Source organism: Myxocyprinus asiaticus, chromosome 4 (assembly GCF_019703515.2).
Source record: "Myxocyprinus asiaticus isolate MX2 ecotype Aquarium Trade chromosome 4, UBuf_Myxa_2, whole genome shotgun sequence".
NCBI classification, from domain to species: domain Eukaryota; kingdom Metazoa; phylum Chordata; class Actinopteri; order Cypriniformes; family Catostomidae; genus Myxocyprinus; species Myxocyprinus asiaticus.
Window position 1 is genome coordinate 13,267,837 of NC_059347.1, and position 144,179 is coordinate 13,412,015.

The 144,179-nt window shown below is 38.4% G+C and overlaps 1 protein-coding gene across 1 annotated transcript; it reads right to left on the minus strand.

Moving 5' to 3' along the window:
• Positions 1 to 1,699: 1,699 nt before the first annotated feature.
• LOC127437002 (acetyl-CoA carboxylase 1-like) lies at positions 1,700 to 118,252 on the minus strand. The gene is given in 53 exon segments (XM_051691585.1): positions 1,700 to 3,151; positions 6,052 to 6,188; positions 9,916 to 10,086; positions 10,665 to 10,819; positions 12,283 to 12,395; positions 17,995 to 18,172; positions 18,247 to 18,382; positions 19,194 to 19,290; positions 21,773 to 21,869; positions 27,382 to 27,497; positions 27,809 to 27,945; positions 28,072 to 28,182; positions 29,084 to 29,204; positions 29,830 to 29,927; positions 30,028 to 30,069; positions 30,072 to 30,302; positions 32,150 to 32,296; positions 33,352 to 33,507; positions 36,556 to 36,759; positions 36,956 to 37,111; positions 37,197 to 37,412; positions 39,390 to 39,431; positions 42,661 to 42,705; positions 42,904 to 42,960; positions 48,844 to 48,949; positions 50,132 to 50,233; positions 50,897 to 51,040; positions 55,498 to 55,521; positions 58,239 to 58,357; positions 61,374 to 61,463; positions 61,573 to 61,686; positions 62,079 to 62,192; positions 62,297 to 62,421; positions 66,304 to 66,404; positions 66,496 to 66,596; positions 66,950 to 67,138; positions 70,479 to 70,625; positions 70,737 to 70,871; positions 71,175 to 71,216; positions 71,218 to 71,326; positions 71,766 to 71,993; positions 74,296 to 74,399; positions 75,882 to 76,032; positions 77,188 to 77,351; positions 78,424 to 78,585; positions 84,257 to 84,427; positions 86,190 to 86,399; positions 86,557 to 86,667; positions 86,777 to 86,883; positions 95,384 to 95,522; positions 95,601 to 95,733; positions 106,477 to 106,732; positions 118,071 to 118,252. Coding segments are annotated over 52 exon segments (6,759 nt in total). The 5' UTR covers positions 106,704 to 106,732; positions 118,071 to 118,252; the 3' UTR covers positions 1,700 to 3,024.
• Positions 118,253 to 144,179: the final 25,927 nt, after the last annotated feature.

The window sequence follows — 144,179 nt, forward strand, 5'->3', positions numbered from 1 at the left end:
GGAGTAATCAAATATGTTCACCTAAACCATTCTCTTTTTCTCATACTGTATGTATCTGGAAAATTCAAAATATTTAAGTGAATCGGTTCATGAAAATGAACCTGTTAAAATAAACGATTCCCTCATATTTAGAGATGGTAAACTGCAATTAATTTTAGTGAGTTAAAGGGATTTTAAGAGTTAATTACTGCTGTTTATTACTATATATTCACTCCGTAAAATAGTGTTTTCTGGGTTTATTACTTTTATGTTTGGTATTAGTGTAAATTTTCTATTTAATATTGCCACCCTAATTATATATGTAACTATCAGGTAAATCTTTCAGCAGAACAGTAAGTTGCCCTTGAGTTGAGATTGTTTATTCTGTTCTGTTTATTTTCAGGTCTGAGTTGTATCCTTCTCTGTTTGCAAATGGTTCAGTGATAGCACACTGAGTCAAATCCCAGCGGTCTGCTGCTTGTACAGGTGAAACCCTTTATTTTTTATAATTTGTGAAAATAGCTGTACATGGAACCAAATGTTGGTTAAATTGCAAAATGACACGTTAGTGCCTCTTTATTAATAAAGTGCCATTTTGTCAATAAAGTTTTCATAGATTCATTTTACAGATCACTAAAAAAACTGATACTCTATCTTAATTCTCCTTCCTGCTGTTTGATTAGAGCTGAGTATCAGAGAAACCGTCAATTATTTCACCAAAAGCTTTCTCATTGTGGCTGCCATCATTTTAAATGGGTATTGAATCGGTGTGATTCAATTTGGCTCCTGTATTTGGTGGAAGGTAGTATGAGAGTAAAGCCTACACAGAGGAAACACAATGAGAGTGATTGCTGAATTAATAAATCAATGGATGTTTGTTCCTCAGTCTGCCATTTGATCTCACAAGACTGAAGAATAGCATGACAAGTACTGATACTATCCGTTGATGGAAACGGCACATTACAAGTCTCTTAAATTAATGTGGAGAGTTCAATAAAAGTTAAGCTTAATCGACAGCATTTGTAGCATAATGTTGATTACCACAACCCCCCCCCATCCCCCCCCCACCCCAAAAAAAACAATGTAGACCCTTCCCTCGTTTATTTAAAAACACTAAATTGCAGTTACAGTAAGGCACTTACAATGGAAGTGAATGGGGCCAGTCAATAAACGTTAATATACAAAAGTTTGAAAAGTATAGCCACAAGACATTATACATAAACATTGTACATGTTTAGAAGATTTTTGTGTGATTTACCAGTGTTATGGTGTTGCGTTGTCATGATAAGAGTTGTAACGTTGGGTATAACTACACATATAAAGTAATTGATTTTATCACACTACAATAACATGTATAATGTTTACGTCTTGTGGCTATACTTTTGAATCAGTGTGTATTGTAGTGTTTATGGACTGGTCCATTCACTTCCATTGACGAGTTAAAATGGTTTTTTCCACCCTCTGTGATGTGCAGAATTAAACCGTTTTTTTTGCTACTGACTTCTATATGTAAATGACATGTTTCACAATTGGTTAACAACTATTGCATGTGAAATGAGTAACAATGGTAAGGTGCCTGTTTGTTGTCAGGTCCAATATAAAGAACTTTGTCTTGGAAGCATGCAATAAATGATCTGGGTCGATTTAAGAGGAAGTTCTGAAAGTTAGTCACATAGTACATTTGACCAAGTAAGATGTACCAAATGAATACAACACCACGTAAGATAATTTATGATTTTATTCAGTTGTTATTTGTTTATTTTTTTGAGGAAATAACAGTTTGCCACAGTAAACAGAAAATCCTCCATTTGGACCAGGCGGAGAGCTTCAGATCTCTTCAGTAACATGTTCAGCAACACTTACAGACACATGCGACAGTTCTTCACCCGTTTGGGTCACAGCAAATGTCAGCAAACTTGACACAGTGTTGACCTTCCATTGAGTCAAGCAGTGGTGCTAGCGTTGAGGTTTTCCAGTAGCAACTGCAACCATCATGTCAATCAGAAACTGATGACACACGGAGCATCATGACAGCCAATGGGATGTATAATACTCCATTCACCCCTCAAAAGTGCCCTTATCCCCCTCGTATATATCTATGCTACACTCCTGGTATGTGATTCCAAAATATTTATATGGTTGCAATCAAATTCAACTAACTGAATATTCTACGGCTGCTCTTACACTATAAACTAAAGTTTGCAGCACCTAGTTTGCTTTTATTTTAAAAGTTAATGACTTTTCAACATCATTTCATCTATGCTAAAAATAGACAGCATATTTATAATATGTATAATACCTGTGGATACACATTTTTAAAAATTAATGTTTTGGTTAAGCCACAAGGGGGTGAAACATTAGAGCAAGAAACCAATGCGTTCATATGGCCCAATCAACCATCCTGCATGTGAAGAGAATACGGTGTTTACGCTGCAAGCAATGTGGCGCAACAACTAAATCGATTCCATTGTAATTAATAAAGTGGGAACGATCTAGCTTTGTGTCACACTGAACACTCTCAGTGTAGATGGGTGTACAGTCTGTGTTTGTAAACGTAGCAAGCACATACAGCAATTATTGTGATATAAACCCAAACCTGACTTTTATAAGAGAAAGTGTAGAGTTGATCTAAGAAATTCTACTTGCTATGAAGCCGTTAACTCTGTTATCACAGTTAAACACACTCTCTCGTACAGTAATTCATGACCTACCACACAAAAACAAAAGGAAAGTAGGTGAAACTTCTTCAAAAAGCAGCTTTTCTTCTCTGGGTGGCTTTTTTGTTTGGTCTCTTTCAACTATGTCTCAAAAGTGCACTTGGATAGATTAAAAAACAATATAGAGACACTTTGACTTTAGTGTTTCTAAAGGTGCGTGTTGTTGTGCATTCCAAAAGTTCTATTAGAGGACTGACAGAACTTTTCTGTCGTAACTTTCAGAATCATAGCCCACAGTGTTAGGTCAGTCACAGCACCGCCATGTTGGCTCCTCTAGTTCCAGTGACTCTATTTCCAGGCTCTGAGATGATTGTGTGTAGACAGGGCTCTACGAGGACGCAGGGGCGTCCAGGGTGGACAGAATGCGGACCACCTCAGCTCGCTGCGTGGGGGAAATATGCTGGGTCATGTGAACAATGGAGTCCATGGCCACCTCAGGGTTAGCTTGAACCAGACTAAAAAAGAAAGAAAGAAACAAATATTAGAAACAAATATAATTATAAAATTATTTAAAGCTACTTTAAATTATGAGTAGCTTGTATCTTCAAAAGCGACAGATTCATAGTACTTCAAGCGACAGCCAAGTTACAGTACTGTGTCAGTACTGAAAAATAGTTTAGTACCATTGCTATTTGTAGTTAGTTAATCTCTGGAACTGTTACTGTTTATTTAATGATGACCCATGTCTCTATTAAATCAAGCAGTGCAGTTACTGACTGGTTGTTCATATGACAATGTTTAATTAAAGATACACGAGTTTTGTTGTAATAAGTGGAATTTTATAAAATAACGAATTAATGAAATATGCCATTACATTTCTTGTTGGTTTAGATTTGTTTATTTAAAATATAGTTAGGTATCTATTATTGGATTGTTCTGATGTCTCTAAAAAGTCTGCAAATACACCTTTTACAAGAACTGTATTAAATGTATTTCTGATCTGATTGTTACTGTATCTGCTCTGTAGAAATCTGAAATTATCTCATTAATTGGTAACAGACAGCAGAGGGTAGTAAATACAATAATAACTGCATTTGTCACTAAAAGAATTACTGGAATCATTAAGGAACCAGGATCGTTAAGAGGAATCGGAACTGGAATCATGAAATTATTTTTTACGATTCCCAGCCCTACTCTTTGCATCGTGCGAAAACGCTCACTGACTTTTATCTGAACCCATTTCAAAAGCGAAACCACCTGAGAGAGACCTAGCGTATGCGTGATAGAGACTGACGCTGCATTTATACTGGTGCGGAAGAAATCCGCTCAAAGGTGCTCACAACCCTAGGGAACCGCTGCCGATCCCACAATCCACCTCGCAAGCGTGGCCCTAGGCTTCCATAGGGATGAACTGAAAATGCTTGCTCAGCTTTGCTCACAGTGGAAACGTAGGTAAGAAGGACCTGGGCATTCAGCAAGCTGCAGGTATACTAGTAGAGACTTAATGGCAGGCAGAGAAAATAATAGTTTTGAGATTTTTTTATCGATTCACAGCCATTATTTTCAGTTATAATGTCCATTTTGCTTGCACATGAAAAAACGAAATCTCTCTTAGTAAATGCTGTTAATTATTCAGGGGACCTTCTAACTTTGTACATTATGAAAACATAAATTTTACAAATTGAATTTTATTTTCCTTAGTATTTTCTAACTTTGGTCTCGTAGCTTGTTTTAAAAAAAATCAATATATAAATAAATATATGTCTTGGAATTGCATTTATATATATATATATATATATATATATATATATATATATATATATATATATATATATATATATATATATAAATAAATAAACACACACACATACACACACTGGTCTGTTCAAATACTCTATTCTGATTGGCTGGAATGTGTACAGTTCAAACCGTGGAATGCACAGGAATTTCCAGTCAATTTTAATCACCGTTTGATATGAATGCGCTGTTTGTAACCATAGCAACATAACATTATAGAGCAGTCAGAGTGAACTATAGCAATTGAAAACATTTCCTAACCACTTTCATCAGCATAGCTAATATAATGCAATTCAGTTTTGCACGGAGGGTGAGAGAAGAAAATCAAGACCTATTAAATGCATCTTTCGCTGTCCGGCAAGGCGATGCAAGACGATTTAAACTGTAATGTGTTGTGTATATTATGTTTCTGTGCTTAGGTCCCCCCGCACTCACACATCTCTGACTTAAACACTGAAGGAGAAGCGGTGTTTGTTTACAAAATGCACGTAGCATTTTGCAATGAAGCGCTACGTTCATGGACAAATTGCAATTTCATTCTTAATTCAGTCAATCGTGCAGCCTTGATGGATCCCCTTGATGTCTCAGGTCAAAATCTGCAGGTTCCAGAGTGTTTTAAATACTTTTCCCCTATTATACAGTAAGTGCTACTTTTACTGTCACTGCCATGTTTGTCACGTCAGTTTTTCCACATTAATGTGAAAATGACAATGAATGAAAATTAAATAATACATTTCCTCTGGAGTGTCAACCCCTCTACATTCTGTGAATATTATTATTTCTGGATTGTGCATTTAAATTCACAGTTTTGACCAAGTGTGTGGCTGCACTATTTTTTCTCTGTGTCTGATTTAGAACAGGCGGAGCTGTAGATCTAATGGCCCTTAGATAAAATTAACCATTATTTTTTATTCTTCCGGTTATAATTTGCGCTGCAAAAAAATCTATGACAGCTGTAACTAATCAATGCTGGCAAGTGACCATGAGCGGGATAATCCACGGCTAGGTGTGCGTTAAAGGATTTTAAATGCACAACGTGGAGGCGAAGAATCACCCTTTGCCTCTGCAAAGTGCATTTAAAATTGTTAAATGCACACCTAGCCGTGGATTATCCATTACATATATAATAAAATGTTAAATTCATAAATTGAACTATTTACAAGCATTTACATTGATTTGTAGAACAAGTGCTAAAACAGTACTGTCTCTTTAAGAAGAGCGGCAGTTCGGCGGTTCGGTTAAGCGCTGTTTGAGTGGATCTCGTCTTTGGACACACATTACACGAAACAAGTGAAACCACATTTTTACTCTCAACATGCAGTGAAAGGATGGTGCTGAACTTCGTCGTCGCTATACGAGTGAAATCTGAAAATTTTTCCAGCCAGTGGCTGATCGTAAGTCACATAGCATGAAATTTGGTCACATATGTGAGTGATTTACTCGCATTGTAGAGGGTTGAGTAAAAGATTGAGGCAGAATCGAATTTCAGATTTCATGCTGCGACACATCATTTAGAAAAGAATTGTGATTGAAATCATACAAATATTTACAGCCAAGTACCAAATTTTACAAGTAAAATTGCTGTAATATATCTTTAGTGCTGGTGTTAGGATGTTACCTGCGGATCTGTTTGAGAATATGGTCTCTGCGGATATATTTGATGGTTTCATCAATGACAGATCTGGCACCCTCTTCTTCTGCCAGCTGCTTCTCCAGCCACTCCACAACATCCTCATTACTGTCCCACAGATACGCCTGAGAGAAACCAAACAAAAGAGATATACATTAGATATAAAGCAAAAATAAAAGATTCAAGCAAGGAAACAAAAAAGTGGCCGACACCTTGAGTACACTTGAGCTTGAGGCATCCTTTCAAACAAACTTTGAAAAGGTTTCTATTTGACCTAATCAACAGCTCTTGATTTAGACTTAGACTGATAACATCAGGCTGATCTGAAACAAAGCTGGACTTGTGTAGATTTGTTGAGGCGTTAATGGGCTTCCTCGCTTCTAAAAACCTCAAGCACTTATAGTCGGCAAGAACATTTAATGCCCCATATTAATCATTTTTAATCCGTTTGCTTTTAATTAAGAAACAGCGTGTTGCTCTCCTATCTGTGCGTGCCAGGGTGGAGATTAATTGTAGCTTAAGATAGCTCGCTCTGATTGGGGTAATGTATTAGTGGTCCAGACAGCGTCTTCTACAGATACTTGAGCCTGCCCTGGGGGCTTGGCTCTGCTCCAGGACCTGGTGTGGTGATTCTTCTGAGGTCTAGTCAGAGCTCTGTATCACTGTCATCCATTTTGATCATTTTTACTCTTCATCTATTCTCTGGTCCACAGTCACACACACACTCACACACACTCACACACACACTCACACACACACTCACACACACACTCACACACACACTCACACACACACTCACACACACACACTCACACACATACGCACTCACACGCACACACACTCACACACACTCACACACACTCACACACACTCACACACCACCTCAGGGAAAGCAAGACTTTAACCTGCGATGGGAGCAGCTATGATCAAAAATATCCTTCCTATGGAGTATATAAATCAGCAGCCAACAAATTAGTTAGTAATTAAGATTAAGTATTTTTCCTGATGCAAAAATTATTTTTCCTACCCTTGTTTAATGTGCAGAGAACTATGTTTAAGCTATATGAAGGCTGACATTAAGAAGAGTGTATGTAAATAAAGAAGCACTTTCAAAACGTCGCTCTTTTTGAGCAGTCCGACATGTCAACTTGTTGCATGAGTTAGGACGGCACTACCTATAAAATAAACTGTTTAGTAGAGAACTCAGTTATATGAACTAGAGGTCGACCAATAGTGGATAAACTAATGGACTTGTGTGTTTGTGTGACTTGGCTCCGTTACAATACTCTGTAAGTAAATATTCACCAAATTAAGCTTTTTTTAAAGCCTATATATTCACCAGATGAAGGGTTTTGTGATATATATATATATATATATATATATATATATATATATATATATATATATATATATATATATATATATATAATGTATTTGTTAGATTTAACATATATTGTATATGTGTTTTTATGTTGAAGTCAGAAGTTTACATATATCTTAGCCAAATACACAAACACAAAGTTTTTCACAATTCCTGACATTTAATTGTAGAAAACATTCACTGTCTTAGGTCAGTTAGGATCACTATTTTAAGAATGTGAAAATGTTAGAATAATAGTAGAGAGAATTATTTATTTCAGCTTTTATTTCTTTCATCACATTCCCATTGGGTCAGAAGTTCACATACCCTTTGTTTGGATTTGGTAGCATTGCCTTTAAATTGTTTAACTTGAGTCAAATGTTTTGGGTAGCTTTCCACAAGCTTCTCACAATAAGTTGCTGGAATTTTGGCCCATTCCTCCAGACAGAACTGGTGTAACTGAGTCAGGTTTGTAGGCCTCTTTGCTCGCACACATTTTTTCAGTTCTTCCCACAAATTTTCTATCGGATTGAGGTCAGGGCTTTGTGATGGCCACTCCAATACCTTGACTTTGTTGTCCTTAAGCTATTTTGTCACAACTTTGGAGGTATGCTTTGGGTCATTGTCCATTTGGAAGACACATTTGTGACCGAACTTTAACTTCCTGGCTGATTTCTTGAGATTTTGCTTCAATATATCCACATAATTTTCCTTCCTCATGATGCCATCTATTTTGTGAAGTGCACCAGTCCTTCCTGCAGTAAAGCACCCCCACAACATGATGCTGCTACCCCCATGCTTCATGGTTGGGATGGTGTTCTTTGGTTCTTTGTATGCTTCACCCTTTTTCCTCCAAACATTACGAAGATCATTATGGCCAAACAGACCATTTTTGTTTCATTAGACCAGAGGAAATTTCTCCAAAAAGTAAGATCTTTGTCCCCATGTGCACTGGCAAAATGTAGTCTGGCTTTTTTATGGTGGTTTTGGAGCAGTAGCTTCTTCCTTGCTGAGCAGCCTTTCAGGTTATGTCGATATAGGACTCATTTTACTGTGGATATAGATACTCGTCTACCTGTTTCCTCCAGCATCTTCACAAGGTCCTTTGCTGTTGTTCTGGGATTGATTTACACTTTCACACCAAACTACGTTCATCTCTAGGAGACAGAATGCGTCTCGTTCCTGAGCGGTAAGATGGCTGTGTGGTCCCATGGCGTTTATATTTGCGTACTATTGTTTGTACAGATGAACGTGGTACCTTCAGACATTTGGAAATTGCTCCCAAGAATGAACCAGACTTGTGGAGGTCCACAATTTTTATTTTTCTGAGGTCTTGGCTGATTTCTTTTGATTTTCCCATGATGTCAAGGAAAGAGGCACTGAGTTTGAAGGTAGGCCTTAAAATACATCCACAGGTACACCTCCAATTCAGTACATCTCCTATCAGAAGCTAATTGTCTAACTGTCTAAAGGCTTGGCATCATTTTCTGGAATTTTCCAAGCTGCTTAAAGGCACAGTTAACTTAGTGTATGTAAACTTGTGATATTGTCAATTAAATGTGAAACAATCTGTCTGTAAACAATTGTTGGAAAAATTACTCGTGTCATGCACAAAGCAGATGTCCTAAACGACTTGCCAAATTATAGTTTGCTAATATTAAATCTGTGGAGTGGTTAAAAAATTAGTTTTAATGACTTCAACCTAAGTGTATGTAAACTTCTGACTTCAACTGTATGTATGCATGTATGTATGTGTATATATATATATATATATATATACACACACACACGTACAAACAAACACATACATGCACACACTCACCGGCCACTTTATTAGGTACACATGTACATCTACTTATTCATGCGATTATGTAATCAGCCAATCGTGTGGCAGCAGTGTAATGTATAAAATCATGCATATTGGTCAGGAGCTTCAGTTAATGTTCACATCAACTATCAGAATGGGGAAAAATGTGATCTCAGTGATTTAGACCGTGGCATGATTGTTGGTGCCAGATGGGCTGGTTTGAATATTTCTGTAACTGCTGATCTCCTGGGAGAACCCTTTGGGTACTACTACTGTCAGCTAAGAACAGGAAACTGAGGCTGCAGTGGGCACAAAAAAAAAAAAAAAAATGTATCGCCTGGTCTGACAAATCTGGATTTCTGCTAAGGTACACAAATGGTAGGCCCACAGCAGCTTCAGTTTTCTGTTCTTGGCTGACAGAAGTGGAACCCAATGTGATCTGCCCATCCGCCTCAAGGTTCGACTTGTTGTGCATTCTGAGATGCTGTTCCGCTCACTACAATTGTACAGAGGGGTTATCTGAGTTACTGTAGTCTTTCTGTCAGCTTGAACCAGTCTGGCCATTCTAGTAAAACTAGCGCTCACTGGATGTTTTGTGTTTTTGGCCATTCTGAGTAAACTCATATATATATATATATATATACACACACACACACGTTTCTACAATATTTTGTACGTAACGTACTTTGACAGCTCCCTCTGCTTCCACAAACCAGCGTCGCAGCATGGCCTGAACCTGCCTGTCTGTCAGCTCACTGTTGGCACACTGGATTTTCCTCTTCACTGTGTCCTCCAGCAATAACCGTCGCAAACGCCAGTAGAAGAACTGCCGAGACGTCTGCCATTCCAGGATATCCTGAACACACACATATAAAGCTCCAGTCCAGGTTTACTGATTCATTTGTCTTTGAACTGGGGAGAACCACTACCAGTGGGTTTTTTAAGGACATGGTACCATTGTAATAACATGGTTTTGTGGACAGGCATTACAGTACTACTGCATCATGGTACTCTTATAGTACCATGCAAATACCATATCCTCATCCCACACTTTTCCCCCCCAATGTACTAGGTAATATAATATAAAATATAAAGGTTTACAAAAATAATAATAATAATAATTTTGAACAATTGATCTATAGTTTAATCAACTTTTTTCCCAAAATAAATGAAACATATTTATATTTTTGTTATTTAATGCAATGACATTTAAGTTTGGCTTATGTATCCAAATTCTTTTGGGGCCATTTTATATCAAAGTACCATGGTAATACCATCGATTACCATCACTGTACAATGGTAGTGCAACAATACTTTTTTGAAAAGGTATGCACAGTTGAACAATGTGTCAGATGCATAACTGAATGGGAAACAAAAACAGCAGGAAAAAGCAGAGCAGACAAGTGTAGTGTACTGCAGGTAGGGAATACTGACAGTGATGACTCCTTTTTCCTGCATGCGGCCAGGTGTGTCATGAAGATCAGCAAACTGCACAGCTACTTGATGATAAATGGGCAGCAGGAACTCCTCTCTCTCCTTCAATTTACCCTCCAGATCTTTACGTTCTGACACGCTCAACTCTGGGGTGCCTGAAAACACACGCACGCACAAAGAATGGAAACGTGCAAAGTTTGTGAAACTGTTCCAAAACTTATGTTGTTAAAATCAGTGACAGACTGATATATCAGCCAGTGAGGTCATTTTGAGATTATTGGCACAAAATGTTTTGCTCTTCCTTGTATCAATTCCAATGTCTATTAAATTGCACTGTCAATGGAAAATAAGAAATATTTTGGGGTAAATTTGAATAAAAAGTTGATTAAATGTCAGCACTTTTTCAGCAAAATTGCATTTTACTGTATATCATTTCAGCATTGGCCATTAAATAAATTGGCCATTGTATCACTTGCAAATAACTGTGTGTATTTCCAAGTCATCGAACACTGCGTTTGACAGCAGTACTTTTACATTTTATATACATCACCGTTTCAATTATCAACTGTTTGTTGCAAAGTCATTCAAGGCCCATTTGGGAACTCAACCAATCATAAAGAGAAGCCAGGCTTCCAGGCGGGACAAAAATACAGTGATTGAAGACCCAATATCCAATAAACAATTACATGCATATCAAATGCAAATAGCGCTCATGAAGCTCCCGTAGACTTCCAGAGAATCATTGCATCCAGGTGTGACCCAAAATGACGTGTTTAGAGTCTCTCGCCTAATACTGAGTAAATTGTGTTGTTTTTTTGTGTCAATTTCGGAAGCGTTTCAAGTTTGTTGTACAATGTCACTCGCTATTGAGTCATTCTACTTCGTCGTGTCAATGTTGTTTGGTTTTTGTGCACGTCACTAGCTAAGGAAAGCGTTCTAGTTTCTGTTATTTTGCTCACTCGAAAAGGAAACGTTTAGTTCATGGAATAGTGCACCCAAAATTGAAAATTGTCAAATTCTAATGGGGGTGGTTTGTCGACAGCTACTTAAATATTCAAAATTATGACTGTCCCATATATTTGCATACTACTAAAACAGATTGTTGTGTTTCATAACAAATATTACATCATAAACCGTTTGCCTTTCAGACAATGAGCACAACTTATTTGGCATCTACTGTATATGTTGACCCCCTCACTATCTGCTCCATGCTCTATGTATGATGATCAGCTAGAATTATCACATGGCTACAGAGCCGCCCAACAGAGGAGTCCTCCAGGATCTCCCATCAGCCATATGGATGTCCGAGAGAAATCGATCACATCAGATCCAATCATTCAGTGCCCTCTTTAGTGACTGCTGAGGGGAGAATCGATTGAGGGAGGCATGCAACAACGGCGGGGTCTGACTGATCTGAGACCCCAGCATACATGTACACCCAATGAAAGGAAGCCATTTCAGTGGAAAGAGAGGGCTGGGAAAGTCAATTTACAGGGTTGGTAAAAGTAACATGCTTGCTAAGGACAGTTAACATTTGGCATTGCCTTATGACATCTACAATCGCTTAATCGATTTTATGCAGTCATAAGAGTGATGACCAATAACAATATCAACTTACCGAGTCTTTCTGAAATCCCCATGTATACAGGGTCAACCCTCCTCATGGTCTTCACCAGATCTTTTCTCCTGAACTTGATCTCCACTGTGCCCTCGGGCTCCAGAACGCCACCACTGTAGAACACACACAAGATCAATCCACAAGATCAATCACCATATTACTATAAACTTTGAAGCAAACTTTTCATCACTCCAACTTCAAGTAAAAAAAAAATTGATTTCTGGGCTGGCAAACCCATGTGGCAAAAGTGCTGCACATTTGCCATTAGTTTTCATACAAATGAGCTTTGCGGCAAAGGGCCAAAACATACACTACACAAGCACGTGCTTCTAGCAAAGCAATCTCGATTTTGTGCATTCCAAAATCTGGCGGACTGCAATTCATAGCACAATGCAAATAGTTGCATTCTCAAGGTTGCCACAAGGGGTGTTATAGTGAATATTAGTGTGAACAGTCCGCTTCTACAATGAGTTTTCACTTTCAAGTCAGCTATTGTAATGGTGGTGAACGGTCCACTTCTACGATGAGTTTTCACTTTCAAGTCAGCTACTGTAATGATGGAGCAATATTGCTGAGCAAGTGAGTTAAAGTAAACTTATTTATAGTAGGGCTGCCGATTTAACACGTTAATACCGTGAGATTTATTATGTAAAAAATAATGCTTTAAAAAATTTATGCAATTAATCATGTCTCTGGACCGCAATAAGGAATATTCCTACCACTGGATTCGAAGCAATTCAAGCTTGATGTACCCCCTGTTTTCAGCAGGGGGCAGTAAGTGAAAATTCAGCTGTATAGGCAACAAGCAGCTGGACAGACAACAAACCACACTCAGGCTTGCTTGACATGCCCATTGTATAAAGGGTGCCTCTGTTTGTTCCTGGCAGGCAGCAGATGCCCTAACCCCACCCCAACCCTAATGCTAACCATACGGAGCCTGTAAGGCTGAGTACCCTGCCAGGAACAACCTGAGGCACCTCCAATTGCAGTTTGATACTGGTGACAGCACAAATCTGAGGATGCATTCTTGCGTTTAAAACAGCTGGACGGAGTGCAATTCTGAATGCAGTGATCTCGAGACATGTTTTTCTAAGTTTCAAACTATGTTTAACTTGATACAGCAACCTAAAAACGTTGTGTTTGTGATGCAACGCAACCAAAATGAGACTCTCTAAAAGATTTAATCTGACGCATGTGAACACTGACATGTCCTTAGAAAAGCCCTTATAATAAATCTCGAACAGTGGACTACAGGCCAATGACAGGCTTACTGTATATACAATAATATGGAAATAAACAATATATTGCCTTCTAAAGCCACTTTTTGTATTGCCTGATCAATGCTTAATTTGTCTCACACAATAATGTAATGAATTTTAATGGTCTGAATTGTTATAACGGAGTGTCAATTTGCACCCCGGAGTAAATAGCATCTGCCACACAGTGCAGCTATTTGCACCCAAATAGTCTGCTGGAACCACAGAAATATATGACAAACTAAACAATAGGTGTTGCTGCAGTTGCATTGGATGTAAAAATGGTGCGACCGTGGTTCAAATCCGTGTTTTGTCACACTCTTTTTCCCCATCCGATTTCCTGTTTCCACTCTTAATATTTCCTTTAATACTACTTAAAATAATAGATAAAATTAAATATAAATGTTGATTTCATCGCAGTGATTTGGTCACAGTGAATATCGGTGAGTGCAGAGAATGATTTGATCTGGAGGCAGGGTGTGTCGATCGCACTCGTTCCCACTGCTTGTCACTTGTGTGTAGATCGCATCACTGTGTTACTAATATTGTAGTAACCATGTTTTTTTGACAGAAACCATAATTTTTATGCAATTAATCATGGTGTTAGTACTAGAAATCAACCGATAATTGGATTTTCCGATATTTTTTCCGATATTCAAGCATTTTTCTTTGTGGTGGTTGTTGGTGTAGAAAGCGGAGGCACGTGGATACAAAAACGGAGGGAAGCGGATACAGAGACACCCGGAACGGAGAGGTGTGGTGACCTTTGTGCGCACATGTGAAGTCACCTGTGTATTGCGGTTATACAGAGATGGTTCCACATAAAAAAAACTAAATTGTGCCCAAGACAAAACATTACAAAATGGCAAATGCGAGTGGGGTAGCCACCCCCTAGCTCCGCCACTCTCAGGTAGATGCTCATGTTCCATTGGAATGACTGGCACTATGCCAGAAAGGCCACCGTATGCCAGCGCAGCTTTTAACAAGATCCACTTGTTTAAAATTCTCGAAATTATATTAACATTTACTATTAAACTTTATTTCACTATGACTCATCATCTACGTGATTACAGCTCTGTGGAAATTAATTATCTCGCGACACCGTTTGATTAAGCATTTTGCGTAAACGCAAAATACTCGTGTCACAATAACGTGTCTAAAATAGCTTTGTGTCGGTGACATTGAGAGCATTGCTGCAAGATAAGCTGCAGATGTGCTGCTCACTGTAAAACAAAAAAAGTCAGCACTGCAGCAGGTTTCGTGAGACAGCTGCTATAATCTAGAGACCGACGAAACCGTATTAATAATTCTGATGCCATTTGGGATGGACTCTGTAATCACAGCAATGCATTTATTGTTTTTCAGTTTCCTGAGAGTGTTTTCTTATTCCAGAGAACTATTTGCCTTTAGCCTATTAAACAACACCTAAACCTTTTACAGCTGTAGTTTAAAATCGAAGATTACATTCATGCAATGTTGGAAGAATCCCTCGTCATTTATTTATGTTCTCCGTTTGAAATCAAATGTTTTCAAATTATTTTGCCTATTATTATTATTATTGTTGTAGTAGTTATTATATAAACAAAATGGTATATGATTATTTTTGTAATATAAAATGTTTGCTAATTTTTTTCATATGCACATACAAATAATCGGTATTGTATTGGTTAAAAAAAATCAATATTGTCCGATCTCTAGTTAGTACAGTAATATTTTGGTAATATAGTAACCATGATTTATTTTGTGGTTACTGTACAGGTGCATCTCAATAAATTAGAATGTCGTGGAAAAGTTCATTTATTTCAGTAATTCAACTCAAATTGTGAAACTCGTGTATTAAATAAATTCAATGCACACAGACTGAAGTAGTTTAAGTCTTTGGTTCTTTTAATTGTGATGATTTTGGCTCACATTTAACAAAAACCCACCAATTCACTATCTCAAATAATTAGAATATGGTGACATGCCAATGAGCTAATCAACTCAAAACACCTGCAAAGGTTTCCTGAGCCTTCAAAATGGTCTCTCAGTTTGGTTCACTAGGCTACACAATCATGGGGAAGACTGCTGATCTGACAGTTGTCCAGAAGACAATCATTGACACCCTTCACAAGGAGGGTAAGCCACAAACATTCATTGCCAAAGAAGCTGGCTGTTCACAGAGTGCTGTATCCAAGCATGTTAACAGAAAGTTGAGTGGAAGGAAAAAGTTTGGAAGAAAAAGATGCACAACCAACCGAGAGAACCGCAGCCTAATGATTGTCAAGCAAAATCGATTCAAGAATTTGGGTGAACTTCACAAGGAATGGACTGAGGCTGGGGTCAAGGCATCAAGAGCCACCACACACAGACATGTCAAGGAATTTGGCTACAGTTGTCGTATTCCTCTTGTTAAGCCACTCCTGAACCACAGAAAACGTCAGAGGCGTCTTACCTGGGCTAAGGAGAAGAAGAACTGGACTGTTGCCCAGTGTTCCAAAGTCCTCTTTTCAGATGAGAGCAAGTTTTGTATTTCATTTGGAAACCAAGGTCCTAGAGTCTGGAGGAAGGGTGGAGAAGCTCATAGCCCAAGTTGCTTGAAGTCCAGTGTTAAGTTTCCACAGTCTGTGATGATTTGGGGTGCAATGTCATCTGCTGGTGTTGGTCCATTGTGTTTTTTGAAAGCCAAAGTCACTGCACCCGTTTACCAAGAAATTTTGGAGCACTTCATGCTTCCTTCTGCTGACCAGCTTTTTAAAGATGCTGATTTCATTTTCCAGCAGGATTTGGCACCTGCCCACACTGCCAAAAGCACCAAAAGTTGGTTAAATAATCATGGTGTTGGTGTGCTTGACTGGCCAGCAAACTCACCAGACCTGAAACCCATAGAGAATCTATGGGGTATTGTCAAGAGGAAAATGAGAAACAAGAGACCAAAAAATGCAGATGAGCTGAAGGCCACTGTCAAAGAAATCTGGGCTTCCATACCACCTCAGCAGTGCCACAAACTGATCACCTCCATGCCACGCCGAATTGAGGCAGTAATTAAAGCAAAATGAGCCCCTACCAAGTATTGAGTACATATACAGTAAATGAACATACTTTCCAGAAGGCCAACAATTCACTAAAAATGTTTTTTTTATTGGTCTTATGATGTATTCTAATTTTTTGAGATAGTGAATTGGTGGGTTTTTGTTAAATGTGAGCCAGAATCATCACAATTAAAAGAACCAAAGACTTAAACTACTTCAGTCTGTGTGCACTGAATTTATTTAATACACGAGTTTCACAATTTGAGTTGAATTACTGAAATAAATGAACTTTTCCACGACATTCTAATTTATTGAGATGCACCTGTACATTTACAAAAAATACTTTACTTAGTATTAAAAATACTTTACTTAGGTTACTGTAGTAAAGTTTTTACCAAGTTTTTTTTTCTAAGGTAAGGTTAAGGTTAGGTTTAGGGATAGGGGTTAATGTAGTGTGTCTTTGGGACTTTAAATAAACACAATAAACACACTGCAGTGATGCCCATACTGTATGTTAGTATTTAAATATGGGTGGAAATAGTTTCTGACACTATTTGCACCAGGGTGCAATTAGTATCCATCATTATTTGCACCAGGGTTTGGGTGCAAATATTATCTGCCATTATTTGCATTAGGGTGTAAAAAGCATATACCATTATTTGCACCAGCATCTGCCTTATAATTAATATAATATATAATGGACATATATTCTATTTACTTATAATACTGTATATATTAAATGTATAATTATTGAAATATAATTTAATTATTATTTAATCATTATATATGGAATTATTGTTATTTTGGGGGCCCTTCTCAGCAAATATTTATATTTGTGATTAATTAAGATTAGTTTCGAATAAATAATCGGCATATCATGTAATTAATTTGATTTTTAAAAAGTTATCGATTGACAGCCCTAATTTATAGCAATTTACCTGAATAATAACACATCCTGTTTAATGACACAGACTTTTGTAACTCTATCGCCCCTTCAGTACTTAGTACTGCTTGTTACCGGCAGTAATGCAAGAATGCTTGTTAAGCATGTTTAGTCAGACCATGCATCTGAACGGCTGGGTGATATATAGAATATATACAATAATTTCAATATTATTTTGTATTTGCAATATATTCAACATTGTGAACATTGCAGCAATTTTAATTTGGCCATTACAGTTCCTAAAGACTTTGTCAGAACACCAGTTTCATTCCCATTTCTTGTCACAGTCACGGCTCAAGTATGAATATGAGATCACAAAGTCAGAGATATTTTCAGCAACAGAAATGCTGACAGAGTTAGGGAGTTCCTTTCAGTTCGTGAATCAGTTCTTTCATGTTGTCTGTTTCTGTGATTTGGTTTGTTCACAAAGTTTTACCATATGATCTTGCTCAGCCCTACTTATAAGTACAGATATTTTGGTTCTATATCCTAGTCCTCTTACCGGCTGTCCTTATCTGCATACATCTCCATGTGATGAGGGTTAATGGTGGGATCTATCACAACCCATGATCCTCCTCTGAGCTCTGCCTGTGGAGGGATGTAGACCAACACTGGTTGTCTGTATTCTCCCAGTCCGTCCACAATAAATGCTCCGAACTTCAGCACATGGTCATACATGTCTGAAGACACAACAGCATGTGTTAGCAGATATATGACAGATCACACTTACTGTATCACTTCCTGCATCACAGACCTTTCATGCCTCCAGAGAAGCCCCTCCAGTTGGCAAACACGATGAGTGGAAGCCCCTCTCTGTTGAAGTCTTTTATAGCCTGTGCGGTCTTAAAGGCAGAGTCTGGGAACCACACTTGCCCTGCCTGCTGGATTATCTACAGGAAACGGAGCACAAACACTGGTCATTATTCTTAGAGACAGAACATGTGAATGCGTATCTGAGACCCCATTTACACCTGGTATTGAGATGTGTTTCGAGTGATCCGATCACAAGTGGTCAGCGCTAAATAGGTGTAAACGGGGTCTAAAACATTTTGTGATCGGATCAAAAAAACACATATGAAGGTAGTCAAAAATGCATGTGACCACATCACATTTGAGGTGTAAATGCTATCTGTCCTGAACAACAGCGAAGCGCCTCCCCTGTCAGTCAACCGCTGCACTAAAACAAGAGTTTCAACTTTGATTACCTCAGAAAGGAAATAACCATTAGATCGAAAAATCCGAAAAAGTGGATACATACACAAGCACTAGAACTTCACGGAGTGTCTGATATCAACATGCAGTGACAGATAACAAGCATTCACAACTGAAGCTCAGTTAATACAGGTACTCAAGTAAAATAGCACAGAATTCAACTCGAAATGTTGCGTTTTTGCTTAGATTAAATATTAACTGAACCTGGGAGAAAAATCATGCTGGTTCTTTTGCGCTTTCTTTGTCTTTATGACTTTTTTTTTTGCGGTTTATAATCATGCAGTAACATGCTGACATTGTGATTGATGTATGTTGTCATGAAATCAGAGACCCTCCCTTTGAAATCCGAACACGTGGTCACAGGAAACACATTTGTGCAACCAGGTGTAAACAGCGATGCATCTCTCCTGACCACATACGATCAGATCACCCGAGATGCATCATAATACCAGGTGTAAACGGGGTCTGATTGTGTTTCTAAGCACTCACCTTGGCTTCTGAGTCAAGATTAGCAGGGTCTGCTGGAATTGACAGCTCCACAGTGCGGGTTTCCACTGCAACAACTCCAGTTGGTATCCCACCCAATCTACAGTACAACTGATGAGAGAATGTGTTACACAGAGATAAATTAAACACTTACCAGTGTTACCTAAATAAACTTTATTTTTGCAGCAGGGGGCCCCTCATAATTAAAAAAAACAAACAAAAAAAAACACTTATTTATGATTAAAATACCATTATTACAACAAAACTCAATAGTATTTTTTTTTTAACTACACCTTGTCATGTGAAGTCAGTAAGTGCTCTGATAGATCAGTACATAATTATAATTCCTAAATAATACAGTGTAGTATTTAATGCTATTCCATCTGGCTTAATATGCCTGTTAAAAATAAATTTGAATAAAGACACTGGGGATATATTTAGATGTGATTTTATAGTTGATGGAGCCCCATATCTTCTAGAACATTTTGGCAATCAAGATTTAATTACATTGATTGGAAATTTGCATGGTTGTTGCAAATTGTTTTTTGTTTTGTTTATATATATATATATATATATATATATATATATATATACACACACATACACACACACACATTTATAATTTTATAACTAACAAGGTGTGAGAAATACATTTTAAAATAACTTGTCACTGTGTTAAAACACTTTTTGCTAAAATTTAATATGGATATTAAAAGGTGATATATATATATATATATATATATATACTTTTAAGTAAACAAAGTAAATCAATATACTTTGTAAATTGGCATGTAAGTGATCATAGTCATGTAATTGGTCATAATTGTTTGTCAGTTAAAAAAAAAAAATCTTCAGTGAGTAATTTGTTAAACTCATTTAAACTGCTAACTTGGAGTTTTAGTGGTGATTCAACTGTAATATATACATATATACAGAAATATATATATACACAGTATATATATATATATATATATATATATATATATATATATATATATATATATATATATATATATGCTTTCATTGAAGGTAAACAGTTACAATACTTTCTCAATAATTTCTCTACAATTAAGCCATACGTAGACTGACTTCCCGAAGACTGTAAACACTGTGGCACTATTAAAACATTGCACTGTTTGTTTGAGTGGTTTGACATGTCTGGCTCAACCAATGGTGTGAATTTGAGGTGAGACCAGTAAAACAAAAACAAAAAAATCAAGATCTCAGGGATTAAAATTTTGATGATATGCCACTCATAAATTTCTTACACAAACCTACACTAACCACCGTTGTATAGTAAAGAGCAGCTCAGCTATTCTGCTAGAATAAAACAAAAACAAAATCTGCCTTTTGTGTTCCATTGATAAAGTAAAAAATAAAAACAAAAACAAAAAATAACACAAAATTGGGTGAAAACATTTGTTTTTATTTTTGCTTAAACCATTCTTTTAAACTCAGGGATAGATTACCTCAGAAGCTCATTGGCATAAATTAGTCTTTATTATGCAGACGAATACTATAAAAGGTAAACAAAATTGACACAGATAGTTTCATGTCAATCTATCCTGTGCTCAAATATCTAAAAAAAGAAAGGAGCAGAAGACTGATGTAGAACAAATGTTCCCCACAGGAGCTTTCAAAGTGTATTTATTAGAGGTAGACCGATATATCGGTTTTACCAATTTATCAATGCCAATATTTGGTTTTTGGGACTATCAGTTATTGGCGGCCTCTAGAGATCTATCTATCTATCCATCCATCCATCCATCCATCCATCCATCCATCCATCCATAATCCTTAATCTGGTGAATATAAAGGCTAAAAGAAAAAATGCTTACTTTTGTAAATACTTAAATACAGAGCATTGTAACAGAGCCAAGTTTCCATCATTTCAAAATTAGAGTCTCCAGTGAATTTCGGGCTTGTTTATAGTTAAAATTTCCACGTTAAACACCAGCTCTTTATATTTCTGGTTATTATTGGGATTATTGTTTGCTAAATAAACTGCATCTGGGATTTTATTCATTTTGGACTCTTGTAGCTTCTGTGTCTTTGACCATCATATTACGAAAATAACAATATATATATATATATATATATATATAAAACATTCTTTAAATTGATTTTAAAAAGATCTGAGATTAATTGGTTATCGGCCTTTTCCACCTTCTTAGTTATCGGTATCGGCAAAATCCACTATCGGTCGACCTCTAGTATTTATCAGATTGCAATCTTTCCAGTTGACAAACACTACCCTTTAGGCTCTGAGGTCAAAGGTCAGCACAAGTTCACTGAGCAGTGAAACAGGCTCTGGCTGTACTTGGAATGGAAGCTTAGTACCTACTGAATATTGTGCAGTATATTCTGTATACTGTCTACTACTTTGTTTTTATAACAGTGAAACAGAATCATGCAACAATTAACATTTCAAACAGTATTATGCTACATTGTCACACACAAATAAAATTGTCACTGTGCATTTTTGATCCGATATTTTGTAAAAACTAACAAAAATACATATCGGTATGTAAGGCTAAGGGTAGTGTTAATGATATTATGGTTTACAGTGCCCTGGAGCTTACCTGGCCCGACCTACGATTACACTCTGTGCCCACGGCTGCATGATCTCCAGAAAAGAGCCGTAGTCAAAGAACCCGCTCACCCATGCACCCTTAATGCCTGTGTGGAGAAAGAGAGAGACAGAGCTGCAATATCACCCTATCTTCATCAGAGATATGCAGAGCTGAACTGAGCGTATAGCTCATAGAAGCATACACTCGCTGCAGAGTGAGGTTACCGTTCAATTACACTGTGAGACTTGTCTCAGCGCTAAGACAAAGATTTGTTCTCCCTGCCACCCACCACACGATATCTCTCCACCTCGCTGCGGCAGTTACAGTGACATGTAATCTGTTTCGCTCCTAAAAAACACTCCATATATCGCTGTCTTATCTCTGAGCGGAGAGACCTGGAGCTATGCCTGAAACATAAACCCCCAGACCACAGTCATCCATTACTGGAGACTTCTTCCATCCTAACAACACATCCCTCACACAATTAATACAAGAAACATGACATTTCACTGCAGGCAGGGGCACATTAACGCACAGGCTTATTTGGGCTGAAGCCCAGGGTCTACAACTCGCATGGGGCCCAGCATGAGGAGCACATTTAAACACTTTAGCGGGAGACGCGGTTGTTGACATGGTGACAGTCCACAAGCGTTAAAGGCATCCGTATAGTGCTTGTTCAATGCACAGCAGTTGAATCTTAGAATAACTGAGTACGGTCTCGAGTACTACAACACTGGATGCCAAAATCAAAAAAAGAAAGAAAAAGAAAAAGAGTGGTTTGACATGTCTGGCTCAACCAATGGTGTGAATTTGAGGTGAGACTTCCTGTTTGTCTAAACTAGGGCTGGGTGTTTTCAACTACCTCATGATACGATACATGTCACGGCTCAATACATCGTGGTGCATCACGATATGATAATTGTATTGTAAGCAAAACTGCGTGAAAGCGTAAATTTGTGCGATACACTTTTTTAACTTGTCCAGTAAGGTATCTCATAGAAGCGGCTTTGAACACACTGAAATGCTGCTTTCAGAGTTTCTGCTTTAGCTTCTTTGTTAATTGAACAGAAGGAAAAAAGAATGCATTATTGAAACAAGAATGAACTAATTTGGATAATAAATCTAACCCAAAAGCATTGATACGAGGATCTTAAGTATCCATACAATATTTTGAGAAAATGAATCGTTATATATGATTGTCCTATATGATATACTGTATGACAGCCCTAGTCCAAACAACAGGATTCCCACTCTCTTTGAACAATGAATTTCCGTGGCTTTTCCAGTTTTTCGTGATTAATGACAAGGATTTTTTACATAATTTTTTTAAGAGATTGTACTCAAACATAGCAATTTCTAGCCAATTAAATATTTTGGAGCTGAGCACAGCAAGGAACATTTTTATTCACTATAGGAATTACCCTGACTTTTTATGCTTTTTAAGACTTTAATTAACTTTCATCACTTTTCCAGGCTTTCAGGCCTGGAAATTAAAACTTTAAAATTCCTCAGTATTTACAGGTTTTTCATGATAGCGGGAACCCTGAAAAAAAATGGCAGACGTGGGGTGAAAAGGACAATAGGAGTATTTTTTTGTTTGTTTTGTATTTCCGGTGGGTGAGACTTGAGACGATGTTTAAGGGATATTTCACCCAAAAATGAAAATTCTCTCATCATTTACTCACCCTCATGCAATTCCAGATGTGTATGACTTTCTTTCTACTGCAGAACACAAATGAAGATTTTTAGAAGAATATTTCAGCTCTGTTGGTCCATATAATGCAAGTGAATGGTGACCAAAACTTTGAAGCTCCTAAAATCACAAAGGCAGTACAACAGTAATCCATATGACGCCAGTGGTTAAATCCATGTCTTCAGAAGTGATATGATGTGTGGGTGAGAAATGTAAGATTTCTTCTTTTGTTTTTGGCTATTCGCATTCTTCGTGCATATCGCCACCTACTAAGCAGGGAGGAGAACTTATAGTAAAAACAAAATACTTAAATCTTGATCTGTATCTCACCCACACTGATCATATCGCTTCAGAAGATATGGATTAAACCACTGGAGTTGTATGAATTACTTTTATGCTGCTTTTATGTTCTTTTTGGACCTTCAAATGTTTGGCCACCATTCACTTGCACTATGAGGACCAACAGAGCTGAGATATTCTTCTAAAAATCTGCAGAAAAAAAGTCATACACATCTGGGATGGCATGAGGGTGAGTAAATTATAAGAGAATTTTCATTTTTGGATGAACTATTACTTTAAATGCCACACTGAATATTGCACTTTCAATATATTTTAGTTTTTAATACTGCAAATTGTTATTGCTATTATTTATTATCAACTTGTTCATTCTTACCATTACACGTTCTCAATATTTACAGGTTTTTCATGATAGCGGGAACCCTGCAAAAAAATGGCAGACGTGGGGTGAAAAGGACAATAGGAGTATTTTTTTGTTTGTTTTGTAATTCCGGTGGGTGAGACTTGAGATGATGTTTAAGGGATATTTCACCCAAAAATGAAAATTCTCTCATCATTTACTCACCCTCATGCTGTCCCAGATGTGAATGACTTCCTTTCTTCTGCTGAACACAAATGAAGATTTTTAGAAGAATATTTCAGCTCTGTAGGTACTCACAATACAAGTGAATGGTGATCAGAACTTTGAAGCTCCAAAAGCACATAAAGGCAGTAATCCATAAGACTCCAGTGGATAAATCCATGTCTTTAGATATGATAGGTATGGGTGAGAAACAGATCAATATTTAAGCCCTGTTTTACTATCAATCTCCACTTCCACTTTCACATTCTTCTTCTTTTGTTTTTGGCGATTCACATTCTTTGTGCATATCGCCACCTACTGGGCAGGCAGGAGAATTTATATTAAAATAAAAAAAATGTAAATATTGATCTAGATTTAATCATCGATTCAACCACTGGAGTTGTATGGATTACTTTTATGCTGCCTTTCTGGAGCTTCAGAGTTTTGGTTCCCATTCACTTGTATTGTGAGAATCTAAAGAGCTGAAATATTTGTCTAAAAATCTTCGTTTGTGTACAGCAAAAGATTTGGGATGGCATGAGGGTGAGTAAATGTTGAGAGAATTTTCCTTTTAGGGTGAACTTTCCTTTTAACTGTCTATGACGAACAAACGTCACCACAGTCTTTGTTTACAAGTCTTACTTCTAGTTTTGAGAATATATTGCAACATCCAAAGTAATTTAATTCAGCTTCTTTGTGCAATCAAAAACTGGCTTTGATGTAACAATCTACAGGCCTTATTTGCCCCGTGACCTTTGCTGCTATGCTTGTCTTTGGTATTTGTAAATGAGCCGATCACTCTGTTCTGCACTAATTACTGCAGTAATAAGACAGTAAAGGACATTCACAGATGAGGATGGATTGAGCATTCCTGCAGTTCCAGAGAGGAAAATGACCATGGCCATGACAAACCACAACTGTCCCGGAAATATCATGTATTACAGCTTATGCATGATATAAACACAAATGCAAGTGATTTAAGAGAGTGATACAATACCCTGCTTTGGATTAGTCATGGGAACTGTAATTTAAAGATTCTGGTTCTTTAACGAATTCATTAACAAATATTTTCTTACTTTAAAAGAAGCAATTGGTCCTAACTAGGTACTACACAGCAAAAGTGAACAAAAACAATACTTTTGCAGCCATATCACCCTGCAGCTCTTGCCTGGTTGCCCACTGAAGCTAAGCAGGGTTGAGCCTCTTCAGTACCTGGATGGGAGACCTCCTGGGAAAAACTAAGGTTGCTGCTGGTAGAGGTGTTTGTGAGGCCAGCAGGGGGTGCTCACCCTGCAGTCTGTATGGGTCCTAATGCCCCAGTATAGTGATGGGGACACTATATTGTAAAAAAGCATAATCCTTCGGATGAGACAATAAACTGGAGGTCCTGACTCTCTGTGGTCATTAAAAATCCTTTTCGTGAAGAGTACGGGTGTACCCCGGTGTCCTGGCCAAATTCCCCCCATTGGCCCTTATCTATCATGGCCTCCTAATAATCCCCATCCCTGAATTGGCTACATCAATCTACTCTCCTCTCCACCAATAGCTAGGGTGTGGTGAGCGTACTGGCGCACTATGGCTGCCGTTGCATCATCCAGGTGGATGCTGCACACTGGTGGTGGGTGAGGAGATTCCCCCTTATACTATGTAAAGCGCTTTGAGTGCCTAGAAAAGCGCTATATAAATGAAAGGAATTATTATTATTATTATTACTTTTGTGGTAACTTATTTTGATGTTTCTATTTTTAATTGAAGTATGACTTTCTAAAAAAATAAAAAATAAATAAAAACTCTGTTTTGAACGTGTAAATACACATTGCCATATGAACAACCACTCAGTAAATCTACTCATTCAAGTCTCATGAGCCTCATGAACCAATAATGAGTTAGAGACTGATCCATGAGTCTTTTTGACCAATTCAGTTAAAAGAACCACGCCAGTTACAATTATTTAGGTCTGACAATCTCGGCTTCTGGAAAATTTGACATGGCTGTAAAGGACCTAACAGACAAGGCTCGTAGGGCATTTTCCAGTGTAAGACAAATATTATTCAAATTTAACCCAATCAAATTGTGGCTGAAAATATTTGACAGTGTCATCAAACCCATCCTTCTGTTTGGCAGTGAAATCTGGGGACCCAAATATAAACTTACTGTTACTCATTGTTCTCTGTAGTTACTTTTCTTTACATTTTGTGCACTTACCTGTATGCTTACTTGTTGTTATTATTATTGTTAATATTTTATTGACTTTTTTATGTATGTAATACTTTTTTTATTCTGTTAATGAATGCTTTGACAACATTGTACAAGGTCGAGAGAGAGAGAGAGAGAGAGAGAGAGAGAGAGAGAGAGAGAGAGAGAGAACTGTCTAAGCAGAAGTGCTCATTCTGTTCTCAGAGGAATGATATGGGTGTCCCTCCCCGGTCTCAGCCTGAGGCATCAGCCTATTTCTATGCAAATAACAACTTCACGCTTCTCTTTCTATTATTCCTGCAGGAGCTGCATCATCATGACAGAGAGAGAGACACGTGGGGGATGGCAATTACTGGGGGGTAAATTATACACATAAAGAAACACACACACACACACACACACACACACAATGTATCTTTGTAATTTGGTCCTTTATGCATCAGACATTACGACATTCTTCTGCATAGGAGTTTGCCAAATGTAACAGTTCATTTTCAATAACCAATATTAACAAAACACAACATCTGCTTCTATTACACATAGGACAAGCAGATACTGCAGCTAAATACGGTTGTCATTCCTCTTAATGAGTGAATAATCCTGTTCTGTACACACACAGGGCCTCATTCATGAAACACAAGCAGAACAAATTTCTGTGTAAATGGTTTAGAAAACCATTATTACATAAATTGTCGTACTGAACTGAATTCAACTACTTACATCACAAAGGTTTTGCGAACTGGTTTCATACATGAGACCTGCAGTTTGGTTTAGGAAATGACAACCACATAATAGAACAAATATTATTCCCAGAAAATTTGTGTACATACTTTTTTTAAAACTACTTGTTAATTCAGCTGACTCACTCACAAATTTTGATACTGGTGTCACTCCACCAAAACTGCTCCCAAAACCTTTTGCATGGCCACATCAGCAGTACATCCCACGTTTTCAAAGAGAAATTGGTTATGTCAACATTTGACTTTCTACAGACAAACACAAAATCAAACTCTAGGAGAGAAGTGAGGTTTTGAAACCTAAAACACGTTGGAACCAAATACAGACCACTAAAATGATTCAAGACTCAGCTTAAAAATATTTCCATATGCATGAACGCACAACCAACCACATCCAATTCCTATCACCAGTTTAAAAAAAAAAAAATTAAAAAGAAACTGGCTGATTCAAAAATGTCATATTGTAATGCAGTCTTGGTAATTGCATGAATTAGAGGTTCATTTATTTGGGTCACAGTTGACTGCACACAAGGCTTTCAGAGTTCACGCTAACCTGTCACAAATCCTGCCTCGGCTCAATCAAATTACTCATGCAATTAAAAGAGAGGCCAATTAAAGTGCCCTTATCATCAGAGTGAATATGTAATTTATGTGTACATGCCATCTTTTGCAGCAGCAACTGAACAACAGTGAAGACCTTTAAAACAGATTGGACAAATAAGAAAAACGTGACAGATTTGGCATTTGGAATATACTACCTCTTAACCAATCAGTGAAACTCTTCAACACCTACAGTGAAGTTTGGCGTTGTGCAATTGCTGACCTTATTGAGAGCTCCAGCTCCAGTCAGGATGATGTGAGAGTTCTCCACCTGTATGGTTCTCTGACCCAGTCGCACCAGGTACGCACCGATTCCAATGGCCCTACACGTCACCTGAGGACCACCAAAGACAATGAGGTTAGTGAAGTGCTTCATTAAGCATATTGCTTGTGAGCATGCCAAAGTGTAACTTTGCCAAATGTATTGCATAATCTTTTCCATAGTGGAACTTTGTCAAATGTTTTGTCAAATGTTTTGCCAGAGTGAAACTTTGCCAAATGTTTTGCCAATTCTTTATCAAAGAGGAACGTTGCCAAATGTTTTGCCAAATGCTTTGCCATAGTGGAACTGTCAAATGTTTTGCCAGAAAGGAACTTTGCCAAATGTTTTGCCAGAAAGGAACTTTGCCAAATGTTTTGCTAAATCTTTATCAGAGTGGAACGTTGCCAAATGTTTTGTCAAGTCTTTGCCAGAATGGAACTTTGCCAAATGTTTTGCCAAATCTTTGTCAGAGAGGAACATTGTCAAATGTTTTGTCAAGTCTTTGCCAGAGTGGAACTTTGCCAAATGTATTGCCAAATGTTTGTCAAAAGTGGAAATTGCCGAATGTTTATCCAATTGTTTGCCAGAGAGGAACTTTGCAAAATGTTTTGCCAAATGTTTATCAAAGTGGAACACTGCCAAACATTAAACCAAATATTTTACAGAGTGGGAATTTGCTGAATATTTTGCCAAATCTTTGCCAGTGTGGAACTTTGCCAAATATTTTTCCAAATCTTTGCCAAAGTGGAACTTTGCTAAATGTTTTGCCAAATCTTTGCCAGAGTAGAAGTTTGCCAAATATTTTGCCATATCTTTGCCAGAGTGGGAGTTTGTCAGATATTTTGCCAAATCTTTGCCAAAGTGGAACTTTTGCAAAATGTTTTTCCAAATCTTTGGCAGAGTGAAACTTTGCCTAATGTTTTGTCAAATCTTTGCACGATTTGCAACAAGTGTGTGTGTTCTGTTAATGTACCAGGTTCATGGTGATGATCTCCTCATATGCCAGTGATGATTCTCCAGCTATCATGCCAGACCCTCTCAAGTTCTCCACACCCAATCCCTCCTCTTTGCCAATGATATCAGTGATCTTATACCTGCATAAATAGAGATTAATTGCAAAAGAATATACATGACAACAAAAAGTTTATTTTCAAATGTTAGAGAGTCAAAAACTTAATCCTGCTGTCTTAAAAGGGGTAATATCATGAAAAATTCTTGAACTTCCTCCCCAGTCCAAAAAGATCATTTATTGAAATTAAGCTTCAGCTCGTTCTGAACTTCTGCAACTGTCTGACATCAGATATATAATAATGAAGGTGTCTATTTGGTTGTTCAGCAAATTTATTGTTTCTAAACACAGCAAAAGACGATGTTATTCAAGCTAGTATATAATACCAAAAGGGGTATCCTTCCTAAATATTACAAAGTTAGGAAAGAACTTAAGTTATTGCTTACAAATATGCTTGATTTTTTCAATGTGACTTTAACAGAACAGCAGAAGCACAAAAAAAAAGAAAGAAAAAAAGACGACAACCCTGAGGGTCAGAGAGAGGGTAGAAAATAATCAATTATCAATAATTAATTATGACTAAATTTGGAGCAAGAAACCTTGACAAACATTATAAATGGACCTAAGGGAAAAATATATATATATAAAACATTTATTATATGATCTCCTTAAAAATCTTAAAATTTTAATATGTTACAGGTTTAACTCACCTGGACTCTCCCTCATCCTCCACATGCTCACAATGCACTGAGTTCAGAGCTGAAACCTTCTTATAGTCCTGAGGTGTGAGGTACAGGTACTTAAAGCCCTACAAAACCAACATCCAAATAATGATATTATGACACACATCCTGAAGGCAAACACTATATCAATGATCGCTGATCCCTTCCCCTGGAGCCTCTCCAAACCTTGTATGGATCCGCCAGGTCATGCCAAGCTACATGGAACATACTGTATGTCTGATCTTCTCTGCCAGGCCGATTCTTGCTCCGCTGTTGGCAGCGATGTAGATTCGTGGGATGCCACTTTCCCTTGCCATCTCTGATGCCTGCTGGAATAGAACGTCCTCCTGTGGCCCAAACGAGCCAATCTTATGTGTGATGTCATTGCTGATGACGATTATCTCACGACCAGCCAGGTACTCAGGGGTTCGGAGAGTCATTCGCCATGCCACCATGCCAATCTAGAGAATCAAGCACAAGTAAAGACACTGAGCACTAAAGAGTGGTCGATTGCTACAGATTTTTTTTTAATGCCCGATGCAGATTTTTAGAAAGCAGGGGGGCAGATGTGTGGCAGGTTGGCAGATGGATGATATCATGGTAATATAATAAAGCAACAAATAATATACAGTAAATATACTAATATATATATATATATATATATATATATACACACACACACACTGGCGGCCAAAAGTTTGGAATAATGTACAGATTTTGCTGTTTTGGAAGGAAATTGTTACTTTAATTCACTAAAGTGGCATTCAACTGATCACAAAGTATAGTCAGGACATTACATCACTATACCACTATAAAACAGTACCATCACTATTTGAAAAAAGTCATTTTTGATCAAATCTAGACAGGTCCCATTTCCAGCAGCCATCACTCCAACACCTTATCCTTGAGTAATCATGTTAAATTGATAATTTGGTACTAGAAAATCACTTGTCATTATATCAAACAGTTGAAAGCTATTTGGATCGTTAAATGAAGCTTAACATTGTCTTTGTGTTTGTTTTTGAGTTGCCACAGTATGCAATAGACTGGCATGTCTTAAGGTCAATATTAGGTCAAAAATGGCAAAAAAGAAACAGCTTTCTCTAGAAACTCATCAGTCAATCATTGTTTTGAGGAATGAAGGCTATACAATGCTTGTTCAGCCAAAAAAACTGAAGATTTCATACAAAGGTGTACACTACAGTCTTCAAAGACAAAGGACAACTGGCTCTAACAAGGACAGAAAGAGATGTGGAAGACCAGATGTACAACTAAACAAGAGGATAAGTACATCAGAGTCTCTAGTTTGAGAAACAGACACCTCACATGTCCTCAGCTGACAGCTTCATTGAATTCTACCCGCTCAACACCAGTTTCATGCACAACAGTACAGAGAAGACTCAGGGGTGCAGGCCTTATGGGAAGAATTGCAAAGAAAAAGCCACTTTTGAAACAGAAAAACAAAAAGAAAAGGTTAGATTGGGCAAAGAAACAGACATTGGACAACAGATAATTGGAAAAGAGTGTTATGGATCTTAACCCCACTGGGCTTTTGTGGGATCAGCTAGACTGTAAGGTGTGTGAGAAGTGCCCGACAAGACAGCCACATCTATGGCTAGTGCTACAGGAAGTGTGGGGTGAAATGTCACCTGAGTATCTGGACAAACTGACAGCTAGAATAACAAGGATCTGCAAAGCTAAAGCTGCACGTGGAGGATTTTTTGATGAAAACTCTTTTGTAGTTCAAATCAAAAAAAAAAAAAAAAAAAAAAAAAATCAAATCACTTTTATTGTCACACAACCATATACATAAGTGCAATAGTGTGTGAAATTCTTGGCTGCAGTTCCGAGCAACATAGTAGTCGTGACAGTGATGAGACATATACCAATTTACAATAAACATAGTTTAAAATAGTTTAAGAAGTTCTGAAATTTTTTTTCCAATTGTAATAGTAATTTTTCACATTATTAATGTCCTGACTATATATTGTGATCAGTTGAATGCCACTTTGGTGAATAAAAGTAACAATTTCATTCCATAAGAGCAAAATCTGTACATTATTCCAACAAGACTAAACATACACAGCTCCCAGCCTAAATGCTTGTAGATCCTCACAAAACAACACTTAGGAAGCAAAGGAGAGACCTCTAGAGTGTGTGAGTTGTATTGCTAGTGCTGGTTTGCTGAAAATAAGCAAAGAATACCTCAAATAAAGATAAAGGTAGTTTTTCTGTTTAGGATGAGGAAAAAAAACTGAGGAAAACTAAATCAACATCAGCCAATCTCTTGAACATGAAGTGATCTAACCTCATTTCCTCCAGGTAGGTGGTTAATCTGCACCAGCTGACTCTGAGAATCAAGGACCAGCTCTGTGAAGGTGAGCAGTTCAGATGGAAGAGGACACTTGGGAAGCTTGGCATGAGCGTCCATGGACTGTCACAGTTTCCGCAGAGCCTAGAAAAAGATGGACAACACAATGAGATAAAAAAAAATAAAAAAAAGTAGGACAGGAATTTTTATCCATTGTGAATTGACTAGATCGTGACAAGTTATCTCTATATGGCAGGTGGCCGTAGGGGCGGGGTTGAAAATAAGAGGGAGTGGTTATGTCAGCTGAAAAGAAAAGTTGTTTCAGAGGCAGAGCAAATTATTACAGTACATTCAGATGAAAGATTAGGAAGACAAACTTTTTTTCTTCAGAATAATGTACACGGGTGGAATCATGCAAAATAAGATGAGGAGGAGTGTTTTTTAATAAAGGACAAAGGGTCAGAGTAGAATTAGGATGTGGCACAAATCCTTTTTTTTCTTTTTTGGATTTTCTCCCCTTTTCTCCCCAATTTGGAATGCCAATTCCTAATGCGCTCCAAGTCCTCGTGGTGGCGGAGTGACTCGCCTCAATCCGGGTGGCAGAGGACGAATCTCAGTTGCCTCCGCGTCCGAGACAGTCAATCCGCGCATCTTATCATGTGGCTTGTTGAGCGTGTTACCGCAGAGACCTAGCGTGTGTGGAAGTTCACGCTATTCTCCGTGGCATCCACGCACAACTCACTACGTGCCCCAATGAAAGCAAGAACCACATTATAGCGACCACAAGGAGGTTAACCCAACGTGACTCTACCCACCCTAGCAACCGGCCCAACTGGTTGCTTAGGAAGCCTGACTGGAGTCACTCAGCACGCCCTGGATTCGAACTTGCGACTCCAGGTGTGGTAGTCAGCGTCTTTACTTGCTGAGCTACCTAGGCCCCGGCACAAATCCTTCTTAACTCTGCAGTGTAAAGACATCTTAACATTCCAAACATTTTGGAAATGAAGTGAATCGCTACATCTATCAATCATACAGATTTGCACCCCAAAACTTTTGTTGAAAAATTGAGATGCATTGATGCATAAAGAATCATTCAGTAACGGTATTGTATATCCCTGAATCGAAATCGAATCAAATTATAAGGTGCATAGAGAGTCCCTCTATGACATGAGTATATGTTTTCAGGTTGTAAATGATACCTGACGGAACATCTCTGGGAAGTCATAGACGTAGGTGGTGCCAAGGCTCTGGGCCTGGAAGCGTTTAGACTGCAACAGGTCTTTAGTGACATAGGGTGTGTTGATGAGCATACCATGAAGAGGACCCTGTTTATCTCCATATGCCTGAAACATGATCTGAAGAGAGGGGGAAACAGAGAGAGGGCAAGACAGAGTCAGTCAGGTGGAGGTATAGACAAATAAGCATAAATACATATCCCCCAAATTAGACAAACAAATAACAGTGAGCTGATGATACAATACAAAATACCAACAGTTGACTTTACAGTGACTAAAGTGATTTTGCTGTTTTCCCTTTTTTTAAAGCTCTGACAGATATGTTGGTACAGTATGTCACTGACAAATAAAAATAGACAGTGACAAGAGCCATGACAAATTGCTGAACATTAAATACTGGCATAACATTAGTAGACAGACGGAGAACTGTGTAGCTGCTCATTACCACAAAAGTATTTACTATTAAATGGACCACTGATTATTAATATACCAACTTCTATTTTAAAGTAATAGTTCACCCAAAAACGAAAATTCTCTCATCATTTACTCACCCTCATGCAATTCCAGATGTGTATGACTGTCTTTCTACTGCAGAACACAAATGAAGATTTTTAGAAGAATATTTCAGCTCTGTCGGTCCATATAATGCAAGTGAATGGTGATCAAAACTTTGAAGCTCCTAAAATCACAAAGGCAGTACAACAGTAATCCATACGACGCCAGTGGTTAAATCCATGTCTTCAGAAGTGATATGATGTGTGGGTGAGAAATGTAAGATTTCTTCTTTTGTTTTTGGCTATTCGCATTCTTCGTGCATATCGCCACATACTAAGCAGGGAGGAGAACTTATAGTAAAAACAAAATACTTAAATCTTGATCTGTATCTCACCTACACTGATCATATCGCTTCAGAAGATATGGATTAAACCACTGGAGTTGTATGAATTACTTTTATGCTGCTTTTATGTTCTTTTTGGACCTTCAAATGTTTGGCCACCATTCACTTGCATTGTGAGGACCAACAGAGCTGAGATATTCTTCTAAAAATCTGCAGAAGAAAAAGTCATACACATCTGGGATGGCATGAGGGTGAATAAATTATGAGAATTTTCATTTTTGGATGAACTATTACTTTAAATGCCACACTGAATATTGCACTTTCAATATATTTCAGTTTTTAATACTGCAAATTGTTATTGCTATTATTTATTATCAACTTGTTCATTCTTACTATTACACGGCTCTCTGGAATACTCTATTCTGATTGGTCAATCACAACATTCTATGGACAAAAATTGTTGTATGATGACCACTAAACTACAGTATTTATTTGAATATTGTCCCTGACAATCAACTTCCTACATAGCAGTGTTTTCACAATAAACAATTTTAACTAGGGATGTAATGATACAGTTTTTTTCCTCTTCCGATCCAATACCTGTACTATCAGTATCGGCCGATACCACTATTGTTTTTTTTTCTTAATGAGTTTAGAACATCTATAATTCACTGTGTGGAACTGATAGGGAGTACTCTTTGTGTAAAGAAACAAAAACCTCTAACAATACATTATTTCATTATAAAATAGGAAAAAACAATTACATAAGAGCATGTGCAAAACTTTATTGTTAACTAATCTGCAGGATGCAGCGTCAAAAATAACAGTAATTCCAGTGAAATCTTCAGTAGAAAAGAAGCCAGTTCTCTTTACACATTTTAACTTGTATCTGGACTTGTAAATTGTTTCAGATCTCTCTCTCTCTCTCTCTCTCTCAGTATATCAATCTACTTTTCAATCACACAGTACATTTTGGAACCCAATTTGTTTTTATTGTAATTTCTAATAATAATAATAAAATCATTTTACTATACATTGGCAATACATTTCAGTTGTAATTTCTTTAGGCTTTTATTTTGAAAGTCCGGCGCTAAGCGCTCCATGAAGTCTGTGTTTGAGTGTTTGTTTGTAGGCTAATTCACAGTAGTGTAATACGCTTCTTATTCAACATCTGGTAAAATGTTTGTCCGGTGTCGTTCTCAATGCATGTTATAGGCAGACCGAACTATTGGTCATCTATATCTGAGATGGAGTTTGTGTGGAGCGACCACATATAGACCTTTTTCACACTCCTGGTTTTGGAACGCGGAAGTAAACGTTTGCAGGGTAAACTTCAACAGCGGTGAATGGGAGTTCACAGCAAATATTATTTTCACTCCAATACCAAAATAAAAAAATCCACTATTATGTTTTCCAGACGAGGAAAAAAAAAAAATAGAGAGTGGTGGATTAAGATGGGAGATGACAAATTTACTATCACTCTCTCAGCAGCTGTTATAGAAACCCCCTCGCAGATGTGGTCATACGTTTTTTTAAACTAATTCCAGGGTAATATAACACAAAGCATAATGTTATAAATTTATAATGTATAATATATAAAACATTTGCGAGATTTACGCTGATAAATAAGGCAGAAATGCGTCATCACAGTCAAGTGCTGAGCAGCGCATCACGAGCCTCTGCGCCTGTTTATGTGTGTGTGTCGGCAGAGTGCCGCTCGTTCAGTAAAACGTGGTGCCAGAGACTACTTAGCTGTGCATGCTGACTGTATGTTTATTATTAAACACAGCCTTTTGCAATTCACAAAGCTTTTGGATGATTGTAAGAGCCTGAATAAAATGCACGGGTTATATGGACTACTTTAATGATGATTTGAAAGTTATTTATGTCATTATTTGAGCTTGACAGTAACGTCAATGACCAACATGCGGTATCGGATTTGGATCGGGCTCGTCGGACTGATACCCGATCCGGGTAAAAACGTCAGTATCAGACCCGATACCAATCCAGGTATTGGATCGGTGCCATCCCTAATTTTAACTCAAATCAATATTCAGATCCATTAATATAATTTATTTTATTTATAAGTAGCCGTGTAATAAACAGGATAATGCATATTCAGACAAAATAAATCCATAACAATATATGTTTATAGAATTTATAATAGACTTTTAATTGATTTATCAATTTTTAAAATGATTGAGTATCCCTCAGCAGAAGCACAAAATATTCATGTAACAATCATTTTCAGATAATGAGAGATGAGGAGGGGCTAAAACTGCCATGTATGTGTGTGTGCATGTGTTAGATGAGAGACACGTGAGCCCCACCTGTCCTGTACGGGAGTCTGTGACCTCCTTGTACAGGCTGATGTCCAGGTAGTAGCCGCTCTCATTGGTCAGGAAGAGGCGGATGGGGATCTGTTTGCCGGTGGGCGTCAGACGGATGTTGATCTTCAGCTCGGCTTGAAGCACACGGAGCTTCCACAGGCGACTGCCGTAACGCATGACCATGGAACGAACCAATTCCTCGATCTGAGTGAGAACACAAAGACTCAAAACCAAGGATACAACCAAAAATTCAAGATTGTAGGGGACCAGCAGTAAAAGATCAAGAACTGAAAATCAAAAAGCACTAGTGGTGCAGAAATTATGCACTTTACACACTTCAAGGCAGGCTCAGACCGACACTAGCATGAAACAAATTAAGTGCAGGCTGTGTGTATCTAACCTTAGAAGGGCCCATGATGACGGTTGGGACGAAGTTGAGGAAGATGTGATTGCAGTCTGTGCGCACTGTGGTGTTGTTAAACGCCACCTCCAGCTCATCCATGGCCTCCAGCAGCAAGCGCTCCGCCTCGTTATGCAGGTACTCAAATGACGCCTCCTACACAACAGAGAACCACGCATGATGTCATACATCTAATCAAGCCTATGGACAAGATCAAAGACGACCACATAGAAGCTCCTACCTTGGAGACTAAGTCTGAGTGCCGTATGATGGCCCGCACAAAGAAGCGGTAGTCTGTGACCTCGGCACCCACCTCCACGCGGGCAGCGCCCAGATACAGGTGCATCTTGTGGTTGGCGCAGGGGATTGCTGTCAGTGCAAAGTTGCGCATGCGGTTGAGCTCCAGTTGGAAAGCTAATGCAGGCTCCAAGTGCCTGTAGATCCGGTCCTCCTTAAACTGGAAAAAAAGGATTGGCAAAACAGGCATGTGACAGAGAGTCTTATTTTATGTTGGAACTCCTTTAAGGATGAACTTCAAATGAAATCATAGTTTGGCAATTAACTATAAATTGAACGGATAAAAAAAAAAAAAAACAGAACCAATCTGAAAATTGGTAGCTTTGGTTGATATAAAGATCTCAAGACACTTGTGTAAAGTTTCACACTGAACACAATTTTACATCCATCAGCTCTGTTTTTTAATTGTTTTTCTATGTAAACTATGTCTCTAGACAGACATCCTTTACCGCTGCACAGCATCTTGCTGTTTTTAGCATCAAGCGCTGTTTTTTGTAGACGCCGTGTCAAGTTAAAAAAGAACTTGAACTTGTAAAAATATGTCTCGAGACACCTGCATTCGGTTCCGTTTCTTAATAATAATAAGTGTTATTTATATAGCGCCTTTCAAGGCCTCAAGTTTGCTTTACAAAGGAAAAAGAGCCGAACAGAAAAAGAAACAAACAAAATTTCTTTCATTGCTTCTAGATTTTTTTAACGCAAGAACACATTTGGTAGGAACAGCGCTTAAAGGGATAGTTCACCCAAAAATGAAAATTCTCTCATCATGTACTCACCCTCATGCCATCCCAGATGTGTATGACTTTCTTTCATCTGCTGAAAATTAAGATTTTAGAAGAATATTTCAGCTCTGTAGGTCCTCAAATGCATGTGAATGGGTGCCAAAATTTTGAAGCTCCAAAATCCACATAAACACAGCAAAAAATATTCCATAAAACTCGAGTGGTTTAATCCATGTCTTCAGAAGTGATATGATAAGTGTGGGTGAGAAACAGATAAATATTTAAGTACTTTTTTACTATCTCCACTTTCACATTCTTCTTTTGTTTTTGGTGATTTGCATTCTTTGTGCATTGGTGAATTTGTAGTAAAAAAAAAAAAAAAACTAAATATTGATCTGTTTCCACCCACACCTATCATATCGCTTCAGAAGACATGGATTTAACCACTGGAGTCTTATGGATTACTTTTATGTTGCCTTTATATGCATTTTGGAGCTTAAACATTTTAGCACCCATTCACTTGCATTGTATGGACCTACAGAGCTGAGATATTCTTCAAAAAAATTTCATTTGGATTCTGCAGAAGAAAGTAAGTCATACACATCACATCACATGAGAGAATTTTCATTTTTGGGTGAACTATCCCTTTAACGGCCCCAAACGGAATAGCACAAATAATAAACCTTGAAAACTCAGAGGCCATGCATTAATACTTTTCTTGAGAAGTCAAAAACTAAAAAAGAAACAAACAAAAATTATTTTGTGAAAATAAGTTAAACTATAAACTTTTTCTAAAGTTATTAAACCTTTATGCAAAGAGGAACCAAACGATCTTTAATCCAATCAGAAGACAAATCATTAATTGTTATTGTATAGATGCAAACGATTGGTTGCATTCATTATTTGTGTATAAATCAGAGTTCACTGAAACCACTTAAAAACTCAAGCAAAGCTGTCATTATGTTTTCATAAAAAAAGAATGAAAGAAACCGAAAACATTAATGGGATGAAATTGGTCATTTTAAATTGTCTACACGAGCCGAAAGTGGCCGTGAGCAATAATAGCAGGCTGGATTTAGTAAATGTAAGTAATCACAGCTGCTAATGGATGTCATCCCTCTCAAATAAGAGAAATAATTAAAAAGTTCATTAATGTAATGAGCTTTGCTGGAACCATTTTAGCAAACTATCAGGGCTGAAGACGGACACAGAAAAACCATTGATCATGATGGAGTGACTTCCACAGCAAAGACAAGAAACACAAGAATAGAACAGCCTTTGCTTTTTCTCCTCCTCATTTCATCCATGTCCTTTCTCCAGAAACAAAAAGCAGTTGATGAATTTAATGAAGATGCACATATAAACGTGTTACGGTCTTATGTGCATGTCATTGGCAGTTTTTTTGTAAAACTCACCTTGTCTCGAGCCCGGAAGGTGAAAAATTTGGGGAATTCTCTCTGTGTAATAAACAAGGACATTTAATTAAAAGAAATAACACAACATCTATTTTTCTTTTTTACTCAGTACCAGTCCGATATTAATAGTATTCTTCACTACATTCCAAGTAGACATGCTAAATAATTTACTGCAAGACTTAAAAGACTGCAAAGTGTAAGAAATCTAATCTAGAGACCATTTTAAAGGCTCTGTTCCAAACCCTGGTGAACTGCCTACAAAGGTAGCATTTTAGGCATTATACAATAGGTGTGGTTCTGACATGAAAGCTGTTCCAAACAGTAGGCAGCAAAATTATGTTGCCCTAAAAGATACCTTGTTTTGGCCAACTGTATCCTTCACGAATAAAGCAATCTCAGAATGCACTGTGACGAGCTCTATGAAAAAATGCATCCAAGATATGAGGGACAGACTCTTAATATTGATTATAAATATGCTTTTCTTTCATGCTATGTATTTTATATTAATTGCTTTATGTTGTGTCATTAACATAGCAACACTTTACCAAAATGTCGACATAAAAATATTGTGGTAACACTTTACAATAAGGCAGTATTCGTTAACATCAGTTAACTACATAAGTTAAAGGTGCACTCAGTGACTTTTTGTTTGTGTCATCTTGGACTTACAGTGACACCTAGTGGTGTGGATACAGGATCATTTAAAATCAATAGTTTTCAGTTACAGATGCCATTGTAGAAATTCACTATTCACAATCAGCCATAATTAATTTAATCCAAGAGTGAAAATGTCCAATAACAAGACGGTTACTGAGATTAAGTGGGTGGTATTCAGCTGGTCATGTGATGTTAAAATGGCAGCCCCCATGAGGGCGCCCCTGCCCAATGTAGAATAAAACAGCTTTTATAAGGTTACTGATATGACTAGAGTCCTCATCTCATGTGAGTGATCATGATTTTATGCATATGTTTCAAAATCATTTCTTTAGGAGTTTTAATGGTGAAAATATAACTGAGTGCACCTTTAACATGATCTAACTATGAACAATATATATATTTTTTAATCTTGTTTTTAATCTAGTTAATTTTGGATAAAATTATTTTCAACATGTAGGCTACTAATAATAATTTTTATTTTTATTTTTTTAATTAAAAGTGTGTATGTTAACAACTAACAATGAACAATTGTTTTTCTTTTTTATAATTAACATTAACCAAGATGAAAAAAATGCTGTAAAATATATTGCTCACTGTTAGTTCTTGGAACCAAATGGATTTATTAATGCTAACAAATACAACCTTATTGTAAACTGTTACTAATATGCTTTTATTCAATATTGAAGAGTTTCAATAAAATAGTTCCATTTCATTAAAATCCAGTCGTTTACCCAATATTTGAGTGTGCTGTGTATTTTTAACAATTACTAAAATGCGAGAAAAAAAAAAGTATAATATGGGATCTGGGTAGCTCAGCGAGTAAAGACGCTGACTACCACCCCTGGAGTCGCGAGTTCGAATCCAGGGTGTGCTGAGTGACTCCAGCCAGGTCTCCTAAGCAACCAAATTGACTCGGTTGCTAGGGAGGGTAGAGTCACATGGGGTAACCTCCTCGTGGTCGCAATTAGTGGTTCTCGCTCTCAATGGGGCGCGTGGTAAATTGTGTGTGGATCATGGAGAGTAGCATGAGCCTCCACATGCTGTGAGTCTCTGCGGTGTCATGCACAACGAGCCACGTGATAAGATGCGCGGATTGACGGTCTCAGAAGCAGAGGCAACTGGGACTTGTCCTCCGCCACCCAGATTGAGGTGAGTAACCGCGCCACCATGAGGACCTACTAAGTAGTGGGAACTGGGCATTGCAAATTGGGAGAAAAGGGGATAAAAAAATAAAATAAAATAAAAAAAGTATAAAATTATCAAATCAAATAATGTTGAATATTATCAAAAATCAAATCATTGGCTTAGCAACATGCTAATGTCAGAATGATGGACGTGTGAGTGCTAATCAAGCGTCTAGTTGCTGCCCATGTAGAGCATTTCAATTCAGTCACTATGAGATTCCATTTTGGTTAGGGTGATGCCTTAGAAGGTACAGTAGCTGCCGAGCTAGACAGTAGATAGTGAGGTGGCTGTAATAAAACTTTTGGAGTAAGTGTATATTTTCAGAAATTGTTTACAAAAATAGGATATTCTGAGACTTGGTAACTATGACTGTAAATAATTTCACATGACTATGTCTATGAGGTACTAGGACCAATTAAGACTAGTTTTGCAGCTGTTTTTTTAATGCTAATGACTAACAGAAACTGTCCCCTTACATTGTCTGCTTAAAACAGGAACTTAGCAATAAGAGTTAAACCAAACAGAATAAAGTAAACAAGAATTGTGGAATGTAGTGATGGGTATTGATACAGATTTCCAGATTCGATTCCGATTCACAAGCTCTCGATTCAATTTGTTTGATTCATATGGGTATATTTCAGTTATAAAGTCCATTTTCCTTATATATGAAAGAAATTTTATTAGTTTTCATCATTTTGGTCATATTTTTTTGTTTTTTTTTTTGTTTTTGTTTTTCAATGAAAAAACCCATGTATTTCATGAATAAATATGATATTATATTTTGTTATATGTGTATTGGTTACATGCATAATTTATACTATTTACAAGTATTTGAATTGATTTGACATTTACCAGCTAGTGGTGAATCACAGACAAATTTAGCCACATAGCAAGAAATTTGGTTGCAAATGCTAGTGTTTTCTTCTCATTGTAGTGGAGGGTTGCGGATATAGAGTAAAAGATTGATCTTGGGATTTAAGAATCAGTATCGAGATTGTTCAAATGAAGAACGCGATGCATCGGATAATCAATATATTTACCCAGTCCTAGTGGGATGTAATCATGCAATGTAACATATACAGTATAAGCTTATGTTTAACTTTGAGTTGAGTCTCTCTCTTAGCTGTCTGAGGATACCTCCTGGCCGTAAATCCTTAATGAAGCAAAGGGAAAAAATGGAGCCTGTCTAAGTCATTTTCTGCAGCAAAAGAGTAGGATATACAGTACGAGACATTTGATATCCGAGTAATGGGACACCATCTGTCTGTAGAATTGGATACTTCCAATCTGAGTGTAGGTATCTAGGACACTGAGAGTGAAGGAGTTTGAGACACTGAGTAAAGAACCCAAGTCAAATGCAGATTTGCATTTTACAGTTTACTTGGTTTTGGAACAGAGTTAATGCCTTACACCCTCCACAACTACTTACATGGAACCTCTGGTCCACCTCACAGTTGACCTACTTCCTGAAATCCTGTTATTAATGGCATTGAGAGCAAAGGAAAAGAGACAGACAAACATGCAGTGGGCAGGCCAGATTTCAGATAATTTACTACAAATTCTGGTTATTCAAACAAGATTAAGCTGCAGATTATTTAGTCAAAACTCATTTGAAGAAAGAGTGGAGCGAGAAAGCACAAACATGCTTTAATGTCATTTTTAAAAGCATTACCTTCTGAGCGACCAAGAAAGTCAGTCTTCGGATACCGTGCTCAAATAGCAGAGATTTCTGTGGAAGAAATGATGTCATTTTCACTAAGATAAAACTACTTTAACAAAAGAAAAGACCATCAGCCTCCAACTGACTTGTTCAAGTCGGCATGAAATCAAAACTGATGCTGTTTATTTTCTTAATGTATGTTACTGGTCTTATTGTGAACGCATTCATCTGTGATTTATTTATTTATTTTTAAATTTTTTACTTTGTAATCTTTAATCAAAATGTTGCAACTTGCTTTTCCGCTGAGATGACTGACTCTTCTCTGCTGTCGTATGCAGGGCTGCATGGCAGTTAAAGGGATAGTTCACCCAAAAATGAAATTTCTCTCATCATTTACTCACCCTAATGCCATCCCAGATGTCTATGACTTTCTTTCTTCTGCAGAACACAAACAAAGATTTTTAGAAGAATATTTCAGCTCTGTAGGTCCATACAATGCAAGTGGATGTGACCAGAATTTTGAAGCTCCAAAAAGCACATAAAGGCAGCATAGAAGTTATCCATAAGACTCCAGTGATTAAATCCATGTCTTCAGAAGCTATATAATGGGTGTGGGTGAGAAAAAAGAAAAAAAAAACACCTTTGACCTGCACTAACCAGTAGGTGGTGATATGCACAAAAAAACTAAAGATTGTGAAAGTTAAAGTGGAGACTTACAGTAAAATTTACTTAAATATTGATCTGATTCTCACACACACTTATATTGTTTCTGAAGACATGGATTTAACCACGGATTTAACCCCTGATTACTTTGAAGTTCCAAAAAGCATATAAAGGGAGGATAAAAGTTTTGGTCACCATTCACTTACATTGTATGGACCAACAGAGCTGAAATATTCTTAAACAAAATTGTTTGTGTTGAGTAGAACAAAGACATACACATCTGGGATGGCATGAGGGTGAGTAAATGATGAGAGAATTTTCATTTTTGGGAGAACTAGTTCTTTAAGACAATAGTCAAAACTTTTAGTCAGTTTTAACTCCACCCCTTCAAGAGCCAAACATGTACACAAAACTAGCTGCAGAGATGGTGATGTGTATTTCTGTGTATTTTGGCCTTTCCAAATCATGTCCAATCAATTGAATTTGCCACAGGTGGACTCCAATCAAAATGTAGAATCATATCAAAGATGATCCGGAGAAATGTGATGCACCTGAGCTAAATTCCAAGTGTCATAGCAGAGGGTCTGAATACTTATGTCAGTGTGATATTTCAGTTTTTTTCTTTTTAATAAATTTGCAATGTTATCAAAAATCTTTTTTTTTTTTTTTTTTTGCTTTGTCATTATGGGGTATAGAATGTATATTAATGTGAAAAAAATTATAATTTAAAGCATTTTAGCATAAGACTGCAAACATAACAAAATGTGAAAAAAAAAAAATGAAGGGGTCTGAATACTTTCTGAATGCACTGTATCTTGGGATGTACAGCATGAGTAAGTGTTATTTATATTTAGTGTATTGTGATTCAAAACGTTGAAATATTGTGATCTTTTATGCGCTTGTTTCTCATTCATCTGCACTGGACTTGCACAACTGCTCCAGTCTCATCACAATCAAAGACCTTGATGTGCTGTGTGCGTTTGTTACGTATTAACACTGTGGCAGACATGCCTCTTGTTCATCGGAAAGGAGGAATCGGGAACCGGGTTATCAACCAAAAATACTTTTAATAAACAAAACATAACGTAAACTGCTTTTCAGCATAACCAAAACATATGTCGACACACATACAGCTCCATGTCTCTCTCTCTCTCTCTCTCCCTCTTGCGTCTCCGGCTCCTTATCTCTCTCTCCCACTGATTGGGGCAACTCACGTCCCGGCAACGCCCTCCTCCTCGTCACAAGCATTTATTTAAACCAGGTTCTAGAAACGTCTCGTTTGGAATTTGTGGAACTTGTGATGTCACAAGGACCAAATACATCTGCATATGACTGCCTCCAGCAAGACATCAATGCCTACTTTTCATCATGGCACCCTTGGCCCCGCCCACTGGAGCTCAGTCACACAGTCAGTCACACAGGTGAAGAGGAGAGAGGGCCTGTCATGGGAGATTCTTCTAAAGGGGACTTACACAGGACACCTTCATGTGCCTGGATTTAAATGTTTTTCTACATAAACCTGCCTTAGATGAATGGCTTTGACTATTATCGTTCATCTCGCACCACTTTTAAAAGATGCAATGTCAAGTTAGGACTCTAAAAAGGAAACCCCCATCCTGTTTCATCTTGCTTTTGTGCTGTTTTGAAGGCATCCCTTGTCCTGGACCATTTTTGCACCCATCTGTGCTATTTTTAGTTGTAAATCTTTGGTACACATGCACTATACGGACATCTTTAGTCATTTAGATGCTTTTCCAGCGATGTGCAGCGCGTTTTAAGAGTGGTACAAGTGCAACTTTTAAACACCGTCTCATTCTGCTGCTGCCAATGACTATGTAAACAAACACAGAAGATGTGAGATATGAAGACCAGCATCTCTGCCTTGACCTGTTGAAGACAGCTGAAGCACCAAACGTCACCATGGACTGTATTACGTTTGCATATTCAGAACATTTCTGCGTGCATTGTATGTGTTTACGGCTCATATCAGCACAGATTGCTCGTGAACCAGTCACAATATGATTCAAGCTTTGCAAAAGAACAGTTATTGAAGGATGGGGCAGTTAACGCTACAAAACGGTGAGTAAACAGTTTCATTCATGAATGTTTCAAATGTCATGACTGATTTATAGTTGTTGTGTTTTTGGGAACATTTTTATACATTCATATGAAATGTGTTGGGTGTACGTTATGTGTTAACCCTGAAATGTAGTTTTATAAATTATAATGTGAAGTTTGTTCATTTTCTTTTGACTGAGTTTCAAATATGGCTGTATTTAAGGGACTGCATGAAGTTAGCCAATCAGAAGAGTGGGCGTTTACATTGAAGTCTTAAAGGGCCAGATAGCTTAAAACAGAGCATTTCAGATAGAGGGCCAGAGACAGGGTGGAAAATTGTTTTGGTGCAAAAATAACTTTACTGACATTATAAGTGGACCTCAGGGAAGATAATAACAGGGTTCGTACAGATGCTTCAAAGTTAAATTCAAGGACTTTTCAAGCACATTTTTATTTGTTTTCAAGGACTATGCTCGAGATGTCATTAAAACAAATTCTTTATTTGTTAATTTTAAATAAAAAATATTTTATTCATTTAGTTAATTTATTTTTTTATAAAACACTACTTATTACAAGTACAACATATCTCAGTGTGCATCTTTAACTACATATTCTCACAGTAACAATTCTTGGTTCATTCATGACGAAATTGATGTGTTATTGTAGTGTGCTCCCTTAAAACGCACTTCGCTTTCCAAGAAAAGTGAATAACTGAGTCCGTAAAAAGTAGTCCATATGACTCGTGCTGTGTTTCATGTTTTCTAAAGTCACACAACAGATTTAAATGAGGAACTGACCAAATGGGTCATTCTCAAAAAATGTTGACATTCCAACTTACAACATATTGACATTTTCATTTCAGTTCTTGCCTATAAACATATAAACATATGAAAATATTAGTTAAAATGTGAATTATTAACTTTTTAACATGCTGGGAAAAATCACCATATGCATGTACAAGCAGCCTTTGAAAATTATTTTCCAAAACTTTTTGTATTTAAAGGTGCAGTATGTAAGATTCAGAAACCCTTGTTATTAATGACACCTGTGGCCGTTAAGTGAACTGCAGCCTGTTGCTCGTGATCGCACATACACACTCCATAGGGACGCGAGCGAGCATGACCAAAAACAAAGAGACTGAACATGATTCACCGGCATCATGATGACAGATGAGGTAGAATAATTAAAATTACACAGTTATGATTGTTTTACTACAAACTTTGAGACTGCATATTATATTTGACTCTCCAGTGCTGGAACAGGGCTAAAACAAAGTGTGGATATAGGTCTGACTATGCCAGACTGTAGTTTGAATTAATCACTTTTCTTTGTATGATACATTGACTGCATTTATACGATAGCCTATGCGGCGTTAGCTAGCTAGCCAGCATTATCAATAGCTGTTAGCTAAATTTGGAGGATGATGACAGTAGCTGTTTATAAAATAGACTGTATGTTGACACAATTCAGTATTGATGTGATTCCATCACAACTGTCATTTTGATATATCGATGTGGTATTGTTTTATAATAATAGAAAGTATATATTTTCTGTATAACCAAGTTACGTTACACTAATGAATGGAGCTTTTTGCATTATCTTGAACATTGTCTATAGCATTCATTTCATATGTTATTGTAGTTTACCTTGCTTAATAAATACAGATTAACATTATGTCAGTTACTGTGAATCAGCATACCTGACTTTTAGTATAAAGAGAAGATCGTTGAAATTATTTGAAAGTTACAAAGCAAGGAGGCTTGCAATTCGTCAGCGTTAGCAGGCAAGATCAAATTAGCTAAAATTACACAGATCAATCCTTATGGCACTATATTTCACATGCTTTGCAGTTATGTAAGCTTGCCTGTCCAATAAGAAGAACGCCAATTCAGAGTCGATTCTGATCCCCAAAACCGAACGAAGGTCCCTCAAGGAATCAAATGCCCTGCCGATGTTCACTCTAGTTTTCGCTCGACCACGATCACGTTCCCACTTAGCCAGACGGGATTCAGTAAATGTTTTTTTTGGTTTTTTTGGCTTACTCTGAGTTTGTGTAGGAGTCGGTGTTGTGCTAGGAGCCGGCCGTTTGCTGGATTCCAACTCTAAGATAATGTTACCTAGTGTTGCAGACTGTCTGTTGACACTGTTAAATAGGGAAGCACTGAGGCAAGGCTCTCGGGAGCACGCAAAACGTCACATCCTTTGGATTTTCCCAGCAAAAGCGACCCGCTCCCTTCGCATGAAAATCAGTCTACATGCTTTAATAGGCAACCTAGGAAGTCTGGGAAGGGCTCATTTTTTAAGTTGCGTTACAAGCCGTTCACACATTGGCAAAAAAAAGGTTTTAACATTGATAACACCAATGCCATGAAATCAAGGGACAAACATTATTTTAAATTATTTAAATTATTAATAATAATTTTGTTTTGCTTTTTCGCACACTTGTTCGGCCTTGTTATGCTTGTATTCAAAATAAGTACAAAATAAATACACAAATAACTTTATAGAAAAAGAATGTCATAGAGTGGTGTACCAGATGAAGGGGACAAGGATTTTTTTCAGGCAACTGATAATTTCAAATATATTATCTAAAAAATTTGCAAAACAGAGTCAAGCCATTTCATATCATTAAAGGTTAGGTTATAGAATGATACCTATTTTTTTCACTATTTGAAAGCTGTTTTAAATCCATACTTGTTAAATCCACCACAGCAGTATCTATAAAATATATATGTTTTAAATCCTCCAATAACAATTGATTGTGATTGGCCCAATCTGAACAGCGCTGCCAAAGGTAACTGGTGCCACCTGACAGTGCCGTCTATGCGCTGCCTGTTTCAGCAGTGGTCTGTCGTTGTGTTTTTCCAAAAATAAATAAATACATTTCATTTATTAAATGATTTAAGCAACGTATTTTATGATTTTCTATATTTCAAGAACTTTAAGCAACTCTTGGTAAAAATGGCTATTTTCAAGGGTTTTCCAAGACTTAAACTTGAAAAAGCCATATTAAAGTACTATAAGCACTTCAAGCACCTTGTATGAACCCTGTAATAAAATTATATAAAACAGTTTTTTTTTAAATTGTATGTCATGACCCCTTTAAAAATGGACAAGATGTTTGACATGTCCCAACCCACTTCCTGTTTCAGAAGGAAATACATAAAAACACCAAATACAACTATGCTTGTCAAGGCACTTCACTGCAACTAAGCATGAAATGTGTTTCACCTTGGACTGGGTAAACTCGTGAAACATGGCTGCTAGCCCATCGTCATCAATGTCGCTGTCAGTTTTCATGGCCACGATCAAGATGTGAATTGGCTCGTCTTGCGTGCTCTGCAGTAAAACAAACAAAAGCAACATAAAACTAGTAGTGATTTAAAAAAAAGAAAAGAAAAATGGATTAATTGCAATCTTACATTTACAATTATTGATAGAGCAGTTAGTTATATCAAAAGCGACTAACAAACAAGATTAAAATGAGCAAAAGGGAGAAAATGCACAATACAAGTAGTGCTACTGTGTTTAAAATTTGAGTACTAGTTCAATTAAATAACATTTATTTGAATGATCCTCACTGATTCTTAAAATCCCCAAAATCTAATTCTTAAAGGATTATAGTTCACCCAACAATTTTATTTCTTTCATCATTTACTCACCCTCATGCCATCCCAGATGTGTAAGACTTACTTTTGCAGAACACAAATTAAGATTTTTAGAAGAATATTTCAGAATATTTCATTTTCAAAGTGAATGGTGGGAAGAACTTTGAAGCTCCATAAACGACAAAGGCAGCATAAATGTAATCCATAAGACTCCAATGGTTTAATCCATGTCTACAGAAGCGATATGATAGGTGTGGGTGAGAAACAAATCCTTTTTTACTATAAATCCCCACTTTCCACAATCTTCTTTTGTTTTTTGGCGATTTTGTCATGCATATCGTCACCTGCTGGTTAGGGCAGGTCAAAGGTGAAGATTTATAGCAAAAAAGGACTTAAATGTTGATCTTTTTCTCATCCACATCTATCATATCACTTCAGAAGACATGGATTTAACCACTAGAGTCGTTTGGTTTACTTTTATGCTGCCTTTATGTGTTTTTTTTTTAGCTTCAACGTTCTGGCCACAATTCACTTGCATTGTATGGACCTACAGAGCTGAAATACTCTTCTAAAAATCTTTTTTTTTTTTTTTTGTGTGTTCTGCAGGAAAAAAAAAGTCATACACATCTGGGATGGCATGAGGGTGAGTAGCTATAATTTTTAGTTTTTGGTGAACGATTCCTTTTAACTACGCCTTTTTTATTTTCCAGTGGATGTGTGAAGATTTTCATTAATCCTGAAATTAAACTACTGCTAAACATTAATGGTAGCTTTATAGAACAGAGAATTTATTCCCAAAACATTCCTGAAAAACATCATGATTCACAATCAGATTAAATCGGAGTGCTGCAGCACACTAAAACAGTGCAAAAACATGAACGGCATTTGGCTCAAAGGAGGAAAATTTCAACTTCTTGTCCTCTTCTCTGTACAGGACAGGGTTGCCCCCCTCAGGAAAGGTTGGAGTAGAGGGGGGAGAGTCTGAGAAACAGCTCAACACACCCATAATGTTCCTGTAAGAACACAGATATTAGACACTCACAGATTTAGCTTCACTTTTGAGATGGCAACTACTTTAAAAACATCATGAAACAGCAATTGCAATCAATTTCATTCATAAAGTGACATATTTCCAAGGTAAACAATATTCAGTGGGAATTGATTTTATCTGGAACTTGATTGGAGTGAGACATTTTAGGCTATGATTTTATTGGCCCACATAGCCTGGGTTACATCATGCCAAAAAGTTGAATTAAAGGTAGAGACAGTAATTATAATTTGATAAAAGCTGATAAAAACAAACATTTTCATTAAAGTAATATGTACTGATAAATTGTGCACGGTAAAACCAAGCACAATAACAAGTGAATAAAATAAATAAAATAAACATATTTCAAGTACAACCTATGTGTGTTAAAATTAAACATTTATTTTACATAATATTTCCTTAAAATTTGACTCAAATTATTTGAAAGCAGAAAATGTCCAATATCCATTGATAAATTCTGTAGATTTCGGAAATTATAGAAGTGAAAACTACCCCTTCTCGCCACTTCTGCCTCAAGGTTATCTACCAATGTCCATTATATCAAAATGACCAAATATCGTCAGATTAATTGTCATGGCCTACATATCGACTAGTGATACATTCTCACATAACGTAGAAACATACTGACCTGGTGAACTCCTGGAAAGAGCGGAAAGAAACCATGGCACCCATGCGCTGACAGGGCGGGGTGAAGGAGGTGTCCAACAGCACATCACCGACGCTGGCCACATGGACCATGCCATAATGGTTCAGATTAGAGGAAAAGGACATCCTGAGAGCACAACACATGTGCACAAACAAACAGACATGTTTACAACACAGCACTGGTCACCTAACTTCAGAATGTGATCGTTCACTGTCTATTTAAGACCCCAGGAGTAAAATCAAACCATATGCTTCACACATCAGTTTCAGCAGTGAACAGAAAAAGCATTGCCTCTTCACAAACTGAATGGGAATAAGCTCTTCACTGTGAATGTTACAAAAGGGGCCAGGTGTCAGGAGGCAAGTAAACCAAATGTTAATGGAAAAGTAAGTATGGTTGTAAGTTCACTATATAGGAGAATTCATGCATTCTTTTGAATTGGTAAAAGACGTAGTGGAGGTTGGTTTGAAAGGAATATTCCATCAACAGTCTCTATGGTGTGCTGTCGATTACCACTGATCATCTTTTTGATTCATGAAAACAACAATTTGTGAAAACAAAAGGAAAAATGTATATGGGACGTTTACAAATAAGGATGAGATGATAAAAATGAGAAATCTTTTTAAAATCTACTTGTAAAAATTATCAAGTTCGTAGAAATGCAATATATATATATATATATATATACACACACACACACACACACACTGTGAAGGACTATTAAATAAAAAATATATAAAAATTACTTTGAACTTAGAAATTGAAAATAGTAATTGTTTTGTGAAAATTAAATTTTTAAATGTATTTTTGAATAACTTAAAAGATCTGGGGGTTAAAAGTGTCACTTCACTGACACATGTACAGTAATGCACTTATAAAGGAAGTCTATGGGGCATATTGAAAGGAGGGCTTTGAAAAAGTGTTGTTTTTTTTTTTTTTTTGTTAAAGCACAAATGATTTATTCAGCAAACAACAATAATAATAATAATAATAATAATAATAATAGGGCTGTGAAATTGTCCAAATCTTCCTTTTAAGTTGGGATTACTTTTCTAGGTGGATGAACCTTTGTTACACATTACAGATATAATTATGTGGATGGATTTGGTCCATGTGAAAAGTGCTTTTCAGATAGTTACGTAATTTCCCTTCCTAGTAATCTTTCATAGATATCATGCGAAAGTTGCAGTTTTTACATGGTCATGACATGAGTTGAAAAACTGCATGTAACTTTGCACAGACAAGTTGGTGAGTGATTATATCACATTAGTCTCATGCTAACATGTTTAAAGGATTGTTCCCATTTCAGTACAAGTTAAGCTCAATTGACAACATTTGTGGCATAATATTTATTACCACAAAAAAATATTTGGCTTGTCCCTCCTGTATTAAAAAAAACACAAAAAAACAGTAAGGCAATTACAATGGAAGTGAATGGGGCAAGCCCATAAACATTAAAATACACACAGTTTCAAAAGAATGTTAACATGATTTTAGTGCAATAATTTCATGGATTTACTGGCGTTACAGCATTTACCAGATCACAAGGTTTTCCGGCCTTAAGTCATCATGACAAAAAAAGTTGCAATATTGGATATAACTTTAAACAGATATGGTTAGTAGATACATTTTATCACACTTAAATCATGTCAAAATGAAAAATGTTAACGTCTCGTGGCTATACTTTTGAAACAGTGCGAATTTTAATGTGTATGATTACTTTTACTTCTATTGTAGGTGCCTTAATGTAACTGCAATTTTTGCTCTTTTATAGTGTGACAAGGAGGAGGGCATGGCCGGGCCATAACGATGGACACCCGGCACTGAATTAGCCCAATCAGCGGGAGAGGGAAAAGAGGAGCCGGGGATGCCAGTTAGAGAGAGAATGAGACACACCGTGTGTGTGTGTCTGTGTGTTTATGCTTGTTTAAGTTCAGTTATGTCATTAAAATTATGTTGACTGTTCTCCCGGTTCCCGCCTTCTCCTTGTCCGTCCTGTGAACCCCATTACATTGGTGCCGAAACCCGGGAAGGAGGAGGGATGTGCTGTTGTGGAGTCCTCGCCGCTGCCGTCCACCGGGAAGCGGAGGAGCCGCAGCCGTCCACCAGGGGACGGAGGAGTCGCTGCCAGCCGCCAGGGGAGGAGTGGCTGTCGTCCACCAGAGGCTGGAGGAGTGGCTGAGAACCAGGCGACGGGATGTCTGGGGACCGGCGAATGAGCTTTTCACTCTGTCTCTCCCCCTCGCCCTTTCCCTCTCCCCTCTCCCTCACCTCGTCTCCCCCAGGACTCCAGAGATGCAGGGAAGACCTGCCAGTGGAAGGACGGCTGGAAGGGCAACACCTCCCCTCCAGGAAGGGAGGGGAGTACGTCATGCCGGAGATCTCCCCGGCCTGAATCGGGTAGTGGAGGAGTGTGACAAGGAGGAGGGCGTGGCCGTAACAATGGATGCCCGATGCTGAATCAGCCCGATCAGCAGGAGAAGGATAAAGAGGAGCCGGGGACACCAGTTAGAGAGAGAGAGACACATGGTGCGGCCGCGTATGTGTCTGTGTGTTTATGTTTAAGTTCGGTTATGTCATTAAAATTATGTTGACTGTTCTGCCGGTTCCTGCCTCTTTCTTGCCCATCCTGTGAACTCTGTTACATATATGTATACTGTATACTGATGAGCCAATATTATTGTTTGTGGTAATCAACATTATGCCACAAATGCTGTCGATTGAGCTTAGCTTGTATGGAACTCAGAATATTTCTTTAAAGGGATAGTTCACCCAAAAATGGAAAATTCCATCCCATACCATCCCAGATGTGTATGACTTTCTTTCATATGCTGAACACAAACAAAGAATTTTAGAAGAATATTTCAGCTCTGTTGGTCCATATAATTCATAGTGAAAAAGGAGTTACATTTTGGTCTGTTCTCACCCAAAGCTGACTAGATCTCTTCAGAAGACATGGATTAAACCACTGGAGTCATAAGGATTACTTTTATGATGCCTTTAAGTGATATTTGGACCTTCAGAGTTCTGGTCACCATTCACTTGCATGGTATGGACCTACAGAGCTGAGATATTCTTCTACAAACCTTCATTTGTGTTCTGTAGAAGAAAGAAAGTCACATCTGGGATGGCATGAGGGTGAGTAAATGAGAGAATTTTCATTTTTGGGTGAACTATTCCTATAGTGTTTAAGTGTTACGGCTATCCTTTTAAAACAGTGTGACAGTTAATTTACTGTGCTAAAAACTTGCCTCATAGTCTTCTATTGTAAGTCCATAACTGTAAATAAATGTTTCCTTTGTTTTCACAAAAAATTATTAAGTTAATCAACAGCAGATACCAGATGCTGTCCGTAGAGCTTAAGTTAACATAATTTACATAAAAACAGCTTAATCTACCAGAATCTTGTTATCTATACAAATTACTTATTTTAATTAAGAATTCTTGTACCCATGTTAGTTAACAAAGTCCCCATAAAGTCCCCATAACAAAAGATTCGCACCAAGATCATCAAAATGACCAGTGTGGTAAATCAAAAAGTTGCATTTCAACCGATTAAAACCCTCTCTGTGATTAAACCCTGTAAGTGCTCTTTAGCAGTCTGTCCTGTTCTACCTGTCCTCACTCTCAGCAGTCACACTAGCTGGACCTGTGGTGGCAATACCGCTAGCTGTGATATCTGGAGTTTTGTAGTCCTGTGGCGGGGCAGAAAATTTCCTGGGAGAAAATTGATGAAACGGTCACGTTTTGATACACACACACACACACACACACACAGCAGGAGGGCACCAAAACAATCACATCACACACTGTAGAATTAATCACCACTATTATGCAGTTAATTCAAACTCAGTATGAACCCTAATAACATTATATTACTTTCCTTAATGTATAATGGGCATACCGTCATTAGCATGCACATACACCCGCTCCAAACACACAATGATTTTAGGTTTTATTCCAGGTTTTACTTTCCTATGTGATCATACTTTGACTTTGTTTGGAATGGCATGCTAACATACGGTTTACTGCATACCGTGCAGAAAACACTGATTACAATTTAAAAAATAAATAATTAAAAAATGTGTATGCAACAATAAACATTTCCAACAATAGCATGCTACATTGCTGTCACATGACCTCATCACATCACGACATGCATCTCAGAAATGTTTAAATCTAGTTTTGTGTAAAGATTGAGTAACTCTTGACAGCCCGGTCACATTATGAGTCAGGGAGATGTTAAAAATCACGGCTGATATTACTTACAGTTACTGTAATTAATCATAATGACAATGGAAGGTTATGCACTGTAAATAGTGTTGCACTGTGAGATAGAGTTGTGTGCCGTGTAGTGTGCTCTGTTGAGTTTACTGCGCACAGTATACATGCAGAAATAGTACAGGTAGTAGGCTTATCGAAACATATCAAATCCTTTTAATTGATTGATTCATATGTCTTTACAGTTGGATGTATAAATATTTTTCTTGGCTTAGATTTCCACTAGTCCTAACCATGCTGCTTTTCTACTCTATTTTCTAAGTTTACGCTTTGGTTTAGGGAGAAAAGAATGTGTACTATACCTGTTTAGAGTGGGGATGTTCCCTCTGCAATCAAACAACAATGAACACTGATTGGTTAGTGTCAGGCATCAATGGGAGGGCTCAATCTGAGAGATTAGAAGTGTGTGGCCTTTTCACATTAATGACAGATCCGATGTGTGCATTTCAGCGCACATTAACGAATTTGCTGACTGCTGCCAATGAGAAGTAACAAAGTCTCGAAGACAATTCTGTTGCATTTCCACAGTTTAACAGGATTATACAAGTGTCTTTAGAGACTTTTTGAATATGCTCAAGAGTCTCAATGCATTATTGACTTAATTCAGTTTATTTACATTTAAATTTCACAAACCTGTCAAGAACATATCCAGGTCATATTTCACCTCACAATAAATACATAAATACATTATATTTTAATGAGAAATCATAATTGCTTGAAGAAAGCCAATTTGCAAATCGTATTTGTGTTGTGCTATTATTTTCTGACAATTAAGCATGTATCCTGTGATGCAAAAAACCTACAATAAAGTTACACGCAATAAAAGGTATATCTTCTATGTTAATCTGAGTTCTTGTCCTAACCGTCTGCGGCAACTAACGAGCTACAGTCGGTTGGTTTCTGTTTCTGTGGCGTTGTGCTTACTAGCCCCGCCCACTGCAAACTCTCATTGGTCCAAAATCCTGTTTCTCATAACAGTACTTTAAATGTAAAATATGTTCTGATCAGGGACTAAAAACTAAACGTTTTTCATTTCGGTTCATTCGGAGCAGAAATTGTATTTTTTCGTTCCGGTTCCGCCGTTCCGCTGCCTCCTTTTCAATTGGTAACCGATTCAAACGTAATTAAAGAATGGTTAATAACGTTTTTATTTTATTTTTTATTTTTTTAAACGACAGCACGCTGTGATAAGGGTGGGTGATATAGTAGTTGCAGTGTTTCCAGATCTCTCAAAAACAAGCTCAAAATAAGGGACTTGCCACAACCAAAGTAAGCGAAAATAAGCAATTAAATTTTTTTTCCCCATGTGGGGGAATTATCAGCATGACAAATCATAACAAGCAAAGTATACAGTTGCCTATGTAAAATAATGTCTTTTCATAAATGTATTCTTAATATTTAATATACCCCCCCAAAAAAATGTATTTAAAATATTTCAAAAATACATCTGGCCATCTAAAATCAATTAATAGCCAAAATATCTCTCTCTCTCTCTCTCTCTCTCTCTCTCTCTCTCTCACTGCTTGGGCATGTTTGGACTAAACGTCATCCTATGCGGGCAAAATTATCTTATTTTAAATATCCAATAATTATTTTGTTATTTTATTTTAATTATTTGCTTTAATTACAGATTTGCTTCTCGGTCAGAACCCGACAGCATCAAATCTGTTATAATGCATCACATCAAAACAACTAAGAAATGTACTTTTTACCTTGATATTTTCCCTTGTGTCTGGATTAACCGTGCATGTATATGTAATAATACATATTATATATACTTGTTAAAAAGGTCTTCAGCATGTCACAGAAGGCTACATCCATTTTTGGCAACTGGAAGTGATGTAATTCCGAAAAATGACTGTGATAAACCATTTAGACTTTGTTTTCATGAAAAAAAGAAATTAACCGGACATTAACCGGACTTCGTACCCATTTTTGGTTATGTTCTGCAAAAACATTCTTTCGTTTTGGGTTTTTGGTTTCGTTCCTTGGAACATCAGTCCCTGGTTCTGATTGGCTCTGACTGTGCCGTGTCACGCAGCAGTTTTGCTTTTGGTGTGGACAGACACATTGCTTGTCACTGTTATCTTATTGCATCTTTTCTTGTTAGGACACAGTGAAATGTGCAAAAAAAATATGTTATGCAAATGTAAAGTTTTTATACATCACGGTAGTGTTTGTTGTCCTACAATTTTGGTGATTTAAATTAAAATATGATAAAAATAATCACTGTATTAAAGTAATGCGAATCTAATGAGAATCACCACTGAGAATGAGAATTACTCACAGTAAAACAACTGTACACATTATGGTAATAAGAACATGTAAAGGGGAAATTAAATCTTAATTGTCATGAAAGCAATGTCACAATGGAGAAATGTAATGGTCCTCAAAATGGCTTCATTTCTTTTATGCAATATATCATTTCTCATCATTTTCTTTTGTTTATGGGGTGAAAAGTGACCCAGGCATGTTATCAAACCACACACTTCACTTAAGACTGCCCCTCCCTCACATGCAACAACTGCTCTTAAAATACTGCATCAATGCAGGTAAAATATCAACTTTAACAGTACAAGGCATTAGCCATTCATTTTACACAAATCACAGGCAAAGCAACATTGACAAGTGGAAAAGTGCATGCCGGGAGCTGGGATTACAGGGGGAAAAAAAGGTAAAATATGACTACATACTCAAACAAAAGGATGCCATACATCAGAGGAGGCTAAACTGAATCAGTTCTCAAGCATAAAGCAGCAGAGAATGAAACAGGAAGTGCAAGATCAGCACAATCGCTGAGCATGTCCTGGTTGCATTCTTTGATGTGTTTAAATTTACAATTGTATTTATGATATAATTTGTTTGGTTGTTGTCGTAGAGTGATTTTTAAGTCACTGCAAAACAGGCTGGTGGAAGAATTCGAAGAGAGTAAAATGTTTGGAATTGGAATGATTTTTTTTTTTTTTTTACCACTTCATAATTTTGAAAATATTTTCATGTGGGGTAGATGGTGAATGCAGGGCTGCAGTACATCATGAGGTACCTGTTGGGGTGTGAGGTGGGTAGCATGAACTGGAACTCCACGATGCAGGTGTTGTCCTTTAGTTGACGGTGCTGGACACTGTTGAGTTCATAAGCAATGTAGGCTCTACATACATACACCTGAGGAGAGTGCATATAACCACATACAAAAAAAAACAACAACAACTCAATATCCAGGAGAATTTTATATCAAATAATTGTAAGCCATTTTCCACAAATAAAAAGCTAATTAGGGCCACAAACTCTTAAAAATGATGCTTTCTTTTTCAACATATGGTCAGTGAAAGGAGTGCTAAACCTTCAGAAAATATTACTAAATATTAATAATATAAAATAATAAGTAGTAATATAATAGTGTATTAGCCATTCAATTTTTTATAAAGTTTGCAAATTTTGAATACAGTTTGAAACCCAGATTTCTGTGATTTTTTAATTTTTTAGCAATAAATATATAAACAATAAACATGAAACAAACAAAAATTAACCAGACAAATTTTCCAAAATATATACAAATACACACACACACACACACATATATATATATATACACACATACATATATATATATACACACACACACACACACATATATAAATATATATATATATATATATATATATATATATATATATATATATATACACACATACATATATATATATATATACACACACACACACACATATAAATATATATATATATATATATATATATATACACACACACACACACACATATATATACACACATACACATTATTGTGTGTATGTATATATATATATATATATATATATATATATATATATATATATATATATATATATATATATATATATATACACACACACACACACACACACACACATATATATACACACATACACATTATTGTGTGTATATATATATATATATATATATATATATATATATATATATATATATACACACACACACACACACACACACACATACACATATATATATACACACATACACACACACACACACACACATACATTTTATATATATATATATATATATATATATATATATATATATATATATATATATATATATATATATATACAGGTGCATCTCAATAAATTAGAATGTCGTGGAAAAGTTCATTTATTTCAGTAATTCAACTCAAATTGTGAAACTCGTGTATTAAATAAATTCAATGCACACAGACTGAAGTAGTTTAAGTCTTTGGTTCTTTTAATTGTGATGATTTTGGCTCACATTTAACAAAAACCCACCAATTCTCTATCTCAAAAAATTAGAATATGGTGACATGCCAATCAGCTAATCAACTCAAAACACCTGCAAAGGTTTCCTGAGCCTTCAAAATGGTCTCTCAGTTTGGTTCACTAGGCTACACAATCATGGGGAAGACTGCTGATCTGATAGTTGTCTAGAAGACAATCATTGACACCCTTCACAAGGAGGGTAAGCCACAAACATTCATTGCCAAAGAAGCTGGCTGTTCACAGAGTGCTGTATCCAAGCATGTTAACAGAAAGTTGAGTGGAAGGAAAAAGTGTGGAAGAAAAAGATGCACAACCAACTGAGAGAACGGCAGCCTTATGATTGTCAAGCAAAATCGATTCAAGAATTTGGGTGAACTTCACAAGGAATGGACTGAGGCTGGGGTCAAGGCATCAAGAGCCACCACACACAGACGTGTCAAGGAATTTGGCTACAGTTGTCGTATTCCTCTTGTTAAGCCACTCCGAAACCACAGACAACGTCAGAGGCGTCTTACCTGGGCTAAGGAGAAGAAGAACTGGACTGTTGCCCAGTGGTCCAAAGTCCTCTTTTCAGATGAGAGCAAGTTTTGTATTTCATTTGGAAACCAAGGTCCTAGAGTCTGGAGGAAGGGTGGAGAAGCTCATAGCCCAAGTTGCTTGAAGTCCAGTGTTAAGTTTCCACAGTCTGTGATGATTTGGGGTGCAATGTCATCTGCTGGTGTTGGTCCATTGTGTTTTTTGAAAACCAAAGTCACTGCACCCGTTTACCAAGAAATTTTGGAGCACTTCATGCTTCCTTCTGCTGACCAGCTTTTTAAAGATGCTGATTTCATTTTCCAGCAGGATTTGGCACCTGCCCACACTGCCAAAAGCACCAAAAGTTGGTTAAATGACCATGGTGTTGGTGTGCTTGACTGGCCAGCAAACTCACCAGACCTGAACCCCATAGAGAATCTATGGGGTATTGTCAAGAGGAAAATGAGAAACAAGAGACCAAAAAATGCAGATGAGCTGAAGGCCACTGTCAAAGAAACCTGGGCTTCCATACCACCTCAGCAGTGCCACAAACTGATCACCTCCATGCCACGCCGAATTGAGGCAGTAATTAAAGCAAAAGGAGCCCCTACCAAGTATTGAGTACATATACAGTAAATGAACATACTTTCCAGAAGGCCAACAATTCACTAAAAATGTTTTTTTTTATTGGTCTTATGATGTATTCTAATTTTTTGAGATAGTGAATTGGTGGGTTTTTGTTAAATGTGAGCCAAAATCATCACAATTAAAAGAACCAAAGACTTAAACTACTTCAGTCTGTGTGCATTGAATTTATTTAATACACGAGTTTCACAATTTGAGTTGAATTACTGAAATAAATGAACTTTTCCACAACATTCTAATTTATTGAGATGCACCTGTATATATATATATATATATACATACACACACACACACACACACACACACACACTATATATATATATATATATATAAATTGACAAATGCAGCACAACAATATTTCGGAAACCATGCTGTTGAAAGAGTTTAAATGATGTTACTTTTTGAGTGTCACAGTTTTAAGGAGTGTTACATTTTTTATAATACTGAAATATTTGATATATTTATTATGTATTATAGAATTATATGAAATATATTTTCAGTGTCATAATTCATTTTATAATATATAATGGGACTTTTTTTGTTGTTTTGATTTTTTAGTAATTAAAATTAGTTAAGAATTACTGTCATTTTTTTTAATACAATGAAGTAAACATTGATTCAATAGATTATAAATTATACATTCATAAAAAAATTAAAAATTAAAAAAAAGTAATGGGACACAAAAGTATATTTGTGCAATGTGCCATAAAGCGATACAGCCTTACCTCTAGAGCAGCCATCCTCACCACCTGATTACTGTGGTAAAAGAAATTTGGCAGCACATCAAAGATGGATGTCTCGGACAGGATCAGTTTCTTAGAGAAAACCAAGCACATAAATCATTTGACAATAAAATCTTACACTAAAACACTCTCCAGCAGATGGCACTATAGATCAGTTTACTCAAATACATAGATGCACTACCTGCAGGTTCTCAATGCAGAACTGATGTCCATACATATCGATGGCAGACAGGAAGATGGATTCCACCTGATTGTGTCGCAGCTCATACGAAGGAAGATGAGAGGCAATGAGAACCTGTAAGAAAATTGAAATGATTCCTGTGGTCTTCACTTATTCATAAAGACTACAGCTCTGTTCCCTAGTCAGCTGCCTCACTGTCTACTGTCTACATACTTTCTAAGGAGGCATCCATCCAACAAGGGGAATTTAATAAGCCACCAAATTGAAACTTTCCCTGTTCACGGGCATTCTGGGATTGCCTTATGTGCAAAGGACGCATGCGTTGCTGCCTTAGATTTTGGCCAAGATATATCTTCTTTTTAGTATGACACCTAAAAGTGCTGTCTAGGTGGGCTGCTCAAAAACTTTTGGTACAGAGCTTATTGGTGTATGAAGCCTAAAGAAAAGATTTCTTGGGTTTCTGAGCCTCTGAGCTCTCAGTGTGTGAATATGTGTGGTGATCTGACCTGACGTGCCCGCAGTGCCACCTTGGCATTGGTGGTCTTGCTGAGCTGGGTGAGCTCTGTGAGGATGGCCATGAGCTCATCCGTCAGAGTAGGGTCCCGCCCACACAGCTGATCCTACAGAGAGAAGTGAGGGACAAACTGAAAAAACACTGGACTGGAGTCACAGGTGAACTTTTAAGTAAATGCCTTTAAACGCAAACTACTGTATATATACTCACAATGAGAATGGTGACCAGAGAGTTCTTCTTTGTGACTTTTGCGTGAGAGAAAATGTAGTTGAGCACATTGGCCATGTCCCCTTTGTTTTCTTCTCGTAGTGCAAACACACACTTTTCATAGTGTCCTGACCAATAGCACACACACACACACACACACACACACACAGAAAGTGAAATTTCTATAATTATTCAATACACCAGAAAGTACTAAAATATTATACTGCCCTCAAGTGGTCACATGAGAAAATACAGTGCACAATAATATCAGATATACAGGTGCATCTCAATAAATTAGAATGTCGTGGAAAAGTTCATTTATTTCAATAATTCAACTCAAATTGTGAAACTCGTGTATTAAATAAATTCAATGCACACAGACTGAAGTAGTTTAAGTCTTTGGTTCTTTTAATTGTGATGATTTTGGCTCACATTTAACAAAAACCCACCAATTCACTATCTCAAAAAATAAGAATACATCATAAGACCAATAAAAAAAATCATTTTTAGTGAATTGTTGGCCTTCTGGAAAGTATGTTCATTTACTGTATATGTACTCAATACTTGGTAGGGGCTCCTTTTGCTTTAATTACTGCCTCAATTCGGCGTGGCATGGAGGTGATCAGTTTGTGGCACTGCTGAGGTGGTATGGAAGCCCAGGTTTCTTTGACAGTGGCCTTCAGCTCATCTGCATTTTTTGGTCTCTTGTTTCTCATTTTCCTCTTGACAATACCCCATAGATTCTCTATGGGGTTCAGTTCTGGTGAGTTTGCTGGCCAGTCAAGCACACCAACACCATGGTCATTTAACCAACTTTTGGTGCTTTTGGCAGTGTGGGCAGGTGCCAAATCCTGCTGGAAAATGAAATCAGCATCTTTAAAAAGCTGGTCAGCAGAAGGAAGCATGAAGTGCTCCAAAATTTCTTGGTAAACGGGTGCAGTGACTTTGGTTTTCAAAAAACACAATGGACCAACACCAGCAGATGACATTGCACCCCAAATCATCACAGACTGTGGAAACTTAACACTGGACTTCAAGCAACATGGGCTATGAGCTTCTCCACCCTTCCTCCAGACTCTAGGACCTTGGTTTCCAAATGAAATACAAAACTTGCTCTCATCTGAAAAGAGGACTTTGGACCACTGGGCCACAGTCCAGTTCTTCTTCTCCTTAGCCCAGGTAAGACGCCTCTGACGTTGTCTGTGGTTCAGGAGTGGCTTAACAAGAGGAATACGACAACTGTAGCCAAATTCCTTGCTCTTGATGCCTTGACCCCAGCCTCAGTCCATTCCTTGTGAAGTTCACCCAAATTCTTGAATCGATTTTGCTTGACAATCCTCATAAGGCTGCGATTCTCTCGGTTGGTTGTGAATCTTTTTCTGCCACACTTTTTCCTTCCACTCAACTTTCTGTTAACATGCTTGGATACAGCACTCTGTGAACAGCCAGCTTCTTTGGTAATGAATGTTTGTGGCTTACCCTCCTTGTGAAGGGTGTCAATGATTGTCTTCTGGACAACTGTCAGATCAGCAGTCTTCCCCATGATTGTGTAGCCTAGTGAACCAAACTGAGAGACCATTTTGAAGGCTCAGGAAACCTTTGCAGGTGTTTTGAGTTGATTAGCTGATTGGCATGTCACCATATTCTAATTTTTTGAGATAGTGAATTGGTGGGTTTTTGTTAAATGTGAGCCAAAATCATCACAATTAAAAGAACCAAAGACTTAAACTACTTCAGTCTGTGTGCATTGAATTTATTTAATACACGAGTTTCACAATTTGAGTTGAATTACTGAAATAAATGAACTTTTCCACGACATTCTAATTTATTGAGATGCACCTGTATAGTGGTTCTGAAACATATTTGGACACTTGTGTCACACTTAAAAATGTACAAATGTTATTGCATTAGATACAGAAATATGAAACCAAGTGGCATTTGCAAAAAAAATTTGCTAGACCTTTTCTCTGAGCAATTTTCACTTTCTGAGCCATTTTACAATTACTTTGAACTCACTGGTCCTAGGATGTATGAAGTCAGTTCCCCTCAAGTTCACACAGTTCACAAAGTTACTGGCAGAGTAACCATAGATGTAGCTCATCACAATAACTATGGACCGAACATGTTTATCATCTGAAACCTAAAGTTCTTTTACTTAAAAAAAAAAAAAAAAAAAAAAGAGTGATTGCCATATCTTTCTTTAAAATAAATGCCACTTGGTTTGACTTTTGGTTCTCAAACACAATACCAAACCAGTGTTCGAACTGAGAGCTCTTGGGAGGTCCCCTTATACCCCAACTCCCACTCCTCCAACACCCCACCCCCCGATTACCCCATCTGAAGTGAATAATTACAGTATGTCACACGTCTACACCTACTTGAATCCCAACCAAAGATTCACAGAAAATGTCAATATATTGACATTATTTGTCATTTTGATATTTTAATGTGTTGTAAGACAAGTGTACGATGTTAGGCTTGATAATAGACTATACTTTTTTAGAATTAAAATAGTGGTCACCATGGCTGAGATGCATTGTGTGCAGCAAACATTAGTTAATGCTATTTTATATTGTTTTCTCTGTTGTCGCTATCGTTTATGAGTATGACTTGCGTATTTAAAGATATTGAGGGAGGGTCGCGCGTCACAGGCATAGCATAATAAATGCACAAAGTTCTTTCTCCACATAACATCAATGTAATAACTTTACAACTGTTTGATCGTGAACTAACATTTAGTGTTAGATAAGTACCAGGAAATCTACGTGCATCTTAACTGCGTGCATAATAATTAACCTCTAGCTTAACATTACTTACCGTTATTGTGAGGTGAAAATGAGGATCCACTCTGCCAGTGTCACTCAGTCACCGTCTTTTAAGTTCCTTCAGAAAACAGCGCATATCACATTCGGGTGTTTTTATACGTCTTTTCCGACATAAAAAATCTGGTTAAGGTTATTTATGAAAACTGGGACAGATAATGAATGTAGCGTTCTGTCACTGCAAATATTTGGAGGAAAAAAAATTGTTTCTAGTATTTTAGTTTTGATGAAACTCAAAGGGACCCCTCAAGTTACATTATTTTGGTCTTATGGGGGGTCCCTTAACTCTTATGGGGGGTCCAGGACCCCCCAAACCCCCTCAATTCGAACAGTGTATCAAACAATAACATTCATACATTTCCAAGTGTGGCATAAAGGAATATTTCATTCAAAAATGAAAATTCTCTCATTTACACAACCTTGTGTCCCAGATGTGTATGACCTTCTTTCTTCTGCTGAACACAAAGGAAGATATGTAGAAGAATATTTCAGCTCTGTAGGTTCATACAATGCAAGTGAATGGTGACCAAAACTTTGAAGCTCCAAAAAGCACATAAAGACAGTATAAAAGTAATCCATACGACTCCAGAAGTTTAATCCATGTCTTCTGAAGTATTATGATGTGTGTGTGAGAAACGGACCAATATTTAAGTCCTTTTTTACTAAATTCTCCTCACTGTCCAGTAGGAGGCGATATTCACGAAGAAGGTGAATTGCCAAAAACAAAAAAAAAGAAGAATGTCAAAGTGAAAGTGGAAATTTACAGTAAAAAAGGACTTAAATATTGGTCTGTTTCACACACACACACACACACACACACACACACACACACACACACACACACACACACACACACACCCGCCCACCTATCATATCACTTCTGACGACATGGATTAAAACACTGGAGTCGTATGGGTTACTTTCATGCTGCCTTTATGTGCTTTTTGGAGCTTCACATTTTTGGTCACCCTTCACTTGCATTGTATGGACCTACAGAGCTGAAATATTCTTCTAAAAAATCTTTGTGTTCAGCAGAAGAAAAAAAGTCACACTTCTGAGATGGCATGAAGGTGAGTAAATGATGATAGAATTTTCATTTTTGGGTGTACTATTCCTTTCAGTGTCCGAATATTTTTGCGGTCACTGTAACTGAAAGTTTGTTTATGGTCATACATGAGGCTGTCATACCATGCTGAAACTGAACTTCCACTTGTAAGTATTGCCTGAGGAGGTCCATCACCACTTCATGGTCACTTCACTTCATATGCCCCCTGATGCCACTGCGGTATCTTTGTGAACAAACACATAGAGGTTCACCGTTATACATGGGGCATCTGTACATGTAGGCATGTGTTAATGCATAGTTTTGTTTTGACTAACTTCTGAACCAGTTGCACAATACTCTGTGTATTCAAAAAGAAGACCTCTCTCTCAGACTTCCTGTTCAGTGTGGCCGCATGACTGTCCAGGATATTGGCAATCTGAGATGTAAATTTGTAAACATTTATAAACAATGGTCATAGGCTTGGTTTTAAATCCAAGTAAGCTGCCTTGCTATTTAGTGACTAAATAGGTAGCTGCCTTCTTGTCAGGATCTTAACGGAAATAGAACCTCATAAGTGACTCATTTGAAAAGCCCTACATAGGCAGCAACTCATAGCGCACAACACTAATAGCACTCCTTAAGTAAAGAACACAGGATGCTCAGATCAAAATTGATTTGAATACAGTTTGCCGTTAGCACATTTTCCCTTAAATGCTGTCTGCTTAGGCAGCTCAGTAGGCATTGGAACAGCTTCAAACAGTAACACACTCAAAGCACCAAAAGTAGTACCTGCTGGCTGGGAAACTGGCAGAGCACAGAGGTGATGTTGCTAGCATACTGGGCCATTTCTTTCTTGATTGCTTTCTCAACTGCAGGAGGAATACGGCCTGAAACACTAGTCATGATGTCCTGAAGCTCCAGAAAGGGCAGAGAGGGGTCTCTGAGAGTCTTCATCACACGCTCCACCCATTCTTTCAGCTAAAAACGTACACATGCACACCTTATGAGCTATTCACGCAGAGTGTGGCATGCATTTTAATCATAATAACAAAAAGCTGAAAGTTCCAATCCAGTCATTCGCATGCTTTAATATAAAATAAAACGTATCATCTGACAGTACAAATTCACTTGCTTTAGTGCAAAATATAAACCAAAGGTGTTTCGTTCGTGAACAAATTAGCATGTTTGAATGAATCTTTTAAGTGAACGAATCTCATTTGTCACCACCTACTGGAGTAAATATGCAATTCACAAAAGATGGTCACTGAACGAATTAGTAAAAATTAGCACTATTGGAATGCAATCGTCCAATCAGATTTGAGGACTGAATTAACTGTTGTATAAAGGAACAATGACATATTCCTTACAGCAGTAGACGTCTACTTTTAGTATTGCTTGCCTTTTCACATATTTTTACTTGTTTGTTGCTGCTGTGGCTTTGGTATGTTCTTTGTGCTAAGAGATCAATGATATCAACAGACCCACATCTGTCAGGAATGCTCGTTCTGTACAAATAACCCAAAAGCTTATGGGCTCTACTTTAGCCTGACAAATAGCCGTGCACAACGTCTTATCCATTTTTCGTGAGAGCGCTAATTCTTAGCACAAATTCGTAGCAGCGCGAAGCGCAAGTGGGCGTGGGTGGGAGTGTTTGCGCTATCTGTTGGTGTATGCGCGCAAACTATCGGTATATTGTACGTTAATTTGCTATTTCCCCAAGAACCAGTTCATTGCGCAAAGACGTTTGAGAAGCACATCTGTTTTCAGCACAAATCTTAACTCAGTTCCAATATTTGCAGTTTGGAGATTCCACCAGCAGGTGGTAATAAAGTTCATGTCCAAACGAAAATATAGTGGAACATTAAATTATGTCCCTGACAATCGCCATTTTATAAAACAAAAATTGATGAGAAAAAAGGACCCTCAAGAAGGCAATTTTGCTGATATGCGTAGGTTTGCAGCCTTCTTTTTACACTGTTTTTAACTGTTATTGTTATAGCCATTGACAATAAAGGCTTTTTAACTATATTTTTGATCTGGAAGTGTGCCTTGATTTTCCTTTTTGGATTATTATTTCCTCATTCAAAAGCACCTTCATGTAAATATCGGAATTTGTTTTTTGACAAATTTATGAGATTTGTGTTAAACTATCTTTAGGTCATGGGTTTATATTAACTATTGTATTTATTATCTAATTGTTTTAGTATTTTTCCACCTGTTGTCTTAGAGTGATTTTTAAGTCTCTGCAAAAGAGGCTAGTGGAAGAAGTTGAAGAGAGTAAAATTTGGTATGATTTTTTTTTGACCACTTTGTTATTTTGATTATACTTTCCTTTTTTTTTTTTTTTTTTTTTTTTTTTTAACAAAATCGACCGGTAGAAGTGAAGTGCGTGTCGATACAATCACTGTTAATACTAGCCCTGATTAGTGTGTCAGAAGATGAAAAGGATTAATAATATCTAATAATCTCTATCATTTAACAGAGCGTACATTCAAATCCTGATGAGAATGCATTTTCCATGCATATAAAAGGAGTGTGTCACTGTCATATTCAACAAAGATGCAGTTAATGCACAAAAGAATGCAAGTCCATATTTCTATTATTCTAATTCATTGAATACAGTCCATTTACACTACCAACTTCTTACGAATGTGCTGTCAGTATCACTAGTGCTCGACAGAGAATGGACTATTCAACAGGCCCCAGACGGTGCAATAACCAGAGAAGAATCTTCTAAATTTAAATCGCACTTTTACCAGCCCATTAGAGCTTTGCGCGTGCAACTTCGCCAAACTTACTTGCACCTAGACTTAGCACATGCTTGCACGAAAATACCAAAACTTCATGGCCATGCCCATTGACTTTGCATGTATGACTCATTGCATAGCACTGCACTTAGTGCTAATGCTCTTAAAATAGGGCCCTATAACTGTTCCCTCTAAGCTGCATGTGTACACGGCCGTGCACTTCTGATGTTGCCTAATAGATCTGCCACAGTCTATTCTGTTGTTAATATTAATCAAACAACAATATTGAAAAGAACACCACTGACTGCTCTTTATTTCTTTGTTATTATTAGCCTAATATGTTCTTAGATTACGTAACACTTAGACTACTTATTTATTTTATTATGACTATGTACCGGAATAATTAAAAAGATCAAGCAGTGTTTACGTAATTCGACATACCATTGTTTTTAAGATATCTGTATTAAAATTATTATTTAACATTTTAAATAAAGGAGTGTATTCAATAGCATAATAGCATATTATCCATTTTTACTGCGGTATTGTCAAGAGTTGTGAAATTTCACTGGTGTTGGTACCAATTAAAATTTTGGTAGTTACGTAGTTTTGGTAGTATATTCTGTCTACTATATACTGTGTGTACTGAATATATATATATATATATATATATATATATATATATATATATATATATATATATATATATATATATATATATATATATACATATATACAGTTGTGCTCAAAAGTATGCATACCCTGGCAGAAATTGTGACATTTTGGCATTGATTTTGAAAATATGACTGATCATGCAAAAAAAAAACTGTCTTTTATTTAAGGATAGTGATCATATGAAGCCATTTATCATCACATAGTTGTTTGGCTCCTTTTTAAATCATAATGATAACAGAAATCACCCAAATGGCCCTGATCAAAAGTTTACATACCCTTGAATGTTTGGCCTTGTTACAGACACAAGGTGACACACACAGGTTTAAATGGCAATTAAAGGTTAATTTCCCACACCTGTGGCTTTTAAAATTGCAATTAGTGTCTGTGTATAAATAATCAATGAGTTTGTTAGCTCTCATGTGGATGCACTGAGCAGGCCAGATACTGAGCCATGGGGAGCAGAAAAGAACTGTCAAAAGACCTGCTTAACAAGGTAATGGAACTTTATAAAGATGGAAAAGGATATAAAAAGATATCCAAAGCCTTGAATATGCCAGTCAGCACTGTTCAATCACTTATTAAGAATGGAAAATTCGGGGATCTCTTGATACCAAGCCAAGGTCAGGTAGACCAAGAAAGATTTCAGCCACAACTGCCAGAAGAATTGTTCGGGATACAAAGAAAAACCCACAGGTAACCTCAGGAGAAATACAGGCTGCTCTGGAAAAAGATAGTGTGGTTGTTTCAAGGAGCACAATACAACTGTATATTCCTCTCTGGTGGCCGAAGGTTCTGACCAATAGAAATAGGATTTGCTCAGCAAGAACAGAAGTTAGAGGGAGCATTGGGCCCTATATATTGTTGGTCTGTGATGGTTCCATGTGTTCATGTGTCTTCACCTTGGCACTGAAAAAGGGTTCTGGCAGACAGTAGCCGTTCATAATGTGTACCAGGTGTTCCAGAGTGCTGTGAAAGACCCTGTGAAGCTTCTCTCCCCTCAGAGCCACAGACTGAACACTGGGCAATGTGCCTGTAAACAACTCCGCCTGAAACACACACTCATTTAAATCACTAAATCGAATTTAAATGACCTAGCCAAAATTTACTCACAGCTATAAATCACATGCATACCACATACTGTATAATGATTCACGTACCTGCTGTACTCTGCTGGGGTCATCCAGTTGTAATTTGCCGATGACACAGCCCGGCTCCAGCACTGCACCTGCTCTTTTCACATAGTGAATACATCCAGACTCTGAGGCCATCAGAGTCATCACCATCTTCATCACCTAACACACACACACATCTAGTTTATAATGCTGCAAAACAAACTCCGATTTAGTTTTGTGTAGCTAGACGTTTTAATATTGGCATAAAGTCTGGACCTCTTTGCCGATAAATATAGCCAAGAACTGCCCACTTGTGAAGAGTAGAATGTCATGAACCTGACAAACTTTGCCAAGTTTGGTGATTTAGTTCTTATACACGACTTTATATCCCAGTTCACTTCTAAAAACTGGAAATTGATACAGCCGGGAAATCAGACTCAAACTTGATTATGGTCTCTCCAACTATTCATGTCTCTTGCATACCTCTATCTCAGCATAACACTGCCCAGCAAACACGTGCCCCCCCGTCCTCCACAGTGTACTGGATGAGTTTCCCAGCAGACGGTGAGCGCAGCAGTGACGGGTCATTCTCCTTCTCAAATACACACGTCTTGTTACCGATAATGATGCGATACCTAGAGAAAAAAAAAAGAATGATAACACAGGCTTAAATGACAACTTTTGAACCAATCAGAACATGGCAACAAAATGTGCACCAGATTTATTGAAAAAGTATTTCATATAAAGTGGCGTGAAAAATCAGTTACACATGCTCTTTCTTCATAAAAATAAATAAATAAAAAAATCCTACTTTTGCTAAGAGCTGCATGCATTTCTTTTTATTAGCATTTCTTTGTATTGGCAACATCAAATAAACTAGTTTACCCTAAGGATGTTCTGCAAATTTGTGTTTCACAGACATTCCCAGGCATACTTGTAAATTCAATCACATTCAAACCAAACCTGTCTGTTTAGAAAACTATTCCTGTACAAATAGTATTCCAAATGACTCACACACCATGAATACTCTCAGCTCTCATAAATATGTTCTTGTGTTCTCCGTTCTGTGTTTACCTGTCCACCTCCTCCTTCATATAGGTGGTGTAGCTGCTGCCGTCGTATGACAGCAGCAGACCTCCGTCACTCAGCCGATGAACATCCACCTCAGCGGAAGAGTAATTCATGATGACCACATAAGAGTTAGGTGACTGTCTCGTCACCTTCAGAACATATTTGGTCCCCTCACAGATCAGCTCCACATCCACAGTGTTCAACAAGGTGTGTGCAGGTAAAACCTGACCTCTACAGACACATGGGAGAGTGTAGGCGAAAGGGGGAGAACATCAGAAAAACTTAAAGTCAAGGGTTGAAGGCAATGTTTCAGGTTCCATCCAAGTTAAGCTTAATCGACAGCATTTGTGGCAAAATGTTGATTATCACAAAAAATAATTGAATTATCTGTTGCTTCTTAAAACAAAACACACAAACACACACAAAAGTAATCACTGTTACAGTAAGGCACTAACTGTTCAATGGAAGTGAATGGGGCTAGTCCATTAACATAAAAATACACATGGTTTCAAAAGTATAGCTGCAAGATGTAAACAATATACATGTTAACATGACTTTAGGTGTCATATTAATTGAGCTTTACTTATGTATTAAACCTTCAACATTGTTTAACTTGAGACTACTATAAATATAAACAATAAAATGATAAAGTGTGCACACAAGATGGCATGTAAAATTGCGCGACAGACGGAGGATATGTTCAAAATTGAGTACTAGCATACTACGCAGTTTACAGTATATACTGTATACTATGGGTAACCATATGGCCAAAATTCTATTTCATTGTATATGTAATTGGACACAGTCCTCAACTACTATTTACTCTAATGTAGTTATTATGAGCATACATGTTGTTGCATTGTACTTACATTTAAAGGAATATTCCAGGTTCAATACAAGTTAAGCTCAATCAATAGCATTTGTGGCATAATAATGATTACCACAAAAATCTATTTTGACTTTTACTTAAAAAAAGCAAAAATCTGGGTTACTGAGGCACTTACAATGGAGGTGAATGGGGGCCAATTTTTGAACGTTAAAATACTCACTATTTCAAAAGTATAGCCACAAGACATAAACTTCATGCATGTAAACATGATTTCAGTTTGATAAAATCACTTACTAACCTTTTCTGTGTAAAGTTATAGCTAATTTTACAACATCGTTGCCATGACGATGTAATGTCAACAAACCCTAAAACGACTGTAAAAATGACAAATTAAACAACTTTACAGATCAAATAATACACAAAATTTAACAGGAGAATCAATGTAAGTGCTTTTATAAAATTATAAGCTTCACATTTCTGCTTTTAAACCCTCCAAAAATTGTCCCCATTCACTTCCATTGTAAGTGCCTCTCTGTAACCTCGATTTTTGCTTTTTTTAAAGAAAAGAAGGAACGAGTCAAAATTAATTTCTGTGATAATCAACATTTTGCCACAAATGCTGTCGATTGAGTTTAACTTGTATTGAACCCGGAATATTCCTTTAATAATTATAGGTAATTTACTACGTGCGATTGCTTTTCTTTCTGTGTTTGCGGGAGTACAGATTCTGGGAAGGAATACTTGTTGACGTCATCAATCAGCAGTAAATTAGGGCAGTGGGGCTTATATTGGAGAGTCAGTTTCACACCACAGAGAACGCATGTTATGTTCACTTGATAATTCCAAAATGCTGTCTGTCATCTTGATAAGATAAATAATAAATAAAATAAAAAATAAAAAAACTATAAAGAAAACCATGAAACCAAATTAGTGCATCAGTTTACATATCAACCATCTTAACGTGCCTTCACTCACTCTCTCCCTTCCTTTTACTGCTTTAGATTTGTTCAAATAGTATATGAGGCAGTATGCATTATTACAGTATGTAACAAACAAACACTAGTATGCTACAATGTTTACATTGCACATTTAATTCAGAGTGCTGTCCTATTATCTTGGAAATAAATATGATTGTTTTGCATTTCTAATCAAATTTTGAATAACTTTTGGCAGTCCGATCAAATAATGAATAAAGGAGATGTTAAAAATTATGGATGATATTGCTTCTGGTTTATTCATCACATTCGAAATTAAAGGTCATTTCGGGCGCATTGCATTGTGGTTATCTCACGCAGTGAGTGTGCTCTGGATGCATTAAAGCACATTTTGGTAAATCCAGTAGGTCTGCAGGCCCAGATAGAATCTGCATTTTCAGCACTGATTTTGTGAGAAAATCTGCTGATTTATCTGGATATAAATGGATTTTAACATGCTAAAATGTATTTTTAAACTTAGCTGAGACTAAACTTATTGGTAGCTAAAAGTATAATTAAATTAACACTGGGGGATGGGGGATGTGCAGATCTTTATGAATGACGGGTGTTCCAATACTGCAGAGTTTTCTGAAGAGTTTTGCCTGTGCATATTCCGTGTGGGCCTGGCCACATTCCATGCATGCAGAAAAATTGCATACTGTGCACAGGCTCCATACTGCATGCTGCAATTTCCGAACATACTCTGGGTTGTAAACTGTGAGATTTTTACCTCTCCAGTGAGTGCAGAAAGTTGGACACACTGTTCCTTAGGCTGACATCGGACACGTGCAGAGCTCCACTCACTACTCCCAGCATAGTGTCAGGACGCTCGGCCTACACACAGTTAGAGACATTCAAATAGAGAAATCTGGCCTTCATTGTGCTCATAAAGGAAACTTTAGAAACATTTAAACTATTTTTTATTTATTTTTTGTGGGCGAACTATTCCTTTAATTGGTGTGATCGAATGGTAACTTCTATATATGAAAGAATCTCATTTACTCACCCTCATGCCATCCCAGATGTGTAACAAAAGGAAGATTTTTATAAGAATATCTCAGCTCTGTTGGTCCATACAATGCAAGTGAATGTTGACCAGAACTTTGAAACTACAGAAAGCACATAAAGGCAGCATAAAAGTAATCCATAAAACTCCAGTAGTTAAATCCATTTCTAGCTCGATTAAACTTCCTAGCGCCATCTAGCGCTCTGTGCACGCATCAAGCACTAGGAAGTGTAATTGAGTTTTAAATCATGATTGTGCCTACAGACTGCAATGGCAAGATATACAGTGAGAAAGGAGTTACCGTTTGGTCTGTTCTCACCCAAAACTGATTGGATCACTTCAGAAGACATGGATTAAACCACTGGAGTTGTGTGGATAACTTTTATGCTGCTTTTATTTGCTTTTTAGAGCTTCAAAGTTTTGGCCACCATTCACTTGCATTCTGAGGACCTTCAAAGCTGAAATATTCTAAAAAAATCTTAATTTGTGTTCTGTAGAAGAAAAAAAGTCATACACATCTGGGATGGCATGAGGGTGAATACATGAGAGAATTCTCATTTTTGTGTTAACTATCCCTTTAAATAAACAAAGTGAAATATTACGATGTCACATACATAGTTGTATAAAGAGGTTAAGGTTCTAACGATCTAATCTGAGTTTTTAAAAGCAACCTGAGTGTGCACGGCTTCAAGACAGCACACATACATCGGTGTTGTACTTCATTTGTTTCTTTAATTCTTTACACATTTACTTATTTCTTCAAATCCATATTATGTATTCAATTTTACATATTACTTTCCTTTTAATTTTGTTTGTTGCTCTAGCTATGCATTATTATTTTTACGTTATCTCATGTTGTGTGCTGTATTGTCTTTATAAGTAAGAGATAAAGAGCTGTCTCCATTTCAAGGGCTTCAACGTCACAGGACTATGTTGTGAAGCAGTAATTTTCCATTTTCTTGGCTTGGTGTAATAACACTCGTTGAACTTGTGTTGATCAGACGGAGTCAAACTGAGCATTGAGACAGACGTGCTAAGATTATTCAATAAGCTCTTCTCATTTTTACCATCACTTTGTCTCCTGCCTTCTGCTATATTCTCCTGCTGCCTATGCCTGACTCTTGTGCTAGCAGAAGAGTGAGTTACCAAAACAAGCTGTTGATGTTGACTGGTTTTGGATATCAGAAAAAAACTCTAGGTCTAGTGGGGACTGGATCTAACATTCCTGGCATTATCGTTCAGGATAGATGATCAAACATTCATTTGACAAGATGGATGATCTAACAGGGTTCTGACTCATGTGACTGTACCTGCATCTTTTCTGAGATCAGTCTATCCAGCCAGCCTGTGTCGATGCTGTTGTGCTGGAAGCCTTCCGTCTCAAGCAGCTTTGTCAGATACTCCACTGTAGTCCTGAAGTCTCCTCTGATGGACAGTTCCTTCAAAGCCACTACCATGTTCCTATGATAACACACAGCTAAATTAAAAAAAAAAAAACTCTTGTGTTATGATAACTACAGTATAAGCAAGCCATTCGTAAGTTGACTCCCACAATGAGTATAAACACTGAAATAATGTGAAGCTAATGACTCACTGTTTCAGGTGGGATTGTTTTGCCAGGGAACTCTAAGATGCTTTACATCATCATACTCTGTACACTTACAAAAAGTACCATGGCATTACCATGGCATTTTGGTAAACCACCGCTGTAACACCAAATTTTTTGACACTGATCATGGTAATATCATGTTTTTGGACATGCGCCATGTTTTTTTTTTTTTTTTTTCTAGTACCTTGGAGTACCACATAAATGGCATGGCATTTGTAAAAATTCAGTACCATATGTCAAAGTACCACCAAATTACTACCATCTGACACCATCTCTGTACCATGGTAACACCATAATACTTTTTGTAATGACAGGGTAGCAATAATTTGACAATACTTCACCCAAAAATGAAAATTCTCTCATCAATTACTCACGCTCAGGCCATCCCAGATGTGTATGACTTTCTTCCAACACAAATGAAGATTTTTAGAAGAATATTTCAGTTCTGTAGGTCCGTACAATGCAAGTGAATGCTGGCCAGATCTTCAAAGGTCCAAAAAACACATAAAGGCACCATAAAAGTAATCCATAAGACTCCAGTGGTTTAATCCATGTCCTCAGAAGTGATATGATAGGTGTGGGTGAGAAACAGATCAATATTTATTCCTTACACTAGAGTCATCTGGAGTACTTTTATGCTGTCTTTAAATGGTTTTTGGACATACACTTGCATTGTATGGACCTACAGAGCTGAACTATTTTTCCAAACATTGTCAATTGTTTTCTGCTGAATAAAGAAAGTCATCTGGGATGGCATGAGGGTGAGTAAAAGCTGAGAATTTTTGGGTGAACTATCCCTTTAAGGGAGTTTTATTCCATGTCAGGTCACAACACAAATGTATTAACTACAAAATGAATCATTCATAGCAGTCTACTGCAGGCCTATGTTCTAGAGAATTCCTCATGAAATAACCATGCAGTGGTGTAAGGTCATGTTCTAATGGCTGTTGCACACTAACTGGACACTTTCTCTAAAACAGAGGCGTTGTGAAGCAGGCATTACTCACGAGATGGCCTCCTCTCGGTTCTCTCCCCAGGAGGAGCAGTGGCCGAACTGAGAGTCAGCGAACTCATGCAGGCCTCCAGCTGCCGCCACACTGAAGTAACCCCACACGTTCTTATTACTGCGGAAATTCAGCTCCTGGACAGTACCTGAGCTGGGCTTAAACCCCTGACCAACACAGATGACGAAGCATCATATTAAAGAGTAATTATGATCATCAAAAGTCTTTCACTTCAGGGAAAACAGAAAATATTGACAACTTATCTTACATTACACAGATTGTCCAATCAAATGCTCTCTAGAATGAGAATGTCCCTCCCCCAAATACCAAATGCAACCAACTAGCAAGCAGCAAATCATGGTTAATGGCGGTTATGTAACTAACTATTAGCTATAAAAAAAAATAAAAAAAATTAAAAACAATTTAAATGAGCCCTTTAATATTTCCCTCACAAACGTCCTGTTTCAATAAGAAATATGTCAAGATAGGTAGAAAAACTGCACATGTCAAGCAATTTCAAAGGCTCTTTAAAAGGACTTTAATCATGCATTTTTATTAAAAGGAATATTCCAGGTTCAATATAAGTTTAGCTCAATCGACAACATTTGTGACATGTAAATTACCACAATAAAACAAATTTCAACTCACCCCCCCTTTTAAAAAATATCTTGCACTTACAATGGGCCAATTTTTGGAGGGTTTAAAAAGACAGAAATGTGAAACTTATAATTTTATAAAAGCACTGACATGAATTCTTTGGCTAAAACTCATGTATTATTTGAGCTGTAAAGTTGCGTTACGTAGTCATGGCAACAAAGTTGTCAAACTGGACATAACTTTACACAGAAAAGGTTAGTAAGCGATTTTTGTTTTCACACTCATATCATGGCAACATGCATATTGTTTATGTCTGATGGCTATACTTTTGAAACGGTGAGTATTTTGAATGGTTTTGATTGGCCCCATTCACTTCCACTGTAAGTGCCTCACTGTAACCTCAATTTGTGCATTTTTTTAAAGAAAAGGAGGGAGTCAAATCTAATTTTTTAGGTAATCAACATTATGCCACAAATGCTGTTGACTGAGCTGAACTTCTACTGAACACGGACTATTACTTCTTTTTCTGAGGTCCACTTATAATGAAAGTCAATTGCATGCTAAATGAGTGCTTACTGAAGAAAATCAATATTCATGGTAAGACCCCTTTGGGGATCACTCAGTCTGTCGGGGTTTACACACCTCATCTGGATTCTCGCTGGTAATTAGAGCAGCAATGACATGTCCTCATGGAGAGGGGGTGTTAGAGAGTCCATCGAAGTCAATGGGTGAGTCTCCCCATGGCTGCAACCCATACATCACTCTGATGTCTTTAATCCGGTGAAGTGGGATGCCCATAGCAATCTGAGTCACAGAAGACACAAACCCTACAGTAAATTGCAGTAAATTGTAGTACAGCTGTCAACAGGAGGCACTCAAAAAAAAATTTTTTTTAAAAATGACATAGCCATGCCATTGTATTATTTGAATAATTTGGAGTACCATGTAAATAGCATGTATATGAAAATGGTAATTATTCAGCATTAGGGTATACATCAAAGCACCATGGCACTGTCACAATACTTTTTGTAAGGTTTGCCATATACAGTAGATTATAAAATCTAGGTTGTAAGAATGTTGCTTTTCAGGCTTGGCTCCTGACTTCAGTGTAGGTTTATGGTGGCTTTTTTTTCTCCCATTTTATTGTCCACCGGGTGAAAATCATCAGTCAGATAACTTGGAAAAACAATAGTGCACTTATCCTCAACAAGCTCCAGTTATAGCAATGCATGCCTTAGCGAAGACCATTAAATATGTGCCTTCCCTTTTAATCTATACACTCTATTTTATCTCCCACTTGGTTATGCAATTAATGAGTGACTCCCCACTGTGTCTCCCTTCCCACGTCATCCCTTTCTGTCTCTGATTTTTCTGTCTCCATCAATTTCCCTCATTCATTAGCAGCAGTTTTTGTATGTTACATAACATTATTAGACCCCCCCCTCTACCACTCCCACTGGCCCTTTAGCACAATGGCCTCAGCCAAGTGACCTATATAGCTAAGACAGTGGTCACGTGAACGGTGTTTGCCACAGGGACTGTAGTATAATGTTCACTAGCTGTTCTTCTTCTAGTGCTTGTGGGGATCTACAGCACATGAGCCTTATGCTAAGCAGCAAGAGCAGTTTAGTAAGTCGCAAAGCTTGAATATGCATCATCACATTACAAGTTCACTGGATATACAGTTGTGCTCAAAAGTTTGCATACCCTTGGAGAATTGGTAATATATGTACCATTTTTAAAGAAAACATGAGTGAGCAGGCAAAACACATTTCTTTTATTTCTTATGGGATTCATATTCAACGGTAGGTTATAACAGAATGGCACAATCATAAAACAATACATGGCAACAAAGAAAAAAATGAAATGACCCCTGTTCAGAAGTCTGCATACCCTTAGTTCTTAATACTGTGTATTACCCCCTTTAGCATCAATGACAGCGTGCAGTCTTTTGTAATAGTTGTCTATGAGGCCCCAAATTCTTGCAGGTGGTATAGCTGCCCATTCGTCTTGGAAAAATGCCTCCAGGTCATGCAAAGTCTTTGGTCATCTTGCATGAACCGCACGTTTGAGATCTCCCCAGAGTGGCTCGATGATATTAAGGTCAGGAGACTGTGATGGTCACTCCAGAACCTTCACCTTTTTCTGCTGTAAGTACTGGAGGGTCAGCTTGGCCTTGTGCTTAGGGTCATTGTCATGCTGGAAAGTCCAAGTGCGTCCCATATGCAGCTTTCGTGCAGAAGAATGCAAATTGTCTGCCAGTATTTTCTGATAACATGCTGCATTCATCTTGCCATCAATTTTCACAAGATTCCCCGTGCCTTTAGAGCTCACACACCCCAAAAACATCAGTGAGCCACCACTATGCTTCACAGTGGGGATGGTATTCTTTTCACTATAGGCTTTGTTGACCCCTCTCCAAACATAGCGCATATGGTTGTGACCATAAAGCTCTATTTTGGTCTCATCACTCCAAATTACAGTGTGCCAGAAGCTTTGAGGCGTGTCAAGGTGTTGTCATTTGTGGCATTGGTGCAGTAAAGGCTTCTTTCTGGCAACTTGACCATGCAGCTCATTTTTGTTCAAGTATCATCGTATTGTGCTCCTTGAAACAACCACACCGTCTTTTTCCAGAGCAGCCTGTATTTCTCCTGAGGTTACCTGTGGGTTTTCTTTGTATCCCAAACAATTCTTCTGGCAGTTGTGGCTAAAATCTTTCTTGGTCTACCTGACCTTGGCTTGGTATCAAGAGATTCCTGAATTTTCCACATTAAGAAGTGATTGAACAGTACTGACTGGCATTTTCAAGGCTTTGGATATCTTTTTATATCCTTTTCCATCTTAATAAAGTTCCATTACCTTGTTACGCAGGTCTTTTGACAGTTCTTTTCTGCTCCCCATAGCTCAGTATCTAGCCTGCTCAGTGCATCCACGTGAGAGCTAACAAACTAATTGCAATTTAAAAAGCCACAGGTGTGGGAAATTAACCTTTAATTGCCATTTAAACCTGTGTGTGTCACCTTGTGTGTCTGTAACAAGGCCAAACATTCAAGGGTATGTAAACTTTTGATCAGGGCCATTTGGGTGATTTCTGTTATCATTATGATTTAAAAAGGAGCCAAACAACTATGTGATAATAAATGGCTTCATATGATCACTATCCTTAAATAAAAGACAGTTTTTTTTTGCATGATCAGTCATATTTTCAAAATCAATGCCAAAATTTCACAATTTCTGCCAGGGTATGCAAATTTTCAGCACAACTGTATATTGAAGGAATATTTTGGGGTTTATATATTCATAAAAAACATAATAATAATATTAATAATAATAATTATAAAGGAACAACGCGTGTGTATTTTTACACTTACAATAAATGTCTATAGGGCAAGTGTATCAGAGGGTTTAAAAGCAGAAATGTAAAGTTTGCATGAGGTACTTTACAAACCTGAGACACTAACAAAAGCAGTTATTCAAGATGCATTTTATTATTTGAGCTGTAAAGTTAGAAGTAAGAAGTGCTTTACAGATAGTTATGTCATCCCCCCTCCTGGTATCCTTGCAAAGACATCATGTAAAAGTTCCCAGGTCAAATGGAATTGCATGGTCATGACATGAGGTGAAATATCTGATATAACTTTCCAAAGACAAGCTTGGTAAGTGATTCTATCACACCAATCTCATGATAACATGAAAAGTTCCGGTAATACAATTGAAGTCAGAAGTTTACATGCACCTTAGCTAAATACATTCAAACTCAGTTTTTCACAATTCCTTACATTTAATCCTAGAAAACATTCCCTGTTTTAGGTCAGTTAGGATCACTACTTTATTTTAAGAATGTGAAATGTCAGAATAATAGTAGAGAGAATGATTTATTTTAGCTTTTATTTCTTTCATCACTTTCCCAGTGGGTCAGAAGTTCACATACACTTTGTTAGTATTTGGTAGCATTGCCTTTAAATTGTTTTACTTAGGTCAAATGTTTTGGGTAGCCTTCCACAAGCTTCTCACAATAAGTTGCTGGAATTTTGGCCCATTCCTCCAGACAGAACTGGTGTAACCGAGTCAGGTTTGTAGGCCTCTTTGCTCGCACACATTTTTTCAGTTCTGCCCAATATTTTCTGTCAGATTGAGGTCAAGGCTTTGTGATGGCCACTCCAATACCTTGACTTTGTTGTCCTTAAGCCATTTTGCCACAACTTTGGAGGTATGCTTGGGGTCATTGTCCATTTTGAAGACCCATTTGCGACCGAGCTTTAACTTCATGGCTAATGTCTTGAGATGTTGCTTCAATTTATCCACATAATTTTCCATCCTCATGATGATTTATTTTGTGAAGTGCACCAGTCCCTCTGCAGCAAAGCACCCCCACAACATGATGCTGCCACCCCCATGCTTCACGGTCGGGATGGTGTTCTTCGGCTTGCAAGCCTCACCCTTTTTCCTCCAAACATAACAATGGTCATTACGGCCAAAATGTTCCATTTTTGTTTCATCAGACCAGAGGAAATTTCTCCAAAAAGTACGATCTTTGTCCCCATGTGCACTTGCAAACTGTAGTCTGGCTTTATGGCAGTTTTGGAGCAGTGGCTTCTTTCTTGCTGAGTAGCCTTTCAGATTATTTCGATATAGGACTCGTTTTACTGTGGATATAGATACATGTCTACCTGTTTCCTCCAGCATCTTCACAAGGTCCTTTGCTGTTGTTCTTGGATTGATTTGCACTTTTCGCACCAAACTACGATCATTTCTAGGAGACAGAATGCATCTCCTCTCTGAGTGGTATGATGGCTGAGTGGTCCCATGGTGTTTATACTTGCGTACTATTGCTTGTACAGATGAACGTGGTATCTTCAGACATTTGGAAATTGCTCCCAAGGATGAACCAGACTTGTGGAGGTCCAAAAACGAGGTCTTTTCTGAGGTCTTTGCTGATTTCTTTTTATTTTCCCATGATGTCAAGCAAAGAGGCACAGAGTTTGAAGGTAGGCCTTAAAATACATCCACAGGTATTCAGTACACCTATCAGAGCTAATTGGTTAAAGGCTTGACATTTTCTGGAATTTTCCAAGCTGCTTAAAGGCACAGTAAACTTTGTGTATGTAAGATTCTGACACACTGGAATTGTGATATAGTCAGTTAAAAGTGAAATAATCTGTCTGTAAACAATTGATGGAAAAATAACTTATGTCATGTACAAAATAGATGTCCTAAACGACTTGCCAAAACTATAGTTTGCTAATATTAAAACTGTGGAGTGGTTAAAAAATTAGTTTTAATGACTTCAACCTAAGTGATAATTGCATATTTTAAACATTTATTCATGGTGCTGCACACTCGCCCCATTAACTTCCATTGTAAGAACGCTACTGCAAAGGATTTTTTTCTTTGTTTTTTCAAACTAAGGAATGAGTAAAACAAATTTTCTGTGGTAATGTCAAAGATGCGGTCAATAAAGCTTAAAGGTCCCAGCACATGGAGCAGTTCTTCTTCTTTCTTACATTCGAAACAGCTGAGCAATGACATACTGTTTGCAAACATTCAGACACCGGACATGCTGCTGTGGGAGGCGTTTAGAGGTACATTTAAATATGAGGATGCTCAAGACTACATGTAAAACCTTAACTAATTTGATATGAAAATGTGTTAATTAATTCATGCCTCATTCTAGGAGTAGAATTCACACGAGATCAGTAAAATATACTTTTTTAATGATTCGATGATGATTTAAAGTAATATACAGTATGTGCAGTAGAAAATTATATTCTGAATTCATGGCGCTAACACACTAACACGCTATAAGCAACCATAATACGCACCGGTTATACTCTGTTATAGTAATTTATGATAACACTGATACAACTGCAAAGATTGGTGTATAAAAGAGTGTTAATGGGTAGAATACAGACAAAAGAATGATGTTAGTAATATCTTAGGGCCGATGTGTGAAAGGATTTCAGCTGCAGACGTCATATGAGTGAAACAGCATATCAAACAACAGAGTGAATGGGCACTTAAGAGTTTTTGAGTAGATTTAATTTCTTTTGGAGACAAAAATATATATATATATATGATATGATAATGATAATGATATATAATATGGTCTTGGAAAATGTCTCTGCATGAATTATCATACAGATGTAGGTACATTTGCACAAGCTCGCTAATAACTCTTCATGACGTGTTCACGTTGACTGATCTTAACTGACTAAACAGGAATTAGTTGTCACCTCAAAGAAGGTGGAGCTCCAGGTCACACCTGCCGTTGACGTGGACCAATTGCAGTAAGGTGTTTAGTAGCCAGTTAGAAGTCTTCCTAAAAGTTCGCCCTCACGAGTTGTAAATTAACCACCAAAACAAACTCAAAAACACCTTCTTTTTGGCAAGATTTTGTTCTAAAAGAGTGTGCAGGAGCCTTTAGTTTGAATAAAACAGGGAATAATAAACACATACACCAAATTCACACACAGACCTGCAGATGGGTGGCAGGCAGGTTGACATCAGCCACCATCTCAGTGCAAGGATGTTCCACTTGAAGACGAGGGTTGAGCTCCAGGAAGTGAAAGCTACCATCCTGACTGTACAGACACTCTACTGTTCCTGCACTCACATAGCCAACCATCTTTGCCAGCTTCACTGCACACTGAAACTGACAGATACACACTTCAGGCAAAAAAAGTTCTTCAATTTAAATAACTATGTATTAATTTCAACTCGTCCCTCCTTTTCTTAAAAAAAAAAAAAAAAAAAAAAAAGCAAAAATCTGGGGCCTGGGTAGCTCAGCGAGTATTGACGGTGACTACCACCTCTGGAATCCGAGTTCAAATCCAGGGTGTGCTGAGTGACTCCAGCCAGGTCTCCTAAGCAACCAAATTGGCCCGGTTGCTAGGGAGGGTAGAGTCATATGGGGTAACCTCCTCATGGTCACGATTAGTGGTTCTCGCTCTCAATGTGGCACGTGGTAAGTTGAGCGTGGATCACGGAGAGTAGCATGAGCCTCCACATGCTGCGAGTCTCCACGGTGTCATGCACAACGAGCCACGTGATAAGATGTGCGGGTTGACGGTTTCAGAAACGGAGGCAACTGGGACTTGTCCTCTGCCACCCGGACTGAGGAGAGTAACCGCGCCACCACGAGGACCTACTAAGTAGTAGAGGGAATTGGGCATTGCAAATTGGGAGAAAAGGGGATAAAACTTTTTTTTTTTTTTTTTTAATCGAGGTTACGGTGAGGCACTTACAATGGAAGTGAATGGGGCCGATTTTTTAAGGGTTTAAAAAGGCAGAAATGTGAAGCTTATAATTTTATAAAAGCACTCACATTAATTCGTCTGTTAAAACTTGTGTAATATTTGAGCTGTAAAGTTGTTTAAATCATCATTTTTACAGGCGTTTTAGGGTTTACTGACATTACAACGACATGGCAACAAATTTGTAAAATTGGCCATAACTTTACACTGAAAAGGTTAGGAAGCAATTTTATTACACTAAAATCATGTTAACAAGCATATTGTTTATGTCTTGTGGCTATCCTTTTGAAAAAGTCACTAATACATTCTTACTGCGAAATTCCGCGGGTGAAAATGGCGTGTGCAGAAGTTGAGCGCACGTGAAACCAGCAAAAATATAATGGTCAAACAGCCTTTTTTAATGCTGCACTTTATACTCATTGAGAATTAAGTTAAAAAGAGTTCAGTTAAAACCTCACCACTAAAATTATGTCCATTGTGAATATTCAGTGTAGCTGTTTACGAAGCACCACCAACATAGAGGTCACTGCCAAACCAAGCAACTTCCTACTAGTCAACGCCACAGGAAGTCCATCCCATTGAGATGACTGCATTTCACCCGTGGAATTTCACCATGTAAAGGTATGGTGGCCACGCCTTAACCCAGATTTTTGCTTTTTTTTTTTTAAAGAAAAGGAGGGGCAAGTCAAAATTATTTTTTGTGGAAACCAGTTTTATGCTACAAATGCTGTCGATTGAGCTTAACTTGTAATGACCCAGGAATTTTCTTTAAGATATAAAATGTTTTTGCGTAAACTACTGAACTTTGTACAAATAAACCATTCATATTCAAGAGAAACATTTTGCATTTTACCTTAACAATATGACATAACCCACAACAAAAATATAAAATTAATTTCCGACCTTTTAGATCAGAAAACAACTCTATAAATATAACGTAAAAAAATAATCATTGTTATTTTTATTAATAATACGTATTTAGAATGCATATAATGTATTTATTGTTTTAATCTGATGATTGTTTTAGTTATTGTGTGTAAAAAAAAAAAAAAAAAGGTTCTGCAGATCAGATTAGAAATTTAAGCATAAAAACAAGCAGTATCTGTGGTAAAGCAAAAGTACTGGTCAATCTCTTCTCATGATTGTCTGTATTACCTTCTCCATATTTTCAAACACATCTGAGGTAGCGATAGTAGCAGGAGCTTCCTCGATGATTTTCTGGTGTCTGCGCTGGACGGAGCAGTCACGGCCAAACAGAGAAATGGCATTACCGTACTGATCTGCCAAGATCTGCACCTCCAGGTGACGTGCATGTTTGGCCAATCACATGACAAATATGGGGGAACCTGGAACCTCTGCTTGAACCTGAGGACAACCAAAACATACACACAAAAAAGTAGAGGAGCAGTAGTTTTGAAATGGTACACTGCTGGACTTTGCAGAAGCTGTTTTGCAATAAGCAAACCCAACCCAAAATCATGGTGTAGCAGCGTAGAACTGTGATTGCAAATTGACCTCTGACCTGTCTGAACAGATTGGGGAGGTCTTCTGCACTGTTGACCTTTCGGATACCTTTTCCTCCACCGCCCTCAGATGCCTTCACCATCACAGGGTAGCCCACTCGCTCAGCTGCCTGTCAATCAAAACACAACACTTGAGAAACAGTGAGACTGTGATAAAGCAGTCACTAACAGGACTGAAGTATGAGTTTGTCATGCATGGATGATGTGTGTATGTTATACCTTCAGTCCAGCCTCTACATCATGTATACAGGCCTGCTCAAACAGATCAGGAGGGACATTGATAATGCCTTTCTTCTGGTCATTCTCTGTCCACTCTACAGTCAGTCCTGAACAAACACACCGCCAAACTACTATTTATTTACTCTTGAGCTTTATGCCATTTTTAATTGACACTAGACTACAGATGGGCAATATAGCAAAAAAATTTCAAACATAAATAAATCCCAATATCTGTCAATCGAAGAACCATCAGATCATTTTATTTATAATTACAATAAATGAACATGAATTAGTTGAATCTGCATTATTTTATAAATTCTTGGGCTTTATGCCATTTTAATCGACAGAGATCAGGACTGGGTTATACATAAAAAAATCTCTATTTTTCAGCCTTTAGACAATATTTGATATATACTGTATCTCAATATTTATCTTAAGTGGCATTTTTTTTTTCGGATCTCAAAAAATATATTATTAAAATATATATAAAGAGCAGGATGACCGATATACAGTTGAAGTCAGAAGTTTACATATACCGCAGCCAAATATATTTAAACTCAGTTTTTCACAAGTCCTGACATTTAATCGTAGAAAACATTGTCTGTCTAAGGTCAGTTAGGATTACTACTTTATTTTAGGAATGTGAAATGTCAGAATAATAGTAGAGAGAATGATTTATTTCAGCTTTTATTTCTTTCATATCAAAGCACCCCCACAACATGATGCTGCCACCCCCATCCTTAACGGTTGGGATGGTGATCTTCGGCTTGCAAGCCTCACCCTTTTTCCTCCAAACATAATGATGATCATTATGCCCAAAATGTTCCATTTTTGTTTCATCAGACCAGAGGACATTTCTCCAAAAAGTAAGATCTTTGTCCCCATGTGCACTTGCAAACTGTAGTCTGGCTTTTTTTATGGCAGTTTTGGAGCATTGGATTCTTCCTTGCTGAGCAGCCTTTCAGGTTATGTCAATATAGGACTCGTTTTACTGTGGATATAGATACTTGTCTACCTGTTTCTTCTATCATCTTCACAGGGTCCTTTGCTGTTGTTCTGGGATTGATTTGCACCTTTCGCACCAAACTACATTCATCTCTAGGAGACAGAATGTGTCTCATTCCTGAGCAGTATGATGGCTGTGTGGTCCCATGGTGTTTATACTTGCGTACTATTGTTTGTACAGATGAACATGGTACCTTCAGGTGTTTGGAAATTGCTCCCAAGGATGAACCAGACTTGTGGAGGTCCACAATTCTTTTTTTCTGAGGTCTTGGCTGATTTATTTTGATTTTCCCATGATGTCAAGCAAAGAGGCACTGAGTTTGAAGGTATGCCTTTAAATACATCCACAGGTACACCTCCAATTCAGTGCACCTCCTATCAGAAGCTAATTGGCTAACTGCCTAAAGGCTTGACATCATTTTCTGGAATTTTCCAAGCTGCTTAAAGGCACAGTTAACTTGTATGAATGTAAACTTCTGACCCACTGGAATTCTGATATAGTCAATTCAAAGTGAAACAATCTGTCTGTAAACGATTGTTGGAAAAATTACTTGTGTCATGCACAAAGTAGATGTCCTAAACGACTTGCCAACACTATAGTTTGCTAATATGAAATCTGTGGAGTGGTTAAAAAATTAGTTTGAATGACTTCAACCTAAGTGTATGTAAACTTCTGACTTCAACTGTAAATGCTGAAATAAAACTATTTATTTCATTATTTTTAAAGACATCCTCACTATGCAAAATTTTTTACAAGTGCCTAAAACTTTTGCACAGTACTGTGTGTGTGTGTATATATATATATATATATATATATATATATATATATATATATATATATGGGGTTAAGATCCATAACACTCTTTTCCAATTATCTACTGTCCAATGTCTGTGTTTCTTTGCCCACTCTGACCTTTTCTTTTTGTTTTTCTGTTTCAAAAGTGGCTTTTTCTTTGCAAATCTTCCCATAAGGCCTGCACCCCTGAGTCTTCTCTTTACTGTTGTACATGAAACTGGTGTTGAGCAGGTAGAATTCAATGAAGCTGTCAGCTGAGGACATGTGAGGCATATATTTCTCAAACTAGAGACTCTGATGTACTTATCCTCTTGTTTAGTTGTACATCTGGCCTTCCACATCTCTTTCTGTCCTTGTTAGAGCCAGTTGTCTTTTTCTTTGAAGACTGTAGTGTACACCATTTATGAAATATTTATTTTTTTGGCAATTTCAAGCATTGTATAGCCTTAATTCCTCAAAATAATGAATGACTGACCAGTTTCTAGAGGAAGCTGTTTCTTTTTTGCCATTTTTGACCTAATATTGACATTAAGACATGCCAGTCTATTGCATACTGTGGCAACTCAAAAACAAACACAAAAACAATGTCAAGATTCATTTAATGAACCAAATAGCTTTCAACTGTGTTTGATATAATGGCAAGTGATTTCCTAGTACCAAATGATTACTCAAGGATAAGGTGTTGGAGTGATGGCTGCTGGAAATGGGGCCTGTCTAGATTTGATCAAAATGACTTTTTTCAAATAGTGATGGTGCTGTTTTATTTAAACAGTAATGTCCTGACTATACTTTGATCAGTTGAATGCCACTTTGGTGAATTAAAGTACCAATTTCCTTCTAAAAGAACAAAATCTGTACATTATTCCCAAACTTTTGACCGCCAGTGTGTATATATATATATATATATATATATATATATATATATATATATATATATATATATATATATATATACACACACACACACACACACACACATATACATATATATATACATACAGTGGTGTGAAAAAGTGTTTGCCCCCTTCCTGATTTCTTATTTTTTTGCATGTTTGTCACACTTAAATGTTTCAGATCATCAAACAAGTTTAAATATTAGTCAAAGATAACACAAGTAAACACAAAATGCAGTTTTTAAATGAAGGTTGTTATTATTAAGGGAAAACAAAATCCAAACCTACATGGCCCTGTGTGAAAAAGTGATTGCCCCCTAAACCTAATAACTGGTTGGGCCACCCTTAGCAGCAACAACTGCAATCAAGCGTTTGCGATTACTTGCAATGAGTATTTTACAGCGCTGTGGAGGAATTTTGACCCACTCATCTTTGCAGAATTGTTGTAATTCAGCCACATTGGAGGGTTTTCGAGCATGAACTGCCTTTTTAAGGTCATGCCACAGCATCTCAGTAGGATTCAGGTCAGGACTTTGACTAGGCCACTCCGAAGTCTTCATTTTGTTTTTCTTCAGCCATTCAGAGGTGGACTTGCTGGTGTGTTCTGGATCATTATCCTGCTGCAGAACCCAAGTTCGCTTCAGCTTGAGGTCACGAACAGATGGCCGGACATTCTCCTTCAGGATTTTTTGGTAGACAGCAGAATTCATGGTTCCATTTATCACAGCAAGTCTTCCAGGTCCTGAAGCAGCAAAACAGCCCCAGACCATCACACTACCACCACCATATTTTACTGCTGGTATGATGTTCTTTTTCTGAAATGCGGTGTTACTTTTACACCAGATGTAATGGGACACACACCTTCCAAAAAGTTCAACTTTTGTTTCGTCAGTCCACAGAGTATTTTCCCAAACGTCTTGGGGATCATCAAGATGTTTTCTGGCAAAAATGAGACGAGCCTTAATGTTCTTTTTGCTCAGCAGTGGTTTTCGTCTTGGAACTCTGCCATGCAGGCCATTTTTGCCAAGTCTCTTTCTTATGGTGGAGTCATGAACACTGACCTTAACTGAGGCAAGTGAGGCCTGCAGTTCTTTGGATGTTGTTGTGGGGTCTTTTGTGACCTCTTGGATGAGTCGTCGCTGCGCTCTTGGGGTAATTTTGGTCGGCTGGCCACTCCTGGGAAGGTTCACCACTGTTCCATGTTTTCGCCATTTGTGGATAATGGCTCTCACTGTGGTTCTCTGGAGTCCCAAAGCTTTAGAAATGGCTTTATAACCTTTTCCAGACTGATAGATCTCAATTACTTTCGTTCTCATTTGTTCCTGAATTTCTTTGGATCTCGGCATGATGTCTAGCTTTTGAAGATCTTTTGGTCTACTTCACTTTGTCAGGCAGGTCCTATTTAAGTGATTTCTTGATTGAGAACAGGTGTGGCAGTAATCAGGCCTGGGTGTGGCTAGAGAAATTGAACTCAGGTGTGATAAACCACAGTTATGTTTTAACAGGTGGGGCAAACACTTTTTCACACGGGGCCATGTAGGTTTGGATTTTGTTTTCCCTTAATAATAATGCGGGGTTAATGCGCACGTTTATCCTTTTTCTGTTTTTTTTTTTTGTTTTTTTTATCAGAGGGAGGTTCAGGGTTTGATTGTTGCACCAATGTTGGAATGTGGTCTTAATTTTGCTTTTTACACACAATCTATTTTTTCTAATATGTCAAAATGTCAAATGTTAATATGAGTGGATTGTCTCTCTCCACATGGAATGTGAATGGGTTGGGGCACCCCATATTTCTTTTCTTAAACGTAAGAAATATGATATAGTGTTTCTTCAAGAAATGCATCTTTCCCCGCAGGAAGCTGAACAATTTGGGAAGATATGGGGTGGACATGTTTTCTTTAGTGCTGGCTCAAGTAAGAGCAGGGGAGCCATTACATTGATAAGTAAACATCTACAATTCAAATGTCTCAAACAGATTAAAGATAAATTAGGAAGAGTCAATATTGTTTTAGCAGAAATTCAGGGGCAAAGGTTGATTTTGGCTAATATTTATGCACCTAACGCTGATGATCAGGGCTTTTTTAAAGATCTTGAAGGGATGTTGCAAGTCGCTGGCACCCCTCATGATATAATATTGGGAGGAGACTTTAATCTTTTGATGGACTCAGTCCTTGATCATAGTGAAGCAAAAGTGCGTAAGCCACCTAGAGCAACACTGACGCTTCAAAGGATGTGTAAAAATCTGGGTCTCACAGATATTTGGAGACTTCTAAACCCATCTGTTAGGGACTATACGTTTTTTTCATCAGTCCATAAGATTTATTCTAGAATAGATTTTTTTTTATATATATATATATATATATATATATATATATATATATATATATATATATATAATATATATATATATAAATATATATAATATATATATATAATATATATATCTAAAGTCCCTCATTTCATCTGTTGTTAATTGCTCAATTTGAAACATCTCAGTCTCAGATCACGCCCTGGTGTGTTTAGAGGTGTTGCCACATACGGAGAAAAATAAATAATTTAGTTGCCACTTTAATGTATCCCTTTTGAAAAATCCTGAATTCCAACAAATGTTAAAGGCTGAAATCAGTGTTTATATGGAGACCAACTGGTCCTCAGTATCCTCTGTGGGCGTGGCTTGGGAGGCACTTAAGGTGGTTCTTAGGGGCCGGATCATACAGTATGCCTCATTCACTAAAAAATCCAAAGCATGAGAACTCATGGAATTGGAAGGGAATATTAAAAGTGCCGAGGCAGAGCTGAAGCGTTGAATGTCGTCTGATGGCCTCAGAGAATTGACCCGATTGAAATACAGATATAATACTATTTTGTCTCGGAAGATGGAGTTTTGGCTATTCAGGGCAAGACAGTCATACTTTGAGATGGGGGACAAAGCAGAGAAGCTTTTGGATAGATATATAAAGCAGAGAGAGTCTTTTTCTACCATTCCCTCAGTGAAATCTGCTGGTAGTGAAATATTTACCACGGCCATTGATATTAATAATGCTTCTATAGTAATAATCTCTATAGTTCCATGTCTTGGTCTACTCATGAAGATAACAGAAACTTTGTGGAACCATTAGAACTCCCTAAATTGATGAAAAAAATTCTCTTGATTCTTAGATAACCTTGGAGGAGCTTGGCGAGGTGGCCTTGGCCAGGGCTAGACAGCTTTGCCGCTGAATTTTTTAGATCTTATGCTACAGAACTGGCTCCAATTTGCTTGAAGTTTATACGGAATCATTAAAGAAAGGAAAGCTTCCGCCAACCATGACACAAGCCCGGATCAGTCTGATTCTTAATAAGGACAAAGATCCAAGTGAGTGTAAGTGTTACCATCCAATTTCCCTGATCTAGCTAGAGGTTAAAATATTGTCAAAAATTTTGGCTAACCGATTAAGTAAAGTTATGACATCTCTTATACATATAGATCAGGTGGGGTTTATTCTGGGCCACAGCTCTTCTGATAACATTAGGTGTTTCATTAATATCATGTGGTCAGTGGCTAATGATCAGACTCCGGTCGCTGCCATCTCACTTGATGCCGAAAAGACGTTTGATATGGTAGAATGGGATTATCGTTTTAAGATTTTTATACGGGTTCGGGAATACTTTTATTAGATGGATTAAGTTACTTTATAGACACCCGGTAGCGACGGTACAAACAAATTGATTAATTTCAGATCATTTTACTCTGGATGGGGGCACCCGGCAGGGATGCCCTCTTTCCCCATTGTTGTTCTGTCTTGCCCTGGAACCATTAGCAGCTGCGCTAAGAAAGGAAGATGATTTTCCAGGGGTGGTGGTGGGAGGTATGGTGCATAAGCTTTTGCTTTATGCAGATTATATTTTATTATTCGTCTCCAACCCCACTAGATCTATGCCTTGCCTCCACAGAATTATTAAGTCCTTTTCTCAGTTCTCAGAGTCAGTTGGTTTAAATCCGAAGCTTTGGCTCTGACAGCATACTGCCCAGTAATGGCTTTTCAGCCGATGCCTTACAGTGGCCCAAACAGAGTTAAATTTGACCCCTTAATAAAGAGGTTTGAGTGATGTGGGCAGGTGGGCTTCATTACATTTATCTATGATTGGGAAGGTTAATGTTATTAAAATGAATTGTATTCCAAAATTCAACTACCTGCTACAGTCTCTCCTTGTAGATGTCCCCCTCTCTTAGCAAAAGTCCTTCATTTGGAATGTTAAGTGTCCCAGATTACATTTCAATAAGTTACATAGGCCAATTGACAAAGGTGGGCTAGGCCTATCCAAGATTGTTTTATTATTATGCATTCAGTCTCAGACATTTGGCTCATTGGTCGCTTACATTTCAATAAGTTACATAGGCCAACTGACAAAGGTGGGCAAGGCCTATCCTATCCCTGGTTTTGTATTTAACAGGAAGTTCTTGCCCCTATTTTGCCATCGCAAAACCTTTCTATTAAACTAACCGGAGAAGTTAAGTCACACCCCGTTATCTCGCATTTGCACGTGGTATGGACAAAAGTGTCCAGAGTGTTTAATTCTGACATTTATTTAAATATTGCCTCAAGCATATGGCGGAACCCAAAATTACGTATTAATAAGTCTCTTTTCTGCTGGTCAGAGTGGATTGTGAGGGAGGTTAATACCTTCTGTGACCTATATGAGAGTAGAGTGTTGAGATCTTTAGAAAATATGATTCAATATTTTAGGATTCCCAGAACTCAGTTTTTTAGGTATTTACAGCTACACCACCTGCTCTGTACTATTTTTGGGAGTAGCATTCACCCCCCTAAAGCGGCAGACACTCTGGGAGTGGTGATTACTGCTTTTGGAAAAGGTCATGAGGCATCAGTGTATTACTCCCTGCTAATTCAGAGTCTAGGGGACAGAGCTTTAACTTCTATCAAAAGATTATGGGAGAAAGATTTAAACTTGGTATTGGAGGAGGGAGTGTTGGCTTGGATTTTAAAAAACGTCAAGTCTGCATCTAGAGATGCAAGGGTGCGCCTTATGCAATTCAAGATTTTACATTGATTCTATTGGACACCCTCTAGATTATATAGGCTTGGTCTTAAAGACACACCCACCTGCTGGCAACCCATGTCTTTTGGTCGTGTGTTAAGATCCAAGAGTTTTGGTTGAAGGTTCAGAGTGATGTGTGATGTATTGGGCACTCAAATGTAGTTTTGCCCCAGACTCTGTGTTTTGGGCAATGGGGCAGTCATCAATGTGGAGAATAGGCACATAAAGAGTAACCAGCGTCATGATCACCACACAAATAGTTTTAAAGGGATGGAAGTCGGCTGGAGCGCCCCAATTTCAGGAGTGGTGCTCGGAGATGGGGAGGGTGGTGGCTTTTGAGGAGGGGTCATCTAGAAGACTGGGGAATTTGGACTTGTTTGTGGGGAAATGGGGCAAATATTTGGCGTTTTTGGAGGGCTCTCGGGGAGGTGTAGTGGTTAATGTGTGTGATTATTATATATTTTTTTGTTTTTTTGTGTGTCTATAATCATGTGTGACCACTGGGGTGTTGTTGGGGGCCGGGGTGGGGTTGGGGATTAGTGGGGGTTAAATATTGATTCTGTTTGTATATGTTTTGCTGTTCTTTGTTTAATATATGAATCATTAAAAAAAAAAAAAATCACAAAAAACAAAAGGTTTCCGCTTCACTGTGCTCTTTCTATGAAAATTAGGCCAGGCCTGGTCCGGACAAAACCGACTAACACAATTTAAACAATGAAAGAAGGACCAAGGCCTTCCTGACTAAATGCATTTGCCTGTAACAGCACATCTTTTCCTGGATTATGCCATGATGGAGCCAGGAATGGGGGAGGTGTTTTCCAGATATTTTTTTACTGTAATAGTGTAACAGTAAAGCCCTCTTCTTTAACCCACCTGCATTGGCTTTGAGGTCCTCAGGGGTGACCATGACAACAAAACGAAAGGCCCGTTCATTCAGAAACATTTCATAAGCCCAGCGACGGATGGAGCGCATGCACTTGACTGCAGCGATGCCATTGTTGGCAATGAGGACCTGTTACAACAACAGATGATATTTAATGGCTGTCACCATGCACATGCAAGTACAACAGGTGACAGTTAAGGATCTTACCTTCTCAATGACTTTGTTGCCACCAAAGTGGGTGACAAACTCTGCAGGGGAAGCCACGGTAAAGTCTCTCTGCAGGTCGATGCGTCTTCGGTCTCTGCCCTGCTTCACAAGGTGAAGTCCTGACATGCTAGGCCTTCAGAAACATACAAAACACAAATCGCAATTCACAATGCTGCCAGAGAAACACTTAATACACAGGGAATAACACAATAACTGCATGCAGAGCAGTTTTTTTCTGTCTATTTACATGTTCTCACAACATTAAAAGGATAGTTCACCCAAAAATGAAAATTCTCTCATCATTTACTCATCCTCATGATATTGCGGGTGTACTACATTCTTTCTTTACCAGAACACATTTGAAGAAAAATAGAAAAATGATCTTAGGTCAGTAGGTCCTTAAAATGCAAGTGGATGGTGATCTGACTTTTGAAACTCCAAAAATCACAGATAGTCAGCATAAACATCAATAATATGACTCCAGCAGTTAAATTAATGTCTTCTGGAAAACATGATCAATATTTAAGTACTTTTTTAACTATAAACCATCGCTTCAGGTAAGCTTCACGAGAATGTGGCATTCAAGTGGTCTCTCATGTGACGTATTCGTGCTGCCATGTTACGGATGTAATCTTTCGTTTTCCTCTTGGCTGAGACATCCATGATAAGCACACAAACGCACCATTGCGAGTAAAGAAACAGATCCAAATACAGATCTAAACCAAAACCAACTAAGCTTCCGTACAGCGTTCCTCCTACTCAGTTGTAAACAGTGCTGCTTTTCCAGGTGTGTCGCACATGCATCACTTCTCGCGTGTCTCACATGCCAACACGATTACGTCACAAGCGCATACTGCTGCTGACTGGAAGCGATGGTTTATAGTTAAGAAGTACTTATATATTGATCTTTTTCGCACCAAAAGCGATCAGGTCACTTTAGAAGACATTAATTTAACAGCTGGAGTCATATGGATGATGTTAATGCTGACTGTCTGTGATTTTTGTAGCTTCAAAAGGTCTGATCACCACTGACTTGCATTTCATGGACCTACTGAGCCAAGATATTATTCTATTTTTCTTCAAATGAAATTACTGGAATTCAAGGCCTGACATTAAAGGGGTCATGAGGAATCACATTTTCCTTGATATTTTGACATATAAGAAGTCATTGTACTGTAAAAACAAGTGGTCGACCGATAGGTTTTTTAATGGCCGATGCCGATGCCAATATCCAGAGAGCAGGGTGGCCGATAGGCCGATACAATTGATCACACAATTTAATATAGTAAATAACAATAACATAAAAAATAATAAACTCTTATTTAGCACTATATTTACTCAGTTTTGTGTGAAATTATCTAAAAAGATGATTGTATTTTAAATGTTTAGTCGTAAAATTTTTGTAATTTAATTGCACATGAAGAAATTGTTACTAGGTTCGTGAATCTTTTTAAACTAGATATCTGCATATTTGCAAATGGTATATAATAGATGTTTTATTGATATTTGCCTTTTAACATTCTTTTCTAATGATAAAGGTGACAGGGAATTGAGGAGGAGATGCTGACAGAATACGTGCTTTATAAGTAAATAAATGAGCACTCCACAGGATGCTGGATCTGCTGAAGTTTTGTAAGTTTGGTTTATTACATCTGCTTAAACGAGATATGCACATATTTGCAGAAAGTATATGATATTAGTTGTACAGATATTTGCCTTTTTATCATTAGACAAGACAGTTAAAAGTTACAGGGAACTGTTGAGGAGAGAGAGAGAGAATGAATCAGGTGAACACTTTAACATTGAGCTCAAACGTGACTGCCGCGGCTCTGCTATGCGGACCGTTTAAATGAGACTGTGTTGCACACCAGTCTATTATTGTACTAATATGATGGCTCGTAACAACAAAACGAACCATGACTGGTTGTATACATGTCTCAGTCGCTTTGTGTGCAAGCAGGCGATTTTTGGCCCCCTCAAAAAACAAACCGGCCAAATGGGAAAATGTACTGCCCATGGCGATATATCGGTCGACCACTAGTAAAAATAAACATACTGTAATTTTTAGAACTCAAAGCTTCCTTTCCAGTCCAAAAAGAGCATTTATTGTTTCTTCCCTGCAAAAACAACTCGTTTTGAAATCTGCTAAATTGTAACTTCACAGTGCAGTGTCATTTGCATCGTCCCCACCTCCACAACATAGTAATAGTTGTGTCCCATGAGTTGACAGAGAGAGAAAGTGGCTGGGATACTGCTGCTACACTGAAAGTGGTATTATTGTAACTGTACTTTGATTTTAATAAGCGAAAAGAGTAAAGTTAGGTCCCCAGACATTGTTGAGTTCCTGGTTGTGGAAAAACTGTATCTCTGCATAGCCATCTAAAAGATCCCAGCATTAGGAATGAGTGAATAATTCAAATGAAGTTCCTGAATGTGTAAATGTGGGAATAAATGTTTGGATTCATGGATGATTCATGGAGGAAGACCCAAGGATTCAGGCTTTGCAAAGAAAATTGTATTGAAAGATGGAGCAGTGGCAAAAATATTGGACGTGACAGTAATGCTGGTGAGTAACAAGTGTAATTCTAATGTTTCATCTGCCTGTGTTTGTTTGATGTGAATTGTGTAGTCAGCCATTTTTAAAATCGCGAAATAAACCATGACTCCAAATGGGGAGATGATCATGCTTATTACATGGTTACTTACCAAAGAATTACATAAATCCTCACAAATTATTGATATAATTGAGATTAAATTATTTAAATATGGCAGAAGAACGAGGAGCGCAACGTAAATCAGTGGTGAAGTATAGGATAGTATCGGTTTGCTAAAGACATTAATTGATTGACTGGAGTCATGTGGTTTACTTTTATGCTGCCTAAATATGCCTTTTGGACAGTCAAACTGCCAGCAGCTGCATTGTATGGACAAACTGAGATGAAATTTGCTTATAAAAATCTTCACTTCCGTTCTGCTGACGAAAGAAAGTCATACACATCTGGGATGGCTTAAAAGGTAAGTAAATCATGAGAGAATTTTCATTTTTGGGTGAACTAACCCTTTAAACGGTGGGGAAAAGAAGGCTTGTAGGAGGACCACCTGGGCCCTGAAGGGCGTGGATAGAACCTTAGCCTTTATTGGTTTGACTGTGGCTTTTGAAAGACCCGGCCCGAATTCCAGATGTGAGCTGTCGACCGATGGCACCTGCATACCACCCACCCATTTAACTGAGGCCTGATCCAACAGAAGTACGTTCTTTAGAGAAAGCACATGGAACTGATTCCAATGGTTCGAATGGGGGGGCTCGTGAGTGCCTTCAGCAACAGGTTTAAATCCCAAGTTGGGACTGTAGCAGGGCGAGGTGGGTTTAGGCACCTCGCTCCCCTAAGGAACTTTATGATTAGACCACGTCTGCCTACAGAGGAGCCAGCCTCTGGGGTGTGATATGCCGAGATAGACACTACATAGACCTTAAGCATTGATGGAAACCAGAGCATGTGAGCAAAGAGGAGCGTTGTGACACTCTGCTCAATAATCCACTCCATGCGTGTGCTCCACTCAACCGCTCACGGGCCAAGCGAACACTCCGCTTAAGCACCGCTCACGCTCAGTGGTAAAAAATAAAAAAAGCTTGCTCAAATCCCACTACAACATGAAATTTCTCTGTAGTAGCCTATACTTGTTTTCAGGCACGCATATGCCTGAGCAACTGCCCCTTTGCCCACATGGACTGAGGTGCCCCTCTGGGTGAAATATAGGCTATATACCAACATTTATTCAATTACGAAATGCTTAGTAACATACACATCTGAAATTATGTGATTGTTGTGTTTTAGTATATAATAAAAGCTCGCTCTTAATTCATGACACTGGTTAGGACCCAATTTTTTATGTTTATTCCCTATATTGATGACTGCCCCATTGCCTAAAATACAGCATTTGGGGCAAAATGAAATTTGAGTGCCCAATACGTCACACATAAAACTCGGAACCTTCAATCAAAATTCTTGGATCTTAACATATCACCAAAAAACATGGGTTGTGTCTCCATCTTCTGATTGGCATAGCCAATAGGTGGGTGTGTCTTTAAGACCAAGCCTATACAATTTAGAGGGGGTCCAATAAAAATCTATGTAATATCTTGAACTGCATAAGGCAAATCCTTGCATCTCTAGATGCAGACTTGATGTTTTTTTTTAGAATCCTAGCCCACACTCCCTCCTCCAATAACAAGTTTAAATCTTTCTCCCATAATCTCTTGATAGAAGTTAAAGCTCCGTCCCCCAGACTCTGAATTAGCAGGGAGTAATACACTGATGCCTCATGACCTTTTCCAAAAGCAGTAATCACCACTCCCAGAGTATCTGCCAATTTAGGGGGGTGTATGCTACTCCCAAAAATAGTACAGAGCAAGTGGTACAGCTGTAAATACCTGAAGAACTAAGATCTGGGAATCCCAAAATGCTGAACCAAATTTTCTCAACACTTCACTCTCATTTAGGTCACCAAGTGTATTAACCTCCCTCACAATCCACTCTGACAAGCAAAAAGGGGACTTATTAATACATAATTTTGGGTTCAGCCATATGCTCGGGGCAAAAATAAAATAAATGTCCGAATTAAACACTCTGGACACTTTTGTCCATACCAAGTGAAAATGTGAGATAACGGGGTGATTAGTTTGATAGAAAGGCTTTGTAATGGCAAAATAAGGGCAAGAACTTCCTGTTCAATACAAAACCAGGAAGGGGCTCTCTCAGGTGGAAGCGACCAATGAGCCAAATATCTGAGACTGAATGCATAATAATAAAATAAAATCTTGGGTAGGCCTAGCCTACCTTTGTCAATCGGCCTATGCAGCTTACTGAAATGTAATCTGGGACCATTCCAAATAAAGGACTTCACTATGCTATCAAATTGCTTGAAATAAGAGAGGGGGAAATCTATAGGGAGAGACTGTAGCAGGTAGTTGAATTTTGGAATACAATTCATTTAATAACATTAACCTTCCCAATCATAGATAAATGTAATGAAGCCCACCTACCCACATCGCTTGAAAAACTTTTTATTAAAGGGTCAAAATTAACTCTAACTAAATCAGACAAATTTGCTGGGAATAAAATACCCAAATACTTAATGCCCTGTTTGGGCCACTGGACGCCTTCACGTAAAACATCCTCCTGCTTTGTGGCAATGTGACGCTTAACATTCCAAAGGGAATCTTTATTAACTCTCACAGTCTCTCCACTCCCTTTCGATTTCTTCTCCTTCCTCGTTCTTAGCTTTGATTTTTACTTTGCATTTAAGTGTAAGGTTTGCAACTTCGCTAAAACAATGTTTGAACTCCATAACTTCAGGCCTATTGCTTATTCCGCAGGTTCCTAAACCAGCATATCACGAAGCACATTCTGGGTTGAGCAAGCAGCGATGAGTGGCCTGAGCAAGTGGAGTGGAATCTTCAAAAAGGCGCTCTCTGTTCAGGTTAAATTATCACTGCTCCACTCACATGCTCTGGGTAAGACCTGCATCTAACCGTTCTTGAAGGAATGTAAGGATCTCAGCTATAGAGCAGTTCACTGGGTCCTTGCCACATGAAGAGCACCAATGTGCAAACACATGCCATTTCAGTGCATAGAGGCATCTTGTGGACGGTGCTCTAGCCTGAAAGTTGGTGTTCAATACCGACTGAGCCAATTCTAGCATGTTCGATGCACTCAGTTCAGGAGTCACACGTGTAGATTCCACAGCTCCGGCTGGGGATGCCAGATCGTGCCCTGTGCTTGAGAGAGAGGATGTGCCTCTTTAGGGGTATTTCCCATGGAGGGCTATCCAGTAACTCCATCATCTCCAGAAAGCAGGACTGTTTTGGCCATTTCAGCACAACCAACAGAACTGTTTCCTGGTCCTCTCTGACATTGCCTACCAGGGAAAATGCATACTAGCATTTCATAGGCCATTTGTGGGTCATGGCATCCACCCCAGTGGGGTTCATCATTGGCAGCGATTGAATTCCACCCTGGAAATGTTCTCTACTACTGTCATATTGTCCGAACGAATCAGAACATGGTGATTCACCACGTCAGAATTTAAAGCCTTCAAGGCTAGGAAGACAGCTAGCAGTTCTAGATGATTGATGTGCCATGCACTCTCCGCACTTGTCCAGGTGCTGAATGCCGGGTGCCTGTCGCACAACACGCCTGTATTGGACACATCCGTGGTCACCACTTTTCGCCTGAAAACCTGACCCAGCATAACACCCTACTGGTAAAAGGCTGGAGCTGTCTATGGAGCTAGAGCAGCCAGACAGCGGCGAGTTATGCCAATGCGCATGCACCCCCGGTGCCAGGCGTGCCATGGTACATGATGTTTGAGCCAGCGCTGGAGAGATCTCATGTGCAAAAGACCTAAAGGTGTGATGGCAGATACAGGTCTGGACGTGCTTACTTGTGAGGTATGCACGCATGCTCACAGAGTCGAGTCGGACCCCTAAAAAGGAGATCTGATGGCTGGGAGAAAATGTGCTTTTCGCCCAGTTGACATTACGGCTCAGGCAGACCAAATGGCAGAGGAGTATATTCCTGTGCTTGCACAACGGAGCCTCAGACCGGGCTATTAATAAGCCAATCAGGAAATTCAAAATGTGCACACCACTCAGCTTCAATGGAGCAAGCGCTGTATCGATACACTTTGTGAATGTGCAGGGAACCAGGAAAATGACTCCAAATTGATAAGCAGTTCCCTCAAACAAAAATCTCAAAAACAGCCAGTGATGTGGTGCAATTTGCACATGAAAGTACACGTCTCTTAGATCTATTGACGCAAACCAGCCTGAGGGCAGATGCGCGCCAAGATTGGTTTCTGAGAAACTGTTTTGAATGGGCACTTTGCGAGCACACAATTAAAGCATCTCCAATCTAAAATGGGCTGAAGCTTGCCGTCTTTCTCTGGGACAAGAAAACAGCAGCTGTAGAACCCTTGTGGGCACCACAGTTAGGAACAATCTCTATCGAGTTTCTTGCGAGGAGATTGTGAATTTCTGTGCGCAAAACACCAGCGCACCCCGTGAAGGGACTGTAGATGACAGAACACCATTAGCAGGATAACGGGCTTGTTGGCTTGCTCGCTAGAGAAATAGGTCACCGCTCACCACCAGGAAGTGGTTGTGCACAAAGTGTAAGTGTAAGAGAAGCGGGAAGGGGAGAAGAGCACTTCTTCTAGAATGTGTGTGTCTCTTGCAGTTGCAGCGAGCGATCTCTTTTTTTGTGAGAACATTCTTTATTTGAATACAACACACAGAAACAACATTTTGTGTAGCATCCTGGTCCCGACAAATTGTGGGGAGGAGGTTGTGAAATAGTGTGTGAATGTGTGTGCATCTCGTGCAGGTACCACGAGCGCTTTTCACAACACAGCATTTTTTTTTTTGTGTAACATCCAGACAGGGGAGTGAACAGCATGTGAATGTGTGTGTGTGTCTCGTGCAGGTGCAACAAGAGCTTTTGTCTTTTGTGAGAACATTCTTTACAGTGCATTCAGAAAGTATTCAGACCACTTTTATGTTGCAACCTTATGGTAAAATGCTTTAAATTATTGTATTTTTTTTTTTCACATCTACACTCCATATCCCATTGTGACAAAGCAAAAACCTGATTTTTGATAACTTTGAACATTTACTAAAAAGAATAATCACATTGACATAAGTATTCAAACCCTTAATTCAGTACTTAGTTGAAACACCTTTGGCAGGGATTACAGCCTCAGGTCTTTTTGGGTATGATGCAGCAAGCTTTGCACACCTGGATTTGGGGATTTTCTGCCATTCTTCTCAGCAGATCCTCTCAAGCTCTGCCAGGTTGGATGGGGACCATCGGTGGAGAGCCATTTTCAGGTCTCTCCAGAGATGTTTGTTTGGGTTCAAGTCTGGGCTGTGGCTAGGCCACTCAAGGACATTCACAGAGTTGTCCTAAGCCACTCTTGTGTTGTCTTGGCTGTGTGCTTAGGGTCAATATCCTGTTGGAATGTAAACCTTCGGACCAATTTGAGGTCCTGGGTGCTCTGGACCAGGTTTTCATTAAGGATATCTCTGCATTTTGCTGTGTTCAGCTTTCCTTCAACCCTGACCAGCCTCCTAGTCCCTGCGGCTGAAAAACACCCCCACAGCATGATGCTACCACCACCATGCTTTACCGTTGGGATGGTATTGCACAGTTGATGAGGGGTGCCTGGTTTCCTCCGGACATGACGCTTGGAATTGAAGCCAAACAGTTCAATCTTCATCAGACCAGAGACTCTTGTTTTTCACAGTCTGAGAGTTCTTTAGGTGCTTTTTTGCAAATTCCAAGCGGGCTTTCATGTGTCTTGCACTGAGGAGAGGCTTCCGTCTGGCCACTCTGCCATAAAGCCCAGATCTGTGGAGTGTTGCAGTGATGGTTGTCCTCCTGCAAGTTTCTCCCATCTCCATACTTGATCTCTGGAGCTCAACCAGTGTAACCATCGGTTTCTTGTTCACCTCTCTTACCAAGGCCCTTCTCCCCCGATTGCTCAGTTTGGCCAGGTGACCAGCTCTAGGAAGAGTCCTGGTTGTTCCACTGTGTTATTGTGAACCTTCAATGCAGCAGAAATTGTTTTGTAGCCTTCCCCAGATCTGTGCCGTGACACAATCCTGTCTCTGAACTCTGCAGGCAGTTTCTTTTACCTCATGGCTTGGTTTTTGCTCTGATATGCATTTTCAGCTGTGAGACCTTATATAGACAGGTGTGTGCCTTTCCAAATCATGTCCAATCAATTTAATTTGCCACAGGTGGACTCCAATCAAAGTGTAGAAGCATCTCAAAGATGATCCAGAAAAATGGGATTCACTAATTTTAAAGTGTCATAGCAATACTTATGTCAATGTGATATTTCAGCTTTTTTTTTTTTTCCTCCCCTTTTCTCCCCAATTTTGGCATGCCTAATTCCCAATGCACTCTAAGTCCTCATGGTGGCGTAGTGACTCACCTCAATCTGGGTGGCGGAGGATGAATCTCAGTTGCCTCCGCATCTGAGACAGTCAATCTGCGCATCTTATCACGTGGCTTGTTGAGCGCATTACCACGGAGACCTAGCGCATGTGGAGGCTCACGCTATTCTCTGCGCCATTCACGCACAACTCACCACGCACCCCACCGAGAGCAAGAACCACATTATAGCGACCACGAGGAGGTTAACCCAACATGACTCTACCCACCCTAGCAACAGGGCCAATTGGTTGCTTAGGAAGCCTGACTGGAGTCACTCAGTATGCCCTGGATTTGAAATTGCGACTCCAGGTGTGGTAGTCAGCACCTTTGCTTGCTGAGCTACCCAGGCACCTCAGTTTTTTATTTTTAATAAATTTGCAAAGTATTCAAAAATCAGGTTTTTGCTTGGTCATTATGGGGTATGGAGTGTAGATTGATGTGAAAAAAATAAATAATTTGAAGCATTTTAGCATAAGGCTGCAACATAACAAAATGTGAAAAAAATTAAAGGGTCTGAATACTTTCTGAATGCACTGTATGTGAACACAACACAGAGAAACAACATTTGTGTAACATTCCGGCAGGGAGTGAACAGCGTATGAATGTGTGTGCATCTCACAGTTCATGGTGAAACGGTTGGGAAGCAAAACCTTCCATGACATTGCCAAACAAACCAGCTGGAGGGTGAGAACGGCAGAGACAACGAGTAGCTCTGTGTGGACCTCTGGAAAGAATGGTGCAGTTTGCCTGACCGCGGTCTACTGACAACAGCCGGCCTACAGAAAACACTCATCCAGGCAAGATTTTCCTGGCTTGCTAGACCATTTGAGACAGTTCTACTGCCCTAACGAGGACATGAAGAAGCTCCTTGTCAGTGCCATGTGCATGCTCCTCACCCTCTGTGGGGGAAGGAGTGGCAACATCCTCTGTGGGCCACTAACCTGAAGCTACAAGGGACACATTTCATCCCCATCGTCAGAACCGGCAAACATGATGAGGCAGTGCACTCCAATAGAGGGCCAGAGCTTATCACAAGCAAATTTCACAGACAAGGGTGCTAAATCTGAAGATTGAGGGGCTTGCATTGCTTGCGCCGGCACAAAATCCTCCTCTGATTCATCCATCTCAACCTTGCGGCCCCACCATGCCTCCTTATGTGGTCCCTCGGGATCTAACACAGAGAAGGCGGGTGGGAGTGTGCAAAAGGCTGAATCGTCCCTCATAATGAGGGCGAGCCGAGAGCGATCCGAGAGCGTAGGGTCCGGAGACTCATGCCCTCGCAGTGAGGGCAGTCTGTCTTCATGAGAGCTGCTCCGGTGTGGGCGCAGCCTAGGCAACGAACATAGCTCTCATGTTCATCTGAAGGCGGGATGTGCCACTCGCATATGGAACACTTGTGGAACGCCATCTTGAAAAAGATGTTACACGCAAGCGGCTCTTTTTGTGATACAAATATAATATACAATTAAAAGGATACAGTCATTCCTGCCAGAACGCAGCAGGAAGCAGGTAGGTGTTTCGCTGAAGCATTGTGTTGATCAATGACGAGCGTCTACAGCGAGGAACCCATTCACGAGAGCATCTTCAACAGCGAGGCAGAGAAAAGTAAGTCATGTCATTCCAAACTTTCCAAAATGAAAGTTTGGAATGACATGTGAAAGAGTAAAAGATGATATTTTTCTTTTTTTTTTTTTTAAGAGAACTATTCCTTACATTAGACAACCAAAACTAGGCTCATTTATTAACCACTCTTTTTCAAAAGCCATGCCCCTATTCTTAAGCACCAAAGACGGCAAGCATGAATTCGATATATAATAAGGTGAAATCAGACATTAATGTCACAATAAGTGAAAAGTTGAGCAGAAAGCATCTCTGACCTTATGTTGTGTAAGGGGCCATCCAGACTTTCAAAGCCCATCTCATAAGTGCTGTCTGAGCTGACAGAGGAGGGAGAAAGGGAACACTGATTGTCCTCCATCTGCAGGTCTAGCTTTCCAGTGGTTTCATCCTCGGAGTTCTCCTCTGACACAGAGCCCACGATGAAGCGAGAGTGCAGTGCAGTCACAGCTGGCAGCTTTGTCTCCACCGAATCCTTCTTTGCCATGGGTAGGCGACACTGGCAGACTGCAAGCACTAGAGCAGAAGAAAGATGAATCATCAGTTCATATTCAAGTCTAATAACCAATGAATAAAGTTACTAAATCAATTTGTATCAAGTTTAACAAACATTTCTTTTTTTGTGATTAACATTTTTATTAATTTTCAAAACAAAGAAAAACAAAACATATATACAGTGATTCAACATTAATACCCACTACTTCCCCTCCCCAATCAAGAACATCCCAGTGGACTTACATAAGTACACACATTTACAGAGAATAAAATAATATAATATATATATATATATATACACACACACACACACACACACACACATATACACCTATAATAAACATACAACTCTAAACTATACCTCTCTCTCCACAGACCCACTGCGAGAGCCCCCCCAAAAACGTCAAATATCTACCCCATTTCCCAAAAAAAGAATCCCATATCCCCAGCCTTCTACATGATACCTCTTCGAAGGCTGCCACCCTTCCCATCTCTTCGCACCACTCCCGAATTGAGGGTGCTCCCACCGACTAAAACATTTCTTGAATAATTTTAATTAATCAGATATTTTCCAATGATCTGCTGAGAGAATTTGACATAAAAAAGGAAGGATAAAAAAGCATGTCCGTTTTGTTTAAGTCTCTGTTACAAATGTAACCTTGGTTCCCTGAAGGAAGGGAATGAGATGGTGCATCAGTAGCTGATGCTATGAGAACTCCTCCAAGGAGTCACAATCTCTGAACCCCATATAGAATCAGGCCATCTATTGGCAGATGGCACTTGATGCTCCCAATTTATGCGCACATCACAGGCATATAAACCAGAGCATAGTGTCATTTTATCAGGATTTTTAAACAAAAGGGAAGAGCAATCTCTGGGCCCCTAAACAGCAAGAAATCATTAGTGCAGCAAAGCTATACAGTGTCTTATTCCCTTCTTTCAGGGAGTCAAGGTTACATTTGTAACCGAGACGTTCCGTTTAAAGTTAGTCTCTTGATGCTGCGTCAGTAGCTGACGCTATGGGAATGGTAAACCATTACACTGTGCTACTCATTCAGACACATCAGAACAATGCTCACTAGCCAATAGGGTGGTGTAAAACATTGAGAATGAACTCATCACCACATCAGAGTGGGAAGAGAGAGAAATGCCCAGGTCATAAGCCTGGCAACACTACAAGCAATGACACTAGCCAGTCCGGGTAATGAAAAATTGACATTTTAACCCACCTGCGCCGACAGTATCTGGGAAGAGAGGGAGAAAAACGTCCAGATTATAGAACCTAGCAAAAGTGTTAGGAGGAATACAAGCCTGCTGCCAGATAGGTGTCTTCTAGAGACACCCCGTTCTCCCAAGCCCAGGAAGAAGCCATGCTCCTAGTAGAATGCGCTTTAACACCACTTGGGCACTGCTGGCCTTGTGAATCAAACAAGCACAATGGCCTCAACAACCCAGTGAGAAAGCCTGTGCTGGGAGACGGCCAAACCTTTTGCGTGGCTTCTGATACAAACAAAGAGCTTTTTTGACAACAGTGCCCTCACCAAACAAAACCCTGAAGGAAATGGCCAAAACCTTGGGCACATAATCTTCTCTAGGATTAAGGACTGCCTTTTACAAAAGGTTTGCCCAGTCCAAACTCTAAACAAGAGTCTTTGACTGACAGGGCCTGTAGGTCCCCGGCATGTTTTACTATAGCCGATGAGAGCAGCAGCACACTCTTTAACAAGAGTATGTGTACGTTTACCACATCAAACGGCTCAAACTGAGGACATGGGCGAGAGGGCTTCCCATAAGAATTTGCTGACCAAAGTGTGTTTGCCTAGTGACAAACACAGAGAGAGTCCTGCATCCAAATGTTCCTGTAAAGAGCAGAGCACTGTCTGCACAGGGAAACGTGTTGGGACCTTGCCTTGGGAGGGATACCAGGCAATGAAAAGGAGCCATTTCAAAGTGTAGAGCCACCTCATCGAGGGAGCTCTGGCTTGTAATATGGTGTCGAGCACTGACTGCGACAACCCCCAAGTGTCTGATCAACCTCATTAAAGAGCCAGACATGGAGTCTCCACAGCTAATGCTGGGGATACTGGATTGTGTCTCGAGCTTGCTGGAGCAGATTTCTCCTCAGGGAATTTTCCATGGAGGATTATCCAACAGCTATACCAGCTCTGGACACAAAGAGCGGTTGTGCCACTTCGGTGCAAACAACAGCATGGTTTTCCAGACCTTCCCAAACCTTCCCGAACCTGACAAAACGAAGGTGTTCTCCAATTTGCAAGCCACTTGAATTGTCGCAGCAGCAGAGAGTCTCATAGCTTCAACTTTGTCAAGCATTGGAGAATACACAGAGTCAAATTTTATACTTAAGAGGGAAACTTGTTGGCTGGGCACCAAGATACTCTCTGCCCAATTGACTCAGAGGCCTAAATGTTCCAAGCAGCAAGCACCAGATCCCTATGCTTACGTCAACTCCTCAGATTGCGCAAACAGCTGCCAATCGCTGAGGTGGTTTAATATACGGACACCGCTCAGTCTTAGCAAAGCCATCTATGGGATAATCATTCACAGGCAAAGTGCTGATCACCATCCACTTGCAATGTATAGACCTACAGATCTGAAATATTCTTCTAAAAATCTTCATTTGTGTTCTGCAGAAGGAAGAAAGTCAAACATATCTGGGATGGCATGAGGGTGAGTAAATGATGAGAATTTTTATTTTTGAGTGAACTAACTCTTTAATGTTCCAATTAATTGCTATCTTCATTTAAATGATTCCATTCAAGATTCGTAAAATCAAAAGATCGATCATTTACTTTAAAATTTAATTGACTTCAGTTTTGGTTGTGTTAATCAATATATCTGTTAAATAAAAAAGGCCTAGCAATTGGACTACATAGTTTGGGCCCTGTTGTTAATTTAAAAAAAGACCAAGACAGAAGGTTCCCATGTATAAATTACAGCTTTAGTTGAGAGATAATTTATTTCATATGTTAGCAAAATGGACATTATAACTGAAATTTACCCAAATGAATCAGAAGCTAATAAAATCGTATTGATTATGAATCAGAATTTAATCAAAATAGGAAATCTGCATCAATACAAAGCCCTAGGAATTACCATGGTACTTTGACATATCATGGTACTGAATGATTCTACTCAAGCATCATGGCACTTACATGGTATTCCAAGGTACCACAAAAAATACCATAGTGCCATGGTACATATCCCAGCAATCATGATAGTACCACGGTACTTTAAAGTATTTTTCTGTTAGTGAGGTGCCCTAGTGATTTATTAACTACCACATGACAGACAGATATGCAAGTTCACGTAATTTGTGAGTCTATGAGGATACACAAGAAAAGCGTGTTGGAACTTGTTTTATCAGATTGTACGTAAACAGTATGTAAAACACCAGTTATCAAAATTCAGTAGTCCATTATGTATAAAATAGACAAATGTATACTAATAAAATTGTACCATGGTACAACTAAGGATTTCTTTGGACACTTTTCTGAACAGTATTTTTTTTATTTTTTTTTAAGCAGTCATCAGATTGGACTCAAGATGGCGCCAAGTATGGCTGCTGCATTGCGAGCTCCGAAACAACATTGTAGTTTTTTGTTTGTTTTGTTTACAATTCTTATGTTTTTTGTCTTGGATGTTGTCTGCCTTATTGTCTACGACAGACAGACACTTTTGGACATTGGTTCTGCAATTACACACCGTAAACTGGACTTCAAATTCCTCAATGCCGACCCGCTGTTTCCAAACACACCAGTGGAGCCCTTTGTCTGGGCTACCCGGCCGCAAAAACGCAGAAGGAAAAGGGGAAACAGAGCCGGCGTTCTCATCAGAGTAAGACGTCGCACAAACCGACCCACGCTACCCAGTATTCTACTGGCAAATGTTCAATCTCTGGACAACAAGCTCTGCAAACTGAGAGCGCGGATCTCTTTCCAACGAGAGACAAGGGACTGCTGCATTATCTGCCTTACAGAAACTTGGATGTCTGCGGAGATTCCAGACTCAGCCATCGAACCCGCGGGGTTCTCCGTGCACCGAGCGGACAGAGCGAAAGACCTCTCAGGTAAAAGCAGAGGTGGTGGTGTATGTTTTATGATCAACAAATCCAGGTGTGATCAGAGGAACGTACATTCTATCAAGTCTTTCTGCTCTCCTGATCTGGAATTTCTCATGCTTCTGTGTCGACCATTCTGGCTACCGAGGGAATTCACAGCGGTCATTATCACAGCTGTGTACATCCCCCCACAAGCCGACACAGACCGGGCACTCAAGGAACTGTACGGGATTATAAGTAAGCAGGAAACCACACACCCTGAGGCTGCGTTCATTGTGACCGGGGACTTTAAAAAAGCCAATTTTAAATCAGTTGCACCAAAATACCACCAACACATCAGTTTTAACACATGAGGGGACCGGTTTTGGACCATTGCTACTCTCCCTTCCGGGATGGCTACAAATCCCTCCCCCGCCCACCATTTGGCAAATCAGACCATTCTGCTTCTGCCCACTTACAGGCAGAAACTGAAACAGGAGGCACCCACCCTCAGAACGATCCAGTGTTGGTTGGACCAATCGGACTCTATGCTACAAGACTGTTTTGATCACGCGGACTGGGAGATGTTCCAGTCCGCCTCTGATGACGACATCGAGGTTTACGCTGATAGCGTAACGTGTTTCATCAGAAAGTGCGTAGAGGCTGTTGTTCCGTCCAAAACAATACAGATCTACCCAAACCCGAAACCTTGGATTAATAGCGATGTTCGCGCGGCACTTAATGTGCGGACCTCCGCTTTTAATTCCGGGAATGCGGAAGAGCATAAACAAGCCAGTTACGCCTTCCAAAAAACTATCAGAGCAGCAAAACGCCAGTACAGGAACAAGATTGAAGGACAGTTTAACACCACCAACTCTAGAAGCATGTGGCAGGGAATTAATATCATCATGGACTTTAAAGGGAATAAAAACTCCGCCGTGAACACCGCTGCCTCTCTCCCGGATGAGCTAAATACTTTATGCACGGTTCAAGGGAAATAACACAGCCCTTGCAGAGAGAGCTCTCGCAGCCAAACCTACAGGGGTTAGTTCACTCTCTGTCTCTGCAGCGGATGTAACCCGATCCTTCCGACGGGTGAATATCTGTAAAGCCGCGGGTCCAGACGGCATTCCGGGCCGCATAATCAGAGCGTGCGCGAACCAACTGGCTGGTGTTTTTACGGACATTTTCAACCTTTCCCTCTCTTTGTCTGTAGTCCCCACAAGCTTTAAAACGTCCACCATTGTGCCTGTACCAAAGCAATCCAAAATCACTTCCTTAAATAACTGGCACCCTGTTGCTCTGACCCCCATCATCAGCAAATGCTTTGAGAGACTAATCAGAGATTACATCTGTTCTGTGCTGCCTCCATTACTGGACCCATTACAGTTTGCTTACCGCAACAACAGCTCCACTGATGATGCCATTGCATCTACAATACACACTGCTCTCTCCCACCTGGAAAAAAGGAACACTTATGTGAGAATGCTGTTTGTAGACTACAGCTCAGCATTCAACACCATAGTGCCCTCCAAGCTTGATGAGAAATTCCGGGCTCTGGGCTCAAACAGCTGGCTTTGCAGCTGGATCCTCGACTTCCTGTCAAGCAGACGCCAGGTGGTTAGAATGGGCAGTAAAATCTCATCACTGACCCTCAACACTGGAGCCCCGCAGAGCTGTGCTTACCTGTACACACGTGACTGTGTGGCAACACACAGCTCCAATGCCATCATTACGTTTGCTGATGATACGACGGTGGTAGGTCTGATCACTGACAATGATGAAACTCTGACACGCTGGTGTCAGGAGCACAACCTCTCCCTCAACGTCAGCAAGACAAAGGAGCTTCAGGAGAAGAGAAAGAGAACACAGCCCCATCAACATCAATGGAGCACCAGTGGAGAGAGTCAGCAGTTTCAAGTTCTTGGGTGTCCACATCACTGAGGAACTCACATGGTCTGTCCACACTGAGGCCGTTGTGAAGAAGGCTCATCAGCGCCTCTTCTTCCTGAGACGGCTGAGGAAGTTTGGAATGAACCGCCACATCCTCACACGGTTCTACACCAGCACTGTAGAGAGCATCCTGACTGGCTGCATCTCCGTCTGGTACGGCAATAGCACTGCCCACAAATGCAAAGCCCTGCAAAGGGTGGTGCGAACTGCCAGACACATCATCGGAGGTGAGCTTCCCTCTTCCAGGACATATACACCAGGCGGTGTGTGAAAAAAGCTCGGAGGATCATCAGAGACTCCAGCCACCCGAGCCATGGGCTGCTCTCACTGCTACCATCAGGCAGGCGGTATCGCAGCATCAGGACCCGCACCAGCCGACTTCATGACAGCTTCTTCCCCCAAGCAATCAGACTTTTGAACTCTTGATCTCTCACGATCAATATACATCAGCACTGCACTTTATTAATCTTATTATCTCACACTGGACTGTCATAAATTATATTCTCTTAAAAACACACTGGCAACTGACTATCAACCGACAGCCTGAATGTCAATACAGTACATTACAACCTACTGTACATTCTATATATACTACTATATATACTTTTTTTTATTATTGAATAATGTGTATCTATATTGTGTGTATTGTATAATGTACATTGTATGTTATTATTTGTATATTGTGTTGTGTGTAATTATGTGTATATTAGACTTTAAATTGTGTTGTGTTAATTTGATGTTAATGTAAATTTGTATATGTCTCATCACTGTCACGACTGCTATGTTGATCGGAACTGCACCCAAGAATTTCACACACCATTGCACTTGTGTATATGGTTGTGTGACAATAAAAGTGATTTGATTTTATTTTATTTGAGTTACGTACAACCATTACCATGGTTATACCATATTTCTGGACATGCTGTCATGGCAATATCAAAATGTTTGGACATGAAACCATGGTACTATAGTATTCTATACGGTAAAGCAGCTTGGAGCACCACGGAAATACCATGGTACACGACTATGGTAGTCATTCAGTAGGACGGCACATATCAAAGTACCATTGTATCACCATCGTACACTATCTGTCCCATGGTACAGCCACAATACTTTTTGTAAGCGTAACACTCTTGACTTTTCTTCAATATCTGGCTTGATCAGTATGCCTTGATTTAGCACCTCATCTGCAGGGCTGCCACATATAAAAATATAACCGTGCACACCTCATCCAGCCTGATTAACCAGATCAACTTGTCAGAGCGCATCAGGACATATCTTCTCAACCATGTGTAACACACCGTTTAAACATCTCTTTTAACAGTGCCTCTACTGTGCCCGCTCATCATTAGAATAGTCATTATCATATGTTATGCATGTTATCTTTCGTAAAACGTATGACACAGTGTGACGTATTCGGTTTGAACGGCCCTTAACAGGCGGCCGGTGTCAGTAACAAGCGTATGTACTCACCGTGCGAAAAGAGTCTGCAAGCAATTCTGATGCGTTTATCATGACGTTAAATATCTACTGAATGAATTCCCTTCTAAGTGAAGCATGTCTCCCCTCCGCTGTTGAATAATATGCTATATAGCAACATACTGCTGAGGGCTCTGTAGTTTCAGCCTTTTTGACAACAACACGGTGGTGTGATACGTTTTGGGGGTTACTTCTGGACGATAACCTTTGACATCCCCGATTCAACGACTCACGATGCATAAGAGGGACCAATCATATTGCCCGCTTTGTCTCGGGGCGGGGCCACGCATGCAAATGAACGCGAAGGTGTGCCCAATGAGTTGACTGTCCGTTTGACCCACGTGTTTCTGTCATAGTGTGATCTGATTCTGACCATTGTTGCGTAAAAAAGCTAATTAAAAATTATTTTTACATTTTATGAAGGGGAAATTAATATATGGAATGTGGAGTGTTAATATATGAACAAGACAATTCGTCAAGACAAACTTTTAATGGTGGCCTGACAAAAAGTCTTTAATGGTGGCCTTGTCTGAAAAGTAAAAAAAAAAAAAAAAAATGTGGTTGCTAGGGTATTCTGGATGGTTGCTAATGTGTTTCAAGGGAATATTCCGGGTTCAGTATCTGCAACTGTGGCATAAAGTTGATTACCACAAACATTTATTTAGATTTTCCCCTATTTTTCTTTAAAAAAAGAAAGAAAGAAAGAAAAAAGAAGCAAAAATCTGTAACAGTGAGGCTCTTACAATGGAAGTGAATGGGGGCCAATCCATAAACATTCAAATACTCACTGTTTCAAAAGCAAAGCCACAAAATGTAAACAATATGCGTGTTAACATGATTTTAGTGTGATACAATCACTTACTAACCTTTTCTCCCCCGCCCACCATTTGGCAAATCAGACCATTCTGCTTCTGCCCACTTACAGGCAGAAACTGAAACAGGAGGCACCCACCCTCAGAACGATCCAGTGTTGGTTGGACCAATCGGACTCTATGCTACAAGACTGTTTTGATCACGCGGACTGGGAGATGTTCCAGTCCGCCTCTGATGACGACATCGAGGTTTACGCTGATAGCGTAACGTGTTTCATCAGAAAGTGCGTAGAGGCTGTTGTTCCGTCCAAAACAATACAGATCTACCCAAACCCGAAACCTTGGATTAATAGCGATGTTCGCGCGGCACTTAATGTGCGGACCTCCGCTTTTAATTCCGGGAATGCGGAAGAGCATAAACAAGCCAGTTACGCCTTCCAAAAAACTATCAGAGCAGCAAAACGCCAGTACAGGAACAAGATTGAAGGACAGTTTAACACCACCAACTCTAGAAGCATGTGGCAGGGAATTAATATCATCATGGACTTTAAAGGGAATAAAAACTCCGCCGTGAACACCGCTGCCTCTCTCCCGGATGAGCTAAATACTTTATGCACGGTTCAAGGGAAATAACACAGCCCTTGCAGAGAGAGCTCTCGCAGCCAAACCTACAGGGGTTAGTTCACTCTCTGTCTCTGCAGCGGATGTAACCCGATCCTTCCGACGGGTGAATATCTGTAAAGCCGCGGGTCCAGACGGCATTCCGGGCCGCATAATCAGAGCGTGCGCGAACCAACTGGCTGGTGTTTTTACGGACATTTTCAACCTTTCCCTCTCTTTGTCTGTAGTCCCCACAAGCTTTAAAACGTCCACCATTGTGCCTGTACCAAAGCAATCCAAAATCACTTCCTTAAATAACTGGCACCCTGTTGCTCTGACCCCCATCATCAGCAAATGCTTTGAGAGACTAATCAGAGATTACATCTGTTCTGTGCTGCCTCCATTACTGGACCCATTACAGTTTGCTTACCGCAACAACAGCTCCACTGATGATGCCATTGCATCTACAATACACACTGCTCTCTCCCACCTGGAAAAAAGGAACACTTATGTGAGAATGCTGTTTGTAGACTACAGCTCAGCATTCAACACCATAGTGCCCTCCAAGCTTGATGAGAAATTCCGGGCTCTGGGCTCAAACAGCTGGCTTTGCAGCTGGATCCTCGACTTCCTGTCAAGCAGACGCCAGGTGGTTAGAATGGGCAGTAAAATCTCATCACTGACCCTCAACACTGGAGCCCCGCAGAGCTGTGCTTACCTGTACACACGTGACTGTGTGGCAACACACAGCTCCAATGCCATCATTACGTTTGCTGATGATACGACGGTGGTAGGTCTGATCACTGACAATGATGAAACTCTGACACGCTGGTGTCAGGAGCACAACCTCTCCCTCAACGTCAGCAAGACAAAGGAGCTTCAGGAGAAGAGAAAGAGAACACAGCCCCATCAACATCAATGGAGCACCAGTGGAGAGAGTCAGCAGTTTCAAGTTCTTGGGTGTCCACATCACTGAGGAACTCACATGGTCTGTCCACACTGAGGCCGTTGTGAAGAAGGCTCATCAGCGCCTCTTCTTCCTGAGACGGCTGAGGAAGTTTGGAATGAACCGCCACATCCTCACACGGTTCTACACCAGCACTGTAGAGAGCATCCTGACTGGCTGCATCTCCGTCTGGTACGGCAATAGCACTGCCCACAAATGCAAAGCCCTGCAAAGGGTGGTGCGAACTGCCAGACACATCATCGGAGGTGAGCTTCCCTCTTCCAGGACATATACACCAGGCGGTGTGTGAAAAAAGCTCGGAGGATCATCAGAGACTCCAGCCACCCGAGCCATGGGCTGCTCTCACTGCTACCATCAGGCAGGCGGTATCGCAGCATCAGGACCCGCACCAGCCGACTTCATGACAGCTTCTTCCCCCAAGCAATCAGACTTTTGAACTCTTGATCTCTCACGATCAATATACATCAGCACTGCACTTTATTAATCTTATTATCTCACACTGGACTGTCATAAATTATATTCTCTTAAAAACACACTGGCAACTGACTATCAACCGACAGCCTGAATGTCAATACAGTACATTACAACCTACTGTACATTCTATATATACTACTATATATACTTTTTTTTATTATTGAATAATGTGTATCTATATTGTGTGTATTGTATAATGTACATTGTATGTTATTATTTGTATATTGTGTTGTGTGTAATTATGTGTATATTAGACTTTAAATTGTGTTGTGTTAATTTGATGTTAATGTAAATTTGTATATGTCTCATCACTGTCACGACTGCTATGTTGATCGGAACTGCACCCAAGAATTTCACACACCATTGCACTTGTGTATATGGTTGTGTGACAATAAAAGTGATTTGATTTTATTTTATTTGAGTTACGTACAACCATTACCATGGTTATACCATATTTCTGGACATGCTGTCATGGCAATATCAAAATGTTTGGACATGAAACCATGGTACTATAGTATTCTATACGGTAAAGCAGCTTGGAGCACCACGGAAATACCATGGTACACGACTATGGTAGTCATTCAGTAGGACGGCACATATCAAAGTACCATTGTATCACCATCGTACACTATCTGTCCCATGGTACAGCCACAATACTTTTTGTAAGCGTAACACTCTTGACTTTTCTTCAATATCTGGCTTGATCAGTATGCCTTGATTTAGCACCTCATCTGCAGGGCTGCCACATATAAAAATATAACCGTGCACACCTCATCCAGCCTGATTAACCAGATCAACTTGTCAGAGCGCATCAGGACATATCTTCTCAACCATGTGTAACACACCGTTTAAACATCTCTTTTAACAGTGCCTCTACTGTGCCCGCTCATCATTAGAATAGTCATTATCATATGTTATGCATGTTATCTTTCGTAAAACGTATGACACAGTGTGACGTATTCGGTTTGAACGGCCCTTAACAGGCGGCCGGTGTCAGTAACAAGCGTATGTACTCACCGTGCGAAAAGAGTCTGCAAGCAATTCTGATGCGTTTATCATGACGTTAAATATCTACTGAATGAATTCCCTTCTAAGTGAAGCATGTCTCCCCTCCGCTGTTGAATAATATGCTATATAGCAACATACTGCTGAGGGCTCTGTAGTTTCAGCCTTTTTGACAACAACACGGTGGTGTGATACGTTTTGGGGGTTACTTCTGGACGATAACCTTTGACATCCCCGATTCAACGACTCACGATGCATAAGAGGGACCAATCATATTGCCCGCTTTGTCTCGGGGCGGGGCCACGCATGCAAATGAACACGAAGGTGTGCCCAATGAGTTGACTGTCCGTTTGACCCACGTGTTTCTGTCATAGTGTGATCTGATTCTGACCATTGTTGCGTAAAAAAGCTAATTAAAAATTATTTTTACATTTTATGAAGGGGAAATTAATATATGGAATGTGGAGTGTTAATATATGAACAAGACAATTCGTCAAGACAAACTTTTAATGGTGGCCTGACAAAAAGTCTTTAATGGTGGCCTTGTCTGAAAAGTAAAAAAAAAAAAAAAAAATGTGGTTGCTAGGGTATTCTGGATGGTTGCTAATGTGTTTCAAGGGAATATTCCGGGTTCAGTATCTGCAACTGTGGCATAAAGTTGATTACCACAAACATTTATTTAGATTTTCCCCTATTTTTCTTTAAAAAAAAAAAGAAAGAAAGAAAAAAGAAGCAAAAATCTGTAACAGTGAGGCTCTTACAATGGAAGTGAATGGGGGCCAATCCATAAACATTCAAATACTCACTGTTTCAAAAGCAAAGCCACAAAATGTAAACAATATGCGTGTTAACATGATTTTAGTGTGATACAATCACTTACTAACCTTTTCTGTGTAAAGTTATATCCATTTTTTAAAACTTGAATGCCATGACAACCTAATGTGGTAAACCCTAAAATGTCAGTAAAAACGACGATTTTAACAACTTTACAGCTGAAATAATCCACAAGTTCTGACAGAATTAATGTAAGTGCTTTTATAAAATTATAAACTTCACATTTCTTCTTTAAACCCTTTAAATGCCTCGATTTGTGCTTTTTTAAATAATTTGTATTCAATATTATGCCACAAATGCTGTTGATTGAGCTTGACTTGTATTGAACCCGGAATATTCCTTTAAGTGGTTAGTTGAGTGATGCTAAGTGTTTGCTAAGGTGTTCTGGTGGTTGCTAGATGGGAAACAGATGATAGATTAGATGGAGTAAATCATTTAATTGGAAATTACTGAGCAGCAGCTTTCATTGTGCAGCATTGCCATTTTTATGTAAAATGTGAATCTGTATTCAAGTTTATTGCCCAAGTTACATTTACAAGCAGTCTGATTTGGTGGGTTGCTCCAAAAATCACAAATAACATACAGTATCAATATCAGTTATTCATGACCTAACAGTGCTACAATACAATATTCTGTATTTACTGAGAGTACAATTGTAATAGGCAGAATAGATGGAATCTAATGTTAGTAACTTAAATGCAATAACCTAAGAATGCACAAGTTATCCAGTGAGTAAACACAATATATCGCACAAAAAAACGTATGTGAGCCTGTTATCCACTGTAGCACTATTTTCTGTTTCAATTGTAGCACTTTGTTCTGGTGCTGAAGGCTGATAACTACCATTGTCTAATATAATGCCAGATGATAGTGATAGTGATAATAATGCTATCATCTTATGTGCTTTATTTCTCTTCATCACTTCTGGTTCACACAATTAATAGTTAATGAAGCTGATTGCACTTGAAGACTGTTGAGAGGTTGCCTTAAAACTGTGATTTTTATTGCATGTAATATGTTGCACAGAGTAAGATTAAAATACAATTTTACTTCTCAATCCATCACCTAAAGAAGCCAAAATCTGAGAACTATCATTCACAGGATTTTTAATCCAGGCAGTCTTTCTCTAATGTGGCTAATATTTCAGCATTCCAGCTTTACTTGCTGTGATTATCAAAGCCTGAGATGTAGCAACATGAACTTTGATAACAAATGTACCTTTATCTTCATATGAACATGTGAAGAATATTATGGCAACCTCTCTCTTATATAAATACATAAAACTATTCATGTGAACTATGCATTCATAAAAGCTGAAATAAGCATACTGCAAGCATCACGAGGTCTCTATAAAAACCCACATACTGTAGAGTTGATTGGACCAAATGTGCTGAATGTCTTATGCAGCAATACTTCTGATATATCTGAATGCAGTTCCCCAAAGAACACATGGTCAATCAGATACACAAAACACAGAGTGTTCCCCTAGTTTGTTTCACAGTCTGACTGGGGGGCCCCATGCGAGTTTGGGGCCTTGTGCTTAAGCCCAGGTAAGTTATTTATTTATTTGAAGAACCAATTCCAAATGTTCTTGAAATGTTCTCTTAAGGATTTAGTTTTGATAACCATAAACTAATGTTCCCAGAATCTTGCCGCTTTTTGTCTGACCTTATACACTAAAGTTATTAGTCTGTTATAAGTGTTTCCTCAATTAAACAATGTCATTATTTTGTTTTTCTGTTCAGTTAGATTCTTCTCAAAATCATTTTATCTTTTGGGAAATGTGGCAACTCAGATTTGGAGATGGTTCTGTAGCACTGAGTGAAACGCTAAGTATAAAGTGATTGTTAGGGTACCTAGTAATCACTTGTATATGAGTCATATAGCCACCTGAATGTAAAAGACATCGGTTTTGATTAGTGCAATAACAGCTACTCAGCATTTACAGGAAAACAGCATTCAGTAAAAAATTTAACTTTATTGTCATCGTGCAGAGTACGAGTACAAAGCCTAACAAAATACAAAAGCATCCAACTAGAAGTGCAAATTGCAATATGTATATATTAAATAAATTACGGTAAAGTGCAAATTTTTAAGAGCTGCAAATGGAAGTCAGAGCAAATGAGTAAAAGTATACATACAAGGTGCAGTGGCAAAGAATGAGGAGGAAATGGCAGGTCACAGGTGACTTTTTATTACAGTGCAAATGATAATGTATTCGTAAGCTTATGTATAGAGTAGGTCATTTATGTTGAAATGTGCACAAGGCAGGGGGGATAGGTAAGAAAAAAGAGGTGTAATCAATGGCAATTCTATTACAGTGCATGCTAAAGAGACCAATGCATTTAGTCGAGTATAACAGAAGTACAGCGATGAAATAAGTATAAAAATCAGAAAAATGTGCAACTTGCATGATGCAGTGTGTGCACTTCTCACCCTCCATAAGCAGCATTAATGATGAATGTCAGATCACAAGGTTGAGACAGGATTTCAGGTGGGAGAGGACAAGCCTCTCGAAACAATTGCCAATTATGGGAATAAGAGCAACAGGGCGGAAGACGTTGATAGCCACTGCAGAAGCATGTTTCGGCGGGTACAATTGTGGGTCTTTTGAAGTGAGTGGGGACAACTGGTAAATTGTCTGTAATCTCCCCTAATAAAAAATATATTCAGGTTTAAATTAGTAAAACACACAGTACTCAATCATGTTGCAACTCAGTTTAAAACAGAAGTTAGCCTACACATTTAAAAAAAAACATTTTTCTCATTGGAACAAGTGGCCTGTGCAGGGGCAGATTTAGACATGGGCTACATGGGCGACATGGGTAGCCGCCACCCGGGGTTAGGGTGCTGAAAGGGGTTTCGCCCAGGGCGCCATACAAGCTAGAACTGCTACTGGGCTATGGATATTTTTCTGCACATATGACACACACTTCAGTACTTTCTTTTGTCAAGTAGAGGTCAGCAGAGACTACTGCTGATAAAGCAACTGCTTATTTAAAGTGTGGTAGACTAATGGTGACTTTCCACACCTTTAATCAATCAGTCTGTTTAAATTTTGGCATCATTAACATACATGTTAACTATATAGTTTTAACTAATATATATATATATAATTATATTTGTATATAATTATACAAATAATTACTACAAGGGACAAGACATTAATTACTTATTAGGTCTGATTAAAGAATTAAAACACTGGGATAAAAATTTAGGCCTGTGTGCAAGCATTATATTTTAAACAACATTTTTTTTTTTTTTTTTTTTTTTGCAGAATTAAGATGTGAGCAAAATATTTATTTCATTGTGTATTACATTTAGTTTTTCCTCAGATCTGATGTAACGCAAATGCTCCATGCCACAGACAGCAGCAGGTATCAGGACTGCACCAATGAAAATAATCTGTGTTGATGTCTTCACCCATCACACAGTGGAACATATTGCTTACTAGTGGCACAATGAGCCCGGGTGACTTTAGTTACACGTTCCTGTGGACTGGCAGACTGTAACAATGGCTATGGAGGCCCTAGTCCTTACATCTCTGCGATAAGGTAGAGGAGAGAGGCCATGATCTGGTTTCACTCCATCCTGCTGCCGCTGATTGACATCCTTGAATGCAGCTTTTGATGCAAGGCTCCAGTTTAATTAAAGCATTTACTCAGCTTCACAGAGATCTGCAGAGGGCTCTGCTGATAAATACTGAATGGACTTCATCTGCTGCTGTCTGTGGTATGACAAGAACAGACCAGGGCTTTGTGGAATGCCATTGGCAGGATCTTATAAGAGTGATTGCTGGTCATAAGAGTTTTGATAACAGTTGGTCATGCTGGCATGTTCTCAGATTGTTTTTGTTGTCTTTTTTTTTTTTTATTTGGTTTGGGTGAGGAAACTAATTCTGCACCTACATAGACTGCCGGCCAAAGACACTACTGACTGAATAATGTTACTCATTACCTTAAAAACCTTTTGGTAGAAGCTTATGCTTAAATGCTTGAACTCAGTTTTTTTGACAAACACAAATTGTAACAATGAATTTCTTTTCAAATCAAATCTTTTATTTTATTTGTTTTATTTTACTTTATTTTTATTCATTATATATATATATATATATATATATATATATATATATATATATATATATATATATATATATATATATATTTGGAAATGGATGAGGTGGACTGGATAGTGCAGTCAATTAAGCCAACAATATTATTTTAACCCATTTTATTTAATCTTTTTTTATTATTATTATTTTTTGGAAATGGATGATAAACCAGATAGTGCACAAATAAACCAACAACATATGAATTTATTTACACTAATATTTTAATTTTAGTTCGTTTAATTAAAAAACAAAATGTTTATTTTATTTATTTATTTATTTATTTTTATTTTTTTTGGAAACTTTCTTTTTTATTATTGTAATAATTTTATTATTATTATTATTATTATTATTTTTTTTTTTTTTTTTTTTAAATGGATGAGATGGACTGGACAGTGCAGGCAAATAACTGAACAATATTATTTTATTTTATTATTTTATTTTATTTGAAAATGGATGAGATGGACTGGATAGTGTAGGCAAATAAGCCAACAAAAGTATAATATTATCTTTTATTATTTTCATTTTATTATTTGGAAATTGATAAAATGGATCGGATAGGCAGAAATAAGCCAACAACATATGAATTCTATGAATTTAATTTAATTTAATATTGATGAAATGTACCAAATTATTATTATTTAATAATAATAATAATAATAATAATTATTATTATTATTATTATTATTATTATTATTATTATTATTCATTTTATAGATTAAAATTGGACAGGACAGTGCAGGAAAATAACCCAACAACATATACTGTACATTTACTAACAAAAATAATATATATATTTATTTTTTTTGGATGAGTTGGACTGGATAGTTTAGGCAAATGAGATAACATGGATTAAGCAAACATGAGAACTCCTTCAATACTGTTTAAAAAGTGACTCAGCATGCATCTCATGAAGTTAGTTGAGAGAATGACCAGAGCGTGTTGAGCAGTAGTCTATGCAGTAGGGAATCTAAAATGGAAAAACAAAAACAAAAAAAAACAACAACAACAACAATTTTTTTTTTCAAATTGGTCAGTACATAAATCTCATACTTCCATTTGTGTTGCTTCACAGTTTTTATGAATTTTCTATTATTCTAACATGCCGATACAGTAATAATAAAGAATGAGTCGGTGTGTCCAAACTTTTGACTGGTAGTGTACAAGCTACACTTCAATGCAAAGCATTTGTACAAAGCCTTTCTGGCACAGTAAGCTCTGCCAACACAGTTGAGCCTCTGTTGCCCTGAGTAACAGGCAGTGTGAGATTTCAGTGTGAGATTTCACACGGTCAAAACATGGCACTGACTCTCTGATGTCAGGGTGGCAGTGTAAGAGCAGCAGGGAGAGCAAGGCCAGATCAGCTCCCTATCCACTGGGGCTGATATCAAGGTGTCGGGCTACCTGTGTGGGCTCACAGGAGTGTGATAAAGTCACAGGCAATCCATCCGCTTGCTGGTGCGACCCCTGAAACTCACAGCAAAGCGGTCTCTGAAGCTGAATGCTCTTGGTTAATTAGTTTTTATTTCATTTCATTTTCAGTTTGCCCATTTCAATTTAGTTTTCTTTTCGTTTGCTAGTTTTAGTTTTTTCCAGTGTTTTCGATTGTTTTCGACAGTGTTTTATCTTTAGTTTTAGAAAGGGCTGCCAAAGTAATTGTGTTATCTTATATGATTTAAATGTGTTTAACGTCTTTAAATTCATCTGTACCAAAATCTAGTGGCGGGTTGTAGATTGTGTTGGGATTAATGTACTACTATCTTTATTATGTAATCAGATTACTAAAAATGAAGTACTTGAATAAAGACTATATTTTTTTTTTTTAATGTGCAGGGGGCAATCCGTTAGACTCCTGTGGTTTAATCCATGTTTTCATTAGCAATATGATAGGTATGGGTGAGAAATCTCCACATTTGAAGAGCCAAAACCAGTAGGTGGTGATATGCATGACGAATGTGAATCACCAAAACACAAGAAGAAAGTGAAAGTGGAGATTTACAGTAAAAAAAAGACTTAAATATTGACCAACACCTATCATATCCTTTCTGAAGACATGGATTCAACCACTGGAGTCGTATGGATTACTTTTATGCTGCCTTGGAGATTCAAAGTTCTGGCCACCATTCATTTGCATTTTATGAACCACAGAGCTGAGATATTCTTCTGCTGAAGAAAGAAAGTCATACACATCTGGGATGGCATGAGGGTGAGTAAATGATGAGAGAATTTTCATTTTTGGGTGAACTATCCCTTTAATGAATGTGTTTAAAGGAGTGTATGTCTGGTAGTTAACACACATAACATTAGATTTCCATCAAAACATGCAGTAAGTAATCAAAAATTAATCCAAAGTAATTACCTAAAAGTGTGATTTATAAGATTAAGTGACTGATTACAAATTTAGTTATGTAATTTGTAACCAGTCCCACATTAAATTAAAGCAGTAATCAACCCAAAACTGGTTACAGGTTTCAAGTTTTATAATGTAAAATAACATCATTTTTATTTTATTTCGGTTAGTTTTGGAGTCACAAAGATGTGATTTAGTTTCATGTTTTATTTTTAGTTCAGTTAACAAATATTATTTCACTTAGTTTTCATGTTAGCTTTCATTAACCATAATTGCACTGCTCAGTTTACTGTAGCTTTGAAGTGAGGTACTCTTGCAGTGTGCTTCTGTCCTGCATCGATCTGATGAGTTAGTGATGAAATCGTTGCGTGAAAATGGGAGCTTAATGTAGACTTTGCTATCTGCATTCCAGGGCTGACTGCTGCCCAACAACAAAGTGTGCCCATACTCGGTGTGGTGGAGAGGCAAAGTCCCAGAAAGAGAGAGGGGCTGAGGGGCAGCAACAGGTAACAGATCCCCTTATGTCACCTGTTCCTTACGCCAACACTGACAACAATGACCCCCATTCACAACCCACCCTCCTATTATTCCGTCAAACTATGAATAAGTAATCATTCCATCCAAGAGTCAGGCAGGGAACTTGGACCGGACCATTTCATGTGGCAGCCACGGGTAAAGCAATCTGCCCATCATAGGCAATCGGAGCCGGAGAGGGCCTCTTCTTCAGTCAGTCTGTAACCCAACCTGTGGCTTTCGCTCTCTCTGTTTACCAGCCGCGTCAGGCCGGCCCTTTATTCCACTGAGTGGCAGCTCTGAGGGGCTCACTTTCACCTCTGTACTATGGCACGTTGTAATATTTAATGGCAAACAAGCTTGAGGGGGAGCATGGATAACTGGACCCTGCACTTTCCACCAAGAAATTGAGGCTAAAAAGACAGTTTGATCTCTGCTATTGTTGCACAACACACACTGAAGCTCAATGTTTCTTTTGGGGATATAGCCTTGTGGTTTGCCATGAAATAAATACAGGGTGAAAGGGAAAGGTGCTCAAAGGCTGGTTTACCTTGATTTAAAAGGTGTTTTGTACACAAATGTTCTAAACCATTTATTTATGTTGTTGGCAGTAGTAGCGCCAGTGCATGTAGCGCAAAATGGAACGGAACACACGTTTAATGTCGGCGTGGTGCAACGCAACACAATGGATGCTTCTAGTGTAGACAGCATCATTGATTATAATGGGTTCTATTGCTTTTGACATGATGGATGAAGGGAACAGCACGATCATAGAGGCTTGTTAGTTCAGAATGTTGTGTGCTATTGTCAGAATGTTTTGCCACCCAAATTCAACCTGCAGCGAATATTCATACCCTGACAATCACCCACACTATGCAGGATTGCAAATTGGTAAGAGAAAGAATGCTTTTTTGACCTCAGTACTGCAACATGATCACACAGGAAGTCGGCATGTTGCTTCTGAATGTTCCCATACTCTGACATCGGCTCCATTATGCAGAGTTACTGACAAGTGCCATCTCCCATCAGACTTTTTCGCATCAGTTAAAATGTGTTTACCTTCTTCTGTGGTGCGACCGAAAGCGCATTGTGTCAGCAGCGTGGAAAACTTGGGTTCTCATCCTGTTTTGAAACTAGGAAGTAATTGCGTTGTATAATCAGTAAAGACCGTGATTCAGAGCTTCCATTTTCCCAAGATTATTATTTAACCCACTGACAGTTAGGTTTAGGGTTGAGGTTTGGGTTGTGGGTTAGAATTAATAAAATATACATTTCTCTTCACTTTATTACAGCCTTGAAAACTCAAAACAACTCAGTTACTAGGGGCAACCACTAGGGGCAGTGATTCGAATTTCGGAAAGAACAGACCAAGTTTAGCTCAAGAAAAGTCAACCTACTCTTTCCGAATACACTATGAGATCAGTCGGAGTACTGTTAGGGTTGAGGTTAGGTTTAGAGTTAGGAGTATGTTTATGTGAATACTACTTAAATGTTTACCAAAGTTTCATTCATTCAAAGAAGTAATGCTGCCTTCACGTGCTATTAGAATTATTGTAAATACTAGTTTCCTTCTCGGAATTTGAACATGAGCTCCTCATATAGTAATTGTGAATGGAAAACTCAGAGATAATTTTGATACCCGAGTTTCGTAGTTGGAAGGAGACATAATCTTATGATGTGGTGGAGGAGAGTAAAGTTTCTGTAGTGAATGATAGGTTTTTGAATAAAATGCAGCTTCCTTGTTATTTCTTGCCGTTTCGTTCATATCATTTTACTGTATGTATATCAGTAACCAATAAATGCATATTGTAATTTTTTTTTTTTTTTTTAATTATAAGAGGAAATAGCATGTATTTGACCAACAAAATCAATTAGTCAAAATAAAAGTTCTCCAAGAAATATGCAAGAAAGTACCTGGCGTCTTCAATGTTTCTGACAACAAAACATTTGGTAGGCTACTCGTAATTTTGATAATTCCAATGGCATGGTAAGGCAGCATAAGTTCTTGCGCAGTGCATCGCATGAAGGTGTGCATGCACACAACTGTAGTTCTAGCTTCGGCCAATGGGGGGCAGTTTGGAAATTTGGAAAGCATAGACCAATTTTAGCAGACAAAACACTCGATCTCTCATGGCCGATTTTTCATGAGATCATGTACCATTCAATTCAGTAGATCTAGGATTTTTAAGCAGTGGTGGTAAAGGCAGGGGCGGACTGGCCATAGGGAGAACCGGGACTTTTCCCGTTGGGCCAGCCACGAAACTGGGCCGAACGGGCTGCAAAACTGCGCCGCGATATGCAGAAAAGGACAGGGACAACCCCTGCCCACCCCCCGCTCAACAACTTTTGGGCCGGTTTCTATGTAAAATCCGGGGCCGATTTCTCTTCCCAGTCCGTCCCTGGTTAAAGGTACTACAGGGGGGCTGTTGACTGAAATATAGGCATTAACATATAAAACTTTCTTTAAAAAAATTACAAAAAAAAAAAGTTAATTTGTATTTTTTATGTATGTTACATAAATATCTAAATGTTTATTCTAAAATTGTATTTCTATTTATTTTTCTCACTGCCCCAATGAACAACATCCGACTAGAAATAAATCATTTCCATGTGTTTTTATTTTTATTTTTTTTAAGTTTGAAAGAAACAACCTCTTATGTCATCAGTTGTTGATTTGGTTGCTTCTATAGAGTGTAAAATCATCATTTAAAAATGGAAATCTCTCTCTGTTGGACAGTGGTGCAATAAATCTAGGAGACTGCTAATTGAGAAACTAGGTCAACACAAGTTTAGCATGATGTAATGTTTGTTAATGATTTTAATGAAGGTATACCAAAGTCTTTTTAGCAAGTCAGTCACTCTGCGGCCATCTTTGGAACGCTCTCAGACAGGTTGAGCAGCTATTTTTCTACGTAAACAAGCAGCATACAAGTGCAGCTCCTGTCTACTTGAATGGGGGAAGACTGAAATCTCCAAAACGGTTGGTCAAGTTTACGATCAAAGAACATATTTCAAATCAGCAGTAAAATCTGACAACACTGGTATCATAAATTGATCTTCTTTATCTCAGATTGCGAAAAAAAAAAAAAAATGCATTTTTTATATTTTCAACTTGTATAGCTAATGGGCATGCACGTTCTTGAGTTGATTGACAGGAGATGTCTATATCTAAAAGGTGACTGGCTCTTTTACCTGTAAGGCAGGACTTTCTTTTCTACATCCAATGACTGTTGAGCATTCCAATTTCTTCCATTAATTTTAACAGAAGTGGCCCGTCTCTGCTAATAGTCTCTGGTATTACTCAGTGTTACCAATAACATTAAGCATTTTTGTATTATATGTTCCCAGGATTGGCACACAGTCTGGATGGTGGGGGCTTCCAGGGTCAAAAACGGTTGACAACACCTGCAACAGATCACTGATCTGAGAAATCCTCAACACTTGTTTTTGCCACTAGATGAATAAACCTCCCATGCTTACACACATGACAGTGGACAACTTGATCTAGTGCAAACACTGAAAAGATGAATGGACAAATTTGATGTGCGTGTGAAGGGAAAAACATTGTTTGTGCCAAGCAATAAAAAGGTCTTGATAAATTATTTTAAAGGCCCTGTGGAGGCGATTCTTTGATATCTTTACAACAATGTTCAGCAAATATTCTCTCAGCACAATACAAAACACATCAATGATTGCTTTGATTGAATGACTGAATTCTGTTCCATCACCTGCAGGTTAATACAACACACACAATGCAGGGGTGAATGGATGAATAAAAGCACACATACATGAGTGAAAGAACTGCATTCATATAGTGCTACACACCCTCTACACGTGCTGCATGTGATGGTCATTACCTCAAATCATCCAATATACAGTACCCATTGGAATGCTATCAACACCGATTTAGAAAAGGTTGTACTAAACCTTTTCACAATATTCCTCAGTAGATTTCCGAAATCAAGGTACAGTACATTAACAGGGAAAAAACAACAATAAATATGTCTGCAAAATGGCAACCTACAAAACAACTGAAAAACATTTGGGTTTATTTATATATTTTATAAGATTTTTACACTACTTTTTTTTTATATTTCTTCTTTTAAATGATTTTTATTTTTAGTAAAATCCAAAAAAAGTTAACAAAAACCAGTAACAAACGCACTCTATTCTATGAATTATCAACATTACTAATAAAAGGTATGTGCATCTATTAATATTATGTAAAGAAATAAAATATTGGGGCAGGTTGTCACAGGGGAGAGTGATGGGGGATTATATTGGGGCATGTTGTCACAAGAGGTCCAATGAAATTTATCTGTTTTCCTGGACTAAAATGGTTGAAATCTGAACAAAAAGTGTAAAATAAATAAATAAATAAATAGTGAAAATGTAGACTCAGCATGAGCTAAGCAGACATATTTCACTTCATATGTGATAAGAAGTGCAGAGCATCAGTATCTCTAACAGAAGAATCTTCAGAGAAGACAAACTGTCAGAATACAATGGCTGCCACCGTTTCCTCCGGATCCCCTTTCAACCTCTACACACAGTACAGCTTCACACTGATAAATACTGCAGCCAGCAATGTTCAGCATCAATTATTCATGCTGCATGTCATGCAGGTCAAAATTGCCCATTCTTTTTTAGCTATGCTTGTGACTGCTATTACTATGGAAAAACAAATGATTTTGTGTGTTTCGCTTGTCTTTGTCCAATTTGCTATTTAAAACTGAAATATTGCAATCTTTTACGCACTTGTTTTTCATTCAACTTCATTGGACTTCGGCCTTTTGTGCAACAATTACTGAACTTCCTGCTTCAGCATAGAGCCATAGAAGCACTGTAGAGCATAGGCACGTAAGACATGAGGCTGAAACATACACTTTGCAATTATTTGAACGCTAATGCTTCTAGCTTAGCAAAATTGATTTTGTGTGTAGTTTCATTTCAAAACATGTCAGACCGCAATTCATTATCGCAAGTGTGCGATGCATTTTCAATGTTGCCATAAGAGGTGCTATAGTGAAAATTAGTGTGAGCTGTCTGCTTCTATGGTGAGTTTTTTTCTTTCAAGATAACTAATTAAATGAAGGAGCAACAGTTTGAAAGATTATTGCTGAGAAAATAAGTTAAAGTTAATATATTTATAGGAGCATACCTGAAAAATAACAAATACTGTTTAATGGCACAAACGTTCTATCGCCCCCTTGAGAACTGAGGTTTCTTACCTAATGCAAGAATGGAGGTTATGTTTAACCAGACCCCAAGTTGGCAATGTCTTGGCCAAGTGCTTACATCTGCATATGTGTACTTGCATAAACTATGTTTCTTGCATTTCATTTTTAGCTAATTTTGAAGTGAATAAGTGTTCATTAACATAGTACAGCAATACGTTTCATCTTCTCACAAACATGCTCTGAGTGGTTGCCAATCTCCTTTCCCCCCTAAATATTAATGTGAAAAAAATGTAACTAAAAATATTGATTTTTGGCATTACGATACTGGTATAGTATTACATATGAGGTAAAATATTGTGCTACTTTGAAATATTGATTTCCCTCCACCTCTATTATGATATAAGATAAAATAGATAATATGTTATATATAATTACACTCTGCACAGAACTTGCTGTGCAATTATATCACTCTGTACAATTATATTTCTCTGAACTCTTCTCGGTTGTATTTTTAGAGTCATGTGGACGCCGTTTGTTGTTTTTCTGATTTTCAACAATGGTGCCAAGCAAAGCATTCAAGCACTGCCAAGAGATGTTTTCTGTTGACTTTGTGAGGAACTTGTACTTGACCTCTTTGCCACATTTCCAAGCCAGTGAAGATGCTTTTTGATTGCTCAGGCACACTCAATGAAGAGGAAAATCCACATTGCAAAGACAGGAGGGGAGATCGACAGAGTTCAGAGGCTTTTAGATCAATGCTTCCCCTTGGAGAACTACTGACTTTTCCCATGTTACAGCAGGAAACATGTCCCATGCTACAAGGGAAAAAACCACAATGATTTTATTTTCCACAGCCGCAGAAGAGTGAGGAGAAAGGGAAAATTTCTCAGTTTAGTGAGTGATTTTCTACCCTACTTTTGGCTTAAGATACAGAAGTTTGTATGTCAATGTTACTTGAGTAGAAAGTTTATAAGCAGAGGCGTTTGGTCAATAAAATTAGTTTAAAATGGGTTAGTCTCAACATTTGTTTACAAATGGAAAAAAACTGTCTTAAGTTGGAAAGAAAAGCTTGTTGGCTCCCGAACACGCCGTCCACCTGGTCCTCAACCAGCTGGAACACCTCCGTCAGCAACGCCGGGCGATGGCATTGGACTCGCTCAGCCATCCCTTTTGGTAGCCTGCTGATGAACCGCTCCAGTACCACCAGGTCGTGTATCCTTGGTGTCACGTTCTTGAGCCAGCAGCGAGGTCTCCAGGACAGCGTGGTTTTCCTCTAAAGTCCCGGATTTCGGCACCAATGTAACAAAGTTCTTGAACTTTCTGAAGGAGGTGGGAGTCAGGCAAACATCCAACATAAGACACTTAATTGTCAGCAATTTTCAGTGTAACAAAACATTCAGCACCACTGCATTTCAGCAGCATGAACACACATTAACGGGGTGCTTTTCAGCTGCACACAGACACACACACACACAGACAGCAGTGTGTGTGTCTCTCTCTCTCTCTCTCTCTCAAACTGGCGCCTCTGGCTCGTCTTTAACCCCCTCCCAGCTGATTAGAACAATTCAAGGCCTTGCGTGCGTCCTCACGGCCCGGCCATGCAGAACAGATATATATGTGAAAGGTGGTTTCAGTGAAGTGTAATGTTATTGTGTAATGAACAGGAATCCACATCCTCATTGCAGCTATATTTACATACATTATACACACACCCACACACAAACTTGTTTTTATATCATTGTGGGGACTCTCAATAGACTTCCATGCATTTTATGGATTTTATACAGATCTAATGATAATTTCTATCCCCTAACCCTAACCCTACCCCTAAACCTAACCCTCACAGAAACCAATGATGGATGTATTTTAAGGCCTACCTTCAAACTCAGTGCCTCTTTGCTTGACATTATGGGAAAATCAAAAGAAATCAGCCAAGACCTCAGAAAAAAATAAATAAAAAAATGTGGACCTCCACAAGTCTGGCAATTTCCAAATGCCTGAAGGTACCACATTCATCTGTACAAACAATAGTACGCAAGTATAAACACCATGGGACCACGTGCAATCATACCACTCATGCGAAAAGTGCAAATCAATCCCAGAACAACAGCAAAGGACCTTATGAAGAGGCTGGAGGAAGCAGATAGACAAGTATCTATATCCACAGTAAAACGAGTCCTATATCAACATAACCTGAAAGGCTGCTCAGCAAGGAAAAATCCACTGCTCCAAAACTGCCATAAAAAAGCCAGACTACAGTTTGCAAGTGCACATGGGGACAAAGACCTTACTATTTTGGAGAAATGTCCTCTGGTCTGATGAAACAAAATGGCCATAATGACCATTGTTATATTTGGAGGGAAAAGGGTGAAGCTTGAAAGCCGAAGAACACCATCCCAACCGTAAAGCATGGGGGTGGCAGCATCATGTTATGAGGTGCTTTACTGCAGGAGGGACTGGTGCACTTCACAAAATAGATGGCATCATGAGGAAGGAAAGTTATGTGGATATATTGAAGGAACATCTCAAGAAATCAGCCAGAAAGTTAAAGCTTGGTCGCAAATGGGTCTTCCAAATGGACAATGACCCATAAAATGGCTTAAGGACAACAAAGCCAAAGTATTGGAGTGGCCATCACAAAGCCCTGACCTCAGTCCGATAGAAAATTTGTGAGCAGAAATGAAAAAATGTGTGTGAGCAAGGAGGCCTACAAACCTGACTCAGTTACACCAGTTCTGTCTGGAGGAATGGGCCAAAATTCAGCAACTTATTGTGGGAAGTTTGTGGAAGGCTACCCAAAACGTTTGACCCAAGTTAAACAATTTAAAGGCAATGCTACCATTTACATTTACATTTACATTTATTCATTTGGCAGACGCTTTCATCCAAAGCGATTTACAAAAGAGGAAAACATAAGCGAATCATCTTAGGAGACAGTGGTATGAAAAGTGTGTTTTTAGTCGTTTTTTGAAGACAGAGAGTGAGTCAGCTTCACAGATGGAGTTGGGAAGGTTGTTCCACCAACGTGGTACGATGAAGCTGAAAGTGTTTTGGTGCCTCTTTGTGTTGGTACAACAAGGTGATGTTCCTTAGCCAACCGCAGGCTTCTAGTGGGCGCATAGCTCTTCATAAATGATTTTAGGTTTGCTGGAGCAGACCCAGTGACTGTTCTGTATGCCAGCATTAGAGCCTTGAATTTGATACGTGCATCAACCGGCAGCCAGTGGAGAGAGACAAGGAGTGGTATAACATGTGTTCTCTTTGGTTCATTAAAGACCAGACGTGCTGCTGCATTCTGGATCATTTGGAGGGGTCTAATTGCACATGCAGGGAGGCCTGCAATGAGAGCGTTACAGTAGTCCAGTCTAGTTATGACAAGTGACTGGACAAGCAGTTGTGTGGCATGTTCAGAGAGGAAGGGTCTTATCTTCCTGATATTGTAGAGTGTAAATCGACATGATCTTGCGGTCTTTGAGATGTGGTCTGTGAAATTTAGTCTTGACGATGGTTACCCCTAGATTTCTGACCGATTTGGAAGGCGTTACTGTAGTTGCACCCAGCTGCACGGTGATGTTGTGTTCAACAGCAGGGTTGGCTGGAAAGACAAGGAGTTCAGTCTTGGCAGGGTTGAGTTGCAGGTGGTGCTCCTTCATCCAGGCCGAGATGTCCGCCAGGCAGGCAGAAATTCGAGCAGTCACTGTGGTGTCGTTGGGCTGGAAAGACAAGTAGAGTTGCGTGTCATCAGCGTAGCAGTGGTAAGAGAAACCATGTGCCTGAATGATGGGTCCCAGTGATGTTGTGTATATAGAGAAGAGAAGTGGCCCAAGCACTGATCCCTGAGGTACCCCAGTAAGTAACTGATGTGGGTTGGATACTTCACCTCTCCAGGCTACCTTGAAGGACCTACCTGAGAGATAGGAATTAAACCAGTCAAGCACAGTTCCTGTGATGCCCAGCGAGGAGAGGGTAGAGAGTAAGATCTGATGGTTGACTGTGTCAAAGGCTGCAGAAAGGTCCAGCAGTATCAGGACTGATGATCTGGATTCAGCTTTCGCCTGTCTCAGCGACTCAGTGACAGACAGCAGGGCAGTCTCAGTTGAGTGTCCACTTTTAAAGCCTGACTGATTGTCATCCAGCAGCTTGTTCTGTGAGGGATGGGCAGAGATATGATTGAACACTGCCCTTTCAAGTGTTTTTGCCATGAATGGGATGAGAGAGACTGGTCTGTAGTGTTCTATTTGTGTGGGATTATGTGCGGGTTTCTTCAGCAGCGGGGTTACTCGAGCCTGCTTAAATTTAGTGGGAAAAGTGCCTGTAAGTAGAGATGTGTTAATTATGTGTGTGAGTGCAGGTAGGATGGGTGGAGAAATGGCCAGGAGAAGGTGAGAAGGAATGGGGTCAAGGGAGCAGGCGGTGGGGTGGTTGGAGAGGAGGAGTTTAGAGACCTCAGTGTCAGTCAGTGGAGAGAAAATAGAGACAGAAGAGTTGCATACAGGAGACAGGTGTTTGAGAAAGTGTGGTGCTGAGAATGTATTGCTGATGGTTGTAACCTTATTAGTAAAAAATGTGGCGAAGACATCTGCTGTCAGTGATGTTTCAGGCGGTGGAGGGGGAGGGCAGAGAAGTGTGTTGAATGTTCTAAACAAGCTGCGAGTGTCTGTGGTGCTGTTGATCTTGTTCTGGTAATAGGAGGTTTTTGCAGATTTAACGTTATAACGTTAGTACCAAGTACTAATAAAGTGTACGTAAATTTCTGGGACCATGTGGGAATGTGATGAAAGAAATAAAAGCTGAAATAAATAATTCTCTCTACTATTATTCTGAAATTTCACATTCTTAAAATAAAGTAGTGATCCTGACTGACCTAAAACGGGGAATGTTTTCTTTGATTAAATGTCAGGAATTGTGAAGTTTAAACTGAGTTTAAATGTATTTGGCTAAGGTGTATGTAAACTTCTGACTTCAACTGTAAATTAAGTTAAAAAATGACCAAAAGATACTGCAAAGACATTAAAAAAGCAAAGTATCCTTCAGAAGTTACATTTAGATTTTACATTTTTATTTTTAGCAGACATTGTTATCCAAAGTGATTTATAAATGAGTAATACATCCTAAGGTTGAAATAAGGAAGAGATGTGTAATACAGTCCCTCCAGGATTTTGCGATCTCAAGAATTCTTGCAAATTCAACCAATCTCTGCATTATCTGCAAATTTGCTGCAAATTTTTTTAAATCTGATGGAATCCCATTGCTTTCCTTCATGTTTTACAGTGGCAAAACAAATGCCTGAAAAGCTTGAAGCAGTCGCAACATATCCAAATGCACAGCTGCCACTGTATCATTTCCATAGTAACAGTGTAAGTGTCTCCACCACATCTCCTCCACGTTGTGCATTTACTATCAAAATCCTTGTCTAAACTTTGCCGGGATTGCAGACAGCACACATACATCACAGTTATCATTTAATCTTCACCCTGAGTGCTGCGAATGAGACACAAAACCTGCATTTATACAAAGAATCCACTTAAAATCCCCATTAGTTGTGTAATAAAATGTGATTAGAATTTGAAGTGCTTAATACAGTAGGCTACGAATCTGAAAATGGCAATATATGCTGAACATTTATATGCTGAAAGTAAATTTAAAAAAGGTCGCATATAGGCCAATACGTATTTCAAAATATGACAAAAATTGCTATTTTAATATATGTAACATATTTTTTGAAACACATTGTATATGGGCATATATCAGATTTCAATATCAGACAGTGTAATAACTGCAACAGGCATAATTATTGAATCCTCATTTGTTTTTAGTTTACAGACTTATTTCATGTCTGTTTTCACGTAAGGGTCTTACAATACCCACAGGTTTCACCTAAATGTGTGGTGTTTTTGTGTGTAATTCTTTTTTTTTATTTTTTTATTTATTTTTTTTTTGCTTGCTAACTGCATATTCAGTTATTGTGCACTAAAATATTTACATGCTATTGCATTTACAGTGTAATGAACACAATTACAGACGTGTATAATGATGATTTGTGAGTTTTCACCACAAAACAACCCCAAAAAAGTGCTGCAAATTGCATTCCAAAATTTGAGAATAGCCACAACAAATTCAGCAAAATTCAAGATCAGGAAAAAGTGCCACGGAATCCTGGTGAGACTGGTAATAAGGAAACAGCTATTCGGGTGAAGCTGGGAATGTCGTTCTACCAGCAATGTATGTAGGAAGTGAAAGTTCGCGAAAGTGATTTTGTGCCTTTCGACAGTGGTTCTCAACCTTTTTTTGATGAACGCCCCTCTACTTCATTCCCTTACCCCAATTTTAATTTATACATTAATTATTTATTTTTATAGTTTTAACAGTGGTATTTGTAACAAGACCATAGTAAACACACTGAAGCATGGATCTTCTTCACTACCATGGTTAGATGTAACATGATTTCTATAAAACAAATTATGCCATTTTTGTAATTATTAACAGTAGACCTACTCTAAACACATGTAAAAACAATAAATAATATAAATATTTATAAGTTGTGACAAAAATTAATTATATTCCCTCACCCCCTAATGTAGCCTATGACAAATTTAATAGAGCTGAAGTAGTGATATGATAATATTTATCATCAATCTATTTCTGCCTAAAGTACAGTTACTATAATAAATTCAAGGGTGGTGATATAGAATTTTGAGCCAGATTCAGATGGTTTCCTCTTCTCGCACCTTGCTTCTCACTAATTCTCACAAAGCTGTGAGTTTAAGAGCTCGAGCTTTAAGAGCTTTGCGCTTGCGTTGCGCTGTCCAATGAGCCGTTACCATCTACAGAGCCATACAGGTGCATTAGCCGAGGTTGTGCCTCCGCCTGTGCATTTGATGCTGTTAAACCAGATACTTCAGATGCGTCGCTAGACTTCAAAATCAGATGAACCGTGGTACAAATCCATACCAACCCGTATAATTGAGAACCAAATGATATACTCCAAGTCTAGATAAACGTTTTAATGCAAAGAGGAACCTGATGATAGATTTGATTATTATGACTGATAAACACCCCCCATTTGTAACCTAACGCCCACCCCCCCCCCCCCCCCCCCCACACACACACTTATTTGCTCTCAGCATCCCCTAGCATCCTTTGAATGCACCCTGTGGGGCAGTACCACTCCAGTTGAGAACCCCTGCTCTATGAGATAGTACCACAAGGCGCCGCTCATCCACCAATTGCAGGCTTCTGGAGGGCACATTATAGGGTGTTATAGGGTGGTGTGGAACCAGTGGCAGTTCTGCATGCAAAAGCATCAATGCCAAGAACTTGATGCAAGCAGCCATTGGCAGCCAGTGCAGTGAGATAAAGGTTTTAGGGGTGCATGCACTTTCTTGGGCTCATTGAAGACCAAACGCACCACCACGTTTGGATCATTTGCAGAGGTTTAATTGTACAAGCAGGAAATCCTGCCAGAGGAGCATTGCAGTAGTCCAGACTAGAGATAACAAGATCCTTGATGTGGAGTTGTGAAGCATGGTCGGAAGTGAAACAAAGTTGATGGCATAAGTCATAACCTGTTTGGACAGTTTCAAGTTGAGGACTAAGACAAATCATTTGTCCAAGAAGAATCATCAAGAACATATGTAACCTAACAGCACAGCCAATAAAAGGAAACTGTCAGCTGATTCTTATAACATTTATGTGGGCAACTATATCAGACCAAAGTGATTAACAAGTTATATCACTAAGCCAGTTTGTGTTCTAGTTTTTAGGATTCCTACCAAACAAGTGAACTTTAAATGGCTAGTTAGTGCTCTCTATCCCTGAGGTGGCCAAAGATAAAGATCTCGAAAGACCTCAAAGAGACATTTCTTCAAAGGAAATGGCACTGGGTGCTCAGTGGTGCATTGAGTCAAAAGCCTTTACCTTTAGCATGCAAGAATCACAATAAACACTACTACCACCATCAACCCTTGAAGAATTCTTGCACCTTCATGTGCAAACCATTAACCGATTGTTCCATTATCTTAGGAAAAGGCACAGTGCCTTTCACTGTTCAGGATTCAAGTAATCATTTCTTGGTAGGAACTTGAATCGCATTAGCATTACAAATTCATACAGTGATGGCAAAGCCTCTTGTCGTCCAATCTTAAGTATCCAGATCAAACTTGTTCTTTTATCTCATGTAGCCTATAACCAGGGGGCAACATAAAGCTGACATTCTTATTGGGTTAAATGGTCTGCTAGTAAAGAGCCTGGGTATAATCTGTTCATTACTCATGCTGAAGCTGAACTTTAGCTGCCACAAAATTAGTCATAATAACAGATCTCTGTACTAGTCTTAGACTAATCTGTCTTCTCATAGTTACAGTGCAGACAAACAAACAGATGATCTGATCAAACTAGGGATGAACCTATCAAGCAATAAACCTAAGCTTATTCCATATGGACTTGTTGCCTGTTGCTACAAAATGCTGTTGTTCTACACTACTAACATTTTTCATTTCAGTGGACACAGTAGGCTACATAAGCTTAATTTTAGTTCATAAGGAGTATAATATGAAATGCAATACACAGACAAAAAAAAAAAAAAAAAAAAAGAAAATACATTTTTTATTCAGTATTTTACCAGTAACAATATCTAATCATCTTTAAATTAAGATAAATTTATTTGAGAAGCAAAATTGTGTAAAATAAGACATGTTTTCAGAGAATACATATTGGATTAAGTTTATATTTCTTACCCCATTGGCAAATTTTTTCTTTTCTTGTTTTAAGCGTAAACGTCACTATATATACAGTTGTGCTCAAAAGTTTGCATACCCTTGGAGAATTGGTAATATATGTACCATTTTCAAAGAAAACATGAGTGTGCAGGCAAAACACATTTCTTTTATTTCTTATGGGATTCATATTCAACGGTAGGTTATAACAGAATGGCACAATCATAAAACAAAACATGGCAACAAAGAAAAAAATGAAATGACCCCTGTTCAGAAGTCTGCATACCCTTAGTTCTTAATACTGTGTATTGCCCCCTTTAGCATCAATGACAGCGTGCAGTCTTTTGTAATAGTTGTCTATGAGGCCCCAAATTCTTGCAGGTGGTATAGCTGCCCATTCATCTTGGCAAAATGCCTCCAGGTCATGCAAAGTCTTTGATCGTCTTGCATGAACCACATGTTTGAGATCTCCCCAGAGTGGCTCGATAATATTAAAGTCAGGAGACTGTGATGGTCACTCCAGAACCTTCACCTTTTTCTGCTGTAACCACTGGAGGGTCAACTTGGCCTTGTGCTTAGGGTAACTGTTGTGCTGGAAAGTCCAAGTACGTCCCATGTGCAGCTTTCGTGCAGAAGAATGCAAATTGTCTGCCAGTATTTTCTGATAACATGCTGCATTCATCTTGCCATCAATTTTCACAAGATTCCCCATGCCTTTAGAGCTCACACACCCCCAAAACATCAGTGAGCCACCACCATGCTTCACAGTGGGGATGGTATTCTTTTCACTGTAGGCCTTGTTGACCCCTCTCCAAACATAGCGCTTATGGTTGTGACCATAAAGCTCTAGTTTGGTCTCGTCACTCCAAATTACAGTGTGCCAGAAGCTGTGAGGCATGTCAAGGTGTTGTCAGGCATATTGTAACCAGGCTTTTTTGTGGCATAGGTGCAGTAAAGGCTTCTTTCTGGCAACTTGACATTTTCCATCTTTATAAAGTTCCATTACCTTGTTACGCAGGTCTTTTGACAGTTCTTTTCTGCTCCCCATGGCTCAGTATCTAGCCTGCTCAGTGCATCCACGTGAGAGCTAACAAACTCATTGACTATTTATACACAGGCACTAATTGCAATTTAAAAAGCCACAGGTGTGGGAAATTAACCTTGAATTGCCATTTAAACCTGTGTGTGTCACCTTGTGTCTGTAACAAGGCCAAACATTCAAGGGTATGTAAACTTTTGATCAGGGCCATTTGGGTGATTTCTGTTATCATTATGATTTAAAAAGGAGCCAAACAACTATGTGATGATAAATGGCTTCATATGATCACTATCCTTAAATAAAAGACATTGCATGATCAGTCATATTTTCAAAATCAATGCCAAAATTTCACAATTTCTGCCAGGGTATGCAAACTGCACAACTGTATTTATTAGATTTATGCTTAACACAAGAAAAGAAGATACCAATGTGGTAAGAAAATGTTATTCAAAATTTAAATCAATACATATTCTCTGAAAACTCAAGTTCTACTGTTTTATATAATTTTGATTCTCTAATAAATTTATTTTTCTTTAAGGATATTTAGACATTTTCTGGAAAACAGCATTTCCCTCATCTTTTCTTCTAGAAATATTTCTAAATATGCATACATGAAAAAACAAAACAAAAAGTAATTTAATTTTAGCTAAATCTATAAATCAAATCTGACCAACTCTCAATTTATATTCTTCTAGCACGTTGGACAATTTTCAATTGTTGCATCTTGTCTCTGTCTGAAAAAGATTTTGAGGGTCTAGGCTTAATTCTTAAAGGGGGCCTTCTGAGCTGATCCCTATTAAGAGTATTAATGCGGAGCAAGACTGTAAAAACCCTGATCCTACCAAATCCTATACGAGAGATAATCAGAGAAATTATCAGAGTATATGTTGACCCTCTGTCATTTTAATCACTTCTCCTGCTACCATGTCCACTCATACCTTACTATCACTGAACAAGTTTTGACCTAAAGCCATGACCTCAATTCAAATATGGACAGACTAACACATTTGTTTTGGATATATTATCAAAGGAATGATAGTAAAGAAATACCACGTTCTATGTTCTTAGAGGGATCTAATAGGGGCTTGTTAGTCCGTATTAAGTAGCAAATGGTCCACAACCAAAACAAGACCTCAGTGGGACGAGTTCATCAGCGGAATTCTCACCCAACCATAGACCTTTTTGTGACCAAGACTTTTAGCATATACATTGTGTTGCTCAGTACCGAAATATTTTCATGGATTCAGAGTTCTCTAAACCTAAAGGGGAAACAAAAAAAAAAAAAGGTGAAAATATGGTTTTATACTTAAGGATAATTTGTCTTCAGATTCATTACCTGAGTAATGTGGCTTTTTGCTGTATGTTAAGCTTAGCATTTCAACAGTGTTTGTTTATTGTTTAGTAACTGTCATTTCTGCAACATAGAATGCTTATGTGCTTGAAAAAAAAAAGGATCTCACAGTGAAATCAGAAATAGTAGATTTATTTTTTTTTAGCTGAAATCGCTCTGTGCTTACTGAAATTCGAAACACTGCCCCAGTGGCCAAAACGGTAAGTGCTGTTGGGCAAATGGGCATATGTTAGCTCCATTTTCCGGGTGTAATGTCCACGGGGGGCGCCAAAAGTAAGTTGTGAAGCAAGTTGTTTTCAGCTGGGCAGGCTACAGTGAGGAGGATTGCATATTTAATAAACTGTATCACCTGACCCAAACCCCAAACCTAAACCTAACCATCAGTGGAGTAAAAATGCAATGTTAGAGGGAAAAATGCAACATCCAACTCGTACTCATCACTGATTATTTGAACATGATTGCTTAGTTTCAGCGCAGGATCCGAACCTAGGTCTTCCACACTGCAAAAATATCTGATAGGAGATGCCGCTTGTCAGTGAGTCAATATAATATGGCAGATCCAGGGGTACTGGTAGTCTCTGAAATAACATGTCAACTTTCCGTGTGATCATGTTGGCTTGAAATGCTAATTCAATAGATTAATAGTAGCTAATCATAGTACAGCACATAGGTATATTTAAATAATATAGTATTATTTTGGCACAGATGACACAATACCATTCTTAATGTGTTGTACTGAGTCAATATAATTGAAAGAATAAGGAAAGGCCCACACACTGTTGTAGCTAAATTTTGATAATTCTGTGCCACCAGCAGCACCAAACAGAATTGCAAAAATAATGCCACAATTAATATGTTTAAAGTTGAGATGTTTTAAACAGTGTTAAGTTTACAACACTCTGAAACTGTCTGCTATTGTTCAAACAAACAGATTGGAAATCCGCTTGTACAGAAAAGATTAAGCTAATGCACGGAAATGACATAACTCACCTTTAATAGTGAAACGTATAAAAGAGTTACAGTATTTTTATTTATTTATTTGTTTTATTCATGTTTTAATGTCTTTTTTATTTTGGACCTGATTGGTTCTTGGTTGACCAGTAATAAACGTAAGAGGTAAAGGGGAGGGGTTTAAGAAGAAAAAAAATTAAAAATAAGAAATTGATGTGTAAGAAAAGCGTCTGTTTTTTTTTTTCCTGAGACTGGACTAATTCTTTTCGATTTTGTATTCAGGAAACTGACTAGTTTTCGCTCATTTTGGATAGTTCTGATCACTAGTTGCAGAGCTCATGTTGGCCCTGTTTCTTTTTGTTGTTTTTGAGGAATAAAATTCAACAAAGGTAACTTTGTTTAGGCTAATGACCATCTTTAGGCTTTTTTGAAACAAAATGAACAAATACATAAATAAATAAATAAAAAGGAAAAACACCTGAAAAAGGTCTTTATTAAATAAAGATTTAGGTCAAAGATTTGTAAGCAACAACAGTGTTTGGGACTATTCTTTCATTATCAGTTTTACATTAAAAAAGAAGAATATCTCATGTATGCCATTTCCAGTGCCAACATTACTTAGGCAGATTTTCTACCCTGAGATTTTGTATTGTTGCATATGGCGGCTGAAGTGGCTGAGTGATTGTTAATCTGTGTATGGTGGCAGCTGACAGTTCTTGACTTGATGCCAGATTTTAGAGCCCTATTGGACAGTAAATCTGAAGCCTAATAGCAGATTATAGATGTAATTAGAAATGTAAAAAGTCTTACTCTCTTTAAAGATGGTTACACAATGTTGGTTAGGCCTTACACTTATTATGGGGCTCCATGGGATAGGTAAGTACCCAACATGCTGCAACGGGCTTCACTATTAGTTATGTTGAACATTTATGAGGCTATTCAAACATCATCACCATCTCCCATTACATCATTAGCCTATATAGTATTTACTGCTTAGGCAAAATTTTACAATAAAATTACATTGAAAATAATGTACTGAAATAAACTGAAAATGCCTTTGCATTGTCAATTCTTGCATTGG